The sequence below is a fragment of the Oryzias latipes genome, chromosome 4 (assembly GCF_002234675.1).
Source record: "Oryzias latipes chromosome 4, ASM223467v1".
Classification (NCBI taxonomy): domain Eukaryota; kingdom Metazoa; phylum Chordata; class Actinopteri; order Beloniformes; family Adrianichthyidae; genus Oryzias; species Oryzias latipes.
In genome coordinates, this window is record NC_019862.2 from 17439371 (window position 1) to 17561266 (window position 121896).

Below are 121896 nucleotides of genomic sequence, written 5' to 3' on the forward strand. Positions count from 1 at the left end.
GTATAAAATGCACAGCTTATGTTGGTAAACTTCATACCATTTTTTTTAATTTAATGATGCTTTGTTGAAAAAAGCTCATCTGTTTATTTTATATTTCTTTTGCAAAGTCCACAACACAGTAACATTATGCTGTAGTATTTCATTCTACATAACTCACATTTGACTAAGCAGAAGCTCTGCAGTTTGCACTGCAACCAAACTGTATTCTTTAACATTTCTTCCAAAGTATCATTAGCTGACATCAAGACTACATATCACTTCCAATATGCTGACTTTGTTGGCAATTTTATTATTTTAGTCTAAAGTATGGTAATGTTATTTACCTCTTCTCTGCATGCAAAGCAGTGTTCTGCAAATATTGCCAAATAACAAAGCAAAGTATTCAATCATACAATTTTTGCTAAAGTTTTATTAAAAAAGTAAAATTACTTTTTAAAACTATAAAAAAGGAGAAGAAAAGAGAATTAAGGCACAAAGGTCCAATGCCATTTTATTCAAAACTAAATGAGATGATTACCATGATGAGCAGCCTGTCACCTCTGACCTCTGTCCTTCTGTTCTGCTATTTAGGTCACAGTTTCCCAGGAGTCTCTATTATAGCTTATTAGGGTAGAGGAGTTGAGAAAAATTATCAATAATAATAAGAATAACTTAATTATATATGATCTGGTGTTTCTACACTTTTATTTCCTTTTTCTTCACTGCTTTCTTTTTCTTAAAGCAGCTTTAGTTTAAATGTGTTTGACTTCCTTTAAGACGACTAACATAAATCTGAAAGTTCTTTATTAGTTGGTAATATGAATATTCCAGGCGATCAGACGGAACTCTTATTGGAGACCAAGGCCAAATCCAAATTCTTCCCCTACGGCCTCTCCCTACATTTAGCCCTCCAAATGAAGAGTTATAGAAAAAACTTTTAATTTGGATGTCACTCCTACTTGATGACGCCATCAAGTTGCCGGTCATCCATATTAGTGTTGCTGACTTTAAAAAGTCATGCTAAAACAAAATGTTATTACTTATATTTACATGGAAACTTCTGCGCTTCAGAGCAAACCCAGGTGAAGAAATGCGTTTCTCCTTCACGGCTCAGCGCGACGCAGAACACTGAAAAATATATTTCGGACACCCCTAGCCTATTCACTATAAAGTTTTGAAAATTACCAAAACTATTCCCACTAAAAGTTTTTGTGATTTAAAGGAAGCATCCATTTTGATATGACCAGTAAAAGTCCTTCTACTGCCTCTTGTGGAATGAAGATGAACTACAAGACAGAAAACATGGACCAAGATATATACAGTGTCACGGTGCCTCGGTCAGCCCCGCCCCCTCAGCTCTGCTCCTGCCTTCCACCAGCTGTGACCACTTCACCTCATCAACCTGCCTATTCTTAAGGAGATCCAGCCCATTCATCGACGCCAGTTCGTTAACTCCTACCGGTGACTACGCCTGGTCAGCCTGGTCAAGTCCCTTGTCTTTGTCCTGCCTTGCTCTCATGTTCTGCTTCTCTGTCTCAGGATTCACCCAAACGAAGGTCACCTGTGTGGAAGTCTGCCGTCACTCACCTGCTGTCTTGAACCGACCTCGGAGTCCTCCAGCCGCGGTGTTCCCTCCAGCCTCGCCACGAGCCACGTCCGGATTTCCTCCTGTCAAAGGATTTATTCTCATCAACCTTTCCTGTGATTAAACTCACTTACCAAGTTACTTACCCGTCTGATCATTCTGAGTTCCAGCATCTGGGTCTGTCTCGCCTGAAAACCATGACAGACAGTGAGTTTTTAAGGAAAGTTTGGGACATGCTAAAGAGGCAGGGGGCTCAGAAATGCCTGTATCAAAAAATACAAATAGTTATATAGGGTTAAATGGTTGGAAGAAATTCATTGAATCAATGAAAAAAGGTGAAATGAAAACATTGTTAAATTACAGTACATTAATATGTGATAAAATATAATGTATGGCAGCAGAAAGGTAACAGCAAATGAGGGTGGCTTTTGCTTCTCATAATTGATTTAATTCGTGAAGGATAATCACCATATCAATTTATCTCCATTGCACTTTGACAATGGCAGGTTGCTCAAATAAGACCACCACCCACAACATTATTTAAAAAATTACGCATTATAAAAATTTAAATTATTTTGTAAAAAATTAAAAGAAGTCCTGAACTCAGCCAGTGAGGAGCAGCTCTAATGCGTGGAGTGAAACCCTTTAAATAGGAGCAACTACAAAATAAAAAAGGCTCTGCATTAGGACACCTCTACACGAAACTGCAAAGAAGACCTCAGATATCTACCTGAAGTGTATTTAGAAAAAATAGGAGGTAGCCACACTTTCAAAAGTTTTAAAAGCTATTTTTAAAACAATCTTGGAGGCAAAAATGTCAGCTTGTTGCAACTCAAAAGCTGGACACAAACTCTGAAACTGTGTCAGACTGTCTGTCTGCACTGTGGGAAACGTCTATTTCTATTTTTGTGTCGATCTCTCTGATGTCTTTGATCACGCTGCAGTATGTAAAATACTTCTTTTTTGAGAGTGTTCATAAAAACGCTGAGCAGAAAGATATTTTCGCTCAAACTGTGCAAAAGCTCTTCTGCAGTTGAATGAATTCAACCAGAAAATCAGGTCAGTAACTGTTATCACAGCATCATCCGTCTCTGCAGCATTACTCAGATACCATTCTATTAAAGTCTTTAATCAAGCACCAGTTCCAACTCTGAATCGCCTCTCAGGACTATTTTGGAAGTCACATCAGAAATGGAACAAGATATGCCGGCATTGCAGCACAGGCCCTTTATAGTACACAGGGAGGCATAAACAATAAATAAAAGATGCTTTTAAAAAAAAAGGACCATAAAAGTGAACGGTATCAACAAAGCATTGATTTAATTAGACTTTATGTTAAAAGATAAAATAAACAGTGAGGTAACCCAACACAGATCCCTGTGGTACACCATAGATGAAATAGGCCGTTGCAGAAGATGAATAGAGACTCTCCCAACTGAACAAGTATAAAACAGGGTCTGGGATACACACAAGCACAGTTCGTCTTTGACTTTGTCAGATTAGGATCTGGTTTACAGTATCAATAGCAGTGGTGAGGTGGAAAAGGATTTGGAATACCGAAACATCAGAGGCAGCAATTCAAATACATTTTTAATTGCAGTTGAATTACAGTTTTATATATTTATGTTTGAAGCCTGAAATATGGCCAAAGGTTCAAAGGTCAAGGGGGGCGAATACTTTCGCAAGGCACTGTATGAAGCAACTTCAAAACCAGACCAAAACTTTTCAAAAAACTCGGAACTTTGTCCAGAACTGTGGGGAAAAAAAGTATGTTTTGAAATAAACCTGATATTGGACAAGGTATGGGTTCAGCTAGGCTTTTTTTTTTTTTTTTTAAATCATGGGGACAGACAGGTGTTAACAAAAGCTAAAATACCAGGTCCAAGAGAATTAAAAACTTCCATTAACTTCCAACTTCCATTGATTCTGATTGGGAGGAGGTGAATATAATGTTTCCCTGCTTATTTGCGTTTCAATATTCACAGTTTTAAGTATTCGCTGATTTCTCAGTGACTCCTCAGGTTCATCATAAAAGCCCATTTATTCATTTTATTTTGCTTTAACATATAATAATTGGAAACAGTTACTGAAAAGAAGCTCAAATATATGTAGATTTGCTCTTTTTCAAGCATGGCATAGATTTTCTTCCTCTTTATGTCTTCTTGGAGTTGTAGTTCAGGTAAAGTTCCTTTTTCTGTTTGATACAAAACACAAGTACTATAAAGTGGCTAAAAGTTTGGGATTTGATGTGCTACTTTTTTTTCCCTACAGTACTTTGGGGAAAAGGGTAATAACCAAGCAGCAAATGTGTTACCAGTCAATCTCTCGGCTGGGTGGGATGGTATGCAGATCGGGTGCTGGAGGTTAAATGAGGAGAAGACTTTCCTTTTGGGAGAAAAAACCAGGAGTTAGAAGCTCAGGCTTCTAACTATGTGAAATATTAACAAGGCTAGGGACTGTGCAGCTGCTGCACTGCTCTGGTCTCCGAGATACAGAGAATGCATTAAAAAATCTTTAAAGAGGAGAAAGATTTAAAAAAAAAAAGTGTAAAGTGCCAGAAATTTCTGAAACTTACTGAAGTTCACATAGATATTTCTCTTGTGCTGTCCACATTTCCAAGAAGAAATGTTCAATAAATGGCTGCTGATTGAGGGTTTAGGCAGGAAATCAATGAAAGATTGTAATTAAAACAAGTTTCAGTGCCAGTCTGTGAGTCAACCTGATCTCAGCACTTAATTTAACTTCAGTATGATGCAACAATCCCGCAACCAACACACACAGAAAGGAACACTCTGAAAATATTCATTTCTTGTAGTTTTGCCATAATTTCCCCAAACCGTGTGGGAGTGGAAATATGTTAATGCTTTCACTAAACTAAGGAGCTAGACAGGACTCATTCCTAATGCAGCACCAGGGTTACCCCTTGAGAAGTAAAAAATAAGTTCATATCAGCAGAATCTTTGCAGTTTCTTTTTTTTTTTTTTTGCTGCAAGCAGAGACCAGGAAATTTACATTACAACATAATTGCTTTCTAAAAACAGGGCAGAAATTAAAGACAAAATTTAAAAGAATTCAGGGAAGATGGGGGAAATGCAACATGTTTTAATTTTCTGCTTAACTTTGCTTTTACTATTCAACCTGTAAGGAACTCCAATATTTGGAAAAAAAGGAAGCACCTTTTGACTTAAGAGCAGATGTTGTTTTCTGCTACACAAAGAGACAGTGGAAAATGAAGCCAGCTGATTGCCATTCTGAAAGTTGTCGTGCAAAGAGACAAGGCCGGTGCTGAAAGAAAATTTATAGTCTGACAAAGCAGTGGAGAGTTTGTGTGTGTGTGTGTGTGTGTGTGTAAATGAAAAGAGGGCCACAATTATCGCGGAGATTCATCCTCGCCCTCCCCGTCACACTATATAGTCTCCAAAATGTCCCATCTTTTCAAAGATGATTTAAAAAGAGATTAAAAGAGAAAAGCTGATTTCTCTGCAATCTACCGTTACTATGGAGATATTAAACTAAGTCACTTCTCCCCCCGTCTCTCTCTTATGGTCACCTCATCAAAGCCGCTCGCAGGTTCACATCTGAGTGCATCCTCATAATGGCTGCAACTGATTTTTTTGTCTGCTCGGTTGGTAAAGTGTCTTTGGTTATACTGCTGAGATTTTAAATTTGCGCCCACCTCAAGACTAAGGAAAAGAATAGAGGTGGTTAGGTTTTACTAGCTTAGCACCATCATAAGTTATCAAAGCATGATTGCTCATGAGACTTCAATCAGGACCCCCTTACTGTCTGTGTGCTGCTGCTGTTAGGTAATGACAGCCTGAATGCATCAGCTCAGGTTAGGGGTCTTCCTCACAAAGCCTGAAAACCTGAAGTATCTAAATGTAGGATGACAATTTTCAGTAACATGTCAGTTTATATCACACGTCGGCTTACAACAATAAATCTATGGCTTAGATATCGGAGTAATCATATTGAGTTATCCTTGTATGAAAAATATGGAAATCCCTTCAGTTGCAATGAATAAAAACAAGTACATGTTGCAAAACTAAACCTTAAATAAAACAATGGAGCCCATGATGCTTTGTAATATTTAAAGTTTAAGCAGTTATGCCTCATTCACAGTACTTTAATGAAATTACTCCAAATCCATACTTTGAAGCAGTTTCTAAAACCTTTGCTTTAATTATATTTTACAGACAGATGGAAGCCAACCCTCACTGTCAGCATTTGTTTAAATCTTTTTTCATATTTTTTAGAATATACGTTAATTTATCTAATTTTTAAGTTATTTTTTTTAGGTAACAAAGGAGACAACTGCACAACAAAAATTAACATGTGTCTGCACTTTCAAAGTGTTATATGCATCTCTAAACAAAACTAAATCTCATTATTATTTGTGTTCATAAACTCAGAAAGAAACATGCTTTTCAGGGTTTAATACTTTTTCCAGATCGTACAAGTGTTTTTGTTAGTTTAAAAGTACATTTAGATGAAAATAAATTAAAAACATGTCCATTTTGCCCCTTTCTCCATCTCCCCAAACACAGCAGTTCCAGCTGATTTCTTCTCTGTGTCAAAGCTGCAGGTTTTTGTGGCTGTCGGTGCAACAATTAAAGCTTTCCTTAACTTCACTGCATCCCTAAATACACATTAAAACAGACGGATGCAAATTGGCAAATAAGTCTGAATTTAATTTAAAATGTCCTCATTTGCTGTGTCATGAACACAGTGCAGAAAATAGAGCTTTTGACAGAAAGTGAATCATTAGTTGGTAAACTTAAACACAAGAACTAAACTTCAACACGAGAAGCCTGTGAAACACCAGTGACCTATTTAAAGGTGATAAGCAGGTGACTTGACAAGGATAAACAACCAACCAGGCTCTTAAATGCACTGAGGATAATTAACTGAATATGGACAGCTGTGGATTGTTAGCAAATTAAACCTGTTGAGTTTTTGACTTGGGAAAAATTAAACAAGAAAAACTTGTTTCAAAATTAAAATCTCAATTTGCACATTAAAGTTACTGTAAAAGTTAAATTCATTTCAAGAAGTATTTTTAAAGATCTTATCTTTCACAAAATTCATATTGAGCTTGTACAAAAACATAAAACCTGGACATAACAGGAAAGACAAACTGTGTTCATTCCCATATATATATCTGAAATATGAAATAATTATAAATTGTATAAATAAGCATTTTTTGTGTTGGACAAGGTTACATTTTAGTATTATTTATTTTTAGTAGTGAGGGAAGTCATGAAGAATTTAAAAACATCCCAGCTGACTTTAAGTAATGTGAGAAGGGAAAAAAAAACAAAAGAATAATAAACACAAGATTACTCTAAGAGATTGCAGCCACGTTCAAAATGATTTAATCCTTTACCTCAGCGCTTTAGCTCCAGTGTTAATGGCATTTGATTTACCATTGGAATTATGGAAATTGCATTAATGTTCGAATAGTTTCATTAGTTTGAAGAGTGTTTTATTTTATGTCACCAGAGACATCTCTGGTATGGTTGAGCTACTAAGGGTACCTACCTAGGACCACCACCCAAACCACATTACTCCAGCCCCTCATGAGCTCTCCTGCAGGTAGTGGGTCCACAGGGGAGTTATTCCGCGCCATTCCTTCAGGGTGAGCCCTAGCATCTGTAAGCCCTGACTCCAGGGTAGGTTACGCTAATTCAAGTTAAGTTACCACCTTGCTTTTGCCAGCTCATGAGGCAGCGCTGAGTTGCTGTTTGTCTCACTTGTCACAGAGGACCTATCTGCCATATAGTACACCCTACCGGGGGCATTAGCCCGGACAAGCTCTCAGATCTCTACATCATGTGAAGGTGGCGGTTCACAGAAAATAAAAATATGGATTTTGGATATTTTTACTATTCCAGCTGGTTGTGATGTTTAAAAGATATATTTTTAACATTTTTTTCACATTTTTGCTAATCTAAAATTTTTGACTTAAATAAAGTTACAAATTGTACTTTTTAAAATGTAGTTTTACATTAAATATCAATTTTGCCCTTTGCATTTGGAACCAACAATGCAAAAACTAGCAATGAACAAACTGTTTTTCTTTCAGAATAATAACAATAACCGACAAGCATAAGAGTGCACTGATTTAAAATAAGACACATGAGACAGGCAACTGAAAAGCACCTCGGGTCATTGTGCCCGACTAAGATAATTACCTCCCGACTCCAGCTACATGTGTATCACACTCATACCAGAGTGGTGTTCTTTTTTTCCTAAACTCCAAGCCAAGAACAGAATACCTTCTTAAAGTGTTTGAATCAGACCAATTTACCCATCAACATGTTTACATGTCCAAATGGCTGTGACAGTCAAGTTGACATCTGAACTAAAACTGTTTTTCTTTCCCATTCTACTTTTTTAAAATGTATGTGTTTACCTTGATATTACAAGCAGCACTTTTTTAAAGCCAGCCATGTACAGGATTACTTTATATTTTAAAAGCACAATTACGTCTGAAAAAGCTATGCCAGCTCACTTTTATTGCTATACTTTTCTTCACGTGTACACCTCAAGTTTATGCCTCTGACCAGATAATCTTATTGCTGACATTAGTTCAAGTTTGTAATCTTGTCTGACCTGATCTCTTTGTTTCACTGAATGCCAGCTTGTCTGTTAATGAAGAAAGATTCCTTGTAAAGTCAAGACACCTCCATCACCCATTGGGAGGTCAATCCTCTGTTTCCCATCACTTCTCACCGACACGACAGACAAAAAAAGCAGCAAGTGAGAAAACAGATCATTTCTTCTCAGGTCTTTTATTTGTTCAGAACTCACCTCTCTTTCTTATTGTATTCAGAATCAGTCCCTCTAACGCAGGGGTGTCAAACTCATTTTCACCAAGGGCCACATCAGCATAGCGGCTGTCCTCAAAGGGCCAGATATAACTTGTATATATGACATGTAAATGTAATGAAAAATAAATGTAACTGCTCCTTAATGTTAAATAACTCATTATTTATTTACTATAACTTTTTAAAGTGACAATTACTGTTGCATAGAAAACATATGTTTGCTTGTTTCTCTAGCATAAATCCTTTTAAATTTCATTCTGACAGGTTAGGTTATATGGACAGTGTTTAAGTTCTGATGTATATTTGCCTAATCCGATATATGTCTGATTTCCCCCTAGAATTAAAAAAATACACATCAATTTTTATTTTTATTATAAAAAATGAAAAGGTTTTATGCTCTCGCGGGCCACATAAAATGACATGGAGGGCCACATTTGGCCCCCGGGCCCTGTAGTTTGACACATGTGCTGTAACGCATTGAGTTCTGAACAGTAAATATGAGTCTTAAAGTGGGTCGCCCAAATTAAAAGGAGTTTTCTGTATTTTTCGAAGTATAAGTCATAGATTTTTTGCATAGGTTGTCCTGGGATACGACTTACACTAGGTACGACTTATTTGTGATTTAAAAAAACAAATCGTAACAACCGCTAGAAGACAGTGTGTATAACAGTATTTAATACTGACAGCAATGCAGAAGAAGCACCTACCGGGCTAGGTGGAATTTTTCCAAAGCGACACAGACGATCAAGAATTCAATGGATTTAGTGATTGAAGTGATATAAATAGTTGATTTGACTTGTAAATATGTTCTTCGTGCTGTGGTTATCTGAATATTTGTTCATATACTAGATATACTCGATTCCTCGTATCTTTCATGAAGTTGAATAGGCATCAGTGGGTTATGGCAGTGAAGCTTGAATATATTCAGTATAGTTTTAGTATCTATTCTGTTATTATAATTTTCCTTTTGAGATTAAATGTCCATTCTTTGTCCCATATTTTATTAAATACATTTTTCCCAAAGATGCGACTTATACTCCGGTGCTTATATGTGATTTTTTTCTCCTTTTTTATACAGTTTTAGGCTGCTGTGACTTGTACTCCAAGTCTGAAAAGTACGGTACTCCAACTAACTGTTTTTGATGGAAATCTTCTCAAAATTGCTAAATTTTTTTAAAACCAGCTTACAGTTGAAGACCTGCAAAATATGGTACTTTCTGCTTTTCTTTTAATTTTTGGTCAAAAGCAGAAGCAAACAAGCGCTGATCAAGCTTAGTATCTTGAGTGATCTGACTGACAGCATCTCCAACCAAAGCCTTTAAAAAGCACTTACTGTTTCTGTGGCTGATTCTCCACTTTAGTTCAACACTCTAACCTCACTACAATCAGGGAACAAACTGAGTTCTTTTGGCTTGAGCCCCACCCAGTGGAACTGTTCACTTGACTTCCTAACTGATAGACCACAGTCAAAGTTGGAGAAAGATGTCATTCTTAACACAGTCTTCCAAAGGCTGTGTCCAGAGTCTTTTGCTTGTCACCTGTATGACTTATGAATGTGTGGTGACATTTGTAACCATATCATAACCTTTATCAAGTGTTATTAATTTATAGTTTACCTTCATTCCTTAAACTTGCCAAGCCGATGCATTGAAAGGTCATTGTGCAAACATCTACTGTACAGGTACACTTAAATGACAATAAACTTGAATTTATGTCTTGCTGAACACTTTTGAAACTATTGGATGTTCCTATACAAGCACTTGATCTCAGTTGTGGCTTTCTTGAAAAACCAATCCAGAGTGGATCACTGGTGATGTGCCATTTGAGATGCTCTTTATTGCAGCCAGTTTAACCACTGGGACTGATTAGAGTAGTTTTTATTTACAGAGATTTAATTCTTTCAAGCTGCTTTGCTTTGAGTCCTCTCCAGTGTTCACTGGGATCAGGGCTTAACGTTCAGATTCATTCACCTCCATGTTAACCCTCCATCCACTTACCTCCCTCAGTCTTCTGCGGTCTGTGTATCTGATGGTCCAGAGGCTCAGAGTGATTCCAACAACCAGCCTCTCTGTGTATTCTGAGTACAAATAAACATCTTAAACTTCCTCCTGGACACTTAATGGTTTGGGTTGTCCAACAACATTTACCTTTAGTTCCTGCTAAAATGGTTTTAAAATGGATTCTTTCTGTTCTAAGGGGTCGGTCATTGTTGCTCTTATCTTACCTCTGAGTGCTAAAACTGTCTTTAACTGCAACGAAGACACTACATTCAACAGCAAACAATCCCTGTTTAAAGCAATAATTGAAGTGAAATGAAAATTACAGAGAAGTACAAAATGACCCCTCACTTACATTTTTTTGCAATAAAAAAGTATTCAACTATAAAGTGTATTGTATTAAAAACTAACAAAATTAACAGCTCTATTTCATTATAATTTGTGTTTATTTTAAGAACAACAATAACAAAGAAATGCAAACAAGGGGCACTAACCTCATCTGCTCTGAAAACTATAAAATCAGCTACAGTTAAAAATTGAAAAGCCAGAATGTCTCCATGTCATAGACAATATCCTTGTCCTCTTTGTTTATGTGCTCGTCCCAATTTTGCCAGTATAATTTGTTCTTGCTACTTACTTTATCCAGAAACATTACAGAAAAAATATTTTGAATAGTTAAAAAAAGGATGTCTAAAAAAATATATCTCAAAAATAATTTAAATCTAAAAAAAACAGTAATATATCACTGTACTGATAACGTTATTAGTAAGAAAAAATTTTGTAGGATTTAATTAAATTTTTTTTTTTACAGAATTAATAACTAATGATCTGAGAAATTTGATAGTTATTGAAGAGCAATGGGCAGTCAGCAATGATCTGAGGCTCATTTATATTCTCTTTAAATGTTTTATAAAAAACACAGGTTCTTGCAGTTTCCTCCATGGTTACAGAAAAACTTTTCTTCATCTTTTTCTTGTTCCAACTTTAAAACAAATTCCAACAGTAGATCCACAGCATGAAAAATGTGATTAGAGGGAGCTGCTTCCTGCAAACACCGAGAGCGTCCTCAGAAAGCAACACAAGCGCTGATCCCTCCTGAAGAATCACCTGCTAAATATAGTCTTAAGAGGCTTCAGGGCAGGAAAGAAACAATGGGATGCAGGCAACAGAGGAGGAAGAGGAAGGTAAAGCAGGGGAGGGATAATTTGGAAGGACAAAAAAAGACTCCTATATGGCGGAAGACAAAAGCTTAAAATAATAGTGAGAAAATGGACACAATGTTAAATTCTGATGCATAAAAACAAACTATAAATTCTTTCCAGAAAGCATGTGTACACTAGTTATTGATGCCGATAGGTAAGATAACTTAAATAACTTAATATGCACAATTTTGAGATGTAAAATACAGAATCACATTGCCTATTTTTTTAATCTAAAGCAACACAATGGAGCAAAACTTTCTAGTTATATGTTTGAAAAAGAATTGTTTGCTTCAAAGACACTCAACCAACACCAACTCTCAACACTTTACGCAAAACTATTTCTGGCAGCTTTATGGCAGACATTCACTGAAATACTCTTCTTCCATATCCTGACAGAAGTCGTTTGACTTTTTCCAGAATCCAGGCTTTCCTCTCTTTGAATGTGGACACAGACGGTTAGGGTTGATTGATGTCACACTTTAGTGCTTCAGTTTAGAGTTCAAAAGGACAGGAAAACCACAAACCTATGTTCCTGCTTGTCTGCAAAACCTTGTTTTTTCCTGATGCGTGGAAGTGCCACATTGGGCAGAAATTTACAACACTGGTGTTTTTTGCACAGTTCCTTAACGGTTCCTGTGCCTCTCCACAGAAGCTTTCTGTTCCTGAATGTTTTCTTCCATGGACTCAACGGCTTGTCCACCAACAACCCCCTGCTGCTCAGATTAAAAAGCCTGAAAGCTGCTCTGAAACTCTAGTATGTGAAAAGTAAAAAAAAGTAAATAAAAATAATCAAGCTATATGGCTAATTGGAAGCTAACACATCAGTTCTAAGAGTGACTCATAACAAACCACTTAGCCTGAAGGTGTGCAGTAATTAAAGGTCAAAATCCTTACCTTGATGTGATAAATCAAGTAAGTAAGAATGTTTTACAGCTCACAGTTCTACAGTCTGCAATTAAAGACCAACTTCAAAATAGGGCATTAAGTAATAGAATGACTATTTATATGCTTGATTGTGGGTAACCTTAATTGTGCTTTCGGTTAGAATAAAATGTAAAGAAGGCATGAAAGTTGCAAAATCGCCATCAAACTTGCATTTAAAGGAATTGTTTGGTTTGTTTGTTTGTTTCATGAAATATTACTAGCTAGTAATATTTCAAATCCATCCAAATTCACTAAATGCTGAATCCCTTTCAAGGGCTGCTAGAGCCAACCCAGCTACCAGTAGCGGTTTTAGGAATGGGCAGTAAGGTGGTTGCCCGGGGCGCCAATTGAAAGAGGGTGTGCTTGGAAAAAAAAATCTGTGCCACTATTTTCTCTTATCCCGGTGTTTGGAACAGCCTGAAATCAACCAACAGGAGCAGGAGGCATTCCTGTCAGCTGAGAAGGCACCGGAAAAGTGTGTAAAGAAAAACGCGAGGGTGGGAGGGAATCTGTTCAACTCTGGGTCTCTCTCATAGACTGTAATAATGGACAAATTGAGGTGTGACATCACTCAGAAAATTTCTTACCTCCAAGCCAAATCACTCATCATTGCTTCCTGAGACGGCCATGTTGGAACCAGTCAACAGTGATTGATTCGACTTGCTCTGAGTCATCATGTCTATAACAACTACTGTCACCAAACAAGAGTGAGCTTATTGTGAGTCCCCACCTCTTTCCATGCCTCTTGAACACTGCATTTCCATTGACTATGAAATTGCGCAAATTGGATTTGCGATTATAAATTCGCCTCATGGAAACACGTCAATTTAGAAAAAACTCGGCTTCATCGAAAAAACGTTTTTGCACTCGGAGGAGGTGGTTTTTGAGGAGTATTAAAATGGGCGTGTTTTGCAAAACTGCAATGGAAACACTTTTTTCTTACTAAATGAGTCATGTGACCAACAACTCTGCACAGTTAGACACTTTAAATCAATTTTCTTAACCCGCTGGGGCTGCAGAGTTTCCGGAGCTGGTCCTGGCTGCTATTAGGGGGAATGAGGAATACAGCCTAGACAGGTCGCCAGCCTGTGGTCGCTCCATCGGATCCTGGCATGGCTGGGGGCGGAGCATGTTTGCTTGCTAAGCTGGCACCCGCGACAGACAGAGTGCTGCTGCGGGATGGAAAGGCTGCCAGCTCGGGCTTCCTAAATCTTACGATATTTTTCTTATTTTCATCAAGACAATCATAAAAACATCCTCTAGTTTGATTCTTGTTTTTATTTTCCCCTCTTGAACTAATGTGGGTCACAGAGAAACTGACGTTGCGACGGAAAGAGGTTTGAGCAGCAGGAGTGGAGCTAATACCGGAATGAACGTGACTACTGATGCTTTTGCTTTTGCAGAGCTGAAATATACACAGAAATTTGAATTTGTTTGTGGTAAATCAAAGTATTGTTCATGTTTTTGAATGACTTATCATCGCGTGAGTATGTGTGTTATTCATATAATTATGATTTAATGGAAACAGCGAAATTGTGTTTTCTCAAAATTTCTAGAATTCGAATAACATTTTGCGCATTTGTGTAATGGAAAAGCGGACTGCTACTATAATGCTAGCGTTTATTTCAATGAGTTATATCGCTAGAGGAGACATCACGTGATTCCTCATGGGAGGAGAGCACTGCCATCTTGGTGAGGTCAAGTTACTGCTGCAGTCCATGCATGTGAACACATTTCTTTGCATAATACCAGTTCATTGTTTGGGTTTCAACTGCCAAAATCAGAGAAATGAGTCCATGAAGGAGGAAGGTGTATCATTTCACAGGAAAGTATTTTTTCTTTTTTTTCTTTTAATGCTGCAGGGGCATCATTAATAGTACACATGTTGACATGCATGTTGCTGCAGGGCTAATATCAACATGTAGGCATGATGAACGTATAATTTTGCAGTGGACATAAATGTAAATTTTATTTTGCTAAACCTGTATACAGCATACTAGGCTATTATAGTAATATAGATTTATACATTTCTGAATCAGTGACTGAACTTTTCTTGCAGGTTTCCAATGGATTCAGACTTAAGGAAAAAGTGGGCCTTAGCAATAAAAAGAACTAACCCACATGGATCACTGTGGTACCAACTAGTAATACAGTCTAGATATGTTCAAAACATTTGTGGAAACACATTTAGATGAGAGGCCAGACTGTTTGCTTGAACCCGACAACTGTGTTGACTTATCGATTTATTATTATTATTATTATTGACTTATTGTTGGGTTTTTCTAAATTATTCAAATTACATGTCAAACAGGTCTAAAACTTCTAAATGCTTAGAAATTATTTGAAAAAATTCTTTGTAATAATTTTTTTAATTTGTAAGAAGTCCTGCAACAATGCATTTTCATTAAAGTTTGAGCTTTTAAGACTGACTGTTTCTCTTCTTTAACAACAACAAATAATGTATCTATATATATATATTATATATATATAAATATAATATATTTACATATATGTATAAATATATATAAATGTATAAATATATATACTATATAAAAGCTACTTATACACCACTAAAAGCAATAGAAATCATTGTCATGTGGGCGTCGTCGACCTCACCAAGATTGCGTCGCGCTCCGGCACTGTCGGCCAGGCTTCTAAAGCGGGCGTGTCTCCTCTAGCGATACAACTCATTGGTTTATTTGCACAGTGCTAATGCACAGGTGTCCAAATAAGAGTCATGCCTCTAAAAAATAAGGCTCTGTCCTATTTCCTGTACTTGGTCTTATAGCTTAAATCTTCCCCCTCAAATTACCCCTTTAACAATTTTATAAATTCATATTCAGTAATGGTAGAAACGGTTTCTGTTTATAGGATGAGCATCCTTTAAAGAAGACTGAAAAATTAAGCAAATGTTCTCGTCCTTACACTGTGGTTTGATGTGGATGCAAAACTGCAAGAAGACTTTGACCTCAGCTGAAGCTCCTCACCGACAAAAACCAGCTCACCAAAAATACTTATGTTAAATCCTGAAAGGCAGTCGTCCTTGATTTATGCTAAAATGAAAAAAAAATGGTTGCATGTTGTCACTGATCAATGATAGATTTTTCCAATTCAAGGTTCTCAAAAATCCCAAATTCCGGTATTTCACTTGAAATGCAAAATGGGTTCATAGTCATTTTGATGGCCTTAACCTCTCAAAAACATAACCCAAAACACAAAGATTTATATATTAGTAGGATTTTTTACAGTTCCGTAATTAAACCTTCTTGTAGGAAGTCTGCTTGTTGGTTTGTCATTTTGAACGCTTTGCATCCCCACTGCCCTTGATGGAGTTGCACTCAGTGACATATTATGCATTTGGGTCAAATAATAACTTATTATTTTATCTTTTAAAAAAATTAAACAAAGAAAAATATTCTGCAGAAATCTCTTACATCTTCAAATTATTTGGATTGTATAAACTGCATACTCTCAGTCACAAGACAAACTTTATACAACAGCTGTTGGCTTCAGCTTTCAACCTGGAACGAATCCCAGGAAATGAATATTCATCGTGCACAGAAGATAACAACCTTGACTTTTTCAGTTTTGCTTTCACATCTCTTTTCACTTTTTCGTTTTTTTTCACGTCTGTCAATTGGTGGTTTAAAGACCCATTCCAATGAAAATCGTTTGTGTGTGAGTGTGTGTTTAAAATGTTTTTGTGGCATTTTTCTCATGATGGAGGACAAATTTAAAGAAAAGTTACCTTAAATAGGATTTCTGAGTATTTCTTTATTCAATTCAGTGTGAATCAGACAAAACTTACTAAGCCCATATATAGTAATCCTACCAGACAAAAACAATTCAGGAATTTGTCTGAATTTTTTTGTCAGTTAATATTGGTAATTGAGTTTTTTGTGTTGTTTTTATTGTTCCTTGCAAAAGATGGTCAGTGTAAATTTGGCATGCATATTTATGCAGTAAATTTCTCTTGCTGCATTGTAAGAAACACAGGAATTGCAAGAGTAATCAGTTCACATTGGGCCAGAATTTGTGGTTAGTTTGTCTTGTGGAGCGTGCAGTATTTTCTGGCAAAGTAGAACCTCGCTGTATTTTGTGGGTCTTTTGTGCATCTTTCTGTAAATACCGTTTTCAGGTGTAGCTTCCTGGCTGAACCAGAGCTTATAGAGGCTTCCCTAAAAAAAACAGAGTTTTGCTTCACTTCTCAAGAAAGGGGCACAGCTGCTGGTGTTATTGCTTGTGTACCCTCTTTGCTGACAACAGAGTGTGGTTGACTCATGTGTTGTCTTACTGTGTTGTGTCTGCTTTGCCCATTTTCCTCACTTCATGTCTTTGTTTTTTAGTTATTTTTAAAGTAAGGCTGTAGGGGTAAGCTGCCATGTTGTTTGACTCTCTTATTTTCTTTTGTTTATATTCGTCCAGAGAGCTAGGTTTAACATTTATTTTCCTTCTCTTTCAGCTTCTCTTGCTGGGGGACAACTTTGTGATTCTAACTTCTCCCACTTCTTTATAGGCCTCCAAATTCTTTAACCCCCTTTACTGCCATTTTTTGTACCCTTATACCCCTCTCTAACATCCCACTCTCTCCCTCTCTCCTTCTCTCTTCTTTTTTCCATCCAGTACAACAAGAGATGTATACAAACATAGTTAATATAAATAAAATTCACCATTAAATACAAAAGGGGTTTACACAATTATACACCTCCTGAGTCAGAAGTTTCATAACCCCCCACATTTTACTGTACTCTCTCGCTAGCTTACAGCCCTTCACACCCCCAACCTAACATTGTTGGGGCCAAAAAAATGGCCAGCAATATTGGAGCCATCCAGCTGTATAGTTTTGAGCCCGATGCCAACTTAAACAAGTAAAGCGAAGGTGTTTACTTGGGTGTTTTTGACTACAAGTGGATGACTTTGATTGGAGCAGGAGTAGGGAGCTTGTGGCTTTCTGTAATAGCTTCTACACCATAAATAAGCTCTTTTTCTAGCAGCATTTTTGGCCTGCTCCTGATTCAAGAACAAATGGATACGTTTCTTTGCTCGTTTATATTCAACTGATCACAGTTGTGACACTGGAGTAACCAGTTTATTCTGCTAGCTGCGGGTATGCTCTCATAAGGAGAATTAAAATAAGTCTCATAGACCTCCCTTGCTTAAAAACCTATCACGCTTTTCACTTGTCTCTGAACCAGCAGTGGACCACCAACAGTGACACAGAGCCAGTTAGGTATGTGTTTGTTAAGCAGCACAGACCAGCGCCTGTCCTAGGAAACAAAAAAACGAATTCAAGTGACAGCTCAGCGGCAAGTGCTGAACATAGGAAAAACATAGAAAACCACTGAAGGTTCCTCACAGGATGTGGAGGCTCACACCCAAAAGCCTGATGTGACAAGGAATTGAAAGTGTGAGGGAAATTCATATTCATTAGATTTTTTTTTTTTTTGACAAATCACCGAAGAAGTTTTGTCAGCTCCATCGGCGACGCTTCCTTTGATAGTTTTCTTTACATGTGCTCGGAATAATTAGCTCACTCAGGTTTTACTTTGCCGGTAAATTTAGCAGCTCGGAGCCCGGGAGAGTTCATTTCTGGATGCATGCGAACCTCCCCGGTGCTGTGTCATATTTATTTAAACAGCATTCCAGATTGAGATAGCTGCTGCCGACAGCAGCTCAATAATAGATAAACGTTCATCCCCCCCAAAAAAAGATAGAACTGCTCATTGTTTCCTGTTGAGATCTCTGTGAGATAAAGATAGATGATGAAAGAGAAATCAGGAAAGAAAAAAACGGTAATGAAACTGAAAGAAACACGTTTTTAAATCTATGACGTCTGCAGAGCAAAACGCCTCACACTAGTGGACCTGTGTTGAGAAAGAGTCAATTATTTATCCCAGAGGTTGAAGGGGGGAGGAGGGAAAGACACGTTTGCTCACTATGAGTGTCACCGATTCTTAGAGAACATCTTTGAGGTTTTTCCTCACTTCATCTCCTCTCTTTGATCACTCACTTTTCCTGCTGCTGATGAAGATATGCAGCCCCTCCTGCTGTTGTTTACTTCTCCTACACGCCTGGTCAGGTTTTTTTCTTTTTGCCTGTTCCTACCAAAAGCCATTAACCCTTAAAAATTGAAAAGCAGAAAGCTAAGGCATACATTTTAGAAGATAAGAGAGGTAATGTGGAACAAGGAACACTGCAGTAGTTTAGAACTTCAGTGTTTCTGCCCGTCAGGAGAGTCAATGTTTTTACTGCTGAATACAAGTGGGCATATTGGGTTTGGTTGGACAGATGGTTTCAAATTGTTTTAAGGTTATCATGGTTATTCACAAAAGGTAGTGTTTGTAAATCCTGTTATCTTAATTTGATTTTCTTTTTACTGATTGACAGAAAGTGTTTCCTATGGTATTTTTCATTTGCATATTGAAAAAAAGGCAAATATTTATACATTTCATAATTGATCTATAGGACTATACATTGATCCCTCGTTTATAGCGGGAGTTACGTTCTAAACTTAACCCGTGATTTATGAAATCTGCAAAGTCGTCAGCATTATTTTTTGGCTGATGTCATTTGCACGTTTTACGTGTGACCAAGCACATGCTGGCCACACGTGCAGCCAAGATGCACATGTTTTTTTTTTTGCATATTTCTTTTTTATTTTTTGCCTCCAAGGCAAAACGTAGTTGGTTGCACGTATTGCCTAACCCCAACCCTTCCTCCTGGTCTGTGCGGCTAAGAAAGGAGTTGAACACTGGCTGCACGTACTTAGAAAATGACGTCAATACAGTCACTTTCTTATATTTTACAACAACTCTAGATGTTATAAGGTTGTAAAATGCTTTACTACACACTTTATAGACTTTTTTCAGACAGACATTAACATTTTTTTTTTCTCTTGTTTAAATTCTTGAAGTTCAAAACTCTATAGAATAATTAGTCCAGGATTAAAGAATGAAGACAAAAACTGCTCACAATCAAAATTCTATGCAGATTTGACAAGCTGAATGCACTCTGTAGGGGACATGTGGGATGGTGGTAAATTTTTGACAGTGGTATGCAGGCATCAGGATGCAGAACAATGCACTGCTAAAAAGAAACTTGCAAAAAAATACACACAATAAAAAAAACAATCAGAGAAACAGCATGACCATAATAGGTTTGATTTTATTTTATTTTTTTTTGTTTTGTATAAAGCATTAATTGTAGTCAATACAATATAAAATAAAATCACACAGATTTATCAAACTCATTACAGAAATGATGAAATGCATAGATACATAAAAAACACAAACAAATGCACACTTAAATCACATTTGCTTAATTAAATATAGTGATTAGTAAGTACAGTCAAGCAAAGCTTGACTTATTGCTTGAAAAAGAGTGGGAAGAAGTGAGTTCATGTAATCCCAACCCTACTAAGATATTTCATTTTATAGTTTTACATGGTTTTTATGATCCGGTTCTGATCAGATAGGTTCTTTTCAAGTTACAAAAGCAAGTGCTAATTGATTATTATCTTCAGAAAACATTTATGCATGATTTCAGTAAACAGTAGCGTGAAACACACATAATGTAACAGATATATAATACTCATTGAATATGATCAGGATGCAATATCATATCAACCCAAATATCATTGCTACACATTGCAGATCAAGTAAATAAAATCCACAGCTTATTGATTGTAATTAAAACATTTCAGTAATTATTATTGCACATTACACAATGTATCCACTAATTGATTGTAATTAAAAGAGCATTGATTATTTCACCACAATCAAGATCACACATGTGTTTGGAATGATTCAAACAAAAGTTTATCCTTAACTCTTCTTATCTTTATATTGTGAAATCAGAGTTTCTTCATAAATTTTCTTGAATATTTGGACATTTGAACATTGTTTGAGCTCATTACTCGTTACCCGTTCCAAAGTTTAGTGCCACACACCGACAGCTTTTCTTTGTGGTTCTTATCAATTTGATCTTGAGGTTCCTACATCCTCTCAGTTTGTTTTTGGAATTGAATGGTAATGATTTTCTCCCGGACTCCGTATAGAAGTTGGCGTTGTAAAAATTAACAAAGTCATGAAGTTTAAAAGTCTGGATTGATTAAAAAAATGTTTCTATGATCAAGATAGCCTACTTTATGAACAATTCTGATGGCTCATATAAAAGTAAAAAGAGAGGATACAGTGAACTCTTTTAATTATTCCCCCAAATTTTACACAATTAACAACCCCTAAGAATTCGATTTTTGTAACACTTTCAATATTTGCCGTCTATATTAAGAGTGAAAAAGAATTGATGAGGGTCAATGTCATCATGCAGGTTGTTGTCGTTATCACTGAATATTTTAAGGTCAGATTGCTCGAGAAGACCAGCATCTTCACTCATCTCTTGTTTATACTGCAGTGGGTAAAAACTTCTCCAGCTCCTCCAGGCTCCTGGTAATCATGACCTTAGATTTCTCAGGGGAGCCGCTCAGTTTAACGAAACTGTTGCAGTCTCCTACCCAAGTGCTCTCATCAGTGTAAAGGTGTGCTTTCACACCTGCCAAACAAGGGTAGTCACCAATTCTGTTGTTGCCCCACTTAACCAAAGTCCAACACTTTTTTGCCTCACTATATGCAGATACAGACAGAAGTGAAAGCCAAACAGGCTTGGCTTAAATTTTTTTTTCTCTTCTTGAAGTCTGTCTTTAAATAAATAACCCAACTCAGTTAAATGGGGTGTTTTTTTTCCTTTGTCACAAGAGTGAACCTTTTCTGACCTTATAAGCATTGTGGCAAAATGTTTTATTTTTATAATATTTTTATTTGTATCCAGCCAAGTGTTGCTCTCATCAGACAAAAAGGCAGAAATCTTAGTATTCATAGCTTTAATATGCTGCTCTAAGCAATGGTCTTATAGAGACATCCTTCATTTATATTTTCAGAAGAAGCCATATCAGTGAATATCAACCTCTGAGCCATTTTTGAATTCTTGTGCATTTTAGTGTGTAAGTATAATTTACTCCCAAGAGTATTCATTCTTAATCAAGTGTTGAAATGACACTAAAGCTTTTCAGAGTGGTAAAGTTCAGGTTTAATGCTCAGAATGACTGTGAGGTGGGTAAATCATTGTTTGGAACAAAATTCTCTCTTTTAGGAAAAACAACATTTTGAAAAGCATACAACATCGCATAAAGGGATCATTATTTGTAATAGAAATGCCCCTCATAATAAAACGCTTAAATGTACTATGGATTAAAATAAAATTTAATTGATTCCACAAAGGGGGAAATTATGGTGATTATTATGGTGATCATTGAACTTGATTACCAAGTCCCCACATTACCAGATGTGCCCCCCACTTAATGGTCTAAAGTTCACTTATAAAATGAGGGTTCACACAGGTTAATCTTCATATTTTGCAAGCAACCCCCCAAAAAACCCCCACACACATAGAGAAAGCGGGTGAGTATGACACACATGTTGAGCGCTGAACATCAGAAGTAATGAGAGAAGAGCCAGACTGGCAAAGGGTCAACAAGCCGAAGAAAAGGAAATTGGATTAGAATGAGAGTAAGCTTTATTAAACAACACTGATAGAAATTAACAGGTGGGTTTCACGGCAGACTATGAGAAAGTCTTTGTTTTACTTGACCTCTGACATCCGTTTTAAAAACTGAGACTGCTGAGCAGCACAGGTTAAAGAGGGTTTTTTATTTTTCTTGGAGGTTTTTTTTGTGCAAAGCTATTTCTCCTGACACATACTTGAGGCATGTCAGTGAGAGGTTGTTTTAAATTGAACAACAAAGACTTTTGGTTGCAAACACTAATGTGGTTTGTGGGTTCACCAAACAAAATTGAAAGGAATAGTTTTATTTTGACATTTTGAGACTGTTTCCATATTTTTAGCACAGTGTCCCATTCTGTCTAGACTTTAAGATTAAAATCAAGATTCTGAATATGCTAGGTATATTGCAAAAATAGGAGTTTTTGTAAGTTATTAGAAACGTTTGTACAAATAATAATACAAAGTTGGAATAATTAATATTATTGTGAAATAAAGCAAAAAAAAAAAAAAAGCAATAGAAATCTAGGAAATGTCAGCCAGACATTAAACGTTTATAAGTCAATTCTATTGATTTATTTTTTAAAATCTTGTAGCTCTTAATTTGATGATAAATTTTGAAAAAAGAATACAAAACATATATCTACCGCTAAATATTTTTGTTTCAACAACTTATACAGTTCTATTTCACAGTGAAAACTGAAAAAAATGTATTAGTAAATATATGTTCAAATCTTAAGAGTGAATATTTTCTAAAAAAGAAATAGAATTTATCCCCCCCCCAAAAATCCTTCACTGGTACAATATTTTTTATCTATTATAAAAGCCACAACAGACATACAATCCCATCAAATCTACATGGTGTGAGGATTGTGTACTTTAGTGATATGTCTTGGTTTTGGTTATGTTCTGTTTTGGAGTTTCTCTTGTCAGGGTCACACCAGGTTCAGGTTGTTAATTATCCACAGCTGTCTTCATTGAGTTAATTATCCTCTGTCTATTTAAGCGTGTGCCCTTCAGATCTCCTGCTTTGTCCCTCTTTTGTTGCTCCTTTAGTTCATATGTTTGATGTGTGCAAGTTTGTTCAATACATGTTTACATTTCTGCCTCCTGCAATTTGGGTCTTTCACCACCAGTTCATGTGGATGAATATTCAGCCCATGGTTTTCCATTGCATGGCTTTAATTCCACCCATGTGTCTAACAGTTAATTATTTGTTTAAATCTAAACCAACAATAGTGTCACCGATGTTGCTAACACTAATACACAGTTTAGAAACTGTTTGGCAGATATGAGAGGCAGAATTTTGTAAAAATTGTTGCCTTTGACAATTCTGGAGGCAAAACACTGTCGTGAGATTTAAGTCTTTAGATGTCAACTAGTAGAGTTTAGCACTATTAGCATTATTTCTTTACACTTGATTTCAAAATGTTTTTTATTGTCAAGACATAACAATACAAAAAGCTCATTGATGACCTCATTTTTAAATTGTCTTTTAACATGTGCTTTTTTTAAATAGTTTTTTAGCATCCCTTAGTAATTAACAGAGTAGGAAATATAGCACATTTTTTGTGGGATCACAGAATTCTGAAGCTCTTTCCACAGTTAATAGATTTCTGTTATCACTGAATACAGCTTCAGTGTCAATTCTTAACTCCCACATTGTTGCTTTTCATCCCCTGCCAACTTTTTTTGTCCACTCAGTGGTTAAATGTCTGACCTAAATCGCTCAAATTCATCTTTATGAGGAATTATTGTGAAGAACAGATATTTCTCACGCATAAAAAAAAAAAATTACTTTCTGCACTATGAATGATTCATTAAGTGTGCTGACATAAAAGAGGGTCTCATTATGGAGTTTTATTACCTTTCTTATTACTTTCAGAACGCAGCTTACTTCTCTAATCTACTGAGAATTCAACGCACAGTACATCAAGGAGAATTTAGAGCTTAATGTTGCGCTCAGATATGGAAATTCAATATGGATTATTGTCTGTCCTGAGTAGCTTTTAATGTAAAGATTGTCCATTTACGTTTTTTGTCACATCAAAACAAACAAGGAAGTATGTTTAACAAGTTTCTATTGTGACGGAGATGGCCTTAAAAAGGCAGAAATAAAAGGTTGATGAGTGAAAATATTCTCAGTTGGTGTTCTCAATTGAAATAACCTTTGTGTTTTATAATAAACAGCAGTTTGCATTGAATAACAGAAGTTAAATACATTGGGACAAGCTTTTATCTATTGTGGTTATATGGTCCAAAAATATTACAAAACTCATCTTACAAAAAAGCTGTTGTTATTTTTAATATTTGTGGAACATTTAATGTCATATTACAAGATTTAGATGATGTGATGTTGAATCCCTGGATGCAATCTAAATAAATACAAGAACACCAGAAATAAGTAGAAAAATGTTTGATGTCACACCTTTCAGCTCAATTATCTATAGTCAAATGGGTAAACACCATCTTTATCTCCAAGGCTACGGTTTTCTTTCAGTCAAACTTACTTAAGGTGACATGTGTGACCCTGACCCTTCAGTAATGTAGTAGATCTAAATTTAGGGCCATTCCAGGATTCGCTGGGCATTTTTCTCACCTTTCTCACCGCAAGCCATGGCCCTGTCTGCTCTATTGTCCATAAATATGTACGTCATAATTGCAGAAAACAAACTTGTCTGTCTTTTGTGCCCTAACAAAAGTTGATGCCTTTGTTTATCTCTGCTTCATCCTCTCTGATCCCTGCTGGTCACGCAGATGTCTGTCATTACTGGGCCTGCTTTTTCTGGAAGTTTTTTTTTTCCATTTTGGTTTATTTTTGTAGTCACCCATTGGCAAACAAAGCGCAGGGAATGGCATTATTGTTATTGATTACTAATATGAACAATAAAACACACATTTAAAATGATTTGGTCTTACCAGTATAATTTAAACTGCATATTAACCATAACAAAAATGTACTCTTTGCTTGATGCTTTTCTTGCAGTCATTCTGCAAAGAATACAAAGATACTGTATGCACATTAGGTGACTTTTAAATCATGCAAAGGATTGTAAAGTCGTTATTGTTTTCTAATGAAAAAAAAAGAAAAGGTCAATTGGTTTTGAAGTCAAAATTATTTATGGTAAAATTGTAAATTGCATATACTTATAGCCCTTTTCTACCTTGCTTTAAGGCCCAAGGTGCTTCACAGTCTTACTTCAATTTATGAGTGCACGCACATATTCACGTAATGAAGGCGGCTACCCCAATATGGGGTTTAGTGTCTTGCCCGAGGACGTTTCGAGACATGAACGGGCACCAAACCTGCGATACTCCGATTAGAGGTCAACCGCTCTGCCTGTGCACTACAGCTCCCTTATTATTTATTCAATTATCAGCAATCAATAGACAATTATTTAGGTTTTGATGTTTACTTCTATAGATTACTCATCTCGAAGCCATACTTTTAAACACAAATTCAATTTTTGGTTTGCATTGGGCTAAATGAACAACTCATTTCAGTTTGATTGGTCTTCTTTATTTGACAAACAGTGCATTGTAAATGTCAGAAAGTTTACAGCTACAAACCCCCAAACACGATGTACAAACGTTTCACTGTACACTGAACAGCACACACACATTATTTTACACAGGCACACATGGATATGCATGATGTTAAAGTCTTATCATACATCGGATGCTCCAACTCTGTGAGCACTCAACATCTATAACAGTTTTGAAGGTAAACAGAGAAAGGAAGTTGGTTAAAAAGCAGTTTTTTATCTTTTTTCACAAAGAAAAACATTATTGATTGCAAGAAACTGGGACCTAAAAGGTTCTCTGAAAAAAATTCAACCAGGCAGATATTTTAGAATTAGTTGCTGGTTATAGAACTTATTAGGAAGCTCAAAATCTTGATGATTATTTCCATTTAGGGGATGAAAATGAATATTCACAATTTATGGGATTCTTACTGTTTTCAGTAGCAGAGATTTTTGCTTTGAGAGGCTGCACTAAAATGTTGTAGTAGGTTAAACACAGCTGCAGACCAGTGCAGCAACATTTTAATACAGTTAAAATGAAAACTGCTGTTATTACAACCTCCAGAGGGGAAAAGGATCCAAATTCCAAGGTATTCCATCCTGCAGTTGTAGAGTAATTTCAGATAAAAACAGCTTGAAGACTAGGGGAAAACAAAGTCAGGAACTTTTTTTTTTTTTTTTTCGCAGAGCAATGAATGTTTGTAAAAAGAAAAAAATCAATACGAAAACACATTTCGTGTTTTTACAGCAGGACTGGTCCATTGGATCAAATCTGGTAGGATGTGCAGAGAAAAACAGGTAAAGAGTGCTGTAGCACTTCTGAATACTCCAAAACAAAGTACTGCTGGGGCTTCAAAAAAAAATCTCCAATAAAAGTCTAAGAGGGCACAAAACGCTGAGTGTGAAGGGTGCATGGAAAATAGAACAGCTATGAGTACAAAGCAGACTGTGGAAATGTGGACTGGAAGCAGAGTGAGTTATTCAGAGAGGTTTTGGGCACAGGAAGAAGAAGCTGGGTAGAGTAGAGAGTAAAAGACAAAAAGAGAGTAATCTCTCCACACCCAGCCTCATTTTTATTCTAACACAAGTGGAGCTTTGCCACCCGCTCCTCCCCCTCCTCTCCCCCTCCAGCTTCTTTCCCGCTCCCTTCTTTTCATCTTTGTCCTTTCGGCTCCCTTTAACTTTTTCACTTGTCATCTCTCACCTGGTATCTTTTCCAACCCCACACTTAAAGCTGTGGAATCTGCTTGTAATTATAAAAAAAAAAAAAAAAACACCCGTTAAAGCTTGGGACACTGTCACCTCTCATTTCTGAGCCTGAGTTGTTATTCTCTGGTTCTCTTTTCCCTTGTCAGGTCCTGGTCTATAAGTCTGATGCTACGTTCACAGCGGGCTTGGAAACACTCAATTGAGCGACCACTCTCAACGAAAAGTCTATGTAGATGTGAACATTTGTGCTTTTAAGGTTTCCGTGTTCAAAACTCTTGCTTTCACGCGTCATTATGCAAGTTTTTAGGTAAAATTTTGGGGTCTACATAACTAATTGAACACACAATGAAAGTTTAAGCAGTTGAACTATGAACAATTAGGGAATTGGATTTGGTGAGTACCACACAACTGAAATTCGATAATGATTGAGAAATTCATAATTGCGGTTTGTGCCTGGCTGGAATTAGTCCTTAATTTATCGGAATAGAGATGTGAGGAAGATAGCCCGGAGGAAGATTGGCAAGATTTGCACTGCTTTGACATTTCGCGCCAAGCCTCTTCCAACTATGAGTATGTGTGCTAGTGTGGAGTAGCGACCTGTGTAAAGACTGTATGATAAAAGTGTGTTCAAAACCCACGTTCAGCGTGTCCGTGAACACATGTCCAGTGTGAACTTAGCTTTAAATGTCTGTTGTGTAAGTCAAGTTTTGCTGTCAAACCTAACAGAATCATGCATGGAGCTTGTCTCTGCTGCACCCATTTGTGCCATTCAAAAATTAGGTAAAAGAGACAAACTTTTTATCATGGTCTTAACTCTCTGGTCTCTTGGAGCCACAGAGTGCACCATTTTGGTTTAAAATGCAGAATGTCTGCAAAGGAAGTTTCCTGGTCCCACACACACCAGCTTCGTATGTTGGAACACAATTGTTAAAAAAGAAAGATCACAAAAATGTTCAAACATATTATAAATTCACACATTTTTCTCCTTTTTAGTACTGAAAATCTGTTTTCTACTACTTTTTTGTGCACAAACACAAAAAAATGCACACAGTACTTGTCTGCCAATGCTTTAACATTATTCCAAGTGGCAGCAACATGCCAAAACGCACAACAATGCAATAGCAATGACAGGAAGCACTGCTGGGAAATTAAAGTGTTGAATTGCCTCTTCATACTCAAGCCAGTCAATATGCCGAGTGTTTATTAAACTCTTCTATTATGCTCCAAAGTAATAATCAGACTCAGTCTGCATGTGGCTGAAGCAGTGCCTGCACGGTAACAGGTTGGAAAGCACCGACTTTCCAACGGTCTTACTCTCAAACACAAAGCTGACCACTGTGCCATTTTTAGCATTCTCCTGGAGTCTAGAAGCAGCCGCTGAGTCAAGTATACTGGTTTGTAGTACTGAACTAAAGTGACACACCAGATGGTTTGTTACAAGAAGCCATCTGGGTGTTGATTGGTTGAAAGTGTTTAGAAAAAAGGGCAAAAGAAATACCACTTGGCAGGTAAAAGGGTGAACCATCTGTCTTTTGCTGTCCGTCACGAGCAAACTTCCTTCGGTCCAATTACCAAAGTACCATCAGTGGTGCCAAGTGCCGAATCAAACTTTTGCCTAAAGAACACTTATAAAAAGTTGCTGGTTGTGGATCTGAATGGGCTCATAAGTCCAAATATTGACTCTGAAGACAGAAACAAGAGGATTTAAAACTCAAATATAACACCAGAAACCAAATAAGAGGGGACAGAATGGAGTATAAAAGCAATTTCTCTGTCTACAATAGATATAAGCTAATGTAACATTGTATTTTTATTTCTATTCTGTAAGTGAACCCAATGAATAAGCGTTGTGACAAAATCTTTTACCCAAAACCCTTAAGTATTTTGACTGACCCTTAGGGAAGCAAAACATTTTATAAAGTTTAGCGACAAAAGCAATCATGCGGTTTTGTGCACTACTTTTTTCTACTGCACTGTTGACTGTCAAGCTGTGTTCACACCACCAAAGGCAACACACGCTAAAGCGGCCACTTCCGATGAAAAGTCTATGTAAATGCACGTTTTGGGCTTCTGTGTTCTCTCGTGTTCACGGGTAGCTACGCAGGGTTTTATGACCGTTTTTGGCCTCTATGTACTAAGTTTGTGACCACTAGACACACGTTGCGAGTTAAACCAGAACTTTGACCAATCAGGGACTCAGATTTGGTTTACCTGGTTTAGACTGATGATATCTGTGTTTTTATTTTTTTTTCTCAAGTAAATATAAATCAAGGCAGCTCTTCTGACATGATGGTAGTCCATATCTTTCCTTCCAAAGACTTTAGCAATGAATACATTTTCCAACATATCGCTCAAAGCCTTTTCCAACTGTAGGTGCTGGACATGTGGTAGTAAACAGTAGAAAAAGAAGCCCCTCCCTGCTAACCAGTGTGAACACCATGGGCTAAACATGCATTCAAGAACGCACATCTACTGTCCGGTCTGTACGTGGATTTAGAGTTTACTTCTAAACATTTTGCAATTGCTGTTTTCCTAATGGTGGAACCAAAAATTGTCAGACAAAAATAATGGCAAGATGCAAATGCACATGCATGCTCTTATGCTAATGCTAAAATGTGCCAAAAAATGCCAGTGACACTGATACAATACAGAACAGCCAAGTCGCAAACACCCAACCAAAACAAGAGGACATGTCTATCTGCACAGCTTACACATAACTGCAACTGAAGCTGGGATTAGATCATCTCTCCTGTTTTTTCTAGCATCTTCAAAGTCAATATCTGCAATGCAAATTTTTTTTCTTGTGAAACTGCCTTCTTTTGTGTTTTTACCTTAAACTGTTTCGATACCCAAATAATCATTTTTAAAGCTCACAATGAAGTTGTTATTTGATGAAGACGTTGCTTTTATCTCTTTTTCATTCTCTTGACGTGAAATGTAATGTAACTTTTAATCAAATATTACGTTTTCAGTCATTTGTAAAAGCCCTGTCCAAGTCTGTTTTTCTAGAGATGTTTACAACAAAATTTGTCTCTAAGCTACAAAATGTTCTCTGTCGATCCTACTAACATATACAATGCTCAAAAATCTGCCAATTCTAAGCCACAGTATCACTACGCATGCGCCATCAGGGCAGAGTTTCAGCGATAAGTGGAAACTGAAATATTCAGACCTCTCAATGTCACAGTGTTCATAAATAAAAGAAAAAAAGAAAAAGGCATTGGGGTGTTCCAGCACTGCCAAGCAGCATTGCGAGACGAAAACAAACACACAGTTTTATGGGACGTGTCAGAGCTGTGCAGCAGAGAAAGCAAACAACTGTCATTGTCTGTTGTTGGAAGTCAGGCGACAAAAAAAAGCACAATTTCCATTTGGAGCTACTGGAAAAGAGACATTTGTGAGTGCAAGATAAGAGGGTTTGGGTTCAACTATGAATTAATAAACAAGCTGTCAATTTGCCTGCTCATTTTTTCTTTTCTTTGGGTTGAATTATAGTCAATAATCGGTCTTGTAAATCTGTATGGTGCCTTTAAAAAGTTTTTGTCCACAGTTCAAAAAGAAAACATGTACAGGTATCTTTACATAGTTTTCATCTGCAAACAGACACAGCAGTAATAACCAGAGATGTCATTTTGGTTGGAAATGAGACAGTCAACACAAACCCTGACAACACAGGAGCATCCAGGAGCCAGTGAATAAAATAAAATAAAAAAAAAGAGAATACAAAGGAGCCTGCCAGACAGCCCGCAGCAGAGCGATGATTGCCATCTGGACGGATGCCATACACTTTAGGCAGAAATGAGATTTGCTCTGTGTGTAGACTGAACATGAGCAATGGATTCTGGGTTGGTTCATGCACTGTATTTATGCATTGACTGGCTCCCAGCTTGCGGATTTGCTGCCAAATCACTAGAACATTGGAAGAGATTACCTTTTCGGAGATTTTCTGGTTGTGCTGGTTGGAGACCACCAATGTTGCAATTCAGACAATGTCTTGAGCCGCTGTTTTTCTTAATACTGCGGTGTACAGTTGATTTGTCCCAAAGGTGGGAACAGCTTTGCTTCGGATTGACATTTCTTTACCTCATTTTGGTGTCCAACTCAGATATGTAACTGGATTGAGTCAGCAGTCTGAAATACCTTTAAGTTTGAGCTATGAGCAAAGAAAAAGACCAGAAAGGTCACAAATACTCCAGTAAAAACAGACAGAACATTTACTAAAATTAGAATAATTGAGTAAAGTGGAAATTTTCTTCCAATATCATATTTACAGACTCTTCAACATGAAGAGAGGTTCAAAAAAAGGTCCCATTTAAACATGATGGAGAAGTCACAACACAACATGCTGCAGAGGGCAAAGGCCAGCTGCTGTTCCTGTCTCCACAAACAGTTTGAAAGACCTTTTATCTAGGCTTGTGGTCCCATTTGTGTCACTTCAGTCAGTTTTTTTCTGGTATTTTTTTAAACATATTTTTACGATCTACCCTTCATAAAGAACACACCCTGTTTCCTAAAAGCAAGCTAGTTTGGTAGAAAACCACCTGCAGAGATCTGTGATTGGAGTCAAAGTTATCTTAAAAGCGGATTCTGAGGGATTATTTTGGAGATGATAGATGTATTTGTGTTTCAAAACAGTCACTGGCATCTGTTTGCTTAATTTTTTTTTTTGATTCAGACTTTAAATAGTGACAAATGTTGATCCCATGAAGCAGGAAATCCAGGTGGGCTTCGGTGCACTGAACAGAATTTTGCTCCCTCGTAGACTGAATGTCATGTGATTATCTCAAATATGGCTAAACCGACTCAGTGGGAGACTGATCATCGGCGTGGTGCCTCATTGACTGAACACTGGTCAGGATTTTCTTCTGGTGTCCAGCCAGGGCTACCCCGATCCGCTGTAGATCCCTGGAAGAAAAAGAAAAAAATGTAGTCTGTTTTTTTTATTTTTATTTTTTTATTAGAGCACATGTGAACAGACGGATGACAGTCTGGAAAACGAATTCTATAAAACTATGCCTCCCAAGAATATTGAAATGAGGCGTAATAAATCAATAATTCTATATCATCTATTAGGACATCGTAGGAACTCCATGTTAAATTGGACCAATAAAAAAACATTCCTTCCCCTAATGTCATTTGCGCTGCTTTGTATTAGCTGGAACACTCTGCAACATAGGCAGCAGTTTTAAAATCTAATTACACACACATGCCACAGTGAATTTATCATGCAGAGAACGGATTAAAAACCGAAGAAACGTGAGTGCAGGTAGGCTGCACATCCCCCTGTCCCCCAAGGTACTTGTTCTTATTGCATGTAAGGCATCTTCAGCAACGTTCAGTGGCTCATACTCCTTTTATGCACCATCTTCACACTGGTGCAATTTTAAAATACCTCTAATTAATCCCTTTGGCTAAATTTATCTGAAGAGTATAACCTCACACAGTCATTTAAGCAGGAATGAGCAGCCTCCATCCGGCATCTGTGGATCAGCTAGTAGAAATTGGCTGCTTAGTTTTTGAAAGCCAAGGAACGGACTTCTATCCCTGATTTCCTTACAAGCTAACTGAAGCATGGAGCATGAGCTGGGCTCTTTTAGTGCTTTAAGACATAAATACAGATTTTAAAATGCAGTTCAAGTTGAGTAGACTGTTTTAAAATCCTTTTCACGTTCACTCTGCTAGTGTTTGAAGGCAAATGGAGATTTTCAAACATTTATAAGGTGAAAAGGATAAAAGTAAATCACAAACCCCAAAGTCTTACATACCAAAACATTTAAGAAAATTACTTTTCAGATTTCTAAATTAGCTAAATGCTTCTTCCCAGGAAAGGTGGTCTCAAATGTAAATGCAAAAAAGAAAAAGAAAAAAATAGACCGAAATCAACTAGGTAAGTTTTGTGTGTAACCCTTGTGCTATCCTAGGCACTTTAACATTGGGAGTTGGGTCATCTAGACCCACTAGACAGTGTGCTGAACCTTTTTTCTTCAATGATTTGTGAACCTCACTGGTGTCCATGGACTACATGAAATCTTTCCACCTTTATCCACCTTTATCATGGTAGGGAGAACACGTCAATGTAAGGGTGGGGTCATCTAAGATAGCACAAGGGTTAAATAGCTGCAAAACTCTTATTACTTCATTTCTACTGCAGTGCTTGAAAGTGGAAATGTTTCCACTATAACTATATGTGATTTTTTTTAAACATGAGCAAGGAGCATTTCTTTTTGATCTTCTAAGACCAACTGATTCTTCAGGACTCACAGTTGTTTGTACAGGTCATTTAACCCTTGTACTATCTTAGATAGCACAACCCTTGTTACAGTGCCACTCCGATCATCTTTTAAACACAATCCCAGTGATCTTTTAATTATGATTGTATTATGCCAATTTTAGGAAAAAAAACTGTTTTGTTTTCTAGCACATAATGCCTGCAGAGCAGCAGTAGTTAATTAGAAATTTGCCTCTGAGTTTTAGGTGGGAACATTGGCACAGCCAGATGCCTGCAGCACAGAAAAAGAAAACAAAGACGGATATGGATTTCTTTGTCTACGAGATGTAGCATGATTACATATGTGAATGCATCAGAATGGAGCGGAGCAGGGTGCTTGTGGCACACAGACTGTAGCTGTTATGTCATTGCTACAGGCTTTTTCAAATGGTATTTTTTGATTCACATGATTCACAACAATTTGTATAAATTAATACTCAATAACATACATTTAATCTTAATTTTCTTTGAATATGTCCTCTACCATGAGAAAATTGCTACAAAAAAATGTTCAAAACACCAAATAAAGGATTTCCATTGAAGTGGGTCTTTAAGCTGAAAACATGCTTCTTTTTTTAATAATCTGTTAGTTTCACTGCTTTCTTCCCAAGTGATAGTGCAAAAAAAAACTGCTTTTGAAAGTTGTCTTCCATTTCCTAGCAAATTGAAAGGACGTGGTGAGAAAAGACAAAAGATGTCTCCTTGGAAACAGACTTACTCAGCAGTAATTTGTGTGACAAGTGGCAAAGAAGTGAAGCCCGACCCAATGAAGGAGTCTCTGTACTGGGTCATCTTCAGAGCAGCCAGCCAGTCCTCCACTGAGCTCACCCTGCTCAGGTCTGGAGCTCCCCGGTCTAATAAGGGATGATGAGGAGGGCTGCAGAAAGCAGATATGAGGGGGAAGAGGGAATATTAACAGCACCGTGTAAAGCTGATGAGTGGGACAGAGAAAAGATGCTTGTGGATGTAAATGGGTTTGTCTCTCTGCTCACCCAGGGGGCATGTTGTTGGATCCGGCTTTGAGCGATGCGGGGTTACGGATCATTTTGTCCAGCATGCTGACAATATCAGGGAACTTTGGCCGTGCGTTCCTGTCCTTCTGCCAGCAGTCCAGCATCAGTTGGTGCAGCACAACTGGACAGTCCATGGGAGCAGGCAGCCTGAAGTCTTGCTCGATGGCATTTATTACCTAAGAGGAGAAAAAGAGTTGAAACTGTAAAATGTTGTGTTTTCAATTGTATTTTGCAAATTTGCAGCTATTCAGTTACTCCAGGTTGCAGTTTTCCAAATCCACCTGACCCAGGCAATCAGAAGTCAGTAAAATAAGGATAAACAGATTCAATGTCAGGTCATTGTCATCCTCATTTAAGCACATGGACTGTCTGCTTGGAGCCCTGTTCATTTGCTAAGAGAGCAGTCAGTTTTCATCGTGATAGAGGCCATGAAGGGGTCAAGTCTGTAATAGACCTGTTAGAGAACTGAACCAGCTGTCGTACTGTGAGGAGACAGCTTCTGGCTCTGCTATCAGATAGTGTGTCGGTTTTGACATGGAGGAACTCTCCTAAATGGAAGAGGAAACATGATTTTCAGTTTCTCTCAAGGCATGCTCCGTAATCTCAGCAGCCCAGAACACTGTGTTTGCATGTCAGAATTTCAGACATATGACCCAAGAAAAAATGTTTACTCCACAAAGCTGCCTTATGATTCAGACTAGGATCAAGAGCTAACAAAAAAACAAACCTTACAGTACATTCAGGTACAAAATGCAACTTTGGAAGAAATAAAATGATGAGTCAAACACATTCATAATGTTTTTGCTGACTTTTTGTTAATTTTGACTTGTCACTGCAGAATGATCTTTTCTGTACAAGACAGAGGTTTTCTGCCAGATCATAGAAAAATTTATAGAGAGGAATTTGTAAAACCTTTGGGCGACTTCTCCTACACAGAAGATACTCACACTGTTGGACCAACAAAACACAAAAAGAAGAACTTATTACAGACCCTCTCTTATGAAAATCATGTTTATTTCTTACATATTCTTGTGGCATTTTTCTCATAAAACTGCATTTCTGAGTATTTCTTTGCAAACGTAGAAACAGTTTGAAATGGCTTTTGGGTGTGACATAGAAGCCACAAGCTTCCTGCTCCGGTCCATGTGGATGTGATGCATCCACATGCAGACAAATCAATCGTTTTCCTGGTCTGAGCTGGTATCTGGCTCAAAACTGTATGGCTAGATAGCTCCAATATTGCTCGCCATTTTTGTTGCACCTGTAATTTTAAGTTAGGGGGCATGAGGGGCTGCAAGCTAGCAGGAGAGATTGTAAACAAAGGTATGATGGGGAAATCAGCCCAGGCTGACTCACTGTCACGACTCAGAGATGAATTTCTAATCAACCCTTGCTGCGCTGCAGAAACTGTCCTAGAAAAACGACACAGGTCTTTTTTTATTTTGGCTAAAAAAAAAAAAAAAATTAAAGACCACTAGGAACACTTTTAAATGAGCTCAAAAGATGATCAGACTGTGACGTAAAGTACTATATACAACAGAGTGATTAAACACCTACTTTTTGACTGTGACATTGTGGCTTGTTGACAGGTTCAAAGTTGTAGCTTTTTCTCTCAGTTCCTTCCTACATCTGTTTTACCTTTGATCTATAAAAATCCTCTGAAGTAAAATGCTATAAATACTCCATCCCTAATTATGTTGTTGTCTCTATGCTTCACAGAGCACTGTCATCATCGTGATCAAAATGACAGGTAGTAATATGAAGTCATATACTGGTAGAGAGGCTCTGTTGTTCCTAAAATATCTTTAATCTTTCTGTGGTGAATTAAGTGCCAGCAGGGGCAAAATAAAAATAAAAAATCCCCCATGACATCAGCAAATTCCTACTCGAGTCTAAGGAAGACAGAGGTCCATACCTCCATCCATCAGTTTTCTTTCACTTATGTTGGGCGGGGCAGCAGACTACTATTCCTAAAAAAGTTATTTTACTTTTACTCGGGGTGACCCCACGGCATTCTGAGAGATATAGACCCTCAGCACGTCCAGAGGATCCAGAATGAACAACACTAAGTTCATGAACCAAAATCTCAACCAATGTCTCTCCATCCTCATCTCTGACTACTGGCTGTTGGTTCTACACACTTAAAAAAAAAAAAAAAGGGTCTCTCCAGCTTTGAACATATCTTCATCCAGATGTATGAGCTAAGTACAAAAGGAGGAAAACAACCAGTCAACCTTTTCATGATGTCACAATGATCATCTGCAGGTTCTAAAACCAGGACTGTTTTCCACGTCAGACCTTCAACCCCCCTACTACCACTGCATGGGAGGTGAAGGCTCTTGTCTTACTAAAACCATTGTCTGAGGAGATGGATGGTCCAAGGTATTTTGAAAGGTGTACAATCCAATAATGAGATCCTCTCACTTTTAATACTTGCTCTCAAGTTTATGTCCCTTTCTGATGATGATTTGAGGAAAGATGTAGGTCCATTTACCTTATCTCTAGCTTGTATGCAGAAATATTAGGATGTTTAAAGATTCATCATGTCTTGCTCCTTATCTCTCCTTAAGATTATTCTCTGTGAAAAGCTGTCATTTCATTTGAGAACCTGACCGGGAGACACAGCGCAGTAAATTCAGATGTGTAACTGGCTGCATCCTGAAGTGTCTCACATGTTAAATCACGCTTCTTTACACCAAATTCAGAGCTTATTCTGATGAAGAAATTTAAAGAATTTGCCATAAAAAACCTTTTGGTGAGAATTTAAAATGCAGAAAGACCATGAACTTTAAATGCGAAGAACTGAAATCTTCTTAAAAGATGATTGGCCACTAGAGAGAAAGAAAATAAAATGAAATATATAAGTAGAATCAAGCTCTGATAATGTGACCTGACATTATTCTGGTTCCTGCATATGGAGGATAAATAACTTTTTCCAAGTGTCTTTCAAACTCTAATTATAAAAGCTGGTATGTTAAAACTCCCACTGTAGTGAACCCTTTTGGCTTTAAAACCATCATCCTCGAATACATTCATTAGACGGCACTGTGCATATATGCACCAGGTTTTACAACAAAAAGAAATTGGAGGAATATCAGTTCACCAAAGAACCATGATCACACAAGTTAGGATTGTAAAAAGCCCAACCATACAAACAAAACAGGTTTATGTAAGACCCACAAATATTAGTGGCTTGTTCATTTTCTGTTGGGAAATTGCTATTTATTATCTAAAAGATTCTGGTTTAAAAGCCTTCCGACTAAAAAAATAAAGCCTAATTTCATTAGTGTTGAAACACAACTAGAAATGAACTTTACAAAAACAAAATAGCTATTCACAATAGTTTTTATTGAACTATTGGAAATAATGGAGACCTAGAAGTGACACAGCTATCATTTAATGCTCCCCAATAACCAGCCACCAAAAAAAGGCAGAAGTAAATTTTTCTACAAAACTGGTTTATGTGTCCAAAACTTGACCTCACTACAGTTTATCCTGAGTATAAAAAAGTTAAATTTTTTTGGACCTTAACTGTCAGTTAAGGTCTAAGTGGGGGTTTTTTCCCGCTAGTGCTCAAATATCTTTAAATGTTGGCACACAAAGCAAAACACAGACTCCCTCTGTGTACATATTCCTGTGCCCATGCATAATACCAGTTAACATGCGTTTACTGGTAAAAACAAGAAATGGGTTGTTTTTTTGGTATGTTCTAAGTGGTTTCTATGCTCAGGAATGTCACTACTGTCAGTGACCTAAGAGGCGGCATAAATGTGACAAGAGAAGGAGTTAGAAAAGGGGTTTAAGTTGAAGTATGATGTTTATTGCGTTGAATAGACTGAGGAGGATTCTGTATGACTTGTTTCTTATGTTTCTTACAGTCTGAGAATGCTAACCATGCTTTTCCTTTGACACCATCACTGCCACACAGCTTTAAAGCAGAGTTTGTGTGAACTCCTAGCATTCCCCGTGACCCGACCTCCCCTTCCCCGTCTTATTCCCAGGTTTACACTGTTTATTGTCTTCAGCTTGATAGGATTTTGCCTTCTCGCAAGTTTTTCCTTTTTCAGCCAAGTTCTGTCTCCATTATTTACCACATGAACCTTATTTGACCTCCCTCTGCGACTTCTAAGTTCAAACCATTCTAAACTCTTGCTACATGCTTTTCTGTGTCTCGTGTTACCCTTTAGATCTTTTAACAACACCTTGAAACCTTAAAGCAAACTTCAACGTCTGTTTCACTCCGCCTTCAATAAGTTTAGTGTTGTGAGCCAGAGTGATGAGGAGCTTTGCCTTTAATGCTGTGAATGCAGAGCTGGGAATTCGTCTGCCTGCTCGCTGAACTATACTTGACCCCGACGTGCGTCTCAGCCGTTGTAATGCATAAATTCCCTGCAAGCACAGCCGTCAATCAAAATTGCAGCGAGTGCAGTGAAACATCACAGGTCTCTTTTATGATTAATTCATGTCGAACACCTTCAGTGGCTGCGCTGACAATTTCACCGTGTTCCTAGAAACGGTGTGTGCGCACCTTTGTACGTGTATGGTTTGGTCCACTGTGTGTGTGTAAGTGTGTGTGGGGGAGATGTGTGAGCTCAGGGTGTCAGCTCTGCGCATAACTAATGCCCCCAAAGACCCTTATTAGCTACAGTTGTAACACACACCCTCCCATCATTATACACAGGGTGTGCCAGGATAAATGTGTCTTGATCATTATTCCGACTCTCAGTCATTATGGCTGAAGAGGACGCCTCTGTCACTCAGCAGCAGCCATGAGGGGGAGCAGGGCGAGGCTGCATGGGAGGCAGTTGGGAGAGTTGTAGTTAAGGTGAAGTAGATGATTGAGAGAAAAATGGAACTCAGCAGTAAAAAATAAGGAAGAGGTGGTTTTATAATTTGAATAAAAAAATACAGTTCTGCTGCTGAATACCTCCTTAAAAGTAAGACAAGAGCTATTCTGCAGAAAACTAAATAAAGAAGTCTAAGTGTATGGCCAAAAGCAGGGTTAACATCATTGTAAAAAAATGTTTTTAATACAAGTGGCTGCATCCAAAAAGAAGAAAAATCCATCCTTTCATCCATCAATTTCCTGAACCCACTGAATCCCGTTTGGGGTCACAGGGTTACCTGTTGCAGCTACTGTCAGGCAAATGTGCACAGCCTGGACAGGTCACCAGTCTATCGCAGGGTTAAAAAAAAATCATATTATGCTCAGTTTTTGCCTTTTGTAAAAAAAACAAGTAAATACACAAAACAGAAAGCACAAAGGGATTAAAAAATGAAAAAAGTTCAAATTTAAATTTTCTTTCCATTTTTAAATGAAAGAAAAAATGGAAAGAAATACTGAGATAAAAGCCTCTGATCTAAAGGAAAAGCTTTGAAGGCTGATTTTTCAAAAATGATGCAATCATCTATTCTTTTTACCCTCATAATGCATAAAAAAACATAGATGAACTGCTTTGCATCTCTAAAAGCCTCAATTTTATATTTTGAAAAAATAAAAATGTGTTATGTCTATTTTCTCGGTGGTCTGCTGGGGGGGCAGCATATCTGCTAGGGACAGTAATAGACTGAACAAACTGATCCGAAGAGCTGGCTCCGTAATCGGTTGTAAAATGGACACATATGAATCTGTGATGGAGAGGAGGACTTTAAATAAGCTTGTATCCATCATGGATAATCCTGAGCATCCTCTCCATCCTGTACTGGATGGTCAGAGGAGCTCCTTCTCCAACAGTCTAAGGCAGCTTCGCTGTCACACAAACCGCTTCAGGAGATCTTTCACACCTCACTCCATTGGACTCTATAACTTGTCATCCATATGCAATAGATAAAGTCATTTATGGTCTGTCTGTTTTTCTCTCCTGATGTGGCACGCAATACAACTGTTCTAATTCACTGATGTTCCTTTCCGATTGATTGTTGTGGTTCTCTGTTGTCGTATATTATGTGTATGTTTGTATCTTGAGCCTAACGCCGACGCTGCAACAACTGAATTTCCCAAGCTGGGATCAATAAAGTATCTTTATCTTATCCTATCTTGTCTTAGTATAATCAATCTAGCCCAATGGAAAGAAAAATAAGTCATATTTTGCATTCCCCATTGTGATACTACAAAGGCGACTGAAGTAAAATGATTTCCTCCCCATTTTTCTTTTCTTTTTAAATTAAAATGTTATCATGAGAAAATAGTACATATGGATAGCCTGAAAATGTTTCCATTAAAAATAAATTGACAAATAAAATTAACTAGAAATAATCTTTTAGGTTTGGGCACCATTTACATGTTAGTAAAATGTTTCTTTAAAATGATATTTGACACAGCAACAGCAAAAGTTACAAAAAGGTGCAGAAATGCTGCAGCAAATAGATGGCAGTGTGAAGGTAATTGGAACAGACGTTTTAGTGGAAAAAAGGATTTCTGCATTAAACATCACCTTGAAGACATCAGCCCCTCACGTGTTTGAGATTCAAACTAATGCAGCAACATGTATAACACTTAAATTGATGTCTTCACTTCCCATGCCTTTTCTGAGGCACACCGACTCCCTGCTGGGAGACACGGCAAAAAAAAAACCAAACAAGGACGGCCGATGAACACAAAGAGATCCACGGTGCGAGGATCATCGCAGGGAGGAGGGGGGGCACACAACAGAAGAAAGACACACAAGCAGACGGGTGACTCACATCTTGGTTGCTCATGTCCCAGTAAGGCCTTTCTCCATATGACATCACCTCCCAGGTGACGATGCCATAACTCCAGACATCTGAGGCAGACGTGAACTTCCTGTAGGCGATGGCCTCCGGAGCCGTCCACCGCACCGGGATTTTACCTCCCTACAGAAAGACGAGAGGATTTCAGAGATGTAGTAATGATGGACAGAAATAAAACAAGACAGACAAGAAAAAAAACAGGGTTCTGAAAGTGTCTTATTTTTGAAGTTTGTGTCTTTAATTCATTTTTGGATATTGGCAAAAATAAGTCTGCACGGTGGCGCAGTGGTTGGCGCTCCTGCCTCACAGCAAAAATAGTGGTTAGCGCTCTTGCCTCACAGCAAAAAGGCCCCCGAAACAAAACATCAACGGGGGACCTTTCTGTGTGGAGTTTGCATGTTCTCCTCGTACATGCGTGGGTTTTCTCCGGGATCTTTGGCTTCTCCCCAACTTCCAAAAACATGCTTCATAGGTCAATTGGATAATCTAAATTGTCCGTGAGTGTGAATGGGTGTGTGATTGGAGCCCTGCGACAGACTGGCGACCTGTCCAGGGTGTCCCCCTGCCTTCGCCCACAAGTGGCCGGGATAGACTCCGGCAGCCCCGTGACCCCGAAAGGGATAAAACGGCAAAAGAAGAAGAAGAAATTGGCAAAAATAAATAAATAGATTCGGCTTTCTGTCTGACCTGCTTTGAGTTCAGATAATTAGCCTTTTCCTTAGTTTCGACCCACACTCTCTCTTTTTTACTTTTAGCGTTTTTGATTTTTTGATTTTGGTACCTTTGCCTTGCATTTATTTGAAAGACTAGGATTTTACCTTCTTGTTTGTTTTAAAAAGAACAAAGAAATTTCTGCTCTTGATTTTGATTTATAAGTGATTACAAATAAAGTTGGTATTTCTATTTTTAAGTTTTCCTTCCAAGTCTTCTTTCTTTGAAAAACATCAAAAATGTGGTGGAATGTTTTTAAAGCCAAATGTAGAATTTAAGAGAGAAGGAATCCTTGCCGCACTGGCTTACATTAGTTTGCCAAGAGAATACGGCACAAAAAACATTGTCTAATATGTAGAATTTCCTGAAAGGAGCATTGTAGTTTTTCTGCCAGTTTTTTTTTGAGGAAAAAAAACTGAAAGCAAAATACTTTACAACAAAAATTACACTATTTTTGATGCATGTCTTTAGTTGTTTAGCAATCTATCTTTTCTTAACCATGTAAACTTGTAACATCTCATTGAAACATATCATTTATGTCCTTTCAAGTCCTGGTGTCTTTATGAGTCTTGTAAAAGAAATATGCGAGTCTATGAATAATCTTATGAGTTTTTATGTATTTGTCTGTTGTGATAAAATAAGCAGAGTGCAGTAGGTTCCACCCGCAGCTCTGTAAATGACATAATTCTGAAATTAATAACTGCTCAGCAGTATTCATGGTTGAGTAACGAAAGAAAAGAGTTCTTAGACAACTGGTTGCAGTAAAGGCTTCCCAGGGAGGGTCAATCTGCCCAAATCAAAATACAATTAAAAAAAACAAAAAGGAAACATTCCTTCAGGCAGATCATGTTACTGGGTTTGTGTTCTTACCAGAGAGCTGGTGTAGGTGGGGTCAGACGTGTCTTCTTCCAAATAACGTGACAAGCCAAAGTCAGACACCTTACACACCAGGTTACTGTTGACCAGAATGTTTCGAGCTGCCAGGTCCCGGTGAACATAACTCATCTCTGCCAGATACCTAAAGCATCAACAGGATTTACTGTATGACTGCACGTTATCTGCCAGGCAAATATATAAGGATGTAATGGGATTTTAGGGTGTGTGTCCATCTTTGTGTGAAAGCTATCGGGTCCATCCATCCATAATGTAGGAATTTAATATGTGTAGATGTGCGTGCTTTTGTGTTATCACAGCCAGCAGTAAAACACAGATAAGATCTTGTTTGTGAGAATATGTTGCTGTGCATGTGTGCTGCGTTTTATGCCGGCTTTATAGATGGAGAGTCTAAGCTAGGAGATGGCCATCTTTCACTTGCAGGGTTGTTGGGTTAATGCACAACTCCCCAAGTGTGGATGCCTAAAGTTAATACGCCACCCTAGTTTCGGCTTTCAGTGGAGTTTCAAACCAGACAAAAAGCTTTGTATTTTTTCTGTGATTACAAGGATGTGTATGGTGTGTGTGTGTGTGTATGGGGTGTGTGTGTGTGTGACAGTACCTCATTCCTGATGCGATCCCCCTCAGCATACCAACCAGCTGGATTACTGGGAACTGCCCATCATTTTGCTGAAAAAGCGTGAAGCGTGAAAGGATTAGTTTTATTTTCCATTACCATACTTATCATTTACCGTATTTAGATAAAGCCTTGGAGGCAAAAACACATGTCATTACTTAAGGAAAATGCCACCAAAGAACATTTATTAGGGACAATAAATTGCATTATGAAAACTCTGATGACTTTCCCAGCCGTAATTGTTGTGTTAAAAGAATGATGAAGAGAATAGACTGTGCTTTACTTTTCACATTTGTGTCATAATATGGTTGAAGGATTGGCCTCTTTGGAGACATTTCACCCACCGTAAATTCTAATGTTGTTCTTTATAGTTTCTTTACAGTAGATATATAACAATAAAGACTCAAGTCTGACAGAGTGGTCCGTCATTTATCAGGGGAGTTGTTTTATATAAATAACCCGCAATAGGTGAAGTCCACAAAGTAGGATTCTAGATGTTTTAAGTCTGTAAAACCCTTCAAAACACACTCCATAAATGTCTGACATGAACCTTTTCACTCTTTTTTTTAAACTCTCAAAGTTCAAACCATGGAAAAATAAATACTGTATAATAGGGGAAGTGACTATTCGCACATAAATAGGGCGGGGTTAAGGTTGCAGTTAGGGTTAAAATACGTGCTGGCACTGCAGCAATGTGTATTTTGGCCGCACGAAATACACATGAACATGGATTTTCATCAGTTTTTTTGCTTGATTACATGTAAATACGTACAAATAACATCAGCCACCATAGAATGAAAAACAAATGATCAAAGATCAAAGATTCTCATCATCAAAGATTCGTGTATATGCAGCAGACTGAATGCATTCTGTACAGGAAACATGGCACAGAGGGGATTCATTGAGAAGGTTGAAAGCCAATCAGAACGCAGAACACAGTGTGCGAAAAAAGAAGAAAAACAAAAACAAATGCATGCAACATTGCATTAAAAATAATCTGTGAAACAGCGAGGCTGTGAAATACACTGTATTTCAAAGCTGAAATATACTTTCAAGTCTTTGTTGACAAATTCAAGTCAAGTCTTATGTTTATGGTCAAAGATCCCAGCCAAGGTCAAGATTTTGGAGTAAGTTCAAGTTAAGTCTTTGGTCAAACATTCACGCCAAGTTCAAGTTTCAAAGTCCAATATTTGTGGCAACAAATGTGACCCAAAACTCAAGCCTTTCAGGAAAGTCTAATCTTGAGTCTTTGGTTATAAATCCAGGTCAAGTATTAAGTCCTTGGTTGCAAGGGTAAGTCAAGGTGTAGGTTGAAAAAGACAGGATGTGTATTGAGTGTTTGTCACAAATCTAAATCAAGTTTTAAATTGCTTACATGTCCAAGTTGTGTTTCTGGAAAAAAATGTAAATGAGGTTTTTGTCCAAGTCTAGTATCAAGCTTTTGGTCAAAAAGTTAAATTGTGTTACTTTCAAACACTCATCCATTTTCAGAATCCACTATATCCCCAATGAGGTCACGGAGTCGGGTGAGGGCGAGGTTACACTCTGAACAGGTTACCAGTTTGTTACAGGGCCACACATTGACACTCCAATGCACACCTATGGGCAAATTAGATTAGACCTAGGAAGCATGTTTTTGGACAGAGAGAGGAAGGCGTTGAAAACCCACATATGCACAGTGAGAACATGCAAACTCTATGAAGGGAGGACCCAGAGACGAGAGTGCTAACCAGGGGTGGACTTATTACTAGGCAAAGGTAGGCTATTGCCTATAGGGCACCTTGCTGGGGCTCTGAGCTGGACACTCAATAAAAGTGTTTCAAAAATTCTTCCTTTTCTTAACTCATAAAAAAAAACTAAATTACTGATATGGCATAAGAGTTGATTCTGTTATAGTGTTTCCTCCTCCCCCATACCTCTGCACCAATGGAATATTGCAGTCAACAGCAAGTTAGTGAGCAGAGAATTCAGTGTTGCCAGATTGGGAGGTTTTATGCCCAATAGAGCGGTTTGGATTTTGTGCTGCTAACCACTGCTCCACCTCAAAAAATAAAAATGTAATGAGAGCTTTTTTTCCCTTAAGTTTTAATTTTTATTCTTAAACTTCATACCTTAATGTATTCAAATAAAAAACTAAATACATATTTTCTTTAAGTCGAGTTTCAAGTCTCTGTACTGAAGTTGGTCTCAAGTTTCAAGTTAAATACCCAACCTCTGCCTGTAGTCAAAAAATTCCCAGAGCAAACTCAAAATCCCAGACTAAAAATATAAAATTAAAAATATAAAATTAAAAATATAAAAAAACATACCTTGGCATTCCTTGTGAACAGTATGGAGATATGTCACTAGTCAGATATTAAAGTTGTTTGTACTGGATTCAGGTGAATTAAAACAAATGATTGCAGGCTGCAGTTTGTCACTTTATATTTGCACAGACGAATGCATGAAGAGTCTTCCCCCCCTTCTCGAATGAGGCGTTTCTGATGATCAACAGATGACTGACAGCACCTGCAAACCCCTTAGGGGCACCTTGACGTCTTCATAAATATTCATGGACTTGGTCATGGCTCTTCCAATACCTGATTAATGCACAGAAGTCCTAACGAGTTTCATTTGATCAGTGCTCCATGTTGATTACATCTGAACATGTGCTGTGAAGTACATTCATCTGTGATATTATAGGGATTTTTTATTGCTTATCCATATCTATTTCTTGGAAAATTCAGTGACACCCCCTGTTGACACAGTTGTAGGGAGAGGTTTGTCTTTTAATTCACTTTACACATCAAACTGGGCTTTTTGACGCTTCTCTGCTCTAATCCCCTGATAAAAAAAAATCGGCAAGCAGGTACGCACTAAAACACACACGCACCTCGGATGCTTCAGGTGGTGTGTCTGCACGACCGTCACACCAGGAAAGCAACATCACTGAGATCGATCGCTGTAGTAGTGTGCGTTTACGAGTCATCGCATGATTCTGCATCAAAGAGTTTCCCCGTCTGTTTTTAGAGGCGCCTCGAAAGGAGGCCAAGATCAAAGAGAGACAGGATGAGGAGGCAGGAGCACAGGAAGGGAAAGAAAAAGAGACAGACAGAGAAGAGGAATGGGAGGTTTGTTTTTACCGCTGCGTCTTTTTTCCAAATTCCCAATTATCCACCCTTCAACTGCAGCTCAGTTTGGATGTTAGTACGCTTCTGCCCCAACATTTGCAGGCTTATAAAACCCTTTATAAACTATAATCCATTTGATACATCATTTTTTTTCTAAAAAAAGTTTTTAGACTGAAAAAAACCCACAACTTTGTGAAAAAGCTCCAACTAACATTAAAGAAAAAGCTCCAGCTCTAATAGATCTACAATCAACAGCAGACAAGTGTGAGGCTTCAAAAAAGCTCAGTCCAATTTGATACGTGGAAAAAAAAAAAAGCAGAAATCCAATTATGGCAGAAAATAAACACATTCTGTCTAACTGATTATAATCCCACTCTCTCTGTTCCAATTCATTCAACATAATTCTATCTTTGTGATGCCATTTTTGAAGTTTGCATGGATGGTACAAAAATATCATCTTGTACGAGGTTTTAATTTTAAACTGATCTTGTCTGAGTTATTAAGAAAAAAAGACTAAGGGTTTTTTTCTGAACATTAAAGCTTTTTCAGAAGTTCTATCTCAAAGTTGACTTTATTTTTTTAAGCTCTTTTATGTTGTCTTCAGAGGGTACATTAAAGTTAACAGCAAAAGAACTGGTAATAACGTTGGACTATGCTTCACTAAGAACAAAACACACGTGATGGACCTTATGTGAACTTAAACTGTTTTAAGTCAGGGGAGTCCAATTCCCTGAGGGCCAATGTCCTACATGTTTTCCAACCAACCTGCCAATGAAGCCCCATATTGACTAAACCCACCTGATCTAGGTAATGAACCGCAGATAAGGCAGAGTTTCTGGAAAACCAGTCGAGTTTGTGTCAGTCTCGAGGCCTGGACTTGGACACCCCTGGTCTAAGTCAAGCACTTGTGACAGTGCTCTTTAGAATAAAACAAAACATCACTATGCACTTGTAAAGTGCTTTTCCACCTTCCTGAAGGCTCAAAGCACTTAACACTCACAGTGCCATTCACACACATTTATTCACAGATTGTACTTGTGTGTGATATGGGAGTTTTCAGTCTTAAAATACTCTGCAACATCCAAAATGCAATACAGATTAGAAATTAAACCGGTATCCATAAAGGCTCCCTTATTTTTATGAAATTCCTGAACCTTACCTTTGTGGTGTTTTTTGTGATCATACAGAGAGGCCCGAGGTACAATATTTTTTATGTCAGTCTAAATGCAGTTTTGTACTTCTTTAATTGGAAATCTGAGAATTGATTGAACAATTGGAACACGTTGAATGTTTTTGGAGAGGCGTCTTCAATAGATTGAGTTGAAAAGGTTAGTTTATAAGTTTTCCTTTGAGATTACCATTTTTTCCAGCCAATCTTCAAAGTAAATTAGTCTGATGTCAGCTCATTAAATGCGAGTGTGCGTGCATTGCTTACCCTCAAAAATGAGTCCAGAGCTCCGTTCTCCATAAACTCTGTGATGATCATGGTAGGTCTGCTCTTGGTGACCACACCCTCCAGTCTGATGATGTTGGGCTGGTCAAACTGACCCATGATTGACGCCTCGGCCAAGAAGTCTCTCCTCTGCCTCTCAGAGTAACCCACTTTCAAGGTCTTGATGGCCACCAGGATTTCCTTTTTCCCCACCGGTTTCAGTCGACCCTTGTACACCTCCCCAAACTCCCCTGAATGAAGCAGAAAAACATTTAAAGCAATAAGTTCTGACAATCACAAAACGTAAGAAGCAACATTAGCCCTTTGGCTTGGGTGCTGCAGAAAAGTGTGTGGGCCTAATACACTCTCAGCTGGAAGCAGCTGTCTGCACGCAACCTCCATGCTGATGGTTTCTGAGCAGTTCCACCACAGCAGATTGGGGTCGGGGGCTTTGCTGAAGGGCAGCTATTTTTTCCAGTTTTAGTTTTTTTTTGGAGGCTAAAAAAAAAAAACAACAAAAAGTTTGACCCATTCAATAACTGATCTCAGGAGAAAGAAAAGGCTGTGCAGTCCAGGTGGCAAACAAGATAAAAGCAACACAGTAATTACTATAAGGGTGGAAACATGGCTCCACCGCCTAAAATATCATCTTTTTTGTTCAACAGAAATGACTTTGTGGATACAGGCTTTCCGCGAGTTTGATCACCTGTCTAATTTGTCCTTTAAGTTAAAGTGTTGATGGCTGCTGAGCATCTTGGAGCATCCGTTCCTTCGGCACAGCTCTGTGTTGTTACACAGCAATAACATGGCACTTTTGTTCCATTCTATATAAATGTCAAAATTATCATAGATAAAGATTCGGCGTCTGGGATGTAGTGACATTTGGTGCCTCGCCTTTCGTGTGCCTCTATAGAACCATTTGTCTCTGGTGGAGAAGTGAGGAAGCACATTTTTTGTCCCTGGAACTTGTAAACAACAGAAAAGTGTTGTTTGAGACAGGGAAGTTGTTAAGGGGTTACAAAATGATGCTTCGGAACACTAATTATGAAAGACAAGGGTATCAGACTGAAGGGGAGACCTGCCGTGTGTTCACCCCCAACAGAAGCTGTGCTTGTGAATGCAGCTCATAGTTTCTGCACCAATCACATGGTAATGAGTGAACAAACCGAAACTATTCATTTAAAATGGGTTGGCACTTTCGTGATTTATAGGGGATGCCATCCACACATCCCTTCCAAATCTGAGTCCCTGATTGGTCAGTTTATTCTGGTTTAACATTTTGTATGTAGAGCCCAAAAATGGTTGTAGAAACTTGCGTGACGACATTTAAATTTGAGAGTTTTGATTGGAAAGGCCTGGAACGTGCATATGTACATGCTTCCATAGAGTTTTCATTGAAAGTCGCTTGAACCTGCGTTGCAGAGGGCAGTGTAAACGCAGCCCGAGGCAGAGAAAAACAATGTTAAAGTTGATTTATAAAGATTTAGCTCTTAGGCTATCAGTTTTTATTGTTGTCAGCATTTTACAAGATAAATTACAGGATTTCATTTTCCTTTAATTTTTTTTAAAGACCATTGTCAGAAACCCGGGAACAATTTGAACTTACAAGGATACAGGAGAATCACATTTCTCTGGGTTTTAGTCAGGTTTTCTTCATGCTCCTGATGTCAGAACATTTTACTTTCTTCCTCTCAAAACCCCTAGTGCACATTGTTCACTCCTCCCTCTGCTGATGCTGCTGCAATGGGACTTTTCAGATCTTTCTTCGAAACTCCACAGGTATCTGCTCAGTCATTAAACTAAAAAACCCCAAAGCAAAAAAAAATCAATTAATTTACTCAACAAACTGAACCAGGAATTTTGAACATTACCACACCAAAACTTTGTTTATTATTTAAAAAAAAATGACAAATGTCTCCCCTTGTGCTATCCTATGACCCCTATTGACGTGTTATCCCTACCATGACAAAGGTGGATAAAGGTGAAGAGGATTTCATGTAATCCATGGACACCAGTGAGGTTCACAAATTATTGAAGAAAAAAGGTTCAGCGCACTGTCTAGTGGGTCTAGATGACCCAACTCCCAATGTTAAAGTGCCTAGGATAGCACAAGGGTTCCGGTGACAGAAATAGTCTGGTCAGGTGAATAGAGTTCTGGTCTAGCTGCAGAGCTGGAGCACCTGAAGACGCAGACAGGCACATTCTAGCATTCTACAGACTGAACGCCTCTTTGGAATGATCTGAACTTGGACCTTGACTTGGTGAGAAATTGACTGCAACAAAAGGCAGAAAACCTCTCTGTCTGGATCCATTTTGGTCAAAATCTTGTGTTTTGTCACCTTATTGGTTCCTTTAAATTTGTTTTTTTAATGTCTCCTCTTTTAGGTTATCAAAAATAACAATTGTCTGCCACATCTGCCTCTTGTCACCTGCACTAAGGTCCTCCACAAACCATCAATCGTTAAGCACCTCCTTTGTCAATAAAGTCCTGTGGGAGATAGGACTTCTACATGGATGCTGTTCTGAAACAGCATCCATCCTGCAAAGTGTTTATCTCTCATGGTTGTCATATTTTGTTAAATTTATTGTGTGCCTTTAGGAAACATTTCTAGGTTGACAAGACAGCTGCTGCACGTTGGAAAGCAAAACACAAAGATCAACAATTTACAGGATCAGGGTGGGGACCTGATTCTGCCTAGGCAGAGCCTGAACAGTGTAGGTGTGTGCGGATCAGTTAAGAATATTAATGAATGTTTTGGAGTTGTTCAGGGTGAAAAGCTAATTTTGAGGTGTCAGGAATTAAAACTAACCAGCTGGAAAACAGCATAATGGCTCCCTTTCAAGTGCTTTGATTTGACCAGGTCAGACGGATGGTGTCACAAATGTGAAGCAGCTGTAACTTTGATGAAATAAAAACTCAGTCTTTGCGTGTTGTATGAATAAGTGCAGCAGTGAGCAGCTTGAGGACGTGAAAATTGAATATCACTTCAAAATAAAAGTCCTTGTTGAAAAAAATCAGCCGTTGAATAATGGATGAGTGATGGGAATTGGATGACAGGCCGTGCCGTCCTGCCTCACACTGATCTCTGCTCCACATCTCCCTGCTCATTAAACACTGCCTAGCGCCTCTGTGCAAACCAGTAGAAGCACAGATGGGTGGAAAAACAAAATAGGGGGGAAAATGGATGGCAGAAGAAGGAGAGATGACTGAGTGAAGGAAGGGAATAAGAACACTGATAATAAGGGAAAGGAGGTTGAATGGGCATGGACAAAGAAAGTAATTTTCACTGAGAGAGGCAGAATCCCAGTGACATGCCACTTCTTTTCTCAGGAAAATAGAGGAGGTCAAGGAAAGGATGGAGCATCAGAAGAGAAAGATTTATTGCTTTCATTGTCAAACCTTGTCTTAAATCTGCACTTTTTCAAAACACATTATTTGAGAAGAACTCCAGGATGAAACGTCTTTGCCGTTGTTTCAAAAAGGACGTTTTTCCAAGTCAAACAGTTTTTTTTGGAAGATTTATCCATGTTGGGCAGTGTTGGTTACTTCTACCCTGTAATACAATAAAAATGACTTGCTACTGTTATTTAAAAGCGATCCTTCACATCTTTTAAATTTGTAATTTGGGAAAGAAGAGGGAAGGATATTGGAGAGGGGGGGTTGAAGGGTGATTAGAGGAAGGGGGGGTAAAACCCTTCACCCTTCTCCCCCCCCCTCTCTAACATCCCTCTCTGTTCTTCCCTCCTTTCCTTTTCCGTCCGGTCCAACACAAAAGATTTTCAAATATGATTCAAATGAATAAAGTTTGGCCTCGATTACAAAAAGGGTTTATTCAGACATACCTCTGGTTTGTCTGAAGATTCATAACCCCTGTTGTCAAAGTAAAATATGCCCAACAAAAGAGGCCCTCAGCTCTCATCTGTTTGACCAGCTGTTGGACAGGACAAGTTAAAAAAATAAAAAAATAAAACACCAAGCTGTTATGTACAAAATGAGCATTATAGCAGCCAAAGCTTTAACAGGAAGTTTGATTGAAAGACCAGCACTTAGGCTTCAGCAAATTCAGTTTTTCAAAATGAACATGAAGGGTAAACACATCTCCACTGATACAAAAAAAAAGAAAAAAAACCTGAGACCGATGCGCACCTACAACATCCCAAACAAAAACTGGTATCTGAGATAGACAGAGAGCTTCATTTCGCCAGCAACATCTACAAGACAAACGGACATTGTTTCTGTAAAAAAACAGTATCACCATTTCATCATGAAAACAGAAGAACATGAAATTTTGGTTCAGATTCTCTTTGTTGCATGTTTTTTTTTTCATCTGTTAATGCCTCAATGTTTGAACAATCAGACTAAAGAGTTACTGAACAGTTGGTAAGCAAAATATTACAGACAAAGAATTTGTAACGTTCAATCATTGAATAATACTTCTATCCATCCATCTTCAGAACCCGCTTAATCCCTTTCAGGGTCACGGGGGCTGCTTGGACCCAACCCAGCGACTGTTGGGCCATGGTTACAGGGTACATCCTGAACAGGTTGCCAGCCGGCAACCTGTTCAGGAGAGAACCTGCAGGGAGAACATGCAACCACCACACAAAAAGAAGTCAGCCGGGAGTAGAACCAATGTCAACGATGGTTAGTGATTTTAGAAGTAAAAACAGGGGAGGCACGAGCAGAGCACCACGAGAGGGGGATTTTTCTTTTTTCAGTGTTTTCTTTTTTCATCTTTCCCCCTCAATCTGTTGTTCCTCCCTCTCCTTCTTTGCTCTTTTCTTTAGCTTTTCTCCACACACAAACTCAAAACTGGACAACAAAGAAGAAAGAATAAAACTAAATATTTATGGATTTTATTATACTTTTCTAGCCCCCCCAAAAGACAAAAAAAAAAAAGACGTTTTCTTCTGGCCAGCTCTCATAACCCCCCAGCTCATATTTTCCCTTCTCTTTACTCTGGCTGACTTTAGAACCCCATACCTTGAGGGAAATAAATAGAGGGATTACCAAAAGCCTCTCAAAGTGGCTCCGCAGACCAAAGCCCAGAGCTCATACCCACAGAGGTGAAGGTCAGAATATGGTTCGGGACCTTTAACATCAGAGCTTAGTGGCAATTTGGGCTTCATTGGTTTGGGACCGGAGTTCAATCAGTTGGGAGTTATCAAAGCTAAAATATCAGGAGCTCCTCCATCTGATACCAACTCTGATAATAAATTAAAGTGACAGAACATGTGTGAATTAAGGATTTATGGCAAAAACTCAATTTCCAAAGTGGAAACCTTTTTACAACATTGCTGCAATCTGCTCTTATTACAGGTTTGTGCTTTTAAATGTTTGTCAAATTTGTCAGTAATTTATAGTAATCTCACTTTTTAGAATCTGGACAGTCTTGCTTTTCTTCTCCACATAAGAAGCCAATGAAACTGTCAGCTGAAAGCATCTTTTTAACACTAATTCTTATCAGTGACAGGCTGAAAATAAAATGAGTTTCCACATCCATCCAATCTTTGATTTATTTCCTGGAAAAAAAAAATAACTTGTGAAAAGTTGTTGTTTTATCAATTTCTTTTCTTAACAAGATTTATTTGTGTAAAAAAATATTTTCTGATAAATATTTTTTGATTCTCACAAAACACAGCATTATGCTTATTGCTGCAGCATGGTGGATGGGTCCTATCAGTCTTTCATAACTTTTTTGATAAATTTGCTTGTAATAAATTTCCTCGAAATCAAAACAAAAACAAATCAAAGAAAACATTCATGTGGCTACGAACAATTAAATCCAGCATCACCTTGAAATTAAGCATCACCTTGAATGGAAAAAACAACAAACATTATTTTTATTTAAAATTGGAAATTAAGTCAGGCATAAAGGGGTCAAACCATTTTCTCTGCAGGGTGTGGGAGTGAACACCTTTTCTTTATGAAAGAGATTTTTAACATGCATGAAAAGGCTGTTATTCAGCTCCACATTCCTACCTGTGCACTAAGACAAATTCAAACAATATTAGAAAAAAAAAAGACTAGTTCATACGTTCCATTCCAGTTTAATCCTTCTGATCGTGGGAATTGAACCTGTAACCATTAATTTTTTATTTCAAATTTGAAGTAAAAAAAGGACAGTCAACAGTATGAATGAAATGAAATTAAAATAGTTTAACTTTTGTAATTCTTTTTGCAGTTTAGATATTTTTTTTAGTTTAAATTATTTTTGATAAATAAGGAAACATGTTATCAAAAACATGTGTGTATATATATATATATATATATATATATATATATATATATATATATATATATATATATATATATATATGTGTGTGTATATATGTATATAAAAAAAAAAACGCGCGCCCCTCTCACCCTCCGCGGGTGGTTTCTACTCCAAGCTCGGGTCCTCTACCAGAGGCCTGGGAGCTTGAAGGTCCTGCGCAGTATCTTAGCTGTTCCTAGCACTGCGCTTTTCTGGACTGAGAGGTCTGAGGTCTTTCCAGGTATATATATATATATATATATATGCATATATATGTGTGTATATATATATATATATGTATATATATATATATGTATATATATATATATATATATATATGTATATATATATATATATATATATATATATATATATATATATATATATATATATATATATATATATATATATATATATATATGTGTGTGTATATATATATATATATATATATATATATATATATATATATATATATATATATATATATATATATATATATATATATATATATATATATATGTATATATATATATATATATATATGTTGAAAGCCTCATCATGAAGTAAAATCTTTTTTATTTCTTGTGCTCCTAGATTTTGTTGGATTTCTGTCCTACTGACAAACTTGAATGAATCGAGGACCTTTCTGTGACTAAACATGTCTTCCAGCCCACTCCCCCCACCCCATATTTACACCCCTGTTTATCTTGTTGAGCTTGGTTGCCATGCAGCTTCGTAGCTATTCCCAACATCACACAGCCTTTTCACCATGAGGGTGCACAAAGCCACACAGAATGCGTGAAGACAGTTTTAATTTATTCCTCTGAAGGATTTCAACATAAATTAAACATCTCTGCTCGCTTCAAATGAGAAGAAATCAAGTAAAATAATGAATAGGAATTGCTTGTCTCCGAATTTTTCCAAATTACACAAATGTGTGGCCTAGTTGAAGAAAATTACTTATTTGTATCTCTTTTTTTTCTATTTTAAAAACATTTAGGCGGAATCTCCTGTTGAAATCGAATTAGCTCAGTCAGACCGAATTAATATTAGGTTTTCAAGTTTGTTTCTTCAGTGATTCACACTGAGCGTGTCTTCCAACCTGATCCGATGACCTCCTCTATTTTGACACATGATGGGTCGATCTCCTTGGCGAACTCCCGCACTGCCTCATTGGGGTCTTCATAGGTAAAAGGGTCGATGTATATCTTGACCCCTGGCGAACCACGTCCCTCTGACAGGGTGGGAAAGGTCACGGTGGGTGCTGGACCGCTGAACATGTCTGGTCTCAGATTTCCTTCTGGGAAGAAAGTAACGTGCACGTCAGACATTAAACATGCACTGATATACGCATTAACAAAGTGTTGTCCATACCTCCCCCTGTGTTATACTGCTGCAGCTTGTCACCAAACACACTCTCCTTCAGCTGTCTCCTCCTATAGAACAAAACAGAATCCAGAGAACAGTTAGATTGGAGGAACATTTTCACAATGCTGTTGGAGGTTTTGGTAAAAGCAGATGCAAATTGGCAATTTTCTTTACAGCTGCTGGGAGGTAAAATAGCTAGAAAAACTCTATTAAGAACCCATTGTGTTGCTGTTACTCATTACTGCCCCGTGTGGTGATTGGTGATCTCCTGTTTCCCATTTGAGTTAGGAAACAACAAAAGTCTTATACACTGTGTTGTCACAAAACTGATTTATTTATAAAAATTGCAGATTTAATTTACATAAATGAATACGTATCTGCAGCAAAATTTATTCCCAATTTCATCTCTCATAAAAGGGAACTTTTTTATGAATTTAGTAGATTATCATCTGTCTAGAAGACGCCAAAGATGTGAAAGCAACAAAAGGCAAGGCCAGTCTTTGCTACAGCTTCTCAACAGCGATTTGTCAATGCACACAAGCAAGAACCCTCAACAGTAATGTAAAATCAATGCGGCTTTAGAGCACGGCCGCCTAAAAAATGACCTGAGGCAAAAGCAAGAACGCACAAACGATCATCAGCACCTGCCCAAGGAGAATTCCTAATGTCCTCCAGCCTGACAGGATCAGCTATTATGATCGGCGGACAAGAATGCAATAATTACTGAACCGCTGATGAAATGGGGTGAAGATGGATATGGATCGGGTGAACACATGCAGACAAGCTTTTACACAGAACTCTCAGTGGGAGGGGATTTGTGAAATAGGCCATCCAAAGCAAACTCAGAGAGGGAATCTCCTGAGACACATAAAGGTCTGCGATACAACAAGAAAGACGGCTGACAAAAGATGAGCTTGTGGCCTTTCTACCGTCCTACTATGCAGTGATGCAACACCACAGTTATACAAGTGCATTCTTTGCTTTTAATCTAATGCAACCTATTTTCATCTTAAAACATCCAGAGTTGTAGATTCTCTTGAAAGATCTGGGGCAAATTAAAAAAACCAGCAGGGGAAATACAGTTGCTGTAAAGTGACCAACAAGGTCAAAGTAAAAATGGCACATTTTACCTTTACAAGATAGATAAAATAAAGACAGGAAATGAAAGGAAAGATCAAACCAGAGATGTAAACTGAATGCCTGCTCATCCGTGAGTCAAAGAAGATACATTAGCTGATCAAAGGTCACCTTTGCCGATGCTCTTTTCACCCTGAACAAACCACTTTGCTGCTTCAACTGTTTTTTCTTTTTGATCTTGAAATTGAGTCTAAACTGAAAGTTTATTTTCCAAATTCCAAAGGCACTTCTTAAATAGTGTATTTGCTGAATGAGTAAAAAATAAAGTAAAAAATTCAGTTTATATAAACTGTGCTGAATGAAAGGGACATCAACTGCCAATAGACTGGAAACATTTAAATGAACATGTTTGTGATATGTAAAACTGAATAAAGGGTGAACATCAAAAGATCACCATAAAATGAGATACAAACCCTTTTTTTTAAAGCCCCAGATGGCCTAGCTTTAAGCTGGCACTTAAACACATCATGTACTTGCAGAGCCCCAAGGAACACAGACTATGGAAATGGTCTCAAAACTGCTCAAGCAAGCTGATTTGGGCACATGGTGTCTCTAACATGCACAGTGTGTATAAAAATGGAAAACTGTTTGATGAGACTGTATGAAGAAAAAATAATATTGAGAATTTGATTTGTATGATTTTTAATTAAAGTGTCCATTGAACTAATGTAAGAAGACCAAATGTTAGTGGACTTTAATTAATAGCAGATGACAATAATGTGTAACACACAATGAACCTAATTTAAAAATTTACAAAAAAAAACCATTGCATATATGCATTGAGTGACCCACCCTGAAGAAATTCTCCAATACGGTTGTTCACGGTCAAGATTAGTTGCGTACGTTCATATTTTACTGAAAGCTGCCCTATCCATGTGATCAATTTTAAAACCCAAAAAAAGTGATGTCACATAAAGTTCGCATTTGACCAGTCCATGTGTAGAACACTGCTGAATGCTAGTATTTGCGTGCATTCAGAAAAAGACAACTGTTTAAAAAATTTTCATGGCTTATGATCTATACTCTGGGCTTTAGCACACAATTCTTTGGCAGATCCAAACTAACCTGATCAGAGTTCACTTTTCTTTTAGGCATAAAAATTGCTATATTGACAAACTAATGCTTAATGGGGGTTTAATACTTCCTTTCATAGTGGTTTGGCCTGATTTCTCACCCCAAAAATAAAATAGAACATGGTCTTCATCAGGGGACTTCACCGAGTTGATCAGTGGGATTCTAGAGCATGTGGAGGAATCTCTGGCCCTTTACGGCCACCAATTTGTTTTCCAGATATATCCACTGTTGCCGATCTGAATCAGACAGCCAATTATGCATGTGGAAAAGTAGTAGGACAGGTCTTCTTAATGTTTGGAGTTGGCCACCACTGTCTGGGAGGCTGGATTAACCACAGAGACAACTAAGTGGTTGTGCAGGGTCATAGGATGTTGTGAAAGCCCAGGACTGTGGGCAACATTTTTAAATGCAGTCTGAAATGCCTCCAGATGCTGCTTTAAAAAGGGCTCATTCTGGTTGTGATCACACAGGACATCATAGCTGTAAGGTGATCTGGACAACACAGCTGTTAAAGGGAGCAACATGCATATTTTGCAGGGAGTAAACAGCCTGACACTATGTTAATATGGTAAAGACCCTGCCCACTGCGAAACAAGGAGCATATGAGATGCATCACTGGAGTTGGTCTTTCTATATTATATTCTTTTTGAATAATTTTAGGAATTCATTTGATTTGTTGTTGTTTTTCGAGTATGACTTTGTGTAACATGATGTATTTTTGTGTTTATCTTTTCTGTCCAGCGCTGTGAGTGAGGAGGCTGTTTGTGTAAACAAGAAGAGGCTGTGAATTTGAAGAGTTTGGACACTATCTGAATTAAAAAAGACAAACCAATTTGGGACGGTAACACTGACATGCAGTGTACCACATCTATACTTAAGTATTTCTGAGTTAAATGGATGTATATTGTTTCTTCAAATAAACAATCTGTCAGGTTTAAACTGCATAAAAAGGCTGAGCGCTTTCAGTCTGCAGCCTTTTCCATGCACCGAGGTAAATCAGAGCTTCACAGCTTAAGAACCATTCAAAATAAATCATATTCATAATAAATATTCCAGCTCAATGGCCTTGGGTTATAGTGTCTGCCCTGTGACTGGATAGTTGTGAGTTCAAATCCTGGCTGAGTCATACCAAAGACCCTGCTTGACACTCAACATGAATAGGTTGGATTTGGGGGTCAAATCACCAAATGGTTTCCAAGCACTGCTGTGTCTGCAGCTCACTGCACCCCCAGGATATGTGTCAAATCCAAAGAACAAATTTCACACACCTTGGTGTGTGACAGCTAATGTTACTTTAACTTTAACTTCTGTTAAACAGGAGCACATTAGTACAATAATTAATGTTCTTTTTTTATTTTGGTTAGTATACAGGCTATTTTAGAGTTACATGGGTTGTAAATTATAGAAACTTAAATTTATAAAGTACTCACAGGGGATGTTTATTTCTTTCAATATTTTTTAGTTTGATAAAGTAAAATCGTGCATGTAAAGTAAGGACCTTTAACCGCTTCTAAAGGCCTGGACTTGATAGACTCCCTCTAGTCAAAGCTCATAATCAAACTGCAAAGAAATCGCCATGACAATAAGGTTGTAGGGACTCGTCACTGCTTGCTGAAGTGACACATCTGTGTAGTTGCTGATAAATCAGAACAGACAGGAAGTAACCCTCCTGTTAACTAAAGACACAGATCCAGAGAGTTTCAAAATGAAAGGTAGAACAGGGACTTTGTTTAGTAAACTTATGATCTTACAGAAATTAGAAAATATAGAAAATATTCACCATCCAACTAGTTAAGTTATCTCATAGGGCCAACTAACTTCAAAGGAATCTGACATTTTTTATATAAAAAAACACATTTGTCTGTGTGTGTGTTTGCTGCATATTACCTTGTACAGATGATGGTGACAGCAACCAGTGAGACGATACACACTCCGCCTACTAAAGAGCCCGCGATCAGAGTGAGCTGCTGTCCGAGCTCGGATTTATATTCATCTGCAAATGCACAGGGATGAAATCCAGCAGAGCAACTGAGAAAAGGAATCTTGTGTTGCGTTTTTCTCACATCCATGTGACACAAAACTAACAGTTTTTTTGGGGAAGGGGGAGCATTCAATACGGCTGACATCTTCTGTGCCTCACATAACAGGCTCGTTTTACATGAGTGTAAGCACTCTCGCAGAAAAGCGGGGCAAATTTTAGTTGCTTCACAGGCAGATTTCACTGCCGTGTACCCCTTTGCATTCCCTCTCTCAGCACTCTTCTCCATATAAAAGCCCAACTCACACATACACACACTTCCCCACACACGCAACCACCCACACGCTTACCGTCAGTGAGGGTGTGGAAGAGCATTTCCTTGCTGTAGGCTCCATAACCAGCGACGGTGCGGGCCCTCACCTGCACCACATATCCGGTCCCGGGCCTCAGACCCTCCAGAACCACGTTAGGTGTATCGCTCAGGACCACTGAGCTGTTCAGCAGTGATGATTGGGACTGAGGAAGAAACACATACATAAACTTTAAATAAGCTCAAATAAACCTATATATTTCAAATCATCTTTTGATCTATTGTAAAAGCATTCTCAAAAAAAGTGGTCTTTAATTATTATTATTATGCCGTTTTTAGCCAAAAATAAAAAAAACATGTTGTTTTGCTTAGGACATAGTTTCTGCAGAGCGGTGGTAGTTTATTAGGAATTCACTTTTAAACTGTTGGTGCAGAGCAACCCCCCCCCCCCCTTCTCCTCCCCGTTGCTGAGAGCTCGTAGGAGGGAGTTTGTGACCCATCCAGTATTTTCTGTCACAAATATGCTGTTTTTCAGAAATACTAGCTTAATTTTCTTTATATATGTCCTGAGTCATGAGGAAAATGCCACAAGAGCCTGTTAAAAACACCCAAAACGCAATTTTTGTTGGAATGTTGGTCTTTAAGTGTGGCAAACTAATAAGATTCATATTCATCAGCAGCAACTTCTAAACCACAAACATCTGCTTAGCTTGTGGGGAACTGTTGTATGGGTTACTTTTGTAAAAAATCCAGAATTACAGGAATAATTGTGATGGCAGAAGAAGAGAGAAGCAAAAAAAAAAAAAAACCTGCTGTGAGCAGGAACAAAAGGCTGCAGCTGCATTGTTGCTGTGTTTGCATCCTAAAAAGCTTCCTGCTATTTCAGTTGTGGGGCTAAATTAGATCCAGAATAGGCAGATGGCACTTTAAGTACAGCCGCAGAATTGTCTTCCAATTTGTTTTGGGTTTGCAGAATATAAATGAATACGATAGGGGGATAAAAAAATTAAATAAATAAAAAACAGATTTCAGTTATCAGGAACAGCCTACTATTCTCAGCTGATCCCCACTGTCCCCCTATATTGTCTTTCCTAAGACATAATCTCACAGTCTAGCACTTTTCTTTCTTTCCATGGGATTTTAAGAGCCCACAAGAAAATTCTTTGAAGCTGCCTGAATGTATAGATATACATTGTATACCTAAAAACATGCAGATTTTTGACCAATTCACAATATATATTAAGAATTCTCTTTTTTTTCAATATATAATCTCAAGTCTTATCTTAGGTATGACGAAAATTCAAGGATGTTACAACAAGCATTTTTCTAAAGTTGACCTCCAAGTTTGACAAAAAAAAAAGTCTGGTTTAGTCAAACTTTTCTGAAACAAAAAAACAACAACTTTGTTTTAAAGAATGCATAAAAGTGGTAAGAAAATAAACAATTAAAAAAGAATAACCGTCATGTTAAGTATCTATGATATGAGCATTTTATTCTGAGCTTATAAAAATAAACAATAAAAAAATCTTTGTACTATTCAATATTTTTTTAACAAGATTTAATAGATAATTTTCCTCCTGTGTTCTGATGAAATTTGAAGGAAAAAACATTATCAACCTTGCGTGAACTGTTTATATTCCAGCTTTGTAGAAAAGGTTTCATCTGAATATACAGTATCATATGATGCAAACACTGAACTACAATCACTAAGAAAAAGTAGAAAAAAACGGCATTGTTAATAATGGTTGCAATGATTTGATGAACAGTTGTTCAACACTTTCATTGAAGTATGACACATTTGCTGCAGGTTTTCCTTTAAATGTTATATTTAAACCCTTTCTTCATCATAATCTTTATATTGCTTTCCTTCACTTTCATGTTTAATCCCTTTTCATGTCAACTGTTCATTCGGTCTTTTCTTTCTTTTCTTTTTGGACTGCACACACCAGCGTTTCATGCAGACAAAATGCGACCACATTGCTTTTAATTACTTTTCACCAACAGAGGCACATAAGTATGTGGACTTCTATTATTCTTGAACCAGTGAACCAGTTATTTCTTTCTTCATAAACTCAAGGCTATCGCCTTTTCTTCTATTAGTGACCCTTGTCAGCTCTTTCCAGGCTGGCTGTCTCCTGTCATTTTCTTTCCGATAACAAGGTTTCGCAGAGGCTAAATCTGAACAGAACGAAAGGGAACGTCAGACACGCAGCGGCGAGGATATGAAAGGCAGGGGTTGGATTCATGCCGTAAGGATGAAGGATGGCGAGATGGGGAGGTTGTATGCAAAGTGGGGAGGAGATGGTGGTCATGAGGAAGGCGTCTCAGGAGAGGGGGGAGGGGGGTGAAATTGCCAGGAAGATTGGGGAAAATGATGGAGGGTTAGCAGAAGAAAACAGAGGGTTAAAGAAGATTGAGTTTTTAGAATGTAATCATTCATAACCAGTGCCCACCTTCTCTGTGGCAGTCATTAACACCGTTCCTCACTTGTGTCCGCTCATTATTGTCTGAGGTTTCTTCCTCAATTTGTCCTCATTGCTTTAGTCTGGATTAATGATGATAGAGAGCACATTGCAGAGCCTCATTGGCTTCCGTGGGTTCTTTTACTATCAAAATATTACTCAAATAATTAAGACTTGTGATCTTTTGTCATGCTAAAATAATCTGGAAGAGTCAAAGGGGCATTTAGATGTAGCTGCTTGAAGGGGTTATTTTTCTGGAAATGTTAAGGTTAGGATTTTGGAGGTGTTTGTAGAGGTGGGTGAGTGGTGGGGTGAGGGGTAGCTCTATGCCTCCCAGGGTAAAGAGGTTAGGGGCCAGCCCATCTGTGAAGGCCTGGCAGCCAGAGATAAGTAGTGAGGGGAAAAAAAATCCTGCCTTCTTCTGCCATTTCAAATTTACTACATTAAGACTCATTATCTACAGAGTGGGAGTCAGGGGACGGTGGGGTGAGGAAGAAATTGATGGAGGAAGGGAAGGTGACTAAACTGACGGGGAAAGAGGGGGTAACAGCTGTCTGGAGAGAATGGCCTGTCCCCTCTCTTTAGGCTTATTAAACTGCTCCCAGGTGACATTTTCAATCGAAACTAAGTGCTAAAATTAGTCCTTCTGTCCTATTCATATTTGAAATCTTCATAAATTCCCATATCAGGTGATATCAAAGTGAAATGGCATAAAGTCCCATTTGTTTTTGCAGAGTAAGTTTGAAGGAAAGGCTGGAGAGTAGGAACTCTGACCAATTTACCTAGAAGAACGGTCGATATCCTGCGTGTTCAGGATGTTTTTCCAGAAAAAAGAGAAGTGTGGGGTGATACATACAAGTGGAGCGACACACATCTTGTGCAGACATTGTTATCTGAACAAGATCAGCAACTGCAAAGTGGTGACAGTGTGGCAGACAGCACAGAATAGGGGTTTGTATGGTTCTGGTGGTGAGGAAGATGAAGAGGACAATGTCAGTGCAGAGGACCATGTGGTGGAAGTTAAAAGAGGAAGAGAGCTGTATGCCTTTTATGTGAAGGTAACTCCAAGGACCCAGATGATTTCCATGAAGACACTTTGTTTATATACAGTGTCTTGTGCTTACCTAAGTTGAAATACCAACGTATCCTGACACCAGTTACACCACAAGGGCTCCTCAACCCACAAGAACTCAGAACTATTTTTTTCTTAAAAATAAAATTGTGTATTTTACCACAAGCCAAATGAATCAATTTCTGATATTTTTTTCTGTAACACTGATGGGTGCTAATGGGTTAAGTATCTATGATAAAGTTAACCAACAGAAAGTAGCTATACTGAATAGAAAGCCACAGCAACTTGCAACAAACAAATGCTTAAAAGCACCTAAACCTGTGGCATTTATTAAAGGGTTGAAAAATTGTGGACAATCAGGAGGTTCTTCCAGATGACCGGACAGCTAAAGTGATTGGAGAGTGGGGGGAAGAGAGTGGGGGGAAGGCACTTGGTATATCACCTGGAAGGAGGGATGCAAATAAGGATGGTGGAACAAAGAAGTCGAGGAGTGTGTTAAGTTTACACTTAAAATCCAAACTTCAGTCAAACATTGATGTGGTTCCATAGCTGGTGCCGTCAAGCCCCAAATTCCATTTTTTAATTATTGTCATTTGTTAACACAAATGTAGGATGTTCCGTTGCGCTTTGGAAAACACTAAACATCTGAAATGTTGGACATTTTCTGGATCAGTTTCTTCCAGAAGAGCAGTGAAGTTTTGGCAATTCTGACTTTTGTGGACTAAACGTGGCACTTTCTCTCTCTTGCTCCTAAGGTTTTTACAACAAATACTTTACATGACTCAAGTGAATGTGCGAGCTATTGTCCAAGATGGTCCTTGATGCAGAGTCCTCAGAGAGATGGGAGGTAATGGGTTTCCAAGTTTAGCTTGCTATCACATACATTAGACACTTAAATTACTCAGATTCCTTAAATTGCTTGCTAACACGCATAAAAGAAGACATTTAAAGATCCCTGACAACCTTGCTTTGAAAAGACCCTTTATTCAGATGGGATTTTTTTGTACTCTTCTGTATGTAAAATATTCGGTTGGAAAAACTTTTCTAGCAGTTTTCGCAAGGAAGACATCGTTTTCTATTTATGGTGATGACAAACAGATTGTGTATGAGTTCTAAAGCCAAAAATGCACTTCTCTAATTGGACACTTAATAAGCTGTGGGGGAGCTCCTTGAATGACATTTACTGAATGAAAATACTGTCTATGATGAAGATGTTAATGACCTCTTCACTGCCATAGAAAACAGACACCAGATCTGCATAATGAGATCATTGAAGTACATTTTATTGTGGGAGTGGGTTATGAGAGGACCTGGTTTGAATATATTAAAAAGGTTATTTAGGTAATCTCATTAAAATTGCACTTTTGAAAGACGTTAAGGTTAGTTTTGCATTGGTAATGCATTTACCAGCAAACAAAACTAATTAAAGATAACCACTCCACATTTTTCATTAAAATTTTAAAGCATTTTACTTATTAATCAAACAGAGAAAGAGCAAGCTGAGTGCAATATATTACTTGTACTAATTATTCAATACTGAACAGTTTGGCATCTAAAAGGTTTACACATGAAATTAATAAGATTAAAAGTGAGAATAACCTAAACAAATCTGTTAACTTAAAAGTACACAAAGATCAACTGAAGTTGTCCAGTTAAATGTTTTATCCCCCAAAAAACAGAAGTATTAATTACTTTTGGTGGTGCAGAGGAAGAGAGGTCATCCTCTGATTAAAAGATTGCAAGTTCGGCTCCCATCCTGCCTGCCCATGCGTCAAAGTGTCCGAAGTGTAAGACCCCATCACTCTTGGTGGTTAGAGGTTGGCGCCTGTGTTAAGCAGCCATAAGTGTGTGAATACGTGTGTGAATGGGTGAATCATAATGTATGAGACCTCCTGACTGTATCTGACAGAAAATCCCTTACAGGTGCTTTGATTTTTGTATTGAATCTGTCTGCGTTGAATTTCTTTGTGCATTTGTTGGCTATACATCCGAAAAACACATGGTCCTATGGTACATCTGGAGGATATACCTGCAAGCACTTTATTTTCAACTGGCAGAATTAGAAAAGTTCAATATGCAATCATAGTTTCTCACCATCAACCCTTTCTTTGGTACAGCAGCAGAAGTCTTTCATGAGACAGGTAAATGGAAGCTCTTGATAATGCCGAGGTCAGACATTGTCCATTCAGGCAGTTTGTTCAATGAACCCCATGTCATATTGTGTCCTGGTTTTTTAGAGATAAAGGACCTGTCCATTTCAAGGCAGCAGGAAGTTCTCATTAAATGAGTTAGACGGCTTCACAGAGCTTTGAAGAGCTCTCTTTCTCTCTGGAGGGAAAGCTGATGCTTTAGTCCTCTTATCTTAAAAGACACAGTTTTTCTTTTGAAGATGACATAATATCTTGGTAGTATTAATTAAATGTCAGTGACATGGGGTCAAAACACCACTGGGATACAGCACAATATAACTCTTGTCAAGTCTATTTATCGAGAGGGGAGTTGAACAATTTCACATCTGATTTTCCTGAAAAGCTTTCGTCCTTTCCTTTTTTTGTGATAAAAATAGAGTAGCTGGATGACTCGGCTCTGATGGGAGTCTGTGACACTCGGGTGTGTAGTTTGGCTGGAATGTCCCACAGCTCTCCTCCCACTATTTCTTTTCCCACTCTGCAGACAAATAATCTCCCAACTCCATGTGATTTATGGCAACCATGTGGGTGCACAGGCAGTAGGACCGCCTGAGAGCAGCATCTCAGAAAAGATTGCCTCTCCCCTCCGTCATAACAGATACTTTAACAGGGGGGAAAAAAGGAGATTCAAGTTTCTTGTTCTGAGATCTGCTGACCAAACAATGAAGAAGAACTGATTCAAGCGGTTTGATCAAAATACAAGATGACTTCAAGTCATTTGAGTTTGACTGAATTCAGTTTCAGATGGGCCAATTTACATATTAGTTAACCAGCAGCTTTTTGTACATATGTGAGAGAATTCAACATAAATAAAAATGAAAATATGCCAACATATCGAGAGAGAAAAAAACAGATTGTTTGGGACAAATGACAGCAGAGATGCATGCAAATATCACTCTGTTGGCACGAAGTCTTGTCAAATAAAAAAGTTTAGACTGCAGAGCAAGTAGTCACAAAGTTCTGAAAAAATTTGATGGTTAAAAAAACCCACAAAATTCAGACTCAAAACATGCATTCTATTCTGGGTTTTACAATATTATAAATATGTTTTTATAATAAATATAAGCTCAAAGCAGTTATGATTGGATTTCTGTGAGCGATTAATTTTTAAAATTAAACACTCATGCATTGCATTAACTTGATCAAAAACAGAAAAGCAGCAAGTTAACATTAAATTGTGTAATAGAAATGAAAAAAAAGAAGAAAACGGCTGCACGCTGGCGCAGTGGTTAGCGCTCTTGCCTCACAGCAAGAACGCCCCTGGTTCAAGTCCCGGCTGGGGGAGATGGAAAACACGACATCAATAGGGACCTTTCTGTGTGGAGTTTGCATGTTCTCCCCGTGTATGTGTGGGTTCTCTCCAGGATCTCCAGCTTCCTCCCACCGTCCAAAAACATGCTTCATAGGTTAATTGGTTACTCTAAATTGTCCATAGGTGAGAGTGAATGGGTGTGTGATTGTGGACATTCTACCCTGCGACAGACTGGCAACCTGTCCAGGGCATCCCTTGCCTTTGCCCACAAGTGGCCGGGATAGACTCCGGCATCCCCGTGACCCCAAAAGGGACTACACAGAATAGAAAATGAATGAAAAAATGAAAACTTCTTAAAGAAAAAAAGGTCTCCCTTAGAATCCAGCAAAAAAAAAAAAAGTATCTACACACAACTCACAGTAACATAACTTGAATGTTATCTCAATAGTATGTTAGAAAAATAAAAATGGTGACATTAAATTAAGCTCCCCCCCCCCCCCTCATGGCTCAAAATTGTTTTGTATTTGGTGATAAAAACCAGAATAAAAAATATAAATCATTTTTATTTCTCTGTAATTTTTCTATGCTGAAACCTCTGAAAGTTCCATTCATGTGGCAACTCCTGCAATGAAATAAAGGCCCACTTCTCTAATGGATTGTGGGAAATGTAATGGTTGCTTCACTCTACACTTTTTAGGACTTTAACAGTGCACAACGCATTTAGGGAGAAAAAAAATTGTGATTTGCTCACACATTTATTAAGTTACATGTTCTGATACCTGGGGAAAAAACACTGCAGCACCTCTGATAAGTAGAAGACATCCAGAAGTAGAAGACATCTTAGAGGGGGCGTCACCCTCCTTAAAGTGCTGACAAAATAGGGTGGACCCTCTTGAAAAACTGCACAAGGTTATATTTTCAAAGGTCAACAAGAAAAGGTTTAGTTTCCAGCCTTTTTTTAATATTGGCAAGATTTTTTCCAGAATCTTCAGCAACGGGCTTTAATGCCCTTTGTTCTAACGCTGTGACATTCAAACTTCTGCAAACAATGAGATAACATTTCTAGTGGGACAAATTACCAGTCGGAACAGAAACCATAACCCATACAGGTGCATTCATCTGAAGGAGGGCTTGGGGTAGTCCACAGAAATAGGAGATGTAGTCCACATATCTAAAGTCAGTTTGGATGCTTTCCAGATGCCTCCCAGAAGAGATTATCTGTGAATGTACACTAGCTAAAAAACTCTGGATGGACCTGGAGGCATGCTGCAGGGATTACATATCAAATGTGGTTTTCGAACGCCTCGGGATCCCCTACAGCCGAGCTTGCAGATGATGACAACAGAGTGACTTTTGGATAAACGTGGAATGGCCTTGGGCAAAAAGCGGAAAAAAAACTGGATCGACAAAGAAAGAGGACACTTCCTGTGGGAAGGACGAAGCAAACTTCCATAGAGTTTGGTTGAAGGGAGTTTCATAAAGCATGAATTCTGTACACTGTAAGATCTGTACCTGACAGGAAATAAAGTTACAAAGAAAGCGAGAAAAACCCGGTGGCCAAAAACATGCTATCTGTGCTGAAGTGATGAAAGAAAAGGGACCGTCCATCATAAATAAAGGAATCTATATATTTCCAAGGGCCGGAGCTGTCTTTTACCTTGAAAAGCACTGAGGTCCACAGAGACATAAAATTCCCTTCCAACACTGAGTCGAGGATATGATTTTTGAAGATGATCTACCTCAGCAAACAGAAGAGTGATATCAGAGGCTACAGAATGCAAATATCCCTACCTGTGAAATGTGGGCAGACTCCAAATAATACTTAAAGCGGTGTTTCTTAATTAAGTACAGTAAAAAGATTTGGTTGGAAAATGATCATTTACTAGTGATTGTTGCCAGACAGAATCATGACATTTAATACTGGGCTGAAGAGTGATTACCAGTTTGGTCCCCATCCTTTTCCTTTGTTTGGTAATGTTTAAAAGCTTGTATGTATTGGGATTCAGATATAGCAAGCAAATTCTGTTCTGCAAAGAATTAAAAGGCCTATGTCATGGATCAAAATACGGCTTTGGCATATTTTTTTTAAAGAAATGAACATTATAATGCACTTAAAAGCAAAAAAAAATTTGATTTTGCACGATAAAGAGGGTATTGCTTTATATGTAACAAAAGGAGATGAAAACACAACCCACAGTATGGATAGAAAGGAGTTGAGTTTTAAGAAAGTTGAAAAAGTGTCTGATCAGCAAACAAGGTGCAGCCAGGTCATTAACCCTTGTGCTATCTTAGATGACCCCACCCTCACATTGACGTGTTCTCCTTACCATGACAAAGGTGGATAAAGGTGGAAAGATTTCATGTAATCCATGGACACCATTGAAGATCACAAATTATTGAAGAAAAAAGGTTCACCCCACTGTCTAGTGGGGTCTATATGACCCAACTTCCAATGTTAAAGTGCCTAGGATAGCACAAGGGTTAAGATCCTAAATGACTGTCAGGACACCAAAGGATTAGCCTGCATTCTTTGATTTTACATTTTGGGCCATACCACTGCAAAAAAAAAGCTGACATTCCCTATGAACATCTCCAGGGGGTTTGGTAGAGTCAAGTTGTCATAAACTGTTGTGTATGACAAATCATGACAAAATTGCAAATCCCATCAACCTAGTGAGACCCAAAAAGTGTGACAACACCTGATAAAGTTAAACCTGTCCATACTGGGTGCAACAGAAACAGTAACAGCTAAATCATAGCAAACTTCAACAAGAACATGACTGAAACAAAAAACACAATTGAATCCTTACACATATGGGGTTCAAAAAACAAATTTTTTGCACAACTGGAATCCCTTTAACACAAAGTCCAACATTTTTTGTCAATTCCTACTCATTCAAACTGAATTAGCCTGACTTTTCTTAACTGCACTCTTCTCAGAATGAGTAGACCCTGATTTATTTTCTTTGTGTCACTCTGGATAGAAGTAACTGCTAAATGACTTAATTGAGAAATCTGCTTCTTGTCCGAATACGGCCAGTGATATCTCCTCCCCCCTATCAGAAGCAAAGCCTTTTCTGCTCCTGGGAAAACTTTGAAACTTTATAGTACTGAAGTACAGTGATCCCTCGCTATAACGCGGTTTACTTTTCACGGTTTTGCTACTTCACGGATTTGCATTGTGCATTGTGTTCTGCATTCTGATTGGCTAAAAAGTCACTCCGCTTCTTCTCTATCTGTGCGTCAATAAGGTTGCATTTTAATATGTACACGTACATAAAGAAACTTGCCAAATTTACATTACGTACGTGCAAATTCTCTTGCAATTTCAAGTTTCTCTAAAACACATTAAAAAAAAGAGTGACAACAATTGCCTATCACTATGTTCTTCTCCCGAACAAACACAGCTGCACCGCGGGCTTCAAAAGGAGAAAACACTGCAGAGCAGAGTCAGGACGCAGCGGCTCAGTCTGAAGAGCAGTGAAATACATCTGAGTCACTATTTGTCCGACTGTACTTTGTATTTTTTTCATAATCATTTTAAATTTTCTCCCGTATAATCCAATTACTCGGGTCGTGGTGGGCGGTGCTAATCTCCGCAATTTGAAGTCTTCTGTTCACATTGATGATTCAAATTATTATTTGACAGTAAAGTACAGAAGTTATTTGTTGAAAAAAACGTTTCTAAAGGACTTTGATTTGTGAAACAAATGCTTGAGCCTGTAAAATGGTTTGTTCTTTCTTTTCAATGTATAATAGAGTATTTAATTGTTTAATAATAGTTAAAAAAAAATAAAGGTTTCTACTTCACGGATTTTGCCTATCACGGGTTCTTTCTGTTATGCATTTCTTATCCTGAAGTAAAATTGTTTTTCTTGTTTACTGTTTTGTGTCTGTGGTTTTAATGTCACTTGCACTTTGCACAAGTTACATTTTGCACTTAAATAAGTTTGGTCGGTTGATCTGGTCACTCATGTGCTCCTCAGATCAAGTAAGTGGGTTGTGTGAGTGGATGTTTGAACTTGTGGGTTCATATACACTAAAGACTTTGGTTATTCTTAAGGTGTTAAAACTTGTGACAGAAGTTTGAAATAAGTTCAATGAGAATAGACAATAAAAAAGAAAACTGTGGTTTTATGTCAATATTTTTGTTTTTGTCTGCATAAAAAAATCTGGATCTTGATTTCATTCCCAGCATTGGTTCAATGAAGCTCTGAAACATCAAGCTACTTCATCATCATAGTTTATAATGACTCTTTGAACAAACATCTGTTAGTTCAGCTGCTAACGAGCCAATCCTCATTTTTCTTGAATGAACAGAGACCGTCCATCTCGGCAAGACCCCATCACGCCTACAGGCTCCATAATATATGCAGCTAGGATCGATCTTGACCTATCAGAAGACAATACTGAAAAAGATGATACATCAACAAACACAGCTCACCAGTGAAAAAAAAAAATAATTAAACGGTTATACTAGTTATTAATCAATGAAACAAGCTGGTATGTTTGCTATCCTTATTTAATTATGATAACAAATCTAGAAGCCAGAGAACACACTGCTAATGCTTCTGAGCAGCCAGTATGAAGTCAAGAGAAATAATTAAAATTGATAAAGAATACTTTAAAGAGACAACAAACACAGTTGTGCTGTCAACATTGTGAGTAGTGCTGTGTAAAATGGACGTAATTAAAACATTTTTCATGTCACTAAGCACAGGAACAAAGAAGGCTTGGGTTTTGCTCAACATCCTTCCCATTTTGAACAGGCGAAAGGGGACCATTCATATAAATCCAGCTTTCACCAAAAGCAACCAATGGCGTCCATCGTCTCTCTTTACCTTGTCGTAGTATCGAACTTCATAGTCCAGGATAATCCCGTTGGGCTGTTCCGGCGCCGGCCAAGACAACGAGAAGCTGCGACTCGTTGAGCTTACTTGGTGCATAATGGGAACCACAGAAGGAGCTGTCAAAAAACACACACACACACAAGGACACACAATCAATTAGGATGTTAAAAAGCTCACTAGGATGCTTAAGCATCATAAATATGGAAACACGGTCTGAAATCTTGGCGTATTGTCAAAATGTATTTGCAAGCAAAGGGGAAAAATGTGTCTTCCTTTCAAGGTTCATAAAAAAAAATTACATCACTGATGGGGCAACAAGAGTTATATGTGTGATGCATTTTTTATCCATAATTATAGAGATTGGAGGTTGTGGGATGTATCTCATAGGCTTTGAAACCAGGATTGTTTTATGAGTTCATTTTCATCACATTTTCAAATGGATAACACTTTGAAAGAGTCAAATGAAGACAAACGGGAATCAGGACAACACATCCTGTCACTGTATTTCAACTGAGTTTTGAAACGAATTGATATGCTTGATGGCACATTAATTTAACGGATCTTCTGCTTGAAACTATTACATTTTCAGTTGACAGCAAAGTCACTCAGAAGTTATGTTTATGTTCAGCGGTAAACATAATCTGACAGCTGAAGTTAGCCACCTGTACACCTCACACCTCCACAGCTTATATTTACACACAAGCACCCTGAAAATGAAGAGGTTTTTTGGTTGATTTAATTAAAAAAAGGGTTCACAACATCACCCTGAAAGCAGCAGGGTGACACTTTTGTTAAAGCAGATGAGGTGAATGAGGTGCAAATTTGTCTTGGGGGTGAAAATATCACCTGTGTCTGTCTCCATTAAGTATTGATGGAGCAATAACTCTGTTACTTTGTGGTCTTGGAGTAATAAAGTTGATGAGGGACGGAGGCAAAGGAGATACAGCAGAAAAAGAGGGAGAAGATGTGAAAAAAGAACAAAAGAGGATGAAAGCAGTGGGTGTGGGGGGAGTGGCTAAGTAGGGGCAGAGAGAAGACAAGCTTGTAACATGTTTTATGAATTAAAAGGCTGTAGCTCAATTTCCACTATCTCTGTAGCCCACCCTCCCACATATAATTCACTGCCATGTGCTCACATATACTCACAGGGAGCAGCCTTTGCAAACCAAACTCACCAGCTTGATTGGTTGTTATGTTGATTGACAGCTGCTGGGCAGGGTAAGGGCTCTTGTTGGACACTCCGTTGACCGCCTGTGGGTAGAGAATTGCAGTTGTCAGTTCTTCTACATTATAGACTAAAAAATGTACCGTTTTAATGAGCTCATTTTGTGCTGTGCCGATTCACACCTCTAAAATTCTCCTTTAACTCTTGCCTTGTTTTTAAAGCTTGCCGGGCTTGCAGAGGTAGTCATTATGCATAAGTGTAACATGGTACAGCAGATAGGGGAAAACAAATAAGCCTGTGGATTGCATAAAGCTACTAGAAGTGGTGGAAAACAGCATTTTTTATCCTACCTTATATAACTTGTCACCCACAAAAGGAAACAATTCTGCAGTTTTTCTATTAGGTTCAAGACAAAACTTTTACTTTTGTTAAACTCTACATGGATTATGTACAGTTTGAATAGGCTAAAGAAAATTATCTAGGAAGAAAATCTCAGTTACATCTCCATGAATAACTGTTTGAATAACTTTGACTATTCAAATCATTTTCAGCTAAAGATTACAGAGAAACATGACTCTCGCCTAATGTCTTTAAAAAGCCCAATGGATGGTCAGACGCACCAACCCAAGGTCCGGATCTGATGATCTTGCATCATTTTAAAAACCTCTTAATCAGCTCCAACTAAGTTAACAAAGCAGGCAATTATGCAAATTCATTACTAACACCAAATTAATGTAATGGTGACCTACTGGTAGTCATAGTCATGCTTAATTTAGCTGTTTTTTCCCCTTGTGTAATGGTAAAATCAAAGCATTAACAGATTAGCTCAAAACGTAACGTTAGAATAAGAAACTGAAGCTTTAATTTTTTCTTTACCATCATAGGAGCCTACCATTGTGTCTATAACACACTCCGATTAAAATCATGTTTTTGTTTTTAACATGTTCTTATGGTATTTTCCTCATGATGGCGGACATATATGAGAAAAATTAAGCTTAAAATTGCATTGCTGAGTACATTGTATCCAAATTCTTGTGAATCAGGAGCAGATGAAAAAAATATAATTTGAAACGGTTTGTGGCTATGACGTAGAAGCTATAATGGATAGGCCACAAACTTCCTGCAATGCTCCATTCTGACTGATCCACATGAAGACAACTGGATTCATGTATGTCCTTGTCTTTGAGTTTGAGCTGGTCTCTGGCTCTAAACTGTATGGCTGAATGGCTGCAATATTGCTCGTCATTTGTTTCTGCACCGTAATGTTAGCTCAGGATTGTAACAGGAAAGAGCATAAACAGAGGGATAATGGGAAATGGAGGTGGGCTAACTCCACACCAACAGTCCCGCCCACAACAAAGAAGCAAATTTCTGTCAGTATACTGTTGCTACGTCCTTGTTTGTGTGCTTTTAGGTTTTGGTTAAAAACGGCCAAATATTAATTAAAAGACCACTGGGAATGCTTTTACAATGGATCCGAGTGGGACTTTAAATCAGGACAAAGAACTTAACCGATACTAAGAATGTAGATACAAATTCCCTTTATTGTATTTCAAAATAGTTGAGCTGAATTCAAGGTGTGCTGCTATTCAGTTGATGGCAGGATGTGGGTTTACCATCATGCCGCCTTTATCCGTTCAGAGTGACCTTGTGAGATAAATTCACCAACTGCATATTTTGCATAAAAGCAAGCGTGTCAGCAGCCATCTCTGCCGCCTCAAACTTTGTGCATAATAGTGAAATTCTGAGAACTATTTGCATTTAAAGCAAAAGCCGACAGCATCAGGGCTGGCTGGAAAGTGGGCTAAACTATATTGTTTTATATTATTAACAAGTGCAAAAGGAAATCGATTGCTCTTTAAAAAATGTCCTTTCCCTGCTGACAAAATTTTTTAGAGAAATAAACGTTTCCTAACAAAACATTTGGTGGAACATAAACAGAACCAGGCTGGAACAAATTTCAAAACCATCTATGTACCATTTAAGTTTGGAGTGTGTAATTTTTTTAATTTAAAGATTACTGTTAACAACACAGCAGATTTTCTAATTCTGGGCACAAACAAACCTGGATTTCGAAGGTGTATGACATGTGAGCTCGCAGCTTGCTGATTTCCACTCTTGTTCCCTTCAAGCCCTGCTTTCCTGGAACAAACACGACGTTGTCGTCACATGGCTGGCATGTTCGACGCTCGCTGCTGTGGCACCGCCGGCATATCACGTTATAAGACAAGTCATCTCGGTGTCCGATCTCTCGGGGTGGATGCCACTCCAGCCGCACCGATGTCTGGTTCACCACAGAGACCAGATTGCGAGGAGCTGAGGGGACGCCTGAGAGGGGACAATGAGAACGATTCAAAGGAAATCAGAATCAATTTTCATTTCCACTGTCTGAGTCCTGAAGCTGAGGAACAGAACACATCAATCATGTTCTAAACTGACAAGTCTCTTCAAATTATAGCTAAACAGAAGATTTTATAAAATTCAAGAGGTAAGCACTCAAAAAGTTTTGTTTGTTAGTTGAGTCTTGGTAACACCTTTTATATGGGTCTTATTAGAGAATGTTTGTGTGTTTAAAGTTTCATCCACATAATGGAGTTTTTTCTGGTGAGTCACAAAAAAATATGCATTTCTTTGAAAACATTTCACAAATAGTAGTACTGTTTTCTGCACAGATACTGCCTGTGGTTGCAGGCAGCCCAAATGTTCATGTTTCTACCAGTTGACAGTTGGTGGGAAGAGCTTACATTGATATACAGTTTCCTTTCCTCTGGATATCATTGTATTTTGACCAAATAATTAATTTTTTTGCCCTATGTACCCAAAGGTAAAATTAATTATAAATGTTCTACAGAGTGGTCTAAAGTGGGTCCTGGCAGGTCTGGTTCAAATGGGCAGAAGACGAAAGAAATATATTTGGTTTACCTTCAAATCACACTGTTGAAAACCAACCGAACCCCCTGCACTGGAATTGTCTTATAATGACCAGAAAGAAAATTACTACAGAAGACAAAAAACAGCTAGTCTCTATTCTGCAGTCTTTAGACCACTGGACAGCCCAATGTCTGCATTCACACTGTAGGGAACTGCACCAGTGTTCACTCCCCTATGAACCAAAATTCAAGTTTTTAGGTAGACCAGACATCGTTTCATCGACTAATCAAGACAGATTATGGTTTCACTTACCAAACAAAGCAAACAATTACAGAGTGCCAGCTGAACTGTTAAGCACTTGAGAATGGTAGACAGATTCTTCATGTTCAGCTGCTGATTCTATTTTGTCTTTGACTAAGCATTTATTAAATTATACGATGATGATAACCAATTTTAATGCTTTACTTTAAAAGATTTTAAGAAGCTTTACTTTTCTACTATATAATTCTAGGGAAAACTTTACTGTTATTTTATATGTAATTTTTTTTATTTTATTAGAGAGGAAACATGCTTTTAATCTGATTTAATGCACTAAAGCTGTTAAAAAAAATTGGATTTTGTTTGGTTGCGATTATTTGTAAGGTTACATTTCCATTGTACATGCTAGCTGAATAGCTTTTAAACCAGTGCTGCGACAGTAATCTGTTTTTTTAATTGAATTTTCTATCCTTGCAAATAAAATCTCAAAAGGTTAAAGATAGTTTTTATGATGTAAATCAGGGAAATCCTAAGTAAGCAGATACTTGTGTTAACATGTGACATTTCTGGAGTTTTACAGTTAAATCAGCCATTTGAAGACTTTTTACTGTTCGTGCAAAGCCACCGAGTCCAATCCATTATTGGAAACTTGCCTGTGAGCCAACACTAACAGTCAGAAAGTGACCCAACAGCTCTCTGCATGTGTCTCTTTGCAGCTCTCAGCTTCTCTGTTGCCGGCTCCCTCGTTTTTCACTCTGTGTCAAAGTGAGACTTCACATCCCAACCCCCGTTTTCACAAGGTTAAGCCTGCTGGGCGCTATTCTCCTTGACTCTTCAAACACATCACAGAGAGTGTGACGCTCGCGTAACCAGAGCTGCTCAGATAAAACGGATGTTCAACCTTGGCATATGCTAAATCACAGAATAAGAAGAAATGACTGTGATGACCCTGTGGAATATGGATGAGCGTGTAATCCTCAACAGCAACACTGCAGAATCAAAGCTCTAACAGCGGGGAGCTTGAAATATAAGAGGCATCCTCTTATGAGCATTGATGCTCCACGAGAATACACCTCTGGTTGTTTATTTAGTTATTTACACGTGGACCGATGCACAGCGTTTTCATCTGTCCATACAGCTGTCGCCTTTGGGATCCACACACCTCCAGACATAAGCATTCAATTCAATCGTTTGATCAGTGTAACATCTCCACTCCAGCCATCTGACTGGAAGTAGAATGTCCACCCTGGAACTGGGAGACTGTGGGATCAAATCCACAGATAGATCAAAGACCAAAAGACCAAACCCAAAAGTGGGGCTGGGTGCTTCTCTGCTTGACAATCATCTTTAAGGGGTTGGGCCAAACCACCTTGGAGTGTGGACATGTGGCATTTCACCACACTCTATTGTTTGACTTAATCTGTTCAAAAGAAGCTCTTAGTCTGGGTTGCTTGATACGTTCTTAAAAAAGCATGACGTTCAGTCGAGTCCTTACTCTGTTGAGGAATCTTGGGAGTTGTTTATTGGACTTGGAGAAGACAACCAACAATGTCCTGACGAATTTCTTTAAGAGGGTCCTATTGGAGTTTAGGATACAGGCCCCACTAATGGGGGCCATGCCATCCCTGCAGAGCAGCCTCTTGAAGCAGCTCTGAGTGAGACTTGTTTCCAGTTAGGGCGGAAATCCATCAAGTCTAGCCTTTGTCACTGATTCTGCTTTTAGGCTGCGTGTAAAGAGGTTGTGATGAGAACCAGTGCTCCCAAATCTTAGGCCACAATTTTAGCCAAAAAAATGTGCACTGCCTCCCTGTTTGAGGCATTTTTTTTTTACAGTTTTCAGGGTGTTTTGTTCATTTGCAAGACAAAGATGGAGCATCACACTAGCCATGAAAACAAAATAGCAGCTGCAGTGGTGTGGACTTTGAAACAGTCTGAGTAGCTGTGTGAATTTTCTCATTCAATCTGCACTCTTAGCCCAAAGCAAAGAAAAAAAAGCAGCAGAACAAAAAAATCTTCCTTCACAGGGTGGCTGGGATCCCTTAGGGTCCAAAGCTCAGTTACCTGGGAGGTCCTTCGGCCTTGTGCTATCTTAGATGACCCCACCCTTACATTGATGTGTTCTCCCTACCATGACAAAGGTGGATAAATTCAATTCAATTCAATTCAATTCAATTTTATTTGTATAGCCCAAAATCACAACAACAGTCGTCTCGATGGGCTTCGAAGTAAAACATGAAATCAAAAGGATCATGAATACAAAGAGTTAAAATAGGAAAATACTAAAATGAACTAACAAACTGACTAAGCTATACTGGCATCCTTGCCCTTAGACCCCCCTTCGCGGTAAGGAAAAACTCCCAAAAAACCGGATTCCGGAAAAAACGAAGAAACCTCAGGGGTGCCCACATGAAGGAGGGATCCTCCCCCAGGACGGACAGGCGATTTACCAGAAATCTTAGAGAAGAATTAACTTATCTAAATCTACCACTACATATATAAAAGTCCAGCAGACGAGCTTCATCCAGCCGTGGTTGTGGGGACGGTCAAAGGCGCGAGTCGAGCCGGAGACAGGAACCACAGCCAGGTGTAGGAGCAGGAGCAGAGGCGAGGTACTCGGTCAGGTACAGAGCAGAGACGAGCCAGAGATGAGCCAGAGGCAGGATCCACAGCCAGGTGTAGGAGCAGGAGCAAAGGCGAGGTAAACGGTCAGGAACTGGAGCACGGATGAGCCAACTGGAGTCTGGAAGCACTCCCACTCCCCAGGAGGGGAGAGGAAAAGAGGGACAATACATGAATCGCACTGCACCAAACAGAGGCATGGAGAACTAAATGATAAATTATGATCAAGAATAGAGGAGAGGAAGGGTAGAAGTAAAAAAAGGAAAGAGGACAGAACCCCAGTGCACCATAGTTACCCCAGCTTCAACTTCTAGCAGCCTTTTAAAAGAAATAGTTATTATTAAGTTTAATTTAAACAAATTAACATTAAGTTAAATAATCTCTGAATACTAACTAGTCTGACAATAAGCCTGTCCAAAGAGGAATGTTTTAAGTCTAACTTTGAATGTAGAAACTGAATCGGCCTCTCTTACATGAGCTGGGAGTTTATTCCATAAGACAGGGGCTTGGTGACTAAACGCTCTACCTCCAACCGTACTTTTACTAATTCTAGGAACCACAAGCAGTCCTGCATTTTGCGAGCGAAGTGTTCTCATTGGATGGTAAGGGACTATGAGGTCCTTAATATAGGACGGGGCCATTCCATGTAAGGCCTTATAGGTTAACAGGAGGATCTTGATTGAACTTGATTCTGGAATCAACTGGGAGCCAATGGAGCGAAACTAACACAGGAGTGATGTGATCTCTTCTGCTAGTTCCAGCTAACAATCAAGCTGCTGCGTTCTGAACAAGCTGGAGACTTCTTAAGGAACTCTTAGGACACGCTGCTAACAAGGAGTTACAGTAATCCAGCCTCGACGTAACAAATGCATGGATGAGTTTTTCAGCATCACTCTTAGAAAGTATATTTCTGATCTTAGCAATATTCCGCAGGTGAAAAAAGGCAGTTCTGCACGCCTGAGATATGTGAGCCTTAAATGATAAATCCTGGTCAAGTAAAACCCCAAGGTTTCTAACTGTGGAATTGGGGGCTATACTTATGCCATCCAGGGAGACTATCTGAGCAGACAGAGCATCTCTGAGGTTTTTAGGACCAAGTATAATGACCTCAGTTTTTTCTGGGTTCAAGAGGAGGTAATTAATTGTCATCCAGGTCTTGATGTCACTGATGCAGGCGTTCAGTTTCTCTATCTGGTCATTCTGGTCAGGTTTCATGGATAAATACAACTGCGTATCGTCGGCATAACAATGAAAATTGATGCTGTGTTTCCTGATTATGTTTCCTAGGGATAGCATATAAAGCGTAAACAGGATCGGTCCCAAGGCTGAGCCCTGTGGGACTCCATAGTTGACACTATGGAGGTGGAAAGGTGGAAAGATTTCATGTAATCCACGGACACCAGTGAAGATCACAAATCATTGAAGAAAAAAGGTTCAGAGTACTGTCTAGTGGGTCTAGATGACCCAACTCCCAATGTTAACGTGCCTAGGATAGCACAAGGGTTACAGTTGCTCAGTTGCTATCCCGCCACATAAGGAGAAGCAAGTATGGATCGTTTGGACAAAAACCCAACTGAAGATCCTACTGGTGAGGTTGGTAAAACTCTTTCTTTAAAAAGAAAAAAATCAATCTCTCTGTTTAAAAAGATTGATCTCAGTTTCAATACTTCTGCATTGGAGGACTCCAATTTACCTTGTTTTTGCCCATGAATTGGAAGTCCAAAAGTATTTGTCGAGTGCTGTGTAGGCTGAGGGGGTTGACACCTGACACCATTCCACTGTGATAAATGATTTTATTTTTCTCAATTTCAGCCTCATTTTTGAAACGTGTCTGCTGGTGATGAGAGGTTTTTCTATGAGCCTTCCCTGAGGTAATTCACTGACCCCATCAACAAAATGTGCAGCACTCAGGCTTTACACAACTCTGACATTTCCACTTCCTGTTTCAAATACTTCCAGAAAAATTCCTGATCTGATTCTTTGGAAGTCAACAAAATACAAAACATCAAAATATCTGCTTCTGTTATGAAGACACAAAAAAGTGAAAAGTACAGTTAAGCTGAAAGTAAAATAATTCATTTTAATTGTTTTTTTTTAAAGCCAACTCTAAGTCGGAATTGTTTCCACTCAAGGTTGGACTCCACCGGCTGACTATTTCACTTTTTCTGCTTTTAGACTGAGTGTAAAGTGGTTCAGTCAATATATAAATAAAGTTGGGGGAGTTTCACTTGTGTGTCTCTTTTCATGCTTTTTTACATGTGATACTCAGTAGGAGTCTCTGCTAATAAACTTTCATTTAAAAATCCTTTTTTTTTTACGTGGAACAGGTAAAAACAGACAGGAACAGGTCAGGTGTATTAAAAGGCACCGGACCATACTGTCAATTACTGGATTCATAGACTGCCCCTTTAAGCTGTTTGTAGCTCTGATTACACAAAGCAACAGCTTTACAGGGTCAGCCTGTGATCCAATTGACTGTTTGCAACTACTTGTTAAAGACCAACTCCAATAAAAAATTGTTTTGGGTGTTTTTAACGTATTCTTGTGGCAATTTCCTTACGATGGACCACATTAAGCTTAAAATTGCATTTCTGAGTATTTCTTCATTCAAATGCCGGTGGAAAAAGCTTGCAATTATGGCATAGAATCTACTTGGGGTTGTGAAGGGCTGTAAGCTAGTAAGAGCATTTTGCCTAAAAACGGCATAATCATCATTAAAAGAACACTGTGAACACTTTTAAAACAGATCAAAAGATGATCAATGTGACTTTAAATGGTAATCACAGTTCCATTTACCTATGCTCACACACACATTCACACATGGCAGCTCTGCTGCCTAACACTGGCGTCAACCTGTAACCACCAGGAACAAAGTGGAGTTCAGTGTTTTGACCAAGGACACTTCGGCGCATGGGTGGGCGAGGTGGGAACTAAAGCTTTGATCTTCTGATCAGAGGTTGACTGCTCTACTTCTGCACCACGACTGAAAGTCAGAGTCAGAATCACCCAGACAAGAAAAGAATATTAAGTCTTTCCATGGGAAAGAATGGGAACACATATTGCAGTCCTTTCCAAGGGAAGTAGATGTAGATTGCAAATGAAAATGCGTAAAACACACTGGCACCCAGATCATTAAGACTAAAACTAATGGAACAGATGTTTCTATAATATCAGTGTAAAACATAAAATAGATGTTTTCCTGCATTCAGGTCACATGAACCTGCACGCGCACACATGTTCTAACATCGGTGCACCAGCCAGCAGAGCACACAAATGTAGAGTCCAAAATGATTCATGTCTCAACCTACTTACACAGTGTCTCGGTGGAACACGGAGGCTGCGTTCTTGCCTCACTCTGTGCTCCATCTTGCATAGCAACATGCCGTCTTCAACACACGAAACACATCTTTGCTTCAACAGAGAGCCGGTGGAGCGTGGCAGCATTATTACTTACTGCTCCCCAAATCCCCTAACAAGGATGGGGAAGTCACAGAACTCGGAGTGAGGCTCATAAATTTATGTGCCGTATGATAAATCAGAGCAGATGCCGGCTTCTCTTGTAATTATGAAATATTAGACATTCGGAAATGTCTGCCTCTGATGTGGTGTAATCTGTCAGGCAGGAGTGGTCTTGTACCGCTCAGGTCCGGCCGTGTACTGAACATATGCTTTTGTGTGTCAAACAGAAAAGGAAAGGCTGACTCACTGGTACACATGTCCTCTGGTTTCTCCGTGTCTCCCCGATAATATCCATTCCGACAGCCACAGAGGGTGGCAGCTTCGATGGTGGAGCGACTGTTGAATGGACACTGCTGGCATAATCCCGCCCCTTGGGACGACTTAAAGGTGCCCTGAGGACAAGCTGTGATGAGACCAAAGGAAAGATTTAGAAATCTTTAGAACTTTTCCTCCAAATGAGCTTTTTATCATTTTGCTGTTCGTCTTGATAAGAAGACATTTGGTGGTGTTTGTTTTAGAAAAGCAACATGACAGCAGAGTTACTGTTGGTGCTTTAAGGTTGAGCACAGAGGGGGATTTTCTGTCTTCTTCTGACAAGGTACACAAGCACATTCTGTGTATGACAAAAAAATCTGCAATCTTCAGAGCTCTTTCAACTAGGGTCTCTATTTTTCATTATTCCTAAACAGAGGGCAACTTTTTAGCTGAAAAGAAATGATCCCTTTACATGCATGAATTTAAAGTCCTGTCCATGTGTTCCTTCCTGACAGGCTTGTTTGGTTACTAGAGTGACGTGTCCTGCCCTTTTGTGAAAGGTTGACACAATTATAATTAATTAAAGTTAAAAATAGAGAAACTGCTCCTTCTCTTAGTCCAATCAGAGTCTGTGATGCATACTGTCTTTGAAAGGATGTTGGTTTTCGGTTGTACACCAGATTTTCCTAAAATTCAACACACTGTTACAATCACGACAGCTACACAAAATAAACACAGTAAAGGAAGATTAATAAAATGGAGAACCAGGAGTCAGCAGAGAAACTGAAGCAACAGACAAGTCTAAACACATATACTGCACAAACTGAATCTTAAGACAGCAAACATGTTTTTATCCAAGAAAAATTGTCTTATTTTTTGTCTTGCAAGAAAAATAAGCTTACAAGAAAGTTTTTTAATAGCAAAATTATCTTGGTTTGAGAAAACATGTCTTAGTGACAAGTATTTTATTCTTAAAATGGGAATTTTTAAAAACATTGCCTGACACATAAGAACAAATATTTATAAAAAAGTTGTTTATACAAACTCCAGCACAGTATGACCTAAACCAGTGGAACTGCCACTGTACAAAACATTCAACCGAAATTAAAAATAAAAACATTGAATCCGGGTTTTCTTAAATTGTTCATTATAAAATAAAATAAAAATAAAAAACAAACACAGTGAGAAATCTTGTATAAGACTGCTCACATTCTTGGCCTTGCGTTTATTTGATTGAAAAAGGAAGCAAAAATTATAATAATAAAGTGTCATTTTAGCTTTTGCTTCTGTGTGACAGAAAGCCAGCTATCATAATTAGTAATCAAATGTTTCCTGTGCTGAAGTGAATAATGAAGGAAGAATTATAGCTTATTTTCCTTGCATCCTTGCAAACATAACCTATTCCTGCCAAAGCTGTCACTTGATTTTACACCAAAAACAACTTCTCAAAGCATTTTCTGCTTGGATCTCTCTGCTTCAAGAAGTTCAAATATTCTAAAGAGCATCCTAAAATAGAACATGAAAAACATTTTGTATTATATATATATATATATATATATATATATATATAAAAAACGCCCCTCTCACCCTCCGCAGGTGGTTTCTCCTCCAAGCTCGGGTCCTCTACAGGAGGCCTGGGAGCTTGAGGGTCTTACGCAGTATCTTAGCTGTTCCTAGCACTGCGCTTTTCTGGACTGATAGGTCTGAGGTCTTTCCAGGTATCTGTTGTAGCCACTCCTCCAGCTTGGGGGTTACTGCCCCGAGTGCTCCAATTACCACTGGCACCACTGTCACCTTCACTTTCCAGGCTTTCTCCAGTTCTTCTCTGAGTCCCTGGTATTTCTCCAGTTTCTCATGTTCATTTGGAATGAATATATATATATATATATATATATATATATATATATATATATATATATATATATATATATATATATATATATATATATATATATATATATATATATATATAATATAGAGGAAAAACCAAACCCTTTCTAAGATCCCAAATAATTCCTATTTTTTTCATTCTTAGACAGAAGTTTTCACATTTTCTCTGTTAGGTGAGAAGAGGAACAAATACAACAGAGAAGAAAAATGGAAACTAATAAAATGACAATTAGATTGATGTGGCAAGTAAACAAATACATAAATATGTGTTTTGTTTATCAGTTTTAATCATCTTATGCAATTTGTTTTTTCTTTCCCTGTTTGAGATGACTGTTTATCTTGATAAAATGTCAGAGAACGATCAATATGCAAATGCTGCATAGATTTATGGGTGAGGTGTGTAGGGAATCACAGAGCAGGCTTTTAATGAGGTCCAAGTTAAGAACATGGAAAGACAGATTGAAGATTGTCAGAGTTGCAACAGCACAACTATAAAGAAATGTAAAAAAAGGTTAAAAGAAAAAAGAAACTGTTGTTTTTCTTTGTTTGGCTGATATTTTTGTACTAACACAATTTGTAACAGAGGAACATGTTCTCTTCCCCTGGGTTATCCATAACCCAGAGCTTTATGAAAGCCCACTCACATGAAAGTTGAAATATACCTCAGATTAGATCTCAGGATTTCATCAAGCTTGTGCGTGAACAGTTTTATAACTGACTGACTGACTCCAGAAAAATAAAAAAATCTGTCTCTGTAAAAAAGTCCACTAAAGCACATGAGCTTCCTTTCAGAGCCTTCTTGTGCATAACAGTGTGTCCTCTATAGAACGGAAAAAAAATAGATGCAAGCTGCATGCAGATTGCATATATGGTAGGATCACATGTCTGCAAAGGCACAGGTTAACCAGGTCACAATTAACTTTCTTAAATAATCTTGTTCCTTATGTACAGCAATGATTAGGTTTCCACACCTTGTTCACATAAATTATGCAGCATTTAAGCTATCATACTCTATCATCTAAGCTGACCTCCCAGAAAAAGACACAAACAGAAAATCATGTACAACTGGAACTATTTCTTGTATGGCCAAAAAACAAACAAACTTTTAAACGAACATTTAAATCAAAAATAGGAGAAAAAAAAGACTTAGATGGAATAAAGCTTAATGATTCCATTATATTCGCTTTTTCATTGAACACATGCTCGTATAAAAAGCGAGATTAAGATTAATAAAGAATCTCCCTGGAAAACAGCTTTCCACTCTGTGATTTGCCATTACTCAGGTTTAGGACCCTTTAATAAGATAAATGCATCTGTGGTCTTGATATGTTGTTGCTAGCATTTTATCATGATGTCAATGATGCTTCCATAAAGTTCCAGTGGTGTGACATATGTTCCTGTCAGTTAACTTTAATGGAAGGTAACCACTTTGATTTTGTTTCATTTTCTTTTTATAGCCCACACTTTTTCATTGAAAGCAAATCGAAAACATTAATCATGACTTTAATGCGCGGGTAAATTTCAATTGGAAAAAATAAAAGCATAAAATAAATACTCAGAGGATGCCCTCTGGAAACCCTACTTTCTTTCTAACATATAGAAAAAAAGGAAGGTTTTTCTGATCTTTTCACTTGCTTAAATTCTGGAAGACTGGTTAAAAGGCACTTAAACTGGAAAGCTTTAAACTGATCCCAACTATTGAAAAATATCTGAAATATTAGACATTAATGAAGACAATATTTTGGGTTAGCTTAAAAAACTCCTAGTATAATAGTTGTTTTGCTCAATCCATTTTCCAATCTTTCATGTTTGTTAAGCTTCATCATTTATAAAAGTCTACCTGCCCTCTCTACAGGATAGTCAGAAGCCCCGTGCACGTTCCTTTCCTCCTGTCTTCAATAGGCCGATAGACATCTGGCTTGTCAAGGTCATTTATTCAACAATCTTGCTCATACACATGGGGCGTGTCACCATGGCAACATGTCTTGCTCACCTATCCTCATTACTTATCTCTCGATGCCTCCCTTTGGTCCCTGTGTTTGCACGTTTATGGATTCCAAACTAGAAAACAGTCATTTGGTACAATATGTAAGTACCGTTTGCGGGTTTTGCACTTACTTGTAATAGAGTGACCTGTTAGTTTGCTGTTCTAAAAGAAGCGTGGCGCCACACATTCAGTAGGTGGTAGCCAACCAAAGTTGGCAAACATTCTGTTTATGCAATAATTAAAAACCTACTGGTTTAAAATGGATTGTTGGGCTTCTAACATGAAAAAGAGCATGCATCAAATTTGAAGTCCAGTGCACTGGAAAAAGGGTGAGATTTTTCTTTTTTTTTTCAAAAACACACTTTATCTTTTGCTCTTTTAAGCGTACCCACAAAGACAGAGAGAAAGAGTCAGACAGTGCCAAACACACACACACACACACACACACAATGGATCCCGCTCTGATCATGAGCCAGTTTAGCCGTATGGTTTGTGCAATATGGTGATTTGGTGAAAAACAAACACCATTTTCGTGGCTTGACACTCTCAAACCTTCACACAAACACACAAAAAGAGACCATCTGTCCCAGTAGTGAAGTCCAGCTTCCTGCCAAGTTGTTATCAGTTGATTGGGGAAAAAGGACGCAAAAAACAGATTGAGGAGAAAACTGCAAGATATGATCTGTCATACTATGCTTGAAACTGCAAGTAATGGTAAAAGCAAACGTGTTTACGCAGTCATCGCAGAAGCAGTCAACACGTCAGATTAGTTTGTCTTTGATTTAGGTCTTTAGATGGTAAGCATATCCCGCTGAGCGTCACTTTTGATGGAAGCAAAGCTAACATGCACAATGAGTCTTTTAAAATAACATAGTGGGATACCTGAAAATTGAAAGAAGTGCAGGCAGGTGTCTACTTAAAAAAAAAAACTTTCATTGTCTTCCCTCTGCTGTGTTTGACTTACAGTCCAACATTTATCATGGTTCACAGGACTGGATCATCACAATTCTCTTTCCTGGGAACCATTTTTGCATGCAATAAGAGCCGGGCATTCTTAATATGTGATTGTAGACTTCAATGCCCCTTAAACACTTTAAAATCATCATTCATTCATTCATTTTCTATGCCGTTTTTCCCTTTCGGGGTCACGGGGCTGCCGGAGCCTATCCCGGCCACTTGTGGGCGAAGGCAGGGGACAACCTGGACAGTCTGTTGCAGGGTAGAATGTCCACAATCACACATCCATTCACTCTCACAGTCATACCTATAGTCAATTTATAGTTGCCAATCAACCTATGAAGCATGTTTTTGGATGGTGGGAGGAAGCCGGAGATCACGGAGAGAACCCACGCATACACAGGGAGAACATGCAAACTCCACACAGAAAGGTCCCCCACTGATGGGCTGTGAGGCAAGAGCGCTAACCACTGCGCCACCGTGCAGCCGAGACTTTAAAATAGTTTTAGGAAACAGAAAAACGTGCATGGTAGAACAGAAGCTTTTTTTTAAACAAACCTTAAATAAATATTAACTAAGAGTCATGTTGTTATCAAGTTTATTATGGTTTTAAACTTCGATAATTTACTATTCATACACAAACAAAGTTTCTACTTGTGTCCTCTTAATGGAAAAGTCACCTCACCAAACAATTTTTTGTAGACCACAATTCCAAAACCACAATTAAATACTCTTTTGTTCACTAAATAAATTTTGAAACACAAATCTATCAACATTAAAATGTGATAACAATGACTAGATTATAAATTGATCAAGTGATTCAAAAATCTTTCCTAATGTAGCATAATTTTGCACATGTTTTTAACTTTTGATACTTGATGAAATTTTGCTATGAAAATTCCTGAAACAGTGTTGTCTATTTTATTGATATAGTATTATGTTTATTCATATGAATGGCTTTTATAAGTAACATAATCTGCATATATTTCAGATGACTGATCTGCATTTGCCATGTTGATTTCTAAAATAGTTATTTTTGACGTAATACTTAAGTAATTCATCTTTGTCATGTGCTTTATCGATATCTTATAATTTTTAATTCTGTCTGATAAAACCTAAGAACCGGATATTGATAAATCATGTAATAAAATGGTTATAGTATAACGGGGTGGGATTATATAAGTTTGCTTCCTTCCACTCCCTTTCCAGCAATATTTATTAATATTTATAATTATCCTAAGTTTGATTAGTTACTGTATGAATGTATAACTGATGATTATATTGCTGTTGTGTATTATTTCTACCTAATTGCTTGAAATAAACCATTTCAATTAAAAAAATAAACAAGAACAATGAATGGAAGCACAATTCATTACCATTTATCCAGACTATCAACATTCATACGTGGGGCAGGATTTTTTTACCCTTTTAATATCAAGCTTTGGCTAATACAGCCCTAACTATACAGTAAAGAGCTCAAATGTCCTTTAAAAAAAGTGTGTCCAACTGAAATGACATCAATTCAATGGGTTGAATTGATGTCTTTTCTGGGTATGACTATGCATCCTTTTCATATCATGCAAAGTCCTATCCAGAAACGCTTAAATCACATTCCCCAGATTTTGCTTGAGTAACTAAATTTACCCTCTCTGGGTGGGGGGTGTGCTCCTGCCCCAGGTGGAGGAGTTTAAATTTCTTGGGGTCTTGTTCCCGAGTGAGGGAAGATTGGAGCGTGAGATCGACAGGTAGATTGGTGTGGCGTCTGTTGTTATGCGATCGCCGTACCGGTCCATTTGGGTGAAGAGAGAGCTGAGCAAGAAAGCGTAGCTCTCAATTTACCAGTCGATCTTCGTTCCAATACTCACATGGGTCATGAGCGAAAAAACAAAGTCCCGAGTACAAGCGGCTGAAATGAGCTTCCTCCGTAAGGTGGCTGGGCGGTCCCTTAGAGATAGGGTGAGAAGCTCAGTGACCCGGAGAAAGCTTGGAGTAGAGCTGCTGCTCCTCCACATCAAGAGAAGCCAATTGAGCTGGCTCTGGCATCTGGTTCAGATGCCCACTGGACGCCTCCCTGGGAAGGTGTTTTGGGCACGTCCCATTGGGTGGAGGCCCCGGGAAAGACCCAGGACAAGCTGGACAGACTAGGTCTTTCAGCTGGCCTGGGATCTTAAACGACTTCGAGCTACATTAAACTAGAATTAAAGGTTAACGGATTTAGATTGCATCCTGTCTATTGTTAGTTTTTGCTAATCTAAACCTCTCATTTCTTTTTAAGAAATATTTTGTGCACAATTTAACTCTTACAAACATGTCAATATGAGACTTACCCACAATTCCTCATGACACAACTGTTTTACAAAAAATAAATAAATAAAAACAATCAGAATATAGAAAAAAGTGAAAATGTTGTCTGTGTAAAACACAAACTGCCATCAACAGTTCGGCAAACAATTCAGTCTGTCTGCATAATAGGTTTAACCCAAGGCAGACAGTCGACTATCAGTCTCTGCTTCCTTTTTCATATCTTTTAGCTTTCAACCTCTCTCAGCCTCCCCCAATCAAACTTTCTTTCCTTGTTTTTTTTGTGCCCCCTCTACTTCTCTGTACTCTGAAAGTTCAGTACTAATTTGCAGAAGACTAATCTGTCTTGAACACGCTAAACTAATTAACATGGGATGCAGCGCACTGACTTATCATATCCCCATATGCAAATACATCACACAGCTTCACACGTGCACCCTCACATTCAATCAAATGAATGAGACTCTCCAGGGAGAATAAGAAATGATGGGTACTACTGTAGAGAGGAAATGGGGAAAGAGGCCAGATATAAAAAGGAAGAAAAAGAGGTGCAGATATCTGGAACATTGAGGAAGAAAAGCTATTTCTGTAACACATTCATCCAAGTGTGCCTCAGCAAATATTAACATATGGAGCATTGTGTGCAGAACCCTCAGGCTAAGATGTATCAGAAAGAGCCCTATATGTGCATAACATTATTCAGCTAAAAGTGCTAAAAAGGCAATACTCTGTCCTGTGCTGGTCAAAAAAAAGAGCATTTTCAGCAGAGTTTACACAAACAATTAACTGTAATATGTCCAGTTATGATGTTGTTATATATATCAAGTCAGAACAGAACAAATGTACTATAAGTTATATTTTCTTTTTAAATTTGTGGTGTTTTTTTGTTTGCACATTCAGTCATTATCGTAATCTTCTTGCCATTCATTGTGTTGAGGTGTGGATTGCAGTCTGAGTAACCCTACTGAGGCTGAACGCTGCAAAGATGGTGGATGCATATTGATTTGCTGTCATGCCGCCTTGTTGGTCTTTTACCCAAAACAATATGAAATGTATGCACAAAACAAGAGAGTTTGCTAAAGTGAAATATTCCTAACCAAATTCTTTTGTCACTGAAATTTCTGTTTAGAGAAAATGTTCACCTCGACACACGTTGCTGCTGTCTGGTTCATAGCCTGCCTTGCAGCTGCAGCTGCCGATGGGTACCATCCACTCTCCGTCTCCGTTGCAGTAGAGCTTTATAGGCACGTCCACCTCCTCTGCATTTTCTATGCAGCTTCCTCTAGCAATGACTAGTGAGGTGGACTCTGCTCCTGTCAGCGTCTGCAGCATCAAAAGACATAAAACAATCAGTCTCTTTTCTGAGAATCATCTAATAATCCTTTTCTTCATATGTGAATTAGTCACATTTTTTTGTCTTTCTGCATTAAAACATTTCTCTGATCATCACATTTTAGTTTTTTTTTTTTAAATGTTTCATTTTACATTAACTTAAACCAACATTCTTTCACAGCTTTGTGTTTGTGTATGGAGGGGTCATGTGTTTATGTATATTTGTGTTTTTCCCCCAAAGAAATACCTTTTAAAAAAAATGAGAAAGTTTAAAAACAAATTTTAAGTCACATGAAAGGAGAGTGAAGTTAATGCTGCTTGTAAGCTATGTTCTTTTGAATAGAAAAGTTTCTAAATGATAAACTGTGCAGGTTGTACCCCCCCCCCCCCCCCCTTTACCCAACAGTGACTACGGATAGGCTCCAGCAACCCTGTGACCCCAAAAGAGATTAAGCGGATTTAGAAAATGGATGGATGGTTGGAACTTTTTTAATCAGTGGCAGAAGTTCGACTAGCTGCAGCATGAAGCCTCCCAAAGGCTTTCTGGGTCGGCTCTGGCTGTGTGTGAGCTGTGACGGAGATGCTTCACTTAGTTCAGGGTCTAGATTAAATAAACAGTGTGTTAGGAATGATTAGAAACAGAATAGTTAGAAACTCCCTTTTTACATTTTATTATACTAACTTTTACCTTTTATCACATTAATGACTTAAACTGGATTCACTATGTATTATCATCTCAAAATTATATTACACTCCAGACAGAGCAAACATTCCTTTAACATCCTCCCTTTTCATCTTTGTGTGTTCTGGTGTATGCGTTCTGGCAAATGTCTGTGATAACCCCAGAGAGATCTGACACTTTAGGTGCTCTGACCTTCGAACATCTAGCCTGCAACAGTCTGTGGGTGGGTTTTTCACACCATGATCCATCGAATGAGGTTCTGAATATGCAAATGCAAGGTATATATGTCAACCCTTTTTCCTGAACCCCTTCGTTCGGACTTTGAATGCGCCGTGGTCATCTGTCTGTAACCCTGCGTACAAATCTGTGGTCTTTGTGCGGAGTAAACCTAAAAAAGATAAGTTACTGTCTTTTGAGTCATTATTCATTATTTCTGTGTGCAAGAAACTGACGGGGTTACGAACTAATACAATACAGTCCTTTCTAGACAATCCAGTTTCTTCACACAGTGCTTCCAAGGGTTAGTATTTATTAAATTAGATAGATATAATCTTTTAAATTCTACTTAATTTCTAAAACAATTTTGTTTCAAAAGTTGATCAATTAAAAAAAAAAAATCAAATTTGCATACATATAAACTTAGCTCCCATTATTTTGGCTTAGTTCCTGCTTGATGAAATGAAAGAACTTTTCACAATCCTTTTTTGTTTTGTTTTTCTATATAGTTTATCTTCTTCTAATTCATAATTTTCCACAGAAAAAAAACCCTTCTTTTTATGATTTCTGTAGTAATTCTGATGTTACATGTCAATCTTTATTAATCAATGAAGCTCTACATCAGTTGCTACAAATGCTGAAAGAATCACTTTGCTGTTCTCACCTCTGGGAAATAAGCAAAGTTTTGCACAATGCTGGGACATTTCTTGTAGAAAACTCTGACAGCCAGAAGGGACATGCAGGCACCCAGGTCCTGGAAAGCCAGATGGAACCCTCTTCCTTTGGACAACGGGCCAAAACTCCGTACTTCTGTGTTCACCTTCATCAGTCTCCCTCCAAAGTCAACCTGGGAGAAGCTCTCATCTGCTGCTATAGTGTCCACCTGACCAAGAAAGGAAAAAAGATAAATCAAAAGGAGATCAAATAATCCTTTACAGGTCTTGTTTGATGATATTTACCTTTAGAAATGGTGCGTTTGCCCAGTATTCCACTCCCCTGTTGCCTGCTGTTTCTCTCCTGTCTGTTTCCAGGTAGTAGAGGTTGAACGTCTCTTTGCAGGAGCCCAGAACATTGGGTATGGAGGCACAATCCCGGACAGTGAAGCGGATCTCCACGTAGATACGTTGTGCGGCCCGTCGGTCGATGTACGTGGTGAGCAGCCAGTTGTTCTGGCTGGGCTCAAACACGTTGCACACTTGGTATGTCCTGATGGTGTTGAGGTTCTCATCATATCCACTCACCTCTTCCCACTGGTGGCATTTTTTTTTTTTGTGTGAGGCAGGGCAATAGTTGTGAAGCAAGAGAGAAACACAATGAGAAGCTAAAAAAGCTAAAACACTCAATGGATTTAATGCAGCCTGACACATTTGAAACTTTCTCCATTATTTCCCCTCCTGCCTCCAATTTCTTATTTCCTTCTTCTTGTTTTCTCTCCTCAACCTTGCTCCATGCTGCACAGGGACAACCATCCATCACAATTAGAGCCCCTCACCTCGAACACAGTCCACTGTGACCAGCGAGATGCTGAGCCAGAGCAAGAAGAAGCTAACTGAGTTTAACAAAAACAGCGTGGAACAACCTCTTCTGTTCCATTCCACTTAATTTCATTTTTAGTGTTTGTTGAATTCAGACTCCTGAGTGCTACACTGCTATGATCCCTTGGAATGCCTTCTTTTCGGCGTTAGCAGTGGTTAATTGGTGTCACCTTGCCACTGTAATTAAAAATTTGAATGACTCGTTAATGGACCACTGTAAAGTGTTCTCAAACCGCTTTCCCCACAGGTGCCGGCACACCAACACACACATGCGCACACACCACACACACGAACAGTAAACCGTTGCACAATGGCTCTTACTCCATTGGCAGGAAACGATATCCAGCCGAGCTCAGCTGTCGCAGTCCTTGTGTCCATCACTGTCTCTGTCAGAGGGACAAAAAAAAAGAAAGAAGGGAAAATAATGAGTAGCAGAAGGAAAAAATGCACAAGTTTAATTAAAGTTGCCATCTTGAGCACTACTTTATGATGCATGTCTTTCATATAAAAAAAATGTTATTTGCATACTGTCTGCAGTGCACTTCCCCTTTGTTCTGGCTTTGATAGAAAGAGATAAGAATCCGTTTGATACAGCATAAACAAATGCTCTATTGGAATGATACAATGGGGACAAAGGTAATCCATGTAATCCCATTTTAATTTATAACTACTCCTTTAAAAGAAACAGTTCTGCAGCCTCAAAAATAATAAAAGAAAGTACCCTATATTTTAATTATGAAAACCTAATTAATATTTTAGCAACTACACCTACCTCCGTGAAAAGCTAAACTTCTATCAATTTGCCTGCAACATCAGATATTAAAGCAAAGACATCAGGAGAGATCTTATTGATTTTATTTTTCCTGCCAGTAAGACTGGAAAGGGTTTTAGGCCATTTTCAAGCAACTTGAGGTCATTTGAAGATAATCTTTTCCCGTTTATTTACACAATGGGAAAGGATCATTTTCAAAAGGAAAGCATTCAGGGTAGTTGCCAATATTTTTCCCAGAAACAGATTTCATTGCAAGTTAACATCAGATCAGACTGTATTTAAAGCAAAATGACAAAGACAACTGCAACTCAAACTGCAGTTACATTTTACAGAAAGAGGGCAAAACACTGCATTATTTGTAGTATGCAGACTAAGCAGAGCAGCTATAAACACAAAGACACCTTTGAAGATTTATTTACTGGTTATTGGATTGGCTCATTTCATAAAGGTTTCAAGCAATCATTTATTTATATTTCCTTTTTTTTTACCATTTTGTTGTAGATTTTCTGGTCTGTTTGGGATTGTTGTCCTTAGCTACACCACAATTACAATCAAGATTTGACATCCAGCTTTCCATTTCATTCAACAACATTGTTTTTATTTCATGGCAAAAACCCTGACAGGAATAAGTCCAGGTATGGTGTAAGCAAAGAAAAAAATCTTCATTTTTAAGGATGCATTTGAGCCCAATTTATGAACGTAAAGACCTTGGTTGTTTTTTTCCAACATAAAAATGTCACAAATTTTTTACCATCTGATGCTTTAAAGATTTTTTTTATGCAATGAACCCATTTAACCCCATTGTATATTGGGAGTGCAGCACACAGCAGAAACTGCACCCTTTTCTTTATTTTTGTTATTTTTGATTGGCAATCTGTTCAACACAGATGTGAATGCAGCACATGCACTTTTCTGCAAGTTTTTAAAACAAAAAAAGCTGTTGTTTTTTCTAAGCAAGTACTCTGTCCCTGCAGAGAAACGGGAATGGATGATGGACAATTGTGCTAACAGGTGTAACTTTACGGCTCACTGCCCAGAAAACATTACATTACAGGTCAAAACGGCTTCAAAAGCACAAAGAGCACCCATATCATATTTTTCCAGACCACATGAATGTTCTTACTACCCGTCACATAATTTGCCCACTAATGTGGGATCAGTCAGCAGGAGTAAATGACCGTACACCTCTCTCAGAAATGTCATTTTTTCTGGACAGCAGAGAATTCCAGTAAATCCGAAAAATTCAGGCTTCACCTGAAATGCACAACAATTTTACAGCTGGTCTTATCTTTACCTTCTTTTAAGGGGTTGAATGTGCATGTCCTGTTAAGTGTTGAACTTACTGCACAGCATTCTGTCCTCTATCAAAGTGTCAGGACTGATCTCTAGTGTTCTTTCATGTTTATCTTTTGGTTTCCCATATTTCCAGTTTTTACATTTATTTTGTTTTGCCATGTTTCACTCAGCTTTTTAAGTCACAACTTTGACAGTAAGTCACTAATAACATTTTTAAAACTTTCATGCTGTTGCAAACCTTGACATGAATTTGTCATACATCTAATACAGATTTAAGTACAATAGGAAATATTGAAAACTATTTTTTAAAAACACTTTCTGATCTCCTTTGTGTGCTTCTCTCCAGTTTTTATCTGTTAACAAACCTCTGTCAATCTACAGTAAAAAAAAAAATACCACTTGGTCCACTGATGGGCCTTTTTTAATCGTAATTTAATGCTAATGTGGGTTTCCCTGTGTTTTGTGTAGCTGACCTAACTTAATGTATTTAAAATTAACACTGACACAGCCCAGCAAGCGGACACACTGAGAAGCTGGAGCCAACATAAGTAAGCTGGCAAGCCCATAATACAGACCTTAGCATGGTGGTGTTTCTAATAAAACATGGCAACAGACTGCAACGACATCACACCATGAGGCAGCCGTGGGCAAGCAGCCCTTTCATTCTCAACGTGAGCTCCTCTTGCACTCTTTCATGCTGTCACACTACCTCTCATTATCTGCTCTCCTCCTCGTACTCTCCCTATGTGCATCTTTTTCCTCGCTCCACCTCTCTATAGCTGTTATCCTTTGTCTACCCAGGATGCTCCTTTTTTTCATCAATGAGCTCACCTAATTACTGCAAAACCCAGTTTTTCCAACTCTCCCTGGAGATGGAAGGACATTTTGATAATGACATGCTTGCCATGCAAAAATGAATGAAGCTAACAGTGACGGATGTGATCGATTTATAAATTTGCTGATTATTGAAGCTTGGTGACAGTTTGTGATAAAAGCAACAAAAACAGTGACATGCAGAAGATATCAGTTTTATTTTGTGCAGATATTTTTAATGTTTGTTGGGGAATCTGGGTAAACGTGAATGATTAAACATTTTGAGCAAAAGGGAGTCAACAGTGAGAGATTATTGGCAAGAAAGCATTACACAAAAGTTTTGCAAGAAGGGACATGATCTGAAAAAGGCTTGATTCCCATAATAATTGATAGAAACAAGTATATATGCTTTGGAAAAATAAATCAGATTTGTTAATTGCACAAATACATTTGCAAACAATTCTGCTTCTTATAAGCACATCATGAAAACGTTGATGTTCCTTACAGCATATGTCAAGAACACATTTAGGGAAATTCTTACAAGAACATTTGTGAATGAGGGTTAATGTTACTAGATGGTGGTGGCTTGATAAGGCAGGAATTAACTTAAATCCTTAGAATATTGAAAGGGCTGCTTGGTGGTGCAGAGCTTAGCACTCTCACCTCACATGGTTCAATTTCCAGCTGGGACCTTTCTTTGTGGAGTTTGCATGTTCTCCCTGTGCATGCATGGCTTTTTCTCCCATAGTTCTAAATTGCCTCTCAGTGTGGTTTTTTGACCCTTCAATAGACTCCCAACCTGCTCAGGGTGTAACTAGCTTTCGAACAACAAGCTGAGAAAGACTTCATCGAAGCCTAAACTTCAAAAAGGCTTCTGCAGGTTCAGAAGATGGATGGATGGATGGATGGATGGATGGATGGATGGATGGATGGATGGATGGATGGATGGATGGATGGATGGCTGGCTGGCTGGCTGGCTGGCTGGCTGGCTGGCTGGCTGGCTGGATGGATGGATGGATGGATGGATGGATGGATGGATGGTTGGATGGATGGTTGGATGGATGGATGGATGGATGGATGGATGGATGGATGGATGGAAATAATACTAGAAGATGGAAGTTAAAACTTAGACATTTCACGTTATTTGTTTTTTTTATAAGACTTCTTCACAATCTCAATTGTTAAAACACTTAATTAAAAGTGAAAAATAATAAAAAAAGAACAAAAATTAACTATTTAAAAAGTAGGACTGTTTTTCCATACTTTACCGTGTTGACTAGTAATAAAGTAGTTCCCTGCACATGAGGGTTTTGCTGACCAAACTTGCCATTTATATAATTAAAAAGATGAAACAAAAACCTCCTTTACCTAATACCCTTAATTTAATCAATTAAAACATACTTTTGCTTTCTAAATATATATATATATATATATATATATATATATATATATATATATATATATATATATATATATATATATAAATATATATATATATGTATAGACACCTGTGATTTTGAACGTTTTGTTTGTCCTTTCAAACAAATTCCTTAAGAAGGAGCATGTATTTGTAAACCCTCTTGTGAATACATCTTTATAGGAAAAGTCTAATCAGAAGAAAACAAGACGGTATTGTTTTGGAGTGTCTGTGCCGGCCTTATTAAAGTCTGCTCATCATTCTAATTAACAGCACACAACACACACCCTTTCTGCACATAATAGGGCACATTCAACAATCACCCTAATTACTTTTGACACATTGGAGGATGTGATTGCAGAGAGCCTTCCACCCCCACTGAGGTGCATTCCCTCCACCCGCGCTACACCGTGAACAAAGCCAGACGCCGTTTTATGGCAGGATAAACAGCAGGTAAATCTGTAGCAGTCAAAGACCCTGTTAAATCATTGTTGTGTCTCACACGGGAGAAGGGGAAGTAATTCCAGAACAGATGCCGGATTAGGAGTCCCTTTATCGTCTTGCTTCGATCTCTTTTCCTTTATTTGTATGTGTTGAGGTTGAAGTACAGAGGTCAAATGACAAAAGAGGTCAGCTCATCAGCTGAAAATTAGCTAAAACCATTTACACCAGATTAGACTGTTGTTCAAAGATGCCACTTAGCCCTGATTTACATTATGCAGCATGTGTGCGTACTTGCATTTGTTACCTTGTTTGACCTTGTTCTGGCATAAACACCAACTTTGTTGGGACCAGTGTGATTGACGTTAAAATAAGGAATTAAGGATTCCATTATGTCAATGGAAAACCCATAAATTCTCTGTATGTAGCTTGTTTATGCAATATGATGTGTAAGTAGGATAGGGTGCTACAGAATGAAAAGTATGGTGTTTTTGAAATTTTATTTCCCATTTTAACTGGAAATTATTGAGCTTTAGTAGATATATGTACTTACCTAATGAAAAAAACATACAAAATTGCACTAAACCAGTGCTTCTCAATAATATTTTGCAAGGCCTTGCCTTGGAAAAAGAAAATGTTTCGCCGCCCCCCCCCAACACACACACACACACACACTCACACACTCACTGCGGTGACAATATACAGGCTAGTATCTGTAAAAATTGTGTAAGTATACCTAAAATTGTATCTTTTAACATTAACAAAAGAAAAAAGCAATTCAAGTCCACTTTCATCAAATAATAACTTTATTTAGCCACACAGAAACCCTGTTATAGTCTGAAACAGAAAGGAAGTTTAAAGTGCCCTGAAATTAAAAAGAATCTGTCATTCCTTATTTAAACTAGAAACATTTTGACCAACTGAACCATTTGATGCTGAGAAAAATAATTCATTCAATAAATATTAAATGTAAATTGATCTGAAACATCAACACAGCAGCACCAATATGTTTAACGTTTTTAGTCTGAAGAAATAGGCAAAGAAAATTGTGCTGATTTTTTTTCCTAAATGATGGATTGTTTATTTATGATCTCATAAAGTGCAGCTGTTTTCCTGCATTACCTGCTGTCTTTATGTCAAATACTGATACCAAGTAAACGACAGGCAGACAAAGAATACATTTATGGAAATAAAGACACGTCATCAAAATGTCTACAATAAAGAATGACATTATTAGCATGAGCTGATAAAATCAAAAGGCACGTGATGATCCTGTTGTTGCGTAATAGGCAGGCTCTGTGTGCGCGTTCCACCTAACAGCCTGAGCCCCCTACCCCTCCCCTTTCATTCTCACACTCCCAAACCGCGTGTGACAGGAGACAGGAGCAGCTGCAGGGACTGCAGTTCACAGGTTTCTGTTACAAACTCTGTGATAGAACAGATAATAGGAAACCAATGGTGGCGCAGATTATTTTCCAAGCACTCAGCCGCTTTGACCGCAGCCCCCCGTTAAATTTGCGGACAGTTACATTTTTATTAACTGTGCCTAAGACCGCCACTACTGCGCGACCCCCTGGAATCGCATCGCGCCCGCCCCCACAATTTGAGAAGCACTGCACTAAACAGACGCATAAAACTCACATAAATCAAATCCCGAAAATACTAAATACAAAATTTCTTTGTTGAGAATACCCCAATGTCCTAATCATAAAATTATACTCAAAGGCTTAGTAAAAGTTTTTTTTATTTCTGAGTTAATCTACAAAAGAAGACATGTTGTCAAACTCTGGATTACATTTTCACATTTTTGTAGTTGAGCTCTGATCTTAATAGCAGAAAGTTCCTCTACTCCAAACTCAAGCCCATGAAGCCCAAGTTAGTAATCTGCATGTTTAACATCACTCTGATGTGCTGGCTAATTGAGTGACCCTCTGGTTCTGAAAGAGTCTGCTCAGCCGTTTGGAAATGCGTGTTTTCAGCAGAAACTGACACGATGATGCAAGTGTGTTTAGATGAGGAGCTTCAAATAAGAAAAAGGTTAATGTGCTAATATCACATATTAAAAGGAACAGTAGCCCCTTTTTTCCCATAAATTTCACTCAATAATGTACTTTCAAGCATACATTACTTTTTAATTCTGGAGAGTTTTTGTAAATTTGGAGAAACCATCCCCAAGAAAACCTCAATACTCTAATTTGAAGGTAGGCTTTCTGAACTAAACAAAATGCGGGGACACTAAAAAGACAAACAAATGAGAAAAAGACAGGTCACTTCAGAGTTTATTTGACAGCAACTGAACTTTTTACTTTATGTTGGAGGCTTTTTATTGTTTTGTTGTTCTGACATGACAGGTAGGCTACATTTTTCTCATTGTGCAGAAACACAGACCGGAGGACAAGATTTATAAACAGTAAGAAAGACTCGCGATGTGAATTGATATATAGGGGAAGCTTTACCCCTGTGTAAACTCCTAAAGTGTGGTTACATAAGAGCTCAGGCAGTCCACAACAAAATATTACAGAAGAATAAACAAAAGTAGCCATTTGCTGTAGGGCAGGAGTTTTTTTTTCTTTCCTTTTTTGGTACAGTGTGAATTGAATCAGTTAGTTCAAAAGGGGCCCAAGTCCAAGTGATTTTTCAGGAAATGATTTTAATTGCATAGCTTAAAGGCAGGCTACACCAAATGATTAATGCTTTACCTAGATTTAGCACCAGCAAATGCTATAATATGAAGCACCTCACTTTATCATTTCAGAGGACTAGCAAACTAAAGTCTCTGGACTTGGACCCTTCTTGAATTAAACAGGGGCACTGCCATATTGGATAACTAGTGCTGCCATCTATGGGATAATGCAAAACCCATGCAAGAGAGGCTCAAGTCCAGGAATTTTGCACTTAATGTATTTTAAATGTCAAGCAGACTTGGGACTTTTTTGCATATAATCAGATAGCTTTTCCCTTCAAGACCATAGAACATATAATATCTCTATTTTTGAAAAATTGTGAACTTGGGCCCCTTTTAAACTAACAGATTCAATTGATACCACAAATTGCTTTGCCAAAACAACAAGAAACATTTAGTTTTTGCTAGCTAATTTTGCAAGTCAACTTAGAATCTAAAGGGTATTTAAAAGTCAAATGAAGTACATTAATCCCCTAAACTATGAATACACAAAAAACAATGCTTTGTTCCTCAGGAAAAAATGCAAAAAACGCAAACTCAGCTTTCAGCAGACTCCTGGCTAGTTAACACATTTCCTTATTTTTAGAAGCAGCTTTGTGGTAGCTTTGTGCGCAAAAACACTTTTCTAAAGAATTGGCATCGTAAAGAACTATAAATATTTTAAGCCACATTTTATTGAAATGTACAATGTTGACTGCTCAATTTTGCCTGGAACCAAGCAGCTGCCTCTGTTTTGTTACTACAAAACATCCTTTCTGAGCGGATAGGATGAATTGTAGGAGCTATGATAGAGTTCACTAAATGATTTTTAAGTCCCACTCCAATCACCTTTTGATCTATCAAAGGGTTCCTAGTGATCTTGCAGTTACGATCATGCCATTTTTAAGCAAAATCAAAAAACCTGTGTCGTTTTCTAGGACATAGTTTGTGCAGAGCTACAGTAGCTCAAAGGAAGTCTGACTCTGAGTTGTGGGTGGGACCTCCATCAACCGTTTGTTTATACTCTCTCACGCTAGCTTATAGCTCCTCACAACCCCAACCTAATGTTATCGGTGCAACAGTTTTGAGCCAGATGCTAGCTCCTTTTAGTCTCTATGTCACAGCTGAGAGCTTTTTAAAACTCATATTCATCATAACTTAAATAAAGAAATACTCAGAAATGCAGTTACAATCTTAAAATAAGTTATATATGGCTCTCATCTTTAGAAAAAAAAAATCCTACAATGCTGCACTAAAAAGGGGTCATAAGTATAAAAAATGTTAGGCAGCTCTTGATTTTCATCACTTTTTTCATCATGTCACTCAGCTTTTCTTCCTGTTCTTTTCATCATGTCACTCAGCTTTTCTTTCCATTCTTTTCTTCTGCTGAAGTGTAAATTCACAAAACCAAAACTTAGAACAGTGGATGACATTTTTGCTTTAAAGGTGATCAAAAAATTGTGTCCTAAATAAAGATATAATAGTCTTTTGAGGCACAAACACCCAGCAGACACCAAAGGCTGCCCGGCAACAGGTGCTAGGCCAATAATCTTGAAAAGCATGGATACAAAATTGTTCCAACCATCTATGAGAAATAAAAACACATGGCCGACATTTTCAGGCCAAGTCTACCCACAGAGAGCTGAGGTCTCAGAGCAGATTTTTGCGATTCAACATAAGCCTCACAATGAAAAAAATGTCTGCTTTTAAGACAGCTGCTTTGTCATAATGTCATAGAGGGAAACGTAGCACTGCATGAAGAACAAGAGACCAACACACATGTGCAACAGCTTCTTATTGGACACAAATCTCACTCAAAGCAAACACAATACATCAGTCTCACACTTTAAGAATCAAGTCCTCATGTCTTTCTCCTCTTTTTGTAGATCATTCTCATCCTCTAATTTCACTCCTATTTTCATTCCTTTATTGCATCGTCCTCTGAAACGTTGACCTAGAAAATGTGCAGATTTCCCCTGATGAAAAGAGGCTTGTCAATGTGGCAAGAGCTAACACGTTATCACTATCTTAAAGAAAGCGTAGATCTCATCTTTGCAGAACTGAAAAGAAAGCCATTAAACCTCTGTTTCTGCAGCCGCCACGTTTCTGTAACTTCAACGTTTCCTCTGCCAATTGTGTTACGGCGAGAAAACATTGAGAATTGCAGCTTTTTGACGACTTGTCACTATGACAGATTATGCTGAATAATTCAATACGATAAAGTAAAACAGGGCCTTTAAATGTAATGTGCTTCACCAAAATGTCATGGCCTGTCACAACCGAGGCTTGTCACTATAAATACAACAAGAAAAAAAACAAGCTTGAGACAACAGGGAATGCTAGTCACTGTAAAATAAACAAAAAAGTTATTGTCTTTGAGATAAGAGGAGAGACATGACAAAGAAAGAAGAAAGTGCTGCAGTCTTTTTAGAACTGAGCCCCAGTGAGGCCTGTCTGTCTCTGTTCATCTGGAGGGAATGATGAAACTGCCACGACCACATGAAGAAATGTGCTTGTGTTTCAGACACACGTGCTGTATGCAGCATCCAGTCTGTTACTGTGGCAGAATCCTTTGTGCCTTTGTGACTAACACAGGGGCGTCTATGTGACATGCTGGGTGTTGAAGAAGAGGGGAAGTGGGTGCCATGGAAGACATCATTTGTTAAAGAGATGTTCTGCGCTTTGATAGGAAGGGTAATTTTGTGGATGACGTGAGCGTACGTTCAATGCAGCGATGATAAATTAAAGGTTACACTTTCATGGAAGAATATGTCACTAGGATAAGGGGGACTGCGCTGATATAGTATATTTGTTGATGTCAAAGGAAACATAATCTTGTTTTTGAGCATCATATCTTGCTGTTAAGTTTGTTTGTTCCCTTTCTGGCACATCCCATTAGCCAATCAGGTTTCAGTAAGTTGCACAGGTGGTTTGGCAGAGATTTTTTATGCTGGATGTCTTTCCTGAGACAACCATGTATTTTATCTGGGCTGGGGACCAGCACAGGGAGACTTGGGGCACCTTGTGGCTACATCGTTAGTAGCATGAAGGGTCTTGCCAAAGGACCCACACTTAGTTCATTAAGCTCATTGTACCCCTGGGAAACAAAATTTGGTTTCCCACGCGCCAATCCTACACCCAGCCAACTGAGCCACCCAGCTGCTAAATCTTGTCGATATGTTTGATTTTTTTTAAAAGTCTAAATTAGAGTTTATAGTGTATCTGACTTCATTTTTTCATCTGGAGGACACTACACTCAAAAAAAGGAAATTACCAGCCAATTAAGTTAACGAAAAAGTAACTTGTGATTTCAACAAGAAAATTTTATGTTTGTAAATCTTACGTGAATGAATCATGTCGATTGTACATAAAAATAATCCATCTAAAAGTTACTAATTTCAATCACGTTGATCCAACATGATACCATTAAATTGGATGCATTAGTAATCGCAAGGAATTGTGGGATACCATTTTCTTTGTCTATCTGGGCAGATTGGGGTCTAAGTGTGAGTTTTTGACCATGGGTTTTATTGTCTAGCTGTTTTACTCTGTTTTAACTAGTGATTTAAACTGTTATGTTTATTTTTTTTTTGCACCATGAGTTAAAGTTTGGTAGAGGATGATGACCAACCACCTTGTGTGGCAAACTGTTAATGTTCCAATACTTAACACAGAGTTCGTGGTAATTGAGCTCCTGTCTTGTGATGGACTTTGCTGGGTAATTCATGTCTTTGATGTGAAAATTAAAAGACCCATTGGTTGTAACTTTGGAACAACATATCAATTACAGATGAATAAATAAAATTAAAGAAATAAATAGAAATTCAAGTTAAATAAACTTAATTTACTTAGGTGACCAATTGAAGTGATTCAATTAAATTGGATCAACTTCTTTCTTTTTAGAGTGAGCAACAATATCAATTTAAAGTTGGGTGCAACTGCTCTATTTAAATTGAATCAACTTAAATTTATTAGTTTGAACCTAAATACATTAAGTTGAGCCAACCTAAATAAATTAAGCAGGACCAACATGATTCATTTTTGTTCAAGTAACACAATCTAATCATGTGGAAATCCTTTCCATAATTTTTTTATGTTCATTCAAAGTGAACGTTTTTTGAGTGTAGACTTGTAGAAATACCTAGAAAGTCTTGGTCTGTTGCAAGCCCAAGTGGGTTGATCCAGCTCACAGCAGGGTTACTCTTTTCATATTCATCTGGTAAGCTTTATAACCATCTGCCTTTCTGAGCAACCACATCCATTTTAAAACAGTCAAGATGTCCAAGAACTGTGTTTTAGAGTAAGAAAAGACACATTTGCACCAGATGTAAAGGTGGACAAGCTCATGATTAACTTTTTTTGTGAAGGTCTTCATTCATTTTGCTAGATTTAACAACCTGTCCTAAAGGAACGTTTATTTCTACTGAATCCTGAATCAAATACAGACCATAATAATAAGCTAAGTATTGAAGGCAACTGGAAAAGACTTTGCGTTCACACCTCAGTAATGTGAGGTTTGTTGCCACCACTACTTGTTGTGCATCAATTCAGTTATGTAGGAGGGACCCTGGAAAAGGTTTCACTCACTTGCCTGAGGTCAAAACCTTTAGTTTCCGGGCAGAAATGCTTGATGACTTTCATTGTCAGTGTGGTAAGCACCCCACCAAAGTGTGCCTCAGACTTCATCGATGCATGTGGTGTGATTGGTGCACAGACAAAGAAAGCAGAGTCAGATCTCCTCTGGAGAAATCTAAGATTTTAACTCTTTCAGCATCCTTTAACGGGACAGGAGATTTGGGTAATTAATAAAAGTGTAATGAATATTAGATGTTCCTTGAACTGCTGTTTAAAGAAAATACTGTTAAAAATTAAATGAGGAGGCTTCCACAAAAAGGTTGCTATTGCACAACTTTTTGAAATTATCCAGATTACATCTCAGCTCTTCAGACTGATGTTCACTAAGATATGGGCCCAGAAGGTCATTCAGTGTTTTGCTTTGTTTTTGTTTTACTCTTAACGTTCTTTTCAGCCGTTTGCGTTGTGGGTCATTATCTTGTTAAAAGACCCTGATCCGTGACCACAAGAATTCTGCTCTCACTAGGCAGTACATTTTGGCACATTATGTTGCAAAATACCTTGATAGTATTAATTCTTTTCTCTTCAAAAGTATTTTGCAGTTGTAAAATATTCACATGGGTAAAAAAAAGAAAGTTTGTAAAACTAAAAAAAAAAAGAAAAAAGAGTGCAGAGTTGTTTTGAGCTTTTTTTTAAACTCAACTTTATTGCACATTATGCCATTTTACAAGGATGTACTTTTAGGTATGCAAAAACAAACACAACTGCAAATATCAAAAACACATCTGTAAGTTGTTGTGTGCTTTCAATCCCAATTTGTCCTTGTTGATATCTTTATAATACTTGAGTATGTATAAAAAATATAGCTCTAAAAAGTTTGTAATACTTGCAAAACTTTTTTCTTTCTTTGAAAGAACACAACACATACACTCTAACAAGGCTTCCACACACACACAGATCTAATGATACTAAGTGAAGTTACAACCTCAGACACAGTCTTAGTTGATCACCCATTTACCACCTTCCCCCGTCACCAACCAATCTGCAGGCCGCTTCACGTCAGCCAATCAAATTTGAAAATGCTTCACTCGTTAGTTAAAACATTTCTTCATTTTCACAGAGTCAATTTATGCCAGTAGAACCCAGGGTTATTTTGAGCTGTCAACCAATCAAGAAAAAAAATGACCTTCACATTATTTTGTTTGATATAACAACACAATGAACATGTTCTTAACATGTTGTGTTAAAATCAACATCGATTAAAAACAAAACAAAAAAAAGGTTTTCAGTTTAGTAAGAAGCAGAAGAAAAAGAACACACTTTGAGAAGATCTGACCGACCTTTCTGGCATATCTAGACAAACAAAAGGATCTAATATCCAAAGTTTGCACCCAACCACTTCCTTTATGTTTTATGTTTTTCATCCTTTTTGTTCACCTTTGTTTTTTTACCTCCTTTACTTTTGTGGCAAATAATTTGGACTCGTTCGCCATCTTGCCAAAATGACAAAAGAAAGAAAACTAATTTTAAATTGACATTTCCTCGACGTTCTTTTAAATTAATATCAGTGAGATTTTCTGCACCTGTTCTTTCCTTTAAATGAGAGATCAGGATCATTTTTTAATGTAACCTAACTCTCCTTTATAAATGTAGACACTGGATTGTTCCAGGTCTTGTACGCTGAATTTAAATGACATTTTAGTCTAAAACAGCACATTAACATATAACGTGTGAGAAAAAAATAAGTAATTTCCATGTCACTTCGCTAAACCAAGGAGTTGTTCATAACAAATGGAAAATTTGGCATTTACTGTTGAAGCAGAGAGGAAAAAGCTCCATTTGAATTACTTTTTCTTCATAGTTGCAAAGTTAACTAAGCTCTGTAGATCCAGCAGGTCTGTTTGTAAGCAAAAATTATTTATATTTAGATGAATACATGTGGTCATTTTGCATAGATAAATGATGGCAATTTAAAGCATAATATATACAAAAAACAAATTGCAGTGGAGCTTGTTGCTTCCAAGTTTATGTACTGTGTTGAATAAACATTTAAAAATCTATTTCAAGTGATTATGAAGAGCAGGTGATTCGACAGCTACTGTTTTGCAATTCAATGGGCTGCAAACATCATAAAATCTGAAGGGGAGAAATGAAGCAAAGACCTGTATAAATGAATTGGGTTGACAGCATGTTGATTGGCTGCAGACCGGAAAAAGAGACTGGTTGATTATTTTAGAGGGAATATCAGTGTCAAACATCCGAGGTTGTTATTGTGAAACAAAGAGACAAATTTATCTTACATTTTAGCTGGAAATGGTGGATGCTAACCTTGTCTTCTAAACAGTTATCTAGCTCAAACTTGTTCTATTTTTTATTTTGTCTACCAATTGTGGAACCCTTCATATCTTTTCATATATTTTCCCGTGTGAGAGTCAAGCTTCAAGCTCTTGTAAATGATTATCGTTAACTTTATTGTGCTCCTTTCAAGCAGGGAGAAACAGTGTTGTGCAAAGTGACTTACAAACTGTTACACATTACAGATTACTTGTCCATTTTCACTAAAATTGATCCTTAACTTCACATATCATTTTCTTAGAATTGCAATGCATGACATGCCAATCAGAGCCAACATTTTCAAGCACAGAATAAAAGATGGTTTTTGTCAGCTGAAGATATAAGAACTACATCCAAATTATTGTCTCAGGTTGTGAGTTTAATGTACTTTAACAGTTACAATTACAGAAGAACATTTCATGTTGTTTCACTGTCTATGTATAAAATAAAATAAGTAGAAATGTGTTCCAGACTAGTTGTCAGAAATTGTAAATTTGATTAACTGAATTTGGATTTTTAAGATAACCACATTATGTTATTTAAACTTAATGTAAATGTTTGCTTGAGTTATAGACAAATTACTTTTGTAATGATTTACTTCCAACAGTGGTGATAAAACAGTTTTATATCAAATCTGACAAAGCTCTATCACCAACAGTAAATGAAATATTCTTCTTCACTTTCCAATAAACAAAAATTAACCTTTAAGACTGTGACAGAGCTAACATAAAAATATGCTGCTTGTGGAGTGTTTTTAAGGGATTCTCCCAAGACTTGTGTCACCAATATCTCAGTTTAGGAAGACCTTTTACAAGATAAACATCAAGCAGCAATGTAATAAAAATAAATAGACCTATAAATATCATAGGTTGAATGCGCATTCTGGAAATGAAAAAAGTCACCGAGTGTCTCAGCACGACTTACATTGAAAACTCAAAAGTTTTCATTAATAGACTCGTCCATGACAAAACAAAAATTGGAAACCTGAATAAGGGAAAAAGAAGCAAACAATCTGACAAAGACAAAATAAAAATGAAGTGCTTGTGATGATTGGAAACCGTAACCTGGAGTTAAGTGACTCAAAGACACAATACAGAGCATAATTCAACACCAAGCATGATTTTAGATAGTTCCTCCCGCTGCTCTGATAGGCTTTCCGCCAATCTAATTTTTATTCTATAAACACACAACATTTAACACATGCACGGGTCTTTGTTTCTCCACAGAAGGCTCAAGTAAGGCAAACTGAACAAGTGGTGGTAACAGATAACCACCAGGTCTCTCTTGTTTCTGCCCTAATGGTCCTAATCTATCAGCAAGTGGATCTGTTCGGAGCACCACCTTATACTAGCTGAGAAAGCATCTGCGACTACGTGCACAGATACTTAAACAGCCTTTTATGCATCCATATAAGCAAGTAGTTACCAAAATGTTGTCAACTTCGATCCTCTTTGAAGTACCACCCAACTTCTGATCCATTGCAAAAGCGTTTCCAGTGGTCTTTTAATTATGAATATGCCATTTTTAGCCAAAAAAAAAAAAAAAAAACTGTGTTGTTTTCTAGGACACAGTTTCTGCAGAGCGGCAGAAGTTCATTAGAAATTCGCCTCTGAGTTATGGGCGGAACCGCTGGCACTAAGAAACCCCTTCCTCCCTTCACCTATAACTGAGAGCTATCTGTTTACACTCTCTCCCACTTACTTACAGCCCCTCACACCCCCAACCTAATATTAGCAGTGCAACAGAAATAGCAAGCAATATTTGAGTTTTCCAGCTGTACAGTTTTTAGTCAGATGCCTGCTCAGATGAAGAAAATGAAGAAGTACATGGATCTATTTGTCTGCAATTGGATGCATCAGAATGGAGCGGAGCAGGGAGCCGATTGTTTCTTTTACGTCATGGCTAAGCTTTTTCAAACAGCATTTTTCCAACTGCTCCTGATTCACAATTATTTGAATAAAGAAATACTCAGAAACATTTCGATGCATTTTGTAAACAAAACATTTTTTTGAAATAGTCACACAACTTATTGTTGTGTTACTGTAGCTCTTTGGTTTGCACTGATATGCAACAGAAGTAAGGTTCTTACATAATCAATGTAAACCTGCTGATACTATAAATTTTATTATGGTTTCTCAGAAAAAACTATATCAGTTTTTTTTTATCTAAAAATTAACATATCAATTTCTTTTCTCCAATAATGTGTTTGGGTGATACCTTAGCATATGTTTAGCATCAGTCAGTAAGCTCAGGTTAAGGGTTCCTAAAAGATTAGTGATAAGACCGTATCCTTAAAAGTTACAAAAGATTAAAAATATTTCCTTCTTTCTTTAAAGAAATCCTAAAAAAACATGTTGTCATGAATGGTTTAGGGATGGAAGATTTCACAACATCTTAAACTGAGCTTATTCAAATTAAAGGAACAGCAAGAACTAAGAAATAAAATCAGCAAAAATATAACATTTATCTTCATTTCCAGCCTCCAACCGGTGCTCATACTCATGTCACTTTGATCACAGCTGCACTCATCGTCTGCGCCTAGAAGATGACGTTTATCTAAGTGTGAAGTGCGTGCCACTGTGTGTGCTCACGGGGGTCGTTGAAGTCAAGTGCTGCTGTCTAGTCAACTGAATTGCTTTACTTGAATGCATTCACACAGACGCACACAGTTTGACCAGCTGTCACACTGGAGCTCCCTCATCTTCTCCAATGCGGACCCTGCGGACTAAAGTGCAACCGTTGCCTTCATGCCTTGTCCTCACCTCAGCAAAAGCCCTGCTTCTATCTATCGCTCGTCTGACCTACTTCCTGCACCTTGCAGATGTTTTTTTTCCATCAAATTGTGGCGTTTCAACCAACAAACTATTTCCGGAGAGATCTGAGCGTGCTATGTGGCCAAAGCTAAAGAAATGTACTGTAAGTCAGGAAATCGATACTCTGTTAGAAAAGTCTCTATAACTAAAGAAAAGTAAATCCTCAAATAAATTGTGGGTTAAGAATCTTGGCATTAGTATTACATACATTTTTCTCCGCTTTCACTCTTGTGATTTAGAGGATTTCCAACAGAATCATCTTAAAAGGAACATTGCATGAGTAACCAAAATGTTTTTCAACACTGGCTAGCATATAAAAGCTTGGTGCCCTGGAGTCACCTGACAGGTGTGGAGCTAAATCCATAAATCCTTTCATTCAAATCAGTGACATTTTTTCTTTTTTTAATTTTTTTTTTTTTTACTTGTCCTGTCCAACAGCTGGCGAGACAGATGAGAGCTGAAGGCCTCTTGAGTTGGACATATTTTACTTTAACAACAGGGGTTATGAATCTTCTGACAAACCAGAGGTATGTCTGAATAAACCCCTTTTGTAATCGAGGTCAAACTTTATTCATTTTAATCATATTTAAAAATCCTTGTGTTGGACCGGACGGAAAAGGAAAGGAGGGGAGAAGAGAGAAAGATGTTAGAGAGGGGGGGATCATAGGAGGGGGGGGGGGGGTGTGTAAAACAAGAAAGTGGCTTAGAGCAACAAGCTGCTGGGTGTTTATCATTACGGTAAGGTTCAGATGTAATAACAAATCTCAAAGGAGCTGGGCCTGTCCACACACACTCGAATGTTATAAACACACCTTTTAGCTGCAAAAATGTCCACAAGTCAACATGTACGCAATACAGATAGTGTTCACACATGCACACTTGTGACTTCAAGCTAACTAGTGTGAAATATTTCGTTCAATCACGCAAACTATTAGTGGAAAGGTGAGCTAACACCTGTGCTCAAGTGAGTGTTCATGTTCTTCTAAAATGGATGGTGAAATGTGAAAAGAAGGAGGGAGAGTGACCAGCCACCCCCACACCAAGACCCCCGCCGCAGCAGCCGCGGCAGCCAGAACCCCCCAACGCCACACGGCAGCAGGTAGAGAACAACTGCCCCCCGGGCGATCGAATCCGCCACCCAGGCCAGGGCCAGCAGGACCGCCGCGAGGCCCCCAGAGCCAGAGAGCAGGGAGGCATGGGGGGAAAGAGAGTGCCGCCCCAGCCCAACCAGGAGAGCAGCCCCCCGCAGCGCCAGGAGGGCCCAACGCCGGGCCCCAACCCCAGGTACGAGCCAGGACCCCCCAAGGGAGACCTGCTCCGCGCTCCAGGCAGCCACCCACCAGGCCCACGGTTGGTCCAGAAAGGAGCAAGACAGGGGCCAGCCGCCCCCGCCCAGGAAGGGGAACCCCGGGGAGAAGGGGGCCCACGAAGGTTGTTGCAAACGTGGCCCGACCAGGCTCGGGCACTGTTGGGAATTTGGCGAGGCCCAGCACGCGGGGGCAAGGACCAGAACCCACCCTACAGGGACACAGACACCCCCGGCTCAGGTGTCTCTCAGTGTGTCGGTCAGTGACATTTTCTGTCTTGGTTACAAATCGTATACAATCTAAACAGACAACCAAGAGATGACCAAATTATTTCTACCAACAAAGTACTTACTGGGCTCAAACTTGGCTCTTTTTATAAGACCACAACCCTATTTTTACAATTTCAACAAACACTAATTTTAATTGGAGCTGCTCCAAAATGTTGGGAAACAAGGTCTAAATTTGCTGGCTCCAACTGCACCATGCAATGAATGCTGACACCTGCAACAATACTGAACTGCACAGCAAAATCCAACTGCTTCAAAAATGCATTCTCTTTATTCGTCCAACTCAGCAGAGGGAGGGAAGTTTTCTATCCATCTGCCATGAAGCTGATCCTCTTCATCTTTGTTGCTCTTGAAACGAAAGAAAGAAAAAGCTTAAGCTTTGGTTGTAACTTTTTTTGAAGCATTACACAAAGCCTGCGTGAGGCTCTATCCTAATATAGACCAAACTTCAGGGAAGCAAAAGATTAGAAACAGATTTTTCGGTAGACTCACACAAACTGAGAACAGCAGCTGTTCCTATAATAAAAAAACAAGTAAACAGTTTTATAAAAAGCATAAAAGGAATTCTAGAATACTAAATATTCACCAGCTACTCAAGTGTTTCTTTTCTACTTTCATGGTCCATAATAGACTTAATTCTGGGTTAGGTCATTTTTTCAACACAGCATATCATGAGGTTAGGCAACTACCCTACCCTTATTGTAGCCAAGAAACAACCACCTCAAAGTTTGTGAGTTGTATTAAAGTTTTGTGCTAATCTCCTCACTTACACATACACCAAGCAAAGCCATGATTCATGTAAGCCTCATATTTATGTGCTGGTTGCTCAGGAGTTCAAAGGGTGTTGAGAAGTATTTAGGTACGAATGCATGAAAGATAAAATTGGAATTTGGTGCATGTCTTAAGCAAATGCGACTTATCCTGTGGTGGAGCAAAGAGAGACTTTTTAGCTGTGAAAAACATTAAAAGCTATGAGCTGTAATCAAATCTGGAACAACAACGAGATACAATACCTCATTTATATTTGCGCAGGGGCATATGTAACACAGCTGAAAGAGAAAACTAGAAAAATGCTGTGATATTTTCCAAGTTTAGTGGAAAGATAAATGTTAAAATGAAAAAAAAACATCAACCTTGAGTAAAAATATGAGAGGCATTGAGCAACAGTAGAAATTCTGGCAAAGAAGAAGACAAATGGCCATAGTTTCTCAAATCCAGAGCAAACCAAACAAAAGAAAAACAAAGTAGTCCTCACTCAATCTGGGCAAAAAAGCATACAAATGGACGTTTTAAAGACAAATACCTTCTTAGACATATCTTTACAACGACTAATGGGTCCAATAGTCTGCTTCAAATGCTGTTTATAAATCTGCATTTAAACAAAATGAAAAATAAGGAAATTTTAAACATGTAAAACTGTACACCCCACCGATTCTGGCATGCAATATTTTTACAAATTATAAATATCTCTTGAATAGAAGCTTGAAAATAATAAAACAAAAATCATGTGAAATCATGATTCAAACATGTCCTGAGCTTGTGTGACATTTTCCCAGACATCATGATCAAATGGTCCTTTTTTTTCTCTGAGCAGAGCAGAGGCGACTAGTGTTCCAGCGCTCCACTGGGACTAATAACACAAAACTAACTCAACAGAAACCGCAAAAACGAGTGCGAATGAAAATGAGCAAGAGCAAAATGCTTATAAACAAACATAGAATATACTTCAAACAGGGATCAGAGACTGTCCTGTTGGTAGAAACCTTGGCCTTGTGACACAGCTTTTTAAATCAAAGTATGTCAGCAAGATTTCAGCAGCTCTTTGGCCTTACCAACATCTTATCTGTCAAAATGTGGGAATCTGGAAAGAAAACATTGCAGTTTTTTTCCCCTATGGCATCAACAAATGTACGTAACATTCTCATAACAAGATAATATTTTTTTTCTCTCCTCACTTTTTCTGTAATTGTACAACAATAATCATGAAAACATCAACATCCGCTCAAAACGGGGATGTGCAACAACAAAAAACGCCATATCTCTTTTTATAAAATGTTTGAAAAGGCCCACAACCTTTTCAAGGTAAAACAAAGTAAGCATTGCCCTCTCCCCTTCTCCCCACTACGACTGTAACAGCAGTCCACAATTTCCAGCATGACTATCTGTGAAGCCATATGTCCACAGCAGGACCTTGAAGAACATGGCAGAAGGCCTACTCAAAAGCAGCAAATAAATAATGGGCCATTATGTTCAATCATATGCTGGGCTATAATACAAAGCTGCACTGCGCAACATGCACTGTGCAAAAAGGATATAAAAGACCTGCTAGTCCAGCCAAAGTAAAAAATATACACTGTTGACTTTATTGCAAACATGAACTAAAGAAGAAAGAACAATGAATAAGAAAAAAAGAGTATCTTGCCCATATATTGCTTTATGGTTGATTCCAAATAGTTTTCCAAACAGAGACTTTTTTTAAACTGATTGTTATTGGATTAAACGTTAAAAACATTTTTGTCATTTTTCTCTCTCGGCAATCTTAGCACCTTAAAACACAATAAAAGTGTGCGTTCTGACACTTTTCGTTAGGCCTAATTAACTGCGAGTATTTTTTTATTGGTTAATTCTACCTCAGGATAATGATAAAATGATTCAGTCTTTGTGCAAAACAAAGGTAATGAATGCCAACACTTGACTCACAAAGTGAAAAAGGGAATCGATATGGAAAACAGCGCAACTCCAGAAGCACGCCATTGCTGTCTGTCTGGCTCAGCCCGGCATTGATGCGACTCTTTGAAGCTGCAAATTAGATGAAGTGACAGTATAATGGATCCCCGTGAAAGGAAAAGAGGGAATTTAAGTAAAAACAAAGGATTCTTTTTATTTCTTTATGCCCACCAGCTCTCTGTTCTCTAATAGTCTCAATTATAGTTTCAAATCAGAGAAATATAATGTATTTAGGCTGGTTTGTTATGCAAATAACTAGTAGAGTTTGTGTGAAGACGTTTTGATGATGCACACTGCAGTGAGCTTTCATGAAGATAGATTGAACTGATGCTTTTTGAAATATGTCAGCCATGTCAATCTCAAAACAAACACTTGTAATTAAAACTGCAACGAAAGTAGTTTTTATGCTAAATGGTCCCCTTGAAACAGCTTTGAATTTAGAAATTGTTGACATCTTTAAAAGGCATTGGTACATATTCAAATGCGCTCAAGTTTCTTTTTGTTTTTTTATAAGTACGAAACACAGACTGTGTTTCCACCAGTACTTTTAGCGACTACAGCACCCAAAAAACTTGCATGAACACAGTTCTTTTGCATTTTATCAGAATTTCTTTCTTCAGGAAATATTACTGTGAATTTTGTACCCTCCTCTTGTAGCCTTCACTAAGTTTCAGCAGATAGCTCTGGCTCATTTACAAGGCTATCTAGTGAGAGACGTCTCTGTGTCTCCTTATGTCTCCAGTCAGACAAGTGAGCAACTCCTACAAATAACATTGGCTCCTCTTCAAGGTTTTTAAAACATTTCCTTCCATTCCTGTAGGACAATCTGCAAAACTCACCACAGCTTCAAAATGTCAATTCCTTGGTGTAAATTCAAAAGTTCAAGAGTTTTCTATTGCATTTGCTTTAGTGTGTTGCAGTTGTGTCTCTGGTCAGGTTTCCATAACAGAAGAAAGATTTATCTCAAGACATTTTATGGTAAACTTTGGTAGTATTTGGAGTATTTACTATAACATTTTTTAAACAGTCTGCCAATCTTTCATATTGTTTACATCAAATTCCGACCACTAACATCTGAAAACTGAAGCAAAAACACAACCTTACAAAACTTGTTACTTTGATCTTCAATGTAACAAATTAAGTCAGTCATCATAAAAGTGAATGCTTATTTTAACTTCTAGCTCAAAGAAAATAACAGCAGAACTTGTTGCACCCTTCTGCTGCCATATATCTGCTTTATTGTTCGATGTGTGGCATGTTTAGAAAGTTTAATTAAAAGAGCAAAAAAGAAAACTGTAAGGAGGTATATGTATGATGTAAAATATGGAAAACAGCAAGGTAAGAAGAATATTTTAAGCTGAGCATGAGTCGATATTTTGAAATAATATTGAACTGTGTCTGAAGCAAAACAAATTGTAATCAACTCTTTCTTGTTATCTTGCCAATTTGTTGTCATCTTCCTTAATGTTAAAATGTCCGAATCACATTTGTTCCTTTCTGTAGTGTGAGATAATATTTGCTGCACCTCAAGATAATCTATGCATTTTTTTGTAATTGCCCAGCCGTGTTTCATTCAGAAATGCGAATGTGAATGCTCTTTTTTCCTCTCTACAACACAGATACACACCCAAAAACCCATGAAGCTGCTTTTTTTCAGTTAAGGTGGGATTAAACTGTCCAAAAGTGTGTTTGAGACAGTGTGTATCAAACAGGTACAGGTTTGAGGCCTAAGTTTGCTTTTATTAATAAAGTTCTTCATTTACTGAACACCAAAGATAAACTACATTCTAGTGGTCTGTATACGAGGATACAGCTGTAACCTACAGCCCTTTATGATTTCTCTGTTTACAAAACCTTTCCCATTGGCCTGTTTTCTGTGTGCTGAGAAAACAATGGAATCCACTAATGCAGAGTACCGGTTAATAAAATGGTCAATATGGATAGAGGTAAGATCAGCAGATACTTGACATAACAGGGGCCAAAACTGTTAAAAAGAGAAAGACATAAAGATATTAGTGGTCAGGATTAGATTGTCTTTTAAAGCATGGCATGGCCTCTCTAAGTGCTATCGTGTTAATGTGGAAATCTGCCACAGACATTTTATATGTAGATCATTTGTCAATAAGATATTTAACAGATTAAGACTGTATTGGCTATTTGGCAGACACTCCTGTATATCAAATAGCATATTAGTCTGAATCAATTCCAGACCAGAAATGAATATTAAGATGCAGTTTACCAAATAACTTTCAACTTTTACCAGCTCAAGTTTAACACTGCCAAGTGTTCTGCGTCCTTATTTCTTACCAAAGGAACCACAAGGTTTTGATGTCAGAATTAACTCTTCAGTTTAGCAGTTTCTTACTACTTTCTTACTACTACTACTACTACTACTAAATCTCAGTAGCTGAAAAGTTACCTAAACCATTTTAATGATCTAAAACTAACTTGGTTTGGTTGTGAAAATTCAAACCTTTTCACATTATAAAACCCACACAGACCTCTGCATACACAAAGTATATATCCTTTTCCACATCATCCTGAACCGATAAAACCAATTCTAAAATCTAATATCCTGCAAGCGTTAAGAGAAGCGTTTAATACAACACAGACTGATCTATAATTGCCACGTAATGTCCTGCATCTAATAAAAAATATGGCACCAATTCAAATGTGCACGTGTCACTATAACAACCTATCAGCAGATAAATGTAAAAAGTTGCATCTTTGAAGCAGGACACAGCATGTGTGGACGAGTGCTAGCAGTGCTGCAGGCCATATGTTTTATGCATATCCATTCGAATTAAGGGTGTGATTCCCCTGCCCAAGAGATCATTTCAGTGCTCATGAAACCACTAGCACACAGTGGATGCAATCACAAATTACAGCTTGTCATACCAACATCTCAACCTAGATCTATAACTAACAGCATGTCACACAATAACACTTGTGTTCAGGCTTAGGAGAAGAATGCCTGGATTAGTTTATGTGAAGGAGCTTAAATGAGTCTTGGGGTGTATGTACTGTCACTGGTCAGTCTAAATATAGCATCCAATGTAAGGTCTTGCATGACAACAGTTTAACTCCCTGATCCTTCGACACTCCGCTCTGACACAAATCAGCAGATTTCAGTGCTGGAATCTACTGCTGACTTTGCATTTGATACAGATGACTCTGGCACTCTCCCGGGGCTTCTTTGGGAAACATGGAGCTTTAATACCAACTAATATCCATTGAATAAGGCTTTGCATTGACTTTTAAATGAATAATGTTAAAAGCTGGTATAATTGGACTCTTTAATAAGGTAAAATCCTGAAAGAATTTAAAGAAGACCAGTGAAAAATACAAAGTTCTCCCCAAAAGCATTCAGTAAATAAAGCTTACTTAAAATTTCTATTTTATATAAGGACAAATTTCATGCATTTGCCAAGTTAACAAAGACTTGAGAGGTTTATGGTTAAATACTGTAAACAATACATAATAAACAATACATAATTCAGAGAAATATACATTAAAAACTAACAAACATAAGCAAACTAGAGCCACAAAACACCAACATTTAAGAAAAGATCAATGTAATCAAAGCTATGTCAAAATCAGTTGTCAGTCATCAAGTTTTCAATGTACATACATATATTTAAGCTCAAATAATCAAATTATCCTCTCGTTGATCCACTAAAAATATAAATAAAATGATAATAAAACCTATTCGAATTTGATTCTAAATTGTAAACTTAGTTTACATTCAAATTTGGCCACGGTTGTTCAGCAGGATGAAACATTTGGGTCAAGTATTACACAATGAAAGTATGTGTATGGTATGTGCAGAACTTGTCATTTATCAGATTAAAAAATATTTGTATAAGCTTATCAGTGCCAGATAGGACTCATGTAACCGGGAGTTCAAGCTGCTGAATTTGATGACAAATGTTTTGCTTTCTTTCTGGATAACCTCTCAGTGATGCTGTTGCCATAAATCCCCACAGACCAACACAAAGTTGATCCAGGAGGTGAGGAACCAATGCTGAAGGCTTTCCTCAATGCTAATATTTGTCATATAATGTGAGTGGCATCAACGGTAAAAGCACTGGATGAAAAGATGGACACACTGATTTGATTTTAGGTTTTGCTCAGATCAGATGAAGCTAGATATATAAGTGAAAGTAAGCACTAATAATGTCTATTTTTGTTGATAAGTACTCAACAAAACACAAGTTCTTATGTTTCAAGCTCTATATAGAAAACACGTGCGCATTAAACAAGTTAAACCAGGTTGAACTTAAACCAATCAGGGACTCTGATTCGATAGTAAAAAATAGATGGTGTCTCCTTTAATTGACAAAAGCGCCAATTGTTTACAAATTGATCATGTAGGAGAAATGTCAATAATTAGTTTATATATATCAAAAATGAGCTGCGAAAGAAAAAGCCGGAAGCAAGAGTCGCGAGATTTGCACCGCTTTGGCATTTTGCACCAAGCCTCTTCCAACTGTAGGTGCTGGACATGTGCTAGTAAACTGTAATAAAAGAACCCCCTCCCTGCTTGGCCGGGGTGAACACCATAGGCTAAACATACGTTCAAGAAACACGTATTTAGCGCATTCTTGAAAGCATGCCAAATGTCAAGTTTGTCTGTAGCTTCAGATGTTTGGTCAAACATTTGTTGCCTGCTGACAAACAGTTGTACAGCACAATTAGACTTTCAGCACCATCAACGTTGAAAAAATATACAGCTAAATTTCATCTGCATTCAAATAAAATGAGACACCTTTAAACCCACCAATGGCGTATCTCAACTGCAGCATGTAAAGAGAAAACTAAATGGGACCTAAAAGTGAGCCCTGAGGCACCCCACAATATATGAAGTTAATATGAATCTGAAAAAACCAAGGTGTACAGAAAAAGGTCTACCAGGAAGCTTTGAAGCAGTCACCCTGGGGTAGTACCAAAAATGCTAACGGGGTTGCTAACCCTGCCAGAATCAATCTTAAAAAGGACTTTGATAACTTTAAAACAAAAACAGACCCCCTGATTTCAAAAATGAATATCAGTAATTTTATATTTTTTTCACACTAAAAGTAGCTCAGTCCTTTCCATTAATAAAGATAAGACTATATTTTGAAAGAGTTTTAGAGTTAAATAGTACTAGTAGTACTAGTACTAGTACTGTATGAGCCAAGTAAATGTGGTCCGGATCTGGGAACAGTAAAAACTGTTCCATGAACGTGTCGTCCAGAGTCTGTTTAGAGACCCTGATCAGCTTATGTATCAGTTCATTAGGCGCCTACTTACCATGAAAATAAAACACTGCAACCACAAAGCTACCTACCACCCACACTTTTCCTGTAATACCCCACCTCCCTTACTCCCTCCTCCACACCCACTCCCTTTTTTCTGGCTAAACCACCCAGTTCTCTGTCTGTCCAAAAACATCCACACAAACACGTAGACTCAAACGGCATTCTGTTTAATCAACGCAGAGCTGTCCCTTCAACAAATTTACATGTTTCATAATGGGCGAGTCTCTGCACGGGGCCCGTCATTACACGCACCATTAAAACGCAGCAGCAGACTAATCTAGTGCTTCCACAAGCAACAGCAGCAGTGAGTTGGTGTGTGTGGGGGGGTGGGGGTGCAGCTGGCAAAGCAAGAGAGTCTGCAAAAGAATCAAAGGAGGGGTACTTGTCTGAAAGCTGGGAAAGAAGATGTTTGCTCGGGGTAAAAAGTAGGAAGAAACAAGAGGTCAGTCTTGAGAAGGTGTGTAAAGGCTGAGCAGCTGCAGAAGAGAGATACAAGGAAGGGGGGGGGGGTAAAGGTGATATGGGGGAAGGGGGTTGAAATCCCTGCTTGTGGTGCAATTGCAAGAAGGGGAGCAGTTTTGTGTGATAGGAGGAAGGTGCAGAGGCAATCGGACATGTTTAAAGTGGCAACCCAACAGGCGGGGGGGGGGGGGGGGGGTACTCAGGAGCACCTGAGAAGAGAGCTAAAACAAAGAGGATGCTTGGAAGAGAGGCAACAATAACACGCTTGGTGGGGAACAGCGCAGCAACAGGGATGAGGGGTTTGCAGGAGCAGTGGGGGCTTTGAAAGTAGCGGGGGATCATATAGAGGCGTGCAACAAAAGAGGCAGAAGGTGATGGAAAAAAATAATAAAAGAGCCGGCTTCTGGGGAAACAGCAGGTGGAGCAAGAGGTGATGTTGGGGAGGGGGAGCATGGAGCCATGGAGCACCTGTGAGCTATAATTATTATTCGCTTGGCTGCTTCAGCAGACCCGGTGATAACAGAGTGGAAGGGGAAACACATGTTTGACAGCACATAAACACTGTTATATAGAAAAGTCCACAAGACAAGGACAAGACATGATCCCAGCATTTGACAGTCCATAAGAAGTGAAAGAAAATGGGTGTAAATCAGAAGTTTAATAATGCTCCATATGTGTCACCTAACTTAAAGTTTATGCACTCAAAGTTAAACAAACTTAGGTGAAGCTTGCAAACCTCCATACACACTTTGATCACACATTAGAACAGATGTCCACCTACCTTCCACTGCGCACACAGAGGGAATCACACAGACAAGAATCACAACCCAAGCACAACCCGGCATGACTCCCCGCCTGTCCTTCCCCATCATCGGGCTGCGAGGAAAAGAAAAGAAAAGAAAGAAAAAAATCCCACGGAATGATGGTCTGCCTTCCACCGGTGAGCAGTCACATCTCAGTTTCAGCAGAACCGGCAGAGTCAGCGGGGACTGAGGGAGGATAAACTGCTGCTGGCGCCTCCGCTCAGCCTCTTTTTCTCCCACACCTTCCTGTCCAATCAGCAAAGAGGATGCCGGCTCGAAAGCCAGTCATCCATTCTTTTACACCTGCAAGCTGCAAGCCAAATGGTCAGGTCTGTCTGCCTTCAGTAAGGGCGCGTCGCCCTTACTGAAGGTGGGACAGCGACACCAAGTGGACACAAAAAATACCTACACCCTCAGAGGAAAAAAAAAAGTTGGACATGAATTTCAGAGATGTTGAAAACTTAAACACAAATGGGTGTAACAATAAACAGACTTAATTGATTTATATTCCTATCATATTTGTCTGAAGAAAGTTGTTAATTTAGTTGACTTATGCCATTACATTTTTCAAACTGAGATAAATCAATCATAATTGATATTGGAAAATACCATTTGGATTGAGGCACTATAACTTAAAATGACTAAGTGAATTACAGTGGACAACACGTATGCGATGACAGCAAAAGAAAAAAAGATCAAGCCATCATTACAGCCCAATATGTGGAAACACTTTGAAGGTTGCAAAGACGTGACCACACAGTGTGATAGAATGGTCTAATAATGTTCCGTTTGTGTTATGTTTATGTGGAAAAACAACATTGAGCTTTATGAAACAAAAATGTGAATGCATT

General features: G+C 38.1%; 1 protein-coding gene across 1 annotated transcript; it reads right to left on the minus strand.

The window, feature by feature from the left end:
• Positions 1 to 25570: 25570 nt before the first annotated feature.
• On the minus strand, positions 25571 to 121413 carry LOC101169846 (ephrin type-B receptor 1). Its single transcript, XM_011474166.3, has 20 exons — positions 121024 to 121413; positions 93358 to 93422; positions 92461 to 92751; positions 92166 to 92384; positions 90414 to 90594; positions 82129 to 82284; positions 74740 to 75002; positions 72685 to 72760; positions 71501 to 71625; positions 59725 to 59890; positions 59284 to 59389; positions 55192 to 55253; positions 54920 to 55117; positions 47564 to 47811; positions 43004 to 43071; positions 42379 to 42526; positions 40771 to 40920; positions 34066 to 34262; positions 33792 to 33950; positions 25571 to 31710 (listed from the first exon to the last, which is right to left on the minus strand). The coding sequence occupies exons 1-20, from the start codon at positions 121112 to 121114 to the stop codon at positions 31599 to 31601; spliced, it is 3081 nt and encodes a 1026-aa protein (XP_011472468.1). The 5' UTR covers positions 121115 to 121413; the 3' UTR covers positions 25571 to 31598.
• Between the last annotated feature and the right edge of the window lie 483 nt (positions 121414 to 121896).

Excerpts from the sequence above, each read along its gene's own strand:
- LOC101169846 (XM_011474166.3), bottom strand. The coding sequence starts at position 121,114 with ATGATGGGGAAGGACAGGCGGGGAGTCATGCCGGGTTGTGCTTGGGTT. Across the intron at positions 82,285-90,413 it reads CAGCAGCAACGTGTGTCGAG|CTTGTCCTCAGGGCACCTTT; the intron begins GTGAACATTTTC and ends GTCTCATCACAG. Across the intron at positions 31,711-33,791 it reads GTCACACAAATTACTGCTGA|GGATCTACAGCGGATCGGGG; the intron begins GTAAGTCTGTTT and ends TTTTTCTTCCAG.